Below are 129,972 nucleotides of genomic sequence, written 5' to 3'. Positions count from 1 at the left end.
ATAATTACAAGTTGTAAGCAGAGGTGACTAGAGAGTGAAGCTAGTAAAGCTTTTGCTTTAGGCCCCAAAAGATTTTACCGATGAATTTTATGATTTAAATTTCTCTTAAATAATGCTGAAGATTGTAAAAAGAAGTATAAAACATATAGTATAACAAAAGAAAGAAAAAACACTATCTATGTATTAAGAGCAATATTCTCATACTTTGAACTAAACTACAAAAATCTTCATATTATTAAATAAAGTTTTTACAATAGCATCCTAGGTAATGTCTTTAAAACACATGGCTAGTATCTTATTGACTTGAATTGATCCTCACTAATATAAATAATAATGTTACTATATGAAGTAAAAGACAACAAGTATGAAAAATAAAAAAAGGCAACATTAATTTTTTTTATGTAATTTTACCTACTTAAAAATATTTATTGTAATTATATTATTTTCTGAAATACAAAAAATTAAATATCAATGGGGCTTACGCCCCGTGCCTCGGGGCTTACGCCTTGCCGAGGCAAATATAAAACGCCCGTCTTACGTCCTTGCCTTTTAAAACACTGATTTTAAGCTCAAAAAAGTTAAAAATCAGCAACTTATAAGTCAATCCAAACGGGCTCTACATATTTTTAATTACCTAAAAGTACAAATTTTATATTAATATAGGTGTACCCTTCTCTTCTGCATTGAAAAAAAAAAAGGTATACTCTTGTGCAGTCCACAACTGTTAAAAGACATACCAAATTGGGACTTGAAGAAACCAGTGGACAGTTATGATTTTCTCTTTCTTGTTTTATTATTCACAAAGTTTTCTGTTTTATTGCATTTTGTAGTTTAATTCTATTTGAATTACCACCAGACAAGAATTGGCATATTTCATAAGATAGCCTTTTAAAAAATAATTTCTGTTTGTTAATCAATTAATAGCCAAATGAGAATTTCTGTTAAAAATAGTAGCTTTTCTCCTCCTAGTTTGGAAATAGAAGATGATGGTTCCTTATTCAAAACCAAAGACAAGATTTTTCACACTTTTCTATTAATTGTTAGGCATATTGAATTAAAAGAACATATTAACAACACAAAAAAAAAAATTGAGACCTTACAAAACCAGTCAAAACTTATGCTTTTTTTATTATTTATTTATTGTTGACGAGGTCTTCCTTAGATTCGTACTTTATTTCAATTTAAATTACCATCAGATATGAAATTTGTGTATTTCATTAGACAGCCAATTACAAAATAAATCGAGTTTGTTAATCAATAAATGGCCAAATAGTAATATCTGTAAAAGTTGGGTTTTTCCCCCGTTTTTGAGTACCGAGACTAAGCGGAGTTCAAATTTGCACCACATGCTTTCAACAGTTGGTTTCCAGTTGGAATGGTGCTTAAATATTTGTTGCAACTTCCTTTTTTTTTTTTTTTTTGGCAAAACCTTTTTGACAGTTTTTGTAGTTTTTCATCACAAGCAGACTGCACGAGTATCACCAGTGGAAAAGGTAGAATTTTTAGCAAGAAGTTCATCATTTACTAGATATACATAAAAAAAAATTGCACAAGTTTTGCTCAACGTTTAAGCAACTATGAAAATCACAGTGTTGACATGTACCATTTGTGCTATTAGATTAAAAAGGAAAAAAAAAGATACAAATTTTGGAAATGATTACTTAAGTTAGTTCTCTCTATTTCAGGATTACAAAATTTGATGAATTAGCGGAAGTGGGAAGTAGATTACTAGTTAGCTTTCAGCAAGGACTCGGTGAGTTGTATAACATTCATTTGAATGGGTTTTCTCCAAGTATAAGATAAATGCTCTATATGCTCTTTAGTGAACCTAGGTAGTTTGTCTTGCTTTTGTCAGAGTACCTCCGGCGCCAACCGATTGAGAAGAATTCGGAATTAGTTGGGCTCATTATTAAAGATAATCAAATCGGGAGGCTTTCCTCCTACATAGAAGCTGAATGTTTGAATGCTCATGATATTGTACAAAATATGTCCAAGTGTAAGTGTTTCACAAATCTGAAAGCTTTACCACTTTCTCTCTCGTTTTTACGACATTTGAGTTTTTTGCATTGATACATATTGCATACTTGCTACTTATGTGGAGTATGTCATATTGTAATTTCTTTCTCGCTGCCAGAGTTTAGTTTGTATAATTCTGTTTCGCTTGTATCTTCTCCATAAAGTAGACTATTGACATAACTAGTTTCAGTTTTTTTGATATATCTATATATAAACAAGAGGGGTGACAAATTGTCTTTGTGATTTGTTTTTTGTTGTTGTTGTCGTCTTCATATCATTATCCTATGTACATCTAGTGCAGTTCGAATTTCTCTCTTTTGTTTCCAATTTTTTCCTTTAGAAATTTTTTGGTTTTATTTCGCTTTATAACTTGGGTTTTGTTCTGCACAGAAGTATATACATGCCACATTGGACTTCAGGATCATGTAAACAAAGGTATTCCCTGTGCCCTGAATTAGTATTTTTCTATTTCATCTATACGTTGTTACTCTACCTGGACTAGCAAGAAATTTTACTATCAGAGTGTATCGCATTCTATACTAAGGTCAGGGAGCTAACAAAACTCAAAAAGTAGTATTTACAGGGGTGAGAGAGTTCCATCTAAAAACGCTAACTAAGCATCTAACTTTGAGGGAGTAGGTTGAAGTTGATATGCCGTCAAAACACTTGCGGTTCCTTTTACACCCGAGGATGTGGCTTAGTGGTTGATAACCATGAGGTTTCAGGTTCAAATCCTAGCGGAGACAAAAACAGTAAGTGATTTTCTTCCTGTTTGTCCAAGCCCTGGTGGATAGAGTTACCCGGTAATTGTGCTTGTGAGAGGTAGCAGGTACCGCGCGAAATTAGTCGAGGTGCACGCAAGCTAGCCTAAACAACACGATTATTTAAAAAAAAAGCAGTTGTGGTTCCTTTCTGACCAGATACACCTAAAGATAGTTGCTGGGACATAGCTAGTTTAGGGTACGTTTGCATTTATGGCTTTATCTTGCTAAATCTTCACCTGAGAATTTTCATGGGATTAATTTATCCCTATTGTTGGATAGGTGGAAAGTCTGAATTGTATTAAGCTAACTAGCAAAGAAGTGATTGGAAAGACTCCTCGTCCAACTAATTCTGCACCAAGTTAATTATAGATGCGATGTTGATGCACAGTTAACGAGAAAATTAAAGTGGGATGCACAATCCGTGTATGGCTGATAGAAGTATGTTAAGTGGCGCCTTATTTTTCAGCATCACATACTACACACGCTGGTTCGCGTTAAGATTAACATGATAGGGGGGAAATCCTATTTCAACTTATGAAATCAAATTAAATCTCTTGATTTGGAGCACATATGGTGCTATGTATGTTTTATTTTACAGAACGTTGTGCAAGATTGTGAACACAGACACATTACTTGTATAAGCAAGATGTGCGAGCTTATTTGGCTACTGTTGGTTTGTTAATTTGGTAGTTACCCTGCATAAAATATTCTCCTTTACAGTTTTTATGTTAAGTAAATATTTACATGATTTTACCAATTGGATTTGAAGTTTTAAATTATAAAGTGCTGATGTTTAATTGCAGCAAAGTGTGTAGTTGTTGAACTTGCTTGTCTTCTAAAGGATGCGGAAGCTATAGTCCAATCGATAAACTATAGTTTGGCTCAAAAGGGGAACTAAATGTGGACAATGGTACCGATTCATTGGAAACCTCTCATGATGGAGTAAGATCCTTTTTTCTTTTGAACTCATAATGTTCACTCAAACTTTCGATTTTAATTAGTTCATACATGTTTATTTCTTAGGGTAAATTACGCCAAACATCCCTATAATTTCACTTAGTTTTAGATACACTCCCTGTATTTCTAAATCGAACACTTAGCACCCCTATATTATGAAAATTCTACACACTTAATTTTCTAGCTTACGTATTAACCAAATCTCATTTTACTTCGAAAATCCTACACACTCCAACACATTCACAAGTTCTTAACAAAGGTTCATTTTGCTTCAGATTGCTAAAAAAATCGTAGTAAATGGCCATTTGTGTTGCTAAACTATTGAAATGATTCTGAATCCTAAATTTTTAGTCTCAAGCTAGTTGAAGTTCAACTATTTGAATGGTTAAGTTCCAGTTGGAAACGGTTATTATGTGATTATAATTTGGATTTAAGTTCCAGAATAGTCCACTCATAGTGTTCACTCAAATTTCCAATTTTTAATTAATAGAAAGTACAGACAGGGCTCATTCCCGTGTGCTTATTGCTTAAAAGAAAAAAATTATCTAAATTAATCATGATCTTTTGCTGACCTTGAGCCTATATGTGTTTTATGACTGTTTATATTAATTGATTTTTTAATAATATGCCTATGTAGACAGAAGCGCAATCTATTGATCTTTTGAAACATGAGGTCATCGATACTGCAACACTAATGGCACTAATGTACTCCATGGTAAAAAGTGACTATGCAATGCAGGTAACGATCTTTTTCGGTCCAAGATATTCTTTATAGTCGGGTTAGAATTAGCTTAGCGCGTAACATATAATCCTTTTTTCCAGTAACAGGAAAAGATAGTTTCTTCCCTTAACCTCACTTCACCTTCTGGAGAATTGGAGAGCTACTCCAGCATGTGGTCTTTGCGCCTTTACATAGACGATGAAATCATGCATAAAGCTTGGAAACTTGTCCGCTAATTCGTTTTCTTCCTGTTTCTTATTGGTGAAAGATCATTAAATATCTTTATTTATATCAGAAAAAAGCTTTACTATAGCTTTCTTTCTGGAAATTTGTTTGAAGCTGTAGCAAGATTCAGTTTGGAGATACATAAAAAGGACAGAAGAACAGAAAAAGTACCGAAAATCATATGAGTTCGTGGGGGTGAATAAGGTTGTGATATTGTAGATTATTAGTTATTGGTTCAAGTAATATGATTGTGCTATGGTACTTAATCAAGTTGATGTACATATTTCTTTCTTTCGGGATTTACATGTTGATTTTTTTGCTTTCACTTTTAAACACTGTCTGCTAATTAGAGTCGTTGTTTCATAAATGATCACACTGAGTCAACTCAATAGAATTTCATCAATTTTATTTTCGTACGGAATGCGGGACAAAAGTGGGGAAAAAAGAAGAAGGAAAAAACAAGAACCGTTCCATCAATTAAATCCTTGCATAAACGAAAATACTGCATGTATGTCCTTAAGTGTAATATTTCTTATACCATCAAGTCATCAAAGAATATTTATTTCTTATGCCTTTGTAGCCCCCTTTTTACCATTCACTTCAGAAGACAATCGTCCTTCAATTTTCACATGGCCCAACGCCTCTTCATAGGCGAACACTCCCCCACTAAAAGTGGAAGACACTTTTCCTTGCTTGTCATGGTAGGCATCCCTCGATGTGGCAACCTTTGCCAACTATTCCCTCATGGTCCTTGTTTGTTTTACTCCGTAAGATCCCGCTATATCAGCTGCATAAACAAATCGAGTCTCGACCCCATAAATCAAAGTTAACTTGCCCACACACTGACACTAGCGGCTTTTCAAATCCAATCTTGTCCCATTTGACGTCTAACACGGCCCCTGCATGACCCACGCTCCACAGTGGTGTCTTTGGCACTTACATTCTTTGCCCCCTTTGGCACTCGTCAAGTCCTTGGGACGTACTCGTGGTGAGTACTTCATTTCTTCAAAGTGGTAGCTTCGCCCATTCTGAACAACATCTTTGTTCTCAAACTGTCACTCCCTCGACAGATTCCTTATGATCCCGGTGTACCTCAGCACTTGGTTCCATCTCTATGGGTCCCCGGTCGTTTGGTGTACCCCAGTACTCTCTGCTCTAGAAAGACTACATTCTCAAACTTGGAAACCCATCCAATTCGAAGCTTAGCTAACCCCACTCTACCTTTGCCTCCTCACATCCGTGATTCAGCACACTGCCTCCTCGGCCAACTCTTGTATCACCCCACTCTGATGGTTTGCACATTTCCACATATCTGCCTCCCCACGCTAAGTGGTTTGGCTCACTTTGAGCATCGCCGCCCTGCCCTCACAGTTTGGCCCCATTTCTATCTTTGCCTCCCTACAAAGTGGTCCAACATCCTTCAAGGAACACCACGCTTCACGCGGTTCGACTCCGTCCTCTTCCTGCTTCACGAAATTCCACATTGTAACCAACAATAACTCTCTGTCTAGCGGTTCAGCTTAGTTTTTGTCTATGCGTCCCTACCTCTGCAGCGGCTCCCTTCTGATTTTTCCTCCCCATTAAAATGGTTTGGCCTTCCATTTCACAAATATGGTGGCTGCCTCCACCTCATTGTGACATTCAATCATCCCGCAAGGAATTCTGCTTTCATACCATTCCTTACGTTGTCGCGGCCCACTGGCACGCCTTGCTCTAACATTGGCATCACCCAAACGTGTAATGCTCAAACTTTGTGATGCTAGCTCGTCTCCCGTCGAACATAGCACCCAATCCTGCAAGCCAAGCTTTCCCCAGGCACCAAGCCCACTTGTCCGACATGGTTTTTGAGGGTCTCACCTTCCATTCATTTCAACCCTTGAGATGGCTAGGCATTCGTCATCTTTCCCATAACGTCCAACCCTCGAAGGACGCTTTTCGATGCCCTCAGGTAATACTCAAGTCCATCCATCCTGGAAAGACACTCAACTGATGCGTCCGTCGCATCCCCTCTAGGATCTCCACAATCAATCCCAAAGTTTATAGTCCATGGCTCGTAGCACTCCACAACATAGTTGCTCGACCTGACAAACATGGCCTTTTTCTTGACCACCCGACTCATCGGCATGTCCCCTTCCTCAACGGGAGCCTAGACTGTTTGAAAGAAAATTTTGTTGTTCCCTATTTCCCCTATTCAAAATTGCCAACAACTCTGACTTGTTGTATCATACGACCGGACACTTTGAACCTGCAAGTTTCTAATGCAAGTGAACCCTCTGGAACGCTCACTACCTTCACTTGACATTCTAGCCAAGTCTATGCCTTGCTCAGCAAAGCTGCTAGCCCACTGCTAACAGAGTTTTTGACTAATTGATGGATCATCACAATCAAGAACATTTGAGCTTCAGCTATCCGTTTGTCCATTCTTGCAATAACATCCTAACAGTATGGCACGCTGGTGCAATAAGCTAACCATCCTCTGATGGTGCAAAATCCAACCAAACATGCCTCAATGGAATCCATCTGAAAATAGCATCCACTGCACGGAAGACATCCCTTGAAGATACCTCAATCAAACTAGGATGCCCCAAAATCAACTCCCAAAACACAGACGATGGCGGAACCAACGGCTGTGAAATGGCCTGATCCTGAAAGTCATAGTTCATGGCTGACAAAGCACATTCTAGCCATAATACGCGCAACCAAACCCTTGTAACCAGTAGTATCGGGTTCACCCATTCGACTGGCACGAAGAATATCATTCCTGCTTTGATGTGATCTCTGCACTGACATTCAACCAATGCTCTTAAATGTTTTTAGCTCATGGGAGCTGTGAACATAACCGTGGCTTCACTCGTCTTTCTGACCCTGGCCAGATCAACCTTTGCCAATGGCTTCATTTCAACCCGCACTGTAATCCACTATTACTAATATCAATCACACGTGATATCAACTCAGCATCACAATGCTCACCCTTCGCTCTGATACCAACTGTCACGGGCCGACTCCTCCTAACCGGCAGCGGCACACAACTAGCCCGTGGGGCGCCCGTAGTCCCACCTGACTACAAGTCAGCCTTTTTTTATCCCAGGTTTTCTTGGTACGACCCCATGCCTATGATGAAGTTTTGCCTCAGAGGCTTAGCTTTCCTTGTGCCGCCCGTTTGATGTCAAGGCTTCAGCCTTGTCTTGCTATCATACTCTTGTGGCGTATTTCATATGCTGGGTCTCGTCTATGCGTACCACTTGGGTTGGCTACGGATATACATGTCCCTCGCCTGGCACTTAGCATCGCTCCTGCGCGCACAGTCCTATCCTCAAGCTTTACACTTGCCTTGTGTCATGCCCGAGTAGGGCAACTTCCAATCCTTGGCTTTTGTCATGCGCGGTCCTCGTTTATGTGCCTATGGTTGTCCCGGAGCATTGGAAAACATAGCCCTCGCAACCTACTTCCATCTCTCGTAGTGCAGCGTCACCCCACGACTGCACATCTAGGCCAACGGACCCTTGCTTGCAAGGCTGAACCCAAGCCAAGCTCACAAGTCAATACACGAGGCTCTTGAGTGGTGCCTCGAGTACTCAATCGGCACGGATGCCTTTAACATCCACAAAGATAGCCCGCGGGGCATAATCAGTTCCTACGTCAAGCCTCCGGCACTCGTTGTGCGCCCAACGCGGCCCGCAGGTACGACGCCGTCCATAGAGTCCCCTAACTCGTATAGATACCTAGGACACTCCTATGAGATTCCTAGGCAGGCCCTTGAGGTCCTCCCTCAAGGTTGCTCACTTAGTGTGACTGGCCGACAACACGCACGGGGGAGGCTGGCTGAGCTGTAGACACCTCTGCCCCCCTTATATATGCTTTAAAAAGAAAAACCCAAGTTCTAGCACTGGACATCATTTTGCCAGAGAATCACACTTGGCCTTTCTCACTCTTCCGAACTCCAAATGAGGCGCCGTCTGTTCCTAACTCTTTCTCTTGACTTCCTTCACTCCTCCATTAAGTTTCATCTCATCCCCATACTCGTGGAACGATATATAGCCTTCGGGAGCTTTGACACTAACACTGCTCCTTGGCTAAGTCAAGCCCTTAGGTAAATAATCTTCAAATGATGCCAAACTTGGTAAGAACATTCCATAACATCCTAGGAAGGGTCCTCTTACCCTAAATCCCAAGATTCCATCCATAGCTCAGAAACGCACGGGACTGACACCCAGGCTCGCGCGTGGCCTCATCAGCCGACGGCCCATGGGCTCATCCCAGATCCTTGATAATCTTCCTTGGCACTCTTATAATATGCCATAGAGCATCTCTAGATGCTTATTGACTCTCGCCCGTCGGAGCCCCTTGTTGGTGCACGTCGCCCGCGCACTGCTGACACTGTCTGCGCGGCCGACCCTGCCTGAGCGCGCGGCTGACACTGCCTGCGCCAACGACCCTGTCTACGCGCACGGCTGACACTGCCTGCGCGCGGCTGACACTGCCTGCGCGCGGCTGACACTCATCTGCGCACGTCTCCTGCACGACTGACACTCGCTTGGACCACCTGGGGCGCGCAGGGGTTATGGGCGCCAAGGTACAACGAAGGCAGCCCGTAACAGTAGGTCTGCTATCCTTATGAATTTTATAAGCTCTTAACGAAATGTGACTTTCTATCGGATTTGCTAAAATATCACAGTAGATGGCATTTGTGGTGCTACATTGCTGAAAAGATTCTGACTCCTAAATTTAAAGTTTCAAGCTAGTTTGTTGGAAAGCTATTCAAACAGTTAAGTTCCAGGTGGAAAGGGTTACTTTATGTGATTATTATCTGGATTTTGAGTCCCGGAATAGAATAGTCTACTTGTAATGTTCACTCAAAAATTCCAATTTTAATTAATATAGACATTCCTATGTTCTTATTTCTTAAAAGAAAAAATTATCTAAATCAATCGTGATCATTAGGCTGACCTTGAGCCTATATATGTTTCCCTTATGACTGTTTATGTTAACTGGTTTCTGATAACATGCCATTGTAGGAAGAAGCATCGTCTGTTGATTCTCTGAAACATGTAGTCATTGATACTGCAACACTGATGGCAATAGTGTACTCCATGGTAAAAAGTGACTACACAATGCAGGTAATTATAATCTTTTTCCGTCCAATATATTCTTTATTATCGGTTTAGAATTAGCCAAGCTCGTAACGTTTAATTCTTTTTTGCCTATAACAGGAAAAAATTGTTTCTTCCCTTAACCTCACTTCACCTTCCGGAGAATTGGATAGCTATTCCAGCATGTGGTCGTTGCGCCCTTACATAGATGATGAAATCATGCATAAAGCTTGGAAACTTGTCCGCTAACTCGTTCTATAGCAGAAAAAGCTCTGCTGTATAGTTTTCTTTCTGGAAATTTGCTTGAAGCCGTAGAAAAATGCAGTTGGGAGATAAGAAAAAAAGACAGACGAAAGGAAGTACCGGAAATAATAGGAGTTTTGGCGGTAGAAGAAGGTTATGATATTGAAGATTATTAATTATTGGTTCAAGTATGTAATTGTGTTATAACAGTGAATCAAGTGGATTAACACATTTACTTCTTTCTTTTAGGAATTTACGCAATGATTTTTTCGCTTTCACTTTCAAACACCTGCTGATAACTAGAGTCATTCTTTGATATACGCTGGCTATGAGTCAGGTTCAATAGAGTTTGATCATCTTGTAAAAGTTATTTACATCTTCATTTAAATTGTACAATTTATAAACTTTGGATCATTTATATTTTTAATTATGTAATATAGTCTAGAACGAAGTGTCCTGCATTGTTAGACTTGTTGAATTGAAATTAGGGAAAATTACACTTTATGTCCACTGGGAAAGAATATTTACCCGTTTTAGCCCTGTTTTCCCTTAATTATAAGCACTGTTGCAAAAAACAAAAAGAGTTGGTTATGTCAATGTAAACTGTAAATATGGCTATGTAGGTGTAATAAATTATGTTGGGTTGTATATTTTTGTAAAAATCCGTTAAAGTTACAGATTAACAACACAAAAATAAAAAATAAAAATTGGGACTTGAAGAAACCAGTGGACAGTTATGATTTTCTCTTTTTTGTTTTATTATTCACAAAGTTTTTTGTTTTACTTGCATTTTGTAGTCTAATTCTGTTTGAATTACCACGAGACAAGAATTGGCATAATTCATAAGATAGCCTTTTAAAAAATAATTCCTGTTTGTTAATCAATTAATGGCCAAATGAGAATTTCTATTAAAAATAGTAGCTTTTCTCCTCCTAGTTTGGAAATAGAAGATGATGGTTCCTTATTCAAAACCAAAGACAAGATTTTCACACTTTTCTATTAATTGTTAGGCATATTGAATTAAAAGAACAGATTAACAGCACAAATAAAAATTGAGACCTTACAAAACCAGTCAAAACTTATGCTTTTTTATTTTTTATTTATTTATTTATTTATTGTTGACGAGGTCTTCCTTAGATTTGTACTTTATTTCTATTTCATTAGACAGCCAATTACGAAATAAATCGAGTTTGTTAATCAATAAATGGCCAAATAGTAATATCTGTAAAAGTTGGGTTTTTTCCCCTTTTTTGAGTACCGAGACTAAGCGGAGTTCAAATTTGCACCACATGTTTTCAACAGTTGGTTTCCAGTTGGAATGGTGCTTAAATATTTGTTGCAACTTCCTTTTTTTTTTTTTTGGCAAAACCTTTTTGACAGTTTTTGTAGTTTTTCATCACAAGCAGACTGCATGAGTATCACCAGTGGAAAAGGTAGAATTTTTAGCAAGAAGTTCATCATTTACTAGATTACATAAAAAAAAATTGCACAAGTTTTGCTCAACGTTTAAGCAGCTATGAAAATCACAGTGTTGACATGTACCATTTGTGCTATTAGATTAAAAAGGGAAAAAAAAGATACAAATTTTGGAAATGATTACTTAAGTTAGTTCTCTCTATTTCATGATTACAAAATTTGATGAATTAGCGGAAGTGGGAAGTAGATTACTAGTTAGCTTTCAGCAAGGACTCGGTGAGTTGCATAGCATTCATTTGAATGGGTTTACTCCAAGTATAAGATAAATGCTCTATATGCTCTTTAGTGAACCTAGGTAGTTTGCCTTGCTTTTGTCAGAGTACCTCCGGCGCCAACCGATTGAGAAGAATTCGGAATTAGTTGGGCTCATTATTAAAGATAATCAAACCGGGAGGCTTTACTCCTACATAGAAGCTGGATGTCTGAATGCTCATGATATTGTACAAAATATGTCCAAGTGTAAGTGTTTCACAAATCTGAAATCTTTACCACTTTCTCTCTTGTTTTTACGACATTTGAGTTTTTTGCATTGATACATATTGCATACTTGCTACTTATGTGGAGTGTGTCATATTGTAATTTCTTTCTCGCTGCCAGAGTTTAGTTTGTATAATTCTGTTTCGCTTATATCTTCTCCATAAAGTAGACTATTGACATAACTAGTTTTAGTTTTTTTGATATATCTATATATAAACAAGAGGGGTGACAAATTGTCTTTGTGATTTGGTTTTTGTTGTTGTTGTTGTTGTTGTCTTCTTCATATCATTATCCTATGTACATCTAGTGCAATTCGAATTTCTCCCTTTTGTTTCCAATTTTTTCCTTTAGAAATTTTTTGGTTTTATTTCGCTTTATAACTTGGGTTCTCTTCTGCACAGAAGTACATACATGCCACATTGGACTTCAGGATCATGTAAACAAAGGTATTCCCTGTGCCCTGAATTAGTATTTTTCTATTTCATCTATACGTTGTTACTCTACCTGGACTAGCAAGAAATTTTACTATCAGAGTGTATCGCATGCTATACTAAGGTCAGGGAGCTAACAAAACCCAAAAAATAGTATTTACAAGGGTGAGAGAGTTCCATCTAAAAACGCTAACTAAGCGTCTAACTTTGAGGGAGTAGGTTGAAGTTGATATGCCGTCAAAACACTTGCGGTTCCTTTTACACCCGAGGATGTGGCTTAGTGGTTGATAACCATGAGGTTTCAGGTTCAAATCCTAGCGGAGACAAAAACAGTAAGTGATTTTCTTCCTGTTTGTCCAAGCCCTGGTGGATAGAGTTACCCGGTAATTGTGCTTGTGAGAGGTAGCAGGTACCCCGCGAAATTAGTCGAGGTGCACGCAAGCTAGCCTAAACAACACGATTATTTAAAAAAAAGCAGTTGTGGTTCCTTTCTGACCAGATACACCTAAAGATAGTTGCTGGGACATAGCTAGTTTAGGGTACGTTTGCATTTATGGCTTTATCTTGCTAAATCTTCACCTGAGAATTTTCATGGGATTAATTTATACCTATTGTTGGATAGGTGGAAAGTCTGAATTGTATTAAGCTAACTAGCAAAGAAGTGATTGGAAAGACTCCTCGTCCAACTAATTCTGCACCAAGTTAATTATAGATGCGATGCTGATGCACAGTTAACGTGAAAATTAAAGTGGGATGCACAATCCGTGTATGGCTGATAGAAGTATGTTAAGTGGCGCCTTATTTTTCAGCATCACATACTACACACGCTGGTTCGCGTTAAGATTAACATGATAGGGGGGAAATCCTATTTCAACTTATGAAATCAAATTAAATCTCTTGATTTGGAGCACATATGGTGCTATGTATGTTTTATTTTACAGAACGTTGTGCAAGATTGTGAACACAGACATATTACTTGTATAAGCAAGATGTCCAAGCTTATTTGGCTACTGTTGGTTTGTTAATTTGGTAGTTACCCTGCATAAAATATTCTCCTTTACAGTTTTTATGTTAAGTAAATATTTACATGATTTTACCAATTGGATTTGAAGTTTTAAATTATAAAGTGCTGATGTTTAATTGCAGCAAAGTGTGTAGTTGATGAACTTGCATGTCTTCTAAAGGATGCGGAAGCTATAGTCCAATCGATAAAATGTAGTTTGGCTCAAAGGGGGAACTAAATGTGGACAATGGTACCGATTCATTGGAAACCTCTCATGATGGAGTAAGATCCTTTTTTTCTTTTAAACTCATAATGTTCACTCAAACTTTCGATTTTAATTAGTTCATACATGTTTATTTCTTAGGGTAAATTACGCCAAACATCCCTATAATTTCACTTAGTTTTAGATACACTCCTGAATTTTAAGTCTCAAGCTGGTTGATGGTCAGCTATTTGAATAGTTAAGTTCCAGTTGGAAACGGTTATTATGTGATTATAATCTGGATTTGAGTTTCAGAATAGTCCACTCATAGTGTTCACTCAAATTTCCAATTTTTAATTAATAGAAAGTACAGACATCGCTCATTCCTGTGTGCTTATTGCTTAAAAGAAAAAAAATTATCTAAATTAATCATGATCTTTAGCTGAGCTTGAGCCTATATGTGTTTTATGACTGTTTATGTTAATTGATTTTTTAATAATATGCCTATGTAGACAGAAGCGCAATCTATTGATCTTCTGAAACATGAGGTCATCGATACTGCAACACCAATGACAATAGTGTACTCCATGGTAAAAAGTGACTACGAAATGCAGGTAACGATCTTTTTCGGTCCAAGATATTCTTTATAGTCGGGTTAGAATTAGCTTAGCGCGTAACATATAATCCTTTTTGCCTGTAACAGGAAAAGATTGTTTCTTCCTTTAACCTCACTTCACCTTCTGGAGAATTGGAGAGCTACTCCAGCATGTGGTCTTTGCGCCTTTACATAGACGATGAAATCATGCATAAAGCTTGGAAACTTGTCCGCTAATTCATTTTCTTCCTGTTTATTATTGGTGAAAGATCATCAAATATCTTTATTTATATCAGAAAAAAGCTTTACTATAGCTTTCTTTCTGGAAATTTGTTTGAAGCCGTAGCAAGATTCAGTTTGGAGATACATAAAAAGGACAGAAGAACAGAAAAAGTACCGAAAATCATATGAGTTCGTGGGGGTGAATAAGGTTGTGATATTATAGATTATTAGTTATTGGTTCAAGTAATATGATTGTGCTATGGTACTGAATCAAGTTGATGTACATATTTCTTTCTTTCGGGATTTACATGTTGATTTTTTTTCTTTCACTTTTAAACACTGTCTGCTAATTAGAGTCGTTGTTTCATAAATGATCACACTGAGTCAACTCAATAGAATTTCATCAATTTTATTTTCGTACGGAATGCGGGACAAAAGTGGGGAAAAAAGAAGATGGAAAAAACAAGAACCGTTCCATCAATTAAATCCTTGCATAAACGAAAATACTGCATGTATGTCCTTGAGTGTAATATTTATTATACCATCAAGTCATCAAAGAATATTTATTTCTTATGCCTTTGTAGCCCCCTTTTTACCGTTCACTTCAGAAGACAATCATCCTTCAATTTTCACATGGCCCAACGCCTCTTCATAGGCGAACACTCCCCCACTAAAAGTGGAAGACACTTTTCCTTGCTTGTCATGGTAGGCATCCCTCAATGTGGCAACCTTTTCCAACCATTCCCTCATGGTCCTTGTTCGCTTTCCTCCGCAAGATCCCGCTATATCAGCTGCATAAAAAAATCGAGTCTCGACCCCATAAATCAAAGTTAACTTGCCCAAACACTGACACTAGTGGCTTTTCAAATCCAATCTTGTCCCCTTTGACGTCTAACACGACCCCTGCATGACCCACGCTCCACAGTGGTGTCTTTGGCACTTACATTCTTTGCCCCTTTTAGCACTCGTCAAGTCCTTGGAACGTACTCGTGGTGAGTACTTCATTTCTTCAAAGTGGTAGCTTCGCCCATTCTGAACAACATCTTTGTTCTCAAACTGTCACTCCCTCGACAGATTCCTTACGATCCCGGTGTACCTCAGCACTTGGTTCCATCTCTATGGTTCCCCGGTCGTTTGGTGTACCCCAGTACTCTCTGCTCTGGAAAGACTACATTCTCAAACTTGGAAACCCATCCAATTCGAAGCTTAGCTAACCCCACTATACCTTTGCCTCCTCACATCCGTGATTCAGCACACTGCCTCCTCGGCCAACTCTTTAATCACCCCACTCTGATGGTTTGACACATTTCCACATATCTGCCTCCCCACGCTAAGTGGTTTGGCTCACTTTGAGCATCGCCGCCCCGCCCTCACAGTTTGGCCCCATTTCCACCTTTGCCTCCCTACAAAGTGGTCCAACATCCTTCAAGGAAATCCCCGCTTCACGCGGTTCGACTCCGTCCTCTTCCTGCTTCACGAAATTCCACATTGTAACCAACAATAACTCTCCGTCTAGCGATTCAGCTTAGTTTTTGTCTATGCGTCCCTACCTCTGTAGAGGCTCCCTTCTGATTTTTCCAGCCCATTAAAATGGTTTGGCCTTCCATTTCACAAACATGGTGGCTGCCTCCACCTCATTGTGACATATCATCCCGCAAGGAATTCTGCTTTCATGCCATTCCTTACGTTGTCGCGTCCCACTGGCACGCCTTGCTCTAACATTGGCATCACCCAAACGTGTAATGCTCAAACTTTTTGGTGCTAGCTCATCTCCCGTCGAACGTAGCACCCAATCCTGCATGCCAAGCTTGCCCCATATTGTAGGCACCAAGCCCACTTGTCCGACATGGTTTTTGAGGGTCTCACCTTCCATTCATTGCAAACCTTAAGCTGGCTAGGCATTCGTCATCTTTCCCATAACGTCCAACCCTCGAAGGACGCTTTCCAATGCCCTCAGGCAATACTCAAGTCCATCCATCCTGGAAAGACACTCAACTGATGCGTCCGTCGCATCCCCTCTAGGATCTCCACGATCAATCCCAAAGTCTATAGTCCATGGCTCGTAGCACTCCACAACATAGTTGCTCGACCTGACAAACATGGCCTTTTTTCTGACCACCCGACTCATCGGCATGTCCCCTTCCTCAACGGGAGCCTAGACTGTTTGAAAGAAAATTTTGTTGTTTTCTATTTCCCCTCTTCAAAATGGCCAACAACTCTGACTTGTTGTATCACACGACCGGACACTTTGAACCTGCTAGTTTCTAATGCAAGTGAACCCTCTGGAACGCTCACTACCTTCACTTGACATTCTAGCCAAGTCTATGCCTTGCTCAGCAAAGCTGCTAGCCCACTGCTAACAGAGTTTTTGACTAACTGATGGATCAAGTCATCAAAGAATATTTACTCATAAGTCTTCTTAAGGAAATTTGCAATCTTGAATCTTTCTATTACCGTAGATTAATTTTACAGAAAAGGGTCAAATATACCCTTGTACTATTGGAAAAAGGTCAAATATACCCCTCGTTATACTTTAGGTCCCAATATACCCCTACTGTTATAGTTTGGGCACAAATATACTCTTCCACTGTTAAAATTGACCAATGTGGCCATCCTACCCTATGTGGCATTGACATTTGATGAGGTGGATGTCACGTGACATGCCACCTCAACATCCCTAATCTCTATTTGTTATTCCACCTTTAAAATTTCCTTCTCCTCCATCGGAACACCACCATGTTAAAACAAGAAAATTCTCTTAACTAGTTTAATCCGCACATTAATGATACAGAAATATTATCTGAAAATTGCGTTGTAATTTTCAAATGGTAGCATATGGTTATGTGTATTCTTGGGGAAGAGGAACATTCAGTCGACGTGGTACCGGTTCAGAAAATTGTTGGTATTGCAGCTGGTCTTCTCATAGTGTTGTCGTTGTAGGTTGCCCATGTTCTATGATAATTACTGTTCTACGTTTTCAATTTGTTCTAATTTTTGTTTTCTCTGCGAAGTTAAAACTTTCTTACTATAGTTTAATTTCTAACTTATAGTCAAAGTCTTGATTAGTTTCTACAAACTAATTTAATTGGGGGCCAAACCTATCGATAGACATCTGTGGTAATCCACTTTTTTCACTTGAGCACCTAAAGTGGACCTTGTTTCATTTAGACACCTCAGGTGGGCAATAACTGATCCAGTTAGACAATTTTTGCACCGTTGGCATGTCGCGTGTTATCAGTCAAAAAAACGCGTGTGTAACCTTTGTTTTTAATCCTATGTGGTAGCCAACAGTATTATTACTTCCCCTTTTATATATATCATCTTCTCCACTTCAAAATTAAATCCAATTTAGCCCTAATTTTAGCCCCTTTTCACGATCAATTTTTTTCCCTCAAATTCAAGCTAATATTTTCTGCTTCTTGCTAATATTTTCTGCTTCATCACGTTCGTTCCTCTATTGTTGTTACTATTATGTCGAGCTTATCCGACTCTTTCATGGAGTTTTTTTATGAACATGCCCGATATTGTAGATGTGATAATGAAGCATTATTGAAAACTTCTTGGACCCAATTAAACCCAGGTCGCAGATTTTTATGTTGTAAAATACCAAAGGTAAACTTATATCTTCATTCATTCCTTATTTAATTATTTATTAGATGATTAATTGTTGGGTTGAAAATTGGTTTTGTAGAAAATGGATGGCTGTGATTATTTCTTTTGGATTGAAGATAGGCACCCTGCGCAAGCAAATAGGGTGATGTGGGGTTTGTTGAAGAAAGTGAAGGCTTTTGAGGAGAAAAGAATTCGAGGAAGAAATATGCTCATTGTTGCTGGTTTTGTGATGCTCGGGATATGAAAAATCAAGCCAAATTGTTAGGTGGAGCAGTACAATATGTGCTCCTTAAGTACTTGCCTTTTGCTAAGTTGTGCAGTTGTAATATTGTTAGGATTCTTGGAATGTAATTTGGTTACTGCATTGTTGTGAAAATTTTGTATTTTGGCATGGCTGAACTTTGGACAACAGTCACTCATGTAAACCAGCATTTTGAATGAAATGAAATGAAATGTTGTTTTGTCTATACTGTATTTGCCAACAATGCTTGTTATATCCCGTTTTAAACGGGTTAAAGTAAAGTAAAACATATTGGAGATTCTTATTTTTGCTATTTTAAGGAGTCGCCACCTAATTGATTTTAAGGTGAATTAGGGCACCTAATTATTAATTAAGGTAAACCTGACTAAACCTCGTTAATGATCTGCTTAACTTTCAATTCTAGGTAAGGGTTCTAATTATCCTACAGGGAAGGGGTTAGGCATCCTCTAAGATCCGTAACTACGGTTATCCGGCCAAACTTAGGTTAATTAATTAATGCTAAATAAGGTGCTTAAATTTTAAGAAAATGACTTATAATGTTACTAAGGTTTTAAAGGAAAATATAATAACGCTGTTTAAAATGAGACTTAAAAATATGCTAAGGCTTTAAATAAAATGTTACTTAAAAGAAGACTTTAACAACAACAACAACAACAACCCAGTGAAATCCCACAACGTGGGGTCTGGGGAGGGTAGAGTGTATGCAGACTTTACTCCTACCAAGGTAGGACGACTATTTCCGAAAGACTCTCAGCTTAATAAAAAATATAAAAAGAGGTCAGATAAGGCTAAGCGATTCAAAGCGATATGGAAATAAAGTAACGCAAGCGACACAGATAACATAAAATAATCAAAACACAAGAAATATAATATAATGTCATTTTAAAATAAGACTAATAATTTGTATAAAGGAGATTTTAAAATCCATTTTAAAATAGAGCTTATAAACGTTGCTAATGTCTTAAATGAAAGTATAATAATAAGATTGGCAAAATATGATAATTTGCATATAAGGAGAAGAAAATGCGAGTTTGTGCAATATTTTGATAAATATTTGAAGCAAACTAAACGATGAAGCATTAATTGATTTTGCATTTTAGAAGTATAAATGAAATACAAAATAGCTAATGAGTTTCTTTATCCCTTTTATTATCTTTTGTTAACTATGCTTAATTAAGATTAAATCAACTTACAATACCTAAATGCATATATTTCATGTCCATGGTACGTTAAATCTCTACGGCGATAAAGGAATGGAAAGTAATTCTCTAGTTCAAGGCACTTGTCCTCATTATCCAAAGTTTATGATTCTAATAATAGTAAATATTATAAATGATGTAAATAATTTTAAGATAAATATGAAAGATAATGTAAATAATTTAGGATAGATATTATAGATAACGTAAATAAAAAATGAAGCCTACGGAGTTAATTGTTAGTTTCTCTTAAATTAACTACTCATGACTAAAACTAAACCCCACTAAATTTACTAGAATTCATCTAAGTTAAGAAAACGAAACAAAATAGAGGGTTAATCATGCAATACAAATTAAATGCCCCAAAAATAAAATAGATGGGCCAAATAGGCTAAATGGGCTCAGCCCATTTTTAAGGACTGCTGCTGCTGTTTTTTATTTGGGCTTTGATCCAGAATTTTATTTCTGGCTGTTTTGCTTCGCTGCGGACAAGGCTGGACAGTGGGGTGAGTGATGTTTCGTTGGGCCTTGGCCCAACACCGAATGCGGGAGATTATGAGTCTCTCGGACTCGTACGCGAAGGTCATGCACAAAAATGAAAGGAAAGGATTAGTATCCAATCAATGAGTAGGGATAAACATATAAAATATAGACTCAAAACAGGTCAGTAACTTGCATACATACTATGTATATTTAAGTATATCTCATGTATACATAAATCAGCCACCACACACTTATGACATATAAACAGGGCAATATTCAAACATAGGCAGAATCAAATAGTGTAGCATTCATTGTTCTTAGATATGTATAGAATTTGCACATATGCAAAGGCTGGTATACATATAATATTCCGTGTATATATGGTAATATAAGAATCGCAATAATTGTATAGGCAGTAACATGACACACCCTACAGATTTAATCTTCAGGTACAGCCCTAGAGCAGTTCATGCAAACTAAAAATGAACAAATGCGGATAAGAGCAAACTGATCATCAAGGGAGACAGGACACGACATGTTCTCCTAATATCAACCTACAGATGTATACATATATGCGTATAATACATCTACATCCAAACATTTTCTCATAATCGAATCAACGACATCCAACACATCAGATTTTAAAGTGGGCACAGAATCACCACAAACAACTCGTGAAATTTCCTATAGCGTACTAATGGAATGAAACAGATTTCAGTTTAGGCCTAACACACTCCAAACCATATTATGAAGAAGAAGCCAACTCCCTAAATTTAATCAACCCATAATTCTCGGGAAAACTTTAAAAGCATGCCAAACCATCAACCTCTCTTTAAACAGAACAACAAGTAAATTGGAAATTCCATTTGGACAGAAAACGACCGCGAGACCCATTTCTATCCATTACTACCCTGATAGTTCACATATCAGCCTCCTAACATTAGATACAGCAGCAAAACATAGGGGGATAGGCGAGATTTGAGGAGATGAGGCTATTATGCACTTAAAGTCACGTTGACTACAGGCTAAAATGAGCATAATCAGACCAGACGGCATGCAATCAATATGGTTTCAAGTTTTTGGGGAGCATGGTATTTATGTTCAATTTGACAGATCCTTCATGGCAAATATGTCCTTTTTTAGCACAGCCGAAAGGGAAAGAGGAAGGGATGGCGCAGTTCCCGACATGTAACTAAACAAGATCAACGGACTAAACTAATAACACGTTAAATCATACTAACTTCATTTAAACAAGTCATAGGTGACTGAAACCAATTAAAACTGAGCATAAACAAGTATCAATGAACTTCCGAGGATTATGCTAACCTACCACAAGCTACAGACCAAGATTATTGATTCAAATTAAGCAAATGACCAGTAAATCACAGAGAAGAGCAGTTTGGTAAACAAGCAGCGTTGGGAATAAACAGGAGCAAACACAGGATCCTCTTTATACATTAAAATAACCTGATGAAAATATTACTAGTTGAATTTCTAATATCAAATTCCTCAGGTCATGTTTTACAACAGCAACCAAACTAAAAGGACCTTAGCAATTCGAACTAGTACATAAACTCGGCTGTTGAAAGATAAGGGTGTAAACTCGGCTGTTGACTGTCTATGCTGCATTTCGTTTACACCCTTATAATGCTTAACCTACTATTAACTGAAAATTAAACCCAACAGCAACCAAGCATACAACAACTAAGGCACAGAACTGGACTGTCTTAACACATACACAGACACTGAATATACAAATCCATAGGCAGAAAAATGAATCTACACAAAACAAACGAGCCTAAAATAAAACAAAAAGACGCGAAAGGGAAAGGAGAATCACCTGCTTCGGGTGCAGCGAACAGGGTGCGGGGTCTCCAATTCACTCGAACACTTCAGATTCTCCGAGCTTGCACGTACTCGGATTCGAAACAACGAAAAGAGAATAAAATACTTCGTGTTTTTGAATCAATATCAAGGAAAATTATGACAAGACTAACATTATGGAATTTTAGGCGGATGAAAACAGAATCTTCTCAAGGGGGTTCGAGGAGGCGGAAAAAAACTCTCCCCTTTGAGTATCAGAAGGCTCGTATTTATAGGATGAAATTAGGGTTTTAGACTAACATTTTGGGCGGGATTTCACCATCTCTGATTTGCGTTTCAAAATCCCCCTCTTTTTTTCAAACACAAAACGTTAGAAAAACTGTCATCGATCAGAAGCCAAAACCGGATAAAGAGACAAAGTTCCGTAAACTTGTACTACGAAAATGAAAGAGAACTGGTAATAAGCGATTTGAAATCAATAACCAGCCAAAACTCATTAAGGATGATTCAGATGCAAGCAGAAAAAGAAGCAAGAGTTGACCCCTTTTCAACGGTTGAATCCGAAATTGGGTGCAAAGCATTAACTTCCTTTTCCTGTAATGGCCATACATGGCCTGATGAAGGTGAAAGACCACTGCGACTTTGCTATCTTGGTAGAGGAACGTGGAGGAGCATAAAAGAAGAGAGAGAAGGGAAGGGGGGGGGGGGGGGGGGGGCGTTGCGGCGGATGAAGGAGTGGAAACCCTAATGGTTTCCATTTTGTTAAATGAACGGGTCGGGTAAGTTACGGGTAATGGACCGGGTATTGGGTTAAAATAGTGGGCTGGGCGGTTTATGGATGTCGTGGGCCGAGTTGAATATTAAAATGTGGGCTGGTTTCACTAATTAGACCTTAGCCCAAATAGTTTAGGATTTAACTGTGGACTGAATTAATATGGACTGGTCCGGAACAAAGTAATATGGAGTGATTGGACTCGGATTTGGGCTTCTAAATTTAAATAAATGGCCTATCTTAATTAATTATATATTAACGGTTGCAAAATATTACTTAATATAAAAGTATGTAATTATCAGTGCTCAGATAGAAATGATGTCGTGATAGTCGTGCGATAATATCAGTAAATGAATGTTATTGTTTAACTGCGCAAAATAAATGTGATGTGTGTGCATAAGCTGGTAAAAATGCTGAAATGATAAAAAAAATGTGAATTATAATAATACTGGTAATAATAATTATAATAACAAAAATAATAATAATAATAATAATAATAATAAATAATAGTAGCAGTAATGGAAACGAAATGCCGGTATTAATAAGAGGCTGATAATTGTAGTAAAATATAAATAATTTTTTTTTAAAAAAAAATTACTAAAAAAATATTAGAAGCGTAAATAGGTATTTCGGAAGAAAGGTGGGACAAAATTGGGTGTCAACAATGCTCTGTTTTGAGCTCACCAAGTTGTATAGAAACCTGGCCTGCTTCCAATAAGTTTATGCTACATATTATTGCCAACAATAGGTAGGTCAATGTTATTTAACACCAACAACAACTATAATTACATTAGCAGAACTGTTTAAACACCAACAACAGATATATAATGGGCACAAAGTAACATCAAATAGTAGCTAATATATTAACATGCTCAAGAATGAGTTCAAAGTTAGCATACAAGTAGCCAAAAGCAAACATTAAAATACTGCAAATTGTTTACTGCTACATACAAGTATCAGATTGCCAAAATAACCATCCAAAAAGAGAAATTGTTTGGTGCCATATTACATTGCCTATTAAGTACTACATCCTATCCTAATACTGCTAGTTCTTCTTATTATTATTATTATTTGCCATCTGCTTCAATTGGGGGCCAGTGACAGCTTCCTTGTTTTTCTATCTCAATTCTCTAACTTTATAACCAAGGTCTATGCCTGTTGGACTTACATCCTTGTAAGCTGAACCAGTTTCTAGAATCCTTTGGCTTGATGTTCCTGGCTGCATTTTAGCAGAAAAATGAAACATAGTCAGTTTGTTACATGTAGTTGTGTTTTAGAGACCAAAGTTAGAATTGACTTACATTTAGTATTTGAGTTCCACTTGTACTTGTGTATATGCCAAAACCAACATCAGCTGCCCTCTTGTGTCCCATACTTGCAGGTTCCTCTCTAGTTGCAACCTTGGCTCTCTTCTGTCCAACAACTTGTCTTCTTCTAGGAGGTAGTTGACTTGTTATTCCTCTTGTAATAGGAATACTTGTATCTATAGGTGGGGATGGCTGGCTTGAGCTTCTAACTCTTTTTGATTGATTCACCCTCCTAACTCTAATTGTATCATCACAAACTGCTGCTGAAGGTGTAGGCTGACTTAAGCTTGTAGGTGCAGTTTGGCTAGGTGCTTATGCGGGGTCTTGTAAACTTTGGCTAGGTGCTTCTGCACCTGGCACAACCTATATATTTAAAGGCAGTACCAACTTAAAAACCCAAAATACATGATAAACAAGTTAACCAACTCAAAGAAAGCTATTTTACCTTGCAATATTTCTTGTTATGTCCTTGTTGATGACACTTTGAACAAGTTATTTTCCTTCTGGACACCTTTCCATACCTCATCTTTTTTGGTTCATCTTTGCCTTTTGTTCTTTTCTTCTTCGGCCTGTCAGGCATTGATTTAGGTGTAGGAGGCTCAATCTTTGGATTGTTTGTTTCAGGCCACATCTTCATATTTGGAATTGGTTGGATGAAATGACTATATGCCTTTAAGAATGTATCCTTCCTATACCAATGCTCCACAAAGTGTTCAGGCTCTAGTTCTGTGTGGTAGTATGCACAAACAGCATGCTCGCATGGAATTCCTCTCAGTTGACAAATTCTACAGCTACAACTCTTAGTACTTATGTTAACTGTATGCCTAAACTTACCCTCTCCAATCTCAAATCCAACATCAGTATTCCAATCATGATCATTAGGCTGACCTTGAGCCTATATATGTTTCCCTTTTGATTGTTTATGTTAACTGATTTCTGATAATATGCCAATGTAGGAAGAAGCATCGTCTGTTGATTCTCTGAAACATGTAGTCATTGATACTGCAACACTGATGACAATAGTGTACTCCATGGTAAAAAGCGACTACACAATGCAGGTAATTATAATCTTTTTCCTTCCAATATATTCTTTATTATCGGTTTAGAATTAGCCAAGCTTGTAACGTTTAATTTTTTTTTGCCTGTAACAGGAAAAAATTGTTTCTTCCCTTAACCTCGCTTCACCTTCCGGAGAATTGGATAGTTATTCCAGCATGTGGTTGCTGCCCCCTTACATAGATGATGAAATCATGCATAAAGCTTGGAAACTTGTCCGATGACTCGTTCTATAGCAGAAAAAGATCTACTGTATAGTTTTCTTTCTGGAAATTTGCTTGAAGCCGTAGCAAAATGCAGTTGGGAGATAAGAAAAAAAGACAGACGAAAGGAAGTACCGGAAATTATAGGAGTTTTGGGGGTTGAAGAAGGTTATGATATTGAAGATTATTAATTATTGGTCCAAGTATGTAATTGTGTTATAGCAGTGAATCAAGTGGATTAACACATATACTTCTTTATTTTAGGAATTTACGCAGTGATTTTTTCGCTTTCACTTTCAAACACCAGCTGATAACTAGAGTCATTCTTTGATATACGTTGGCTATGAGTCAGGTTCAATAGAGTTTGATCATCTTGTAAAAGTTATTTACATCTTCATTTAAATTGTACAATTTATACACTTTAGATAATTTATACAACAAGTGAGAGGGTTCTACATGGTGCAACAAACTTGAAGAGTGCTTCACCAACAAATATTGATATTGGTTATAAAGTTCGTAGACTGAAATGGCAAGGAAAGATGCAATGACCACATCACAACTATCCCGATTGAGAGCCAACAAGAGAAACCAAAAGGCTGCATCAGAAGCAACCAGATCTTCAGCAGAAGGAAGCTCCAACAAGTAGTTAATGTAGGAAATTTGTCACATTTAGGGTATTTGAAACAATGTCTTTCTCGTCATCTCGTTTAAATTATCACATTCACTTGTTAAAACAAGTTCATTCAACCTAAAAAATATTGGCATATTTCGAGAAGAAATTAACATGGTCATACGTAGAAAGTGATGATTTCGTACGTTTAATTTAGCATCCATGTTTCATTTGCTATTTTTATTGCAATAGTTTAGTAATTTTTCATGTTTTTTTGCAGGTGCTTTCTACTAATATTCTTGATGTTCTACCAACCAAAAAAACTCATGCCGTTGTTGCTTATGGAGAAAAACGTTACACTATGACCTACAAAATTGGAAAACACGCGCGCCTCTGTCTCGGGTAGAAAGACTTTCTGGAATCCGAGCAATTGATGGAGGGAGATACACTCTGTATTTGGGTCTGCGAGTGTAAGTGCCGGGAGGGCATAGGATTCGATATTCAAAAGAAGGAAGAGGAAGAGGAAGAGGTCATAATTGTTGACTAGGTCTCTAATTTCTTTTCTACGTATGATGCTAGCATTTTAATGAACAATTGCTATATTTCTTTGCTGATTTATATTCATGTCATATTTGTGACTAATTCACAACGCCAAACACAATCCAAGTAATTCACAAAATCTAATAACCAAAACATTACTACAAACATAGAAGAAAATCTTTGTAGGAACATTACAAACAGTAACTAGGAAACAATTAGACTACTCAAGACAGAAATAAGAGACAATACAGGCAGCAACAACTATAAATCGAGAGACAAGAAAGAAAAAAATTGAACTAAAACAAGAGAGATAAACGGGGGAGAAAGGAGGAGAAAGGAGAGATTTTGGAATTTTTGGAATTGGGGTTTTAAATTTAGGGTTATTAAAAAAAAGGGTACGTTGGAGTTGCCATGTAAGCAACAACACAACCCTTCACGCGCCCATTTTGCGTGCAGCACACACGAGCTGCCATGTAGGCAAAAGGTGCTTATGTGGTATAAATTCAGGGTAGTTTAGATAGCTAATAGGTACAATCCCCGATTTAAATAGCCATGAGAAAAATGTGATAAAGTTTAGGGCTATCTATGATTGCTATAATATAATATATAGGGGTACTCTTCTCTTATGCGTTGAAAGAAAAGGTCTATATATACTCTTCTGAAGTTTACAACTGTTAAAAGACATACCAAACATACTTTGTTCCGAATTGAACACAAAAATCATCAATACATACCCTAGCCACGACAACCTTAGACAGAATCTCTTGCCACTTGTTTTTCCTCCAACAATGGAAATAGAAGATGGTGGTTCCTTGCATAAACCTAAACACAAGATTTCTCACACTTTCTCAGACTTCATGATTAGGTATAACATCTTTATTCCCCTTTTCTATTAATTGTTAGACTTCTTCAATTAAAATTACAGATTAACGGTACAAAAATAAAAAATTGGGACTTGAAGAAACTAGTAGAAACTTTAAGCTTTGTTCTTTTTTTGTGATTATTCACATAACTTGTCCCTAAAGTGAACTTTTGTATGAAACATTCCTAAACGGAGTCGGAATACTTCCAAATGATTATGGATGACCTCATAAGGTCTATTATCAGTAATTTACATATGTCGCCTCGAGTTGGTTCGAGGCGGGCCCACAAGTCCCGATACATTCTGTATAACTTTAATTACTTTGGTTCCGTCCGATTTTCCTCAGAAAACATCTGGACTATTATTCTGACCATGATATGACTGTTTTTATACAAATCTTACAAAATGGTTTTTGACATCTGGAAATCTGATTCTAGTAATAATCTGTCGTGCCTTCCCAAGTAGGACATAGGCGCGTATTATGAACACTATCTGAATACTCTGATTTGACTCGCCATTTGGCCTACTTCAGTTTGATTGAGTCTGTATAACGATCTGTATGTATGTGGTTTCTCATTAATCTGTTCGTGGATGTCTCAATGTTTCCTTCACTGCGTCCCGGGCCAGGTTCTGTTATCGTGCATATTCCTCTGCATTGTTCACCGCGTCCCTCGGTGTGCGGGCCGGGATCTGTTTATATCTGTATGATATTATGATCTGTGTATGGGGATGGCGGCCAGGATGGCGGCCAGGTTCTGTTACCGCGCCCCTCATGAGAGGGCCGAGATCTGTATGTATGTATGTATGTATGTGCTATCAGCATTTATATAAGCACAAGACTCTGTATGACTCTGCATGCATGATTCTGTCCGTCTGTCTGGACCATACTTCTGTCTGTCCGTTTGGATTATGACTCTGTCCGGCATACTTCTGTCTGTCCGTCTGGATTATGATTCCGTCCGGCATACTTCTGTCTGTCCGTCTGGATTATGATTCTGTCCGGTACACCTCTGTCCGTCCGTTGAACTATGATTCCGTTCGTTATATTTCTGTGCTTCTGATCCAGACTATGATTATGTTTGTTATGTTTTTGCTTTACATACTCGGTACATTTTTCGTACTGACCCCCGGTTCTTCGGGGGCTGCGTTACATGCCCGCAGGTACAGGCGCACCCTGTGACACGCTGCCAGTCTAGGGCACAGATTCTGCTATTTGGGAGAGCTCCTTTTGATCCGGAGCGTGTACTCTTGGTATACATCTTCTGACATCCGTATATTCTGTATGTATGGTAACTTGGGGTACGGCGGGGCCCTGTCCCGTCATCTGATTCTGTATGTCTGTTAGAGGCCTGTAGATATGTATGTGGGTTACGGGTTGTTGCTGTTCGGGTAGGTACGTACGATTCTGCGACTCTGTCTGTTATGTTAGCCTCCTCGGCTTATGTGAAAGTTTCAGTATGCTCATGTATATATATTTTCGCGCGCGCCGTATTTGTACTGGCTTGAATCTGAGAACACTTATTATGAATTTTCTGTCTGATCCTCCAACTCTGTTAGGTAGGTACGTATGGGTACCCAGTTAGGGTATCAGTCGCGGCCCACGGGGTTGGGTCGTGACAGAAGTGGTATCAGAGCGGTTAGTCCTCGGAATGCCTACAGGCCGTGTCTAGTAGAGTCTTGTTTATCGGTGTGTTGTGCACCACATCTATAAACAGGAGACTACAGGACATCTAGGATGTTACCCTTCTTTGAATCTTAGATCATGCGATAGAGCCAGCTGTAGGAAATGAATTCCTTTCTACTAACTCTTAATTTCAGCCAAAGGACGACATCGACAGAAGACAATGACTGATGATATTGGAGGCTGCACAGTACTCAGGTAAGCAATGATATGAAAGATGTGTGTCGGAGAAGTTATTTGAAGTGTGGTAGAAATATAAAGTTGAAGATTGAACAGAAAGGTGAACAGGAAAGTGCCCCCGATGCCGTTTGAGTTGGGCATGTGAAGTAAGTTTCGACATCGTTGTAATTTTTATTTGAAGTTATCAGCCCTGTGTGGCTACGATACGATATGATATGATGTATATATATGCGTATATGTGTTGGCCCTGTGAGGCATGGTTGGTATTTTCGGTGTACAGGTTTCGAATAGTAAGAAATACAGAGGAACCTCTGCCCAAATTTTTCCAAAAATATGGAGGTAAATATGTAAATTAAGTACAGAAAGATTCCGCGATATTTGTCGAAATTTAGTTTTCTTCTGTTGGTGGTTGGAGAGCACCTTACGGTGATATTTTATCAGATTTCATCGACTAATTGGAGATGGAATTTGTGGGGTGAAAACTTAAATCTGTGGGCTGTCTATAATCGTATGTATATATGCATGAAAGTGAATATCGAAGATTCAGAAAGGCAACATGGTAATTGTATGGCTTAGCCCGGGGTGGGACCCGCTACGAGAATCTTGCAAAAATTTACTAAGACCCCGATCTGCCCTAAATTATGTGACAAAGGTTGTGCGGGGCAGTCGACGAAATTATACTAGCCGTAACGCATCAAAATGCATGAAAGTTTCGAGGTTAAGCGTGCTAAGGCTAGAGCAATTCTGTGATGGGTGACCCCCTGGGAAGTATGCAAGAATTTTATATATTCTGATATAAGAGACGAATGGAAAATTTAGATAGCCCGAGTGGAGTTAGAATATACGAGATGGTTGAAGATCATAAAAGGCCACACAGCACGCGATCAGATAGATTAGAGAAGAAACAGAAAGAACGCTACGACTTGGGAATTAGAATAGGCTTGAACGACAATTGGGGATAATGTGTGGCCTAGTTGAAAATAATTATGTATGCACATGTGAATGCGTATGATGCCTTATCTGTGATCGTACTAGGGAATACGTGTGTCCCCGCGACCGGTACTATAATGCGAAAGACACAAATTGAATGAGGGTACCGAGCTCCAAGTAACAACAACAAAGGTAAATGATACAAATGTTATCGGGTAGGCTGTTGTCATTCCCTCTATCTGTTAAGTTTGGAAAGTTCCAGCATAATGATATTGGAAAGGAAAGAGAGTAAGTGAAGCAAAAGCAAAAAGGTCAAACATTAGGAGGAAACGAAAGGTAGGAAATATGACCGAGTTGAACCTCCGGAAAAGGATGAAGTATGGTTATATGAAACGAGGGAAAAGTGTGTGAGGTCTGAAAAATTGACTTAGACAAGCGAGACCAAAGGGTGCAATACCGCTCGGAAATTTGGACGAATTCGAATAGCGGTCGGAGACGTTTGCAAGTAAGATATTAGTAAATGTATATGTATGTGTGTATATGTATGTGTATGATTTTCGTCTGGTGACCATATGGGTCAAGAGCCGAGTCCCGGCGACTAATGTTGTGATAGACGAAAGGTTTTACTAAACCGAATACATGAAACGAAGCGGAGGTGAGGATACGAATGTTGTCAAGAATAGAAAAACCCTGATTGCATTACAAGTTGGTTTAGTGCGACGATATCTGGAAAAGAAAATGAGTATGGATAGTAGGAAAAAATGAAGGATAAGAGATGTGATTAAGCAAAACTTTCGAAAGAGTCGATAAGCGACACGTAAGACGATTTCTATGACAATTTGACGAATAAGTTTATGAATGAGTGAACAGGTTTCGATGAGATAATCCGTGGCATAATGGTCGGGGTGAATAACGAGATGTCGACAAAGGGAAATTTTCGTGAATCACTGGAGCCTTAATAGGAGTGGTCTGATCCTAATCAAAACTCTGTTTGTTGTACTTCTGCACCTCTGATTCTGATAAGGCTCTGTCTATTACGTCTCTGTACTTCTGAATCCGATTACGTTTCTGTCTGATACACCTCTGTATGATTGATTCTGGATATGAATCTGTCTGATACATCTCTGTACGTCTGACTCTGATTACGAATCTGTCTGATACATCTCTGTACGTCTAACTCTGATCACGGATCTGTCTGACATACTCCCATACATCTGACTTCGACTACGAATCTGTCCGCCATAGTTTAGTACGTTTGCCTCCGATTACGAATCTGTCCGATATGCTCCCATGCATCCGATCCCAGTTCTGAATCTGTTTGGTATGACGTAGGAATATGATAATGTGGTAAGGGACCGAGGAGTGTGACAAGAAGTGGTTATAATGTTTGAAAAGCTCCGAAGGAAAGGAAGAAGGGACATAACGTCCGTGAAGGAGCGAAAAGCATTCATCTGTTACTAGAATATAGTTCATGGCCCAGTGACTGTGTGGGATATGAGAAGATACGTTCTGAAAGCATATGAGTCGGTAATGTGAAGAATTACTCCATCATATTGGTAAAGAATCCATATCAGAAAGTTAACAAAGGATAATTATAAAAAGAACCCTCCCGAAGTACTATGACGCCCCATGAGGTCAATTTAACATTCGAGGACGAATGTTTTAAAGGGGGGGAGGATGTTACATCCGGTATTTTTGCATATTCAAAAAATTCGAGATAATTTGACTTGTAATGAATAAGGCCATATTTGGACCTTACTTGGTATGAAGGTGCCGGCTAGGATAACATTGGTGTGGAAATACGAGAGGAGGCCAAGGGCAAAATTAGAATTTTGGAAACTTTCTTCACGAATTACAAAATTTAGCCAATTGGGCTAAAAAAAAATAAGAGAAATGAGGCCCAAAATGGGAGAGCCCAACCGGCCATAGGTTGGCCCAAGTCCATGGAATTAATTTCCATGTGATAAATTACAATGAGAATTTACATATTATATAGTCATCTTTATCAAGTAGAACATTCAAGAACAAGAAAGAGTAGAGAGCAAGAAGAGAGGTATTCGGCCAAGAGAGAAAGAAAAGAAAGAAAAATTCTTGGAGCTTAATCTTTGGTTCAAAAATCCATTTCTTGTGGGATTATTACTAAGCTCAAGATTCTCTTCAAAGTGATATAATTATTTTGGCAAGAAAGAAGTTTTGGTGACAAGTGAAGAACTTGAAGGAAAGGTAAGAATTTCATGTCTTTATCATGTTATGGAAGATGTATGTATGTTGTAGTGTGTGGTAATGAATGAAAAGCATGAAAATTTTGTGTGTTGGGATTGTATGTGTGTTGGCCGTATGTATGTATATATTGCATGTCTATGATGACTTGAATTCATGTTGGTAATCTAGTTGTGGTTATGGTGGAATTTGTATTAGAAATGAAAGTTGAATGAATTAGTGGAAGTTGGAAATTATAGGGTGTGGCCGTGTGGTATCATGTTGGTGATGGAATGTGAGTTAAATCTTGTTAGTATGTTAATTGTGTTGTTGTGAAATGAATGGAAGAATAAGGGTTCTTGTTGTTATGGAAAAATGGTTGTTAAGTTGTTGTAGGAAAACATGCAAGTTTATTGTAACTTATGTAAATATGGAAATGAAAGTAGTAAGAGGCAAATTATGATTGTCATTGATGAAGTTGGAAAATATGAATATGTCATGAACATGTTTGCTAAAAGATTGGAAGTTGTGGGTGAATTATGCCCTTGGTAGGAAACTTGTATATCGTGTATACCTTATGTATATTTGGTGAAAACGATATGATATGCCTCCGAATCATGTTGTAATGATCTTGATAAGTGATGAATATGAAAATGGTAAGATTGATTTGGAAGTGTGAGGTCGGAATGAAAGGTATCGCGTTATGTCGGAAAGATGGCTGGTAAAGCCATATTGTGTATTCTGTAATATTTGCTGTCGTTATTGATGTTGTTTCTGGGTTGCTGTGTTGATAAATTAAGCCGAGATAAGTCTCGGGGATGTTATATGTACAAAGGAAATGCTGCCGAAATTTCGGTAGGCAATTATGTGATTAAGTATGGAATCTTAAAGGCTTGAATTGACAATTGGTAAACTTGACCATTTGTAGATTCTGGACGAAATTGGAATTGAAGCTAAGCGAGCATAAGGCGCAATTGAGGTATGTAAAGCCTTCCCCTTCGTTCTTAGGTATGTTCTGAACATAATAGGCTCGGCCGCGAGCCTTAAATACGACTCCATTCCTCGGAATTCGAGATGGAAATCCGCTCCAATTCCTTCAGTAAGATTGAATCACTTTTCTTATAACTTGTCCCTAAAGTGAACTTTTGTATGAAACCTTCCTAAACGGAGTCGGAATACTTCCAAATGATTATGGATGACCTCATAAGGTCTATTATCAGTAATTTACATATGTCGCCTCGAGTTGGTCCGAGGCGGGCCCACAAGGCCCGATACCTTCTGTATAACTTTAATTACTTTGGTTCCGTCCGATTTTCTTCAGAAAACATCTGGACTATTATTCTGACCATGATATGACTGCTTTTATACAAATCTTACAAAATGGTTTTTGACATCTGGAAATCTGATTCTGGTAATAATCTGTCGTGCCTTCCCAAGTAGGACATAGGCGCGTATTATGAACACTATCTGAATACTCTGATTTGACTCGCCATTTGGCCTACTTCAGTTTGATTGAGTCTGTATAACGATCTGTATGCATGTGGTTTCTCATTAATCTGTTCGTGGATGTCTCAATGTTTCCTTCACTGCGTCTCGGGCCAGGTTCTGTTATCGTGCATATTCCTCTGCATTGTTCACCGCGTCCCTCGGTGTGCAGGCCGGGATCTGTTTATATCTGTATGATATTATGATCTGTGTATGGGGATGGCGGCCAGGATGACATATTATCTGATTCTGTCTGTCCACCGAGTCCCGTACTAAGAGGGCCGGGTTCTATTACCGCGCCCCTCATGAGAGGGCCGAGATCTGTATGTATGTATGTATGTATGTGCTATCAGCATTTATATAAGCACAAGACTCTGTATGACTCTGCATGCATGATTCTGTCCGTCCGTCTGGACCATACTTCTGTCTGTCCGTTTGGATTATGACTCTGTCCTGCATACTTCTGTCTGTCCGTCTGGATTATGATTCCGTCCGGCATACTTCTGTCTGTCCGTCTGGATTATGATTCTGTCCGGTACACCTCTGTCCGTCCGTTGAACTATGATTCCGTTCGTTATATTTCTGTGCTTCTGATCCAGACTATGATTATGTTTGTTATGTTTTCGCTTTACATACTCGGTACATTTTTCGTACTGACCCCCGGTTCTTCGGGGGCTGCGTTACATGCCCGCAGGTACAGGCGCACCCGGTGACACGCTGCCAGTCTAGGGCACATATTCTGCTATTTGGGAGAGCTCCTTTTGATCCGGAGCGTGTACTCTTGGTATACATCTTCTGACATCCGTATATTCTGTATGTATGGTAACTTGGGGTACGGCGGGGCCCTGTCCCGTCATCTGATTCTGTATGTCTGTTAGAGGCCTGTAGATATGTATGTGGGTTACGGGTTGTTGCTGTTCGGGTAGGTACGTACGATTCTGCGACTCTGTCTGTTATGTTAGCCTCCTCGGCTTATGTGAAAGTTTCAGTATGCTCATGTATATATATTTTCGCGCGCGCCGTATTTGTACTGGCTTGAATCTGAGAACACTTATTATGAATTTTCTGTCTGATCCGCCAACTCTGTTAGGTAGGTACGTATGGGTACCCAGTTAGGGTATCAGTCGCGGCCCACGGGGTTGGGTCGTGACAAACTCTGCCCACCAAGGATTGGACAAATAAGAAGAAATCGCCTTGCGTTTTTGCCTCCGTTTTATCCAATATTAATTCTTGCTTTCTATTTTATCAAGTTCATTCTAGAATAACATAATTATTGATGTGTAATCCCACCTTTCTAATAACCATTTCATAGAGAAACAGTCTCCATTTGCAGCAATTTTCAACAACATAAATAGTGGCTCCATTCTAGATGAAGGGTTAGCTAATAATACATGGGTGATACTTATTAAAATCTCAAGCATGTAAGTGGCTAAAAAATTAAAGAAAAAAAGGAACTTACTTCATCATTAGAGGTTTCCAACAAATCTTTACCATTGCCAACATTCAGTTCCCCCTTTTGAGCCAAACAACAATCTATCGATTGCATTACAGCTTTCGCATCCTTTAAAAGACATGCAAGTTCATAAACTACACACTTCGCTGCAATTAAATATCAGCATTTTACAACCAAACTTCAAATACAATTGGAAAATCGCATAACTGTTTATAGTGCAGCTAGAGCAATCATGTAAAGATGATATAGAAAAATTATTAATTCAGGGCATAGGGAATACCTTTGTTTACGTGATCTTGAAGACCAAGGTGGCATGTATGTACTTCTGTGCAGAAGGAACCCAAGTTATAAAGCGAATAACACCAAAAAATTTGTAAAGAAAAAGTTTGGAAACAAAAGGGAGAAACTCGAACTGCACTAGATGTACATAGTATCATGATATGAAGAACACGACAACAAAAATCAAATCACAAAGACAATTTGTCATCCCTCTTGTTTATATATAGACATATCAAAGAATTTGAAACAAGATATTTAAATAGTCTACTATATGGAAAAGAGATAAGCGAAACAGAATTATCCAAATTAAATTCTGGCAACAAGAAATAAATAACCATATGACATGCATAAGTCGCATGCAATATGTATCAAAGCAAAAACTCAATTATCGTAAAACCAAGAGAGAAAGAGGTAAAGATTCGAGACTTGTGAAACACTTACACTTGGACATATTTTATACAGAATCATGAGCATTCAGACATCCAGCTTCTATGTAGGAGGAAAGCCTCTCAGTTTCATTGTCTCTAATAATAGGCTCGACCAATTCAGAATTCTTTTCAATCGGTTGCACTGCAGATACTCTGACAAAAGCAGACAAACTAGCTATATTCACTAAAGAGCAAACAAAACATTTATTATATTCTTGGAGTAGATTCATTCAACTGGATGCTATACAACACTTACCAAGTCCTTGTTGAAAACCAACTAGTAATCTACTTCCCACTTCCGTTAATTCATCAAACTTTGTAATCCTGAAATAGAGAGAACTAAACTTATGTATTTCCTCTGTCTCAAAGTACTAGTCACGTTTCGCTTCTCGAGAGTCAAACTACATGAAATTTGACCAACATTTCAAGATGTACTTTTTTACCATATTGATATGAGAACAAGTGCAATTTATAGTACTCCTCGTATAGTTTTTTAAAATCCAAATTATAATTTAAAATTCCATAATTTAAAATATGGAATTAATCTAAACATATTTAGCTCCAAAGATTAGTCAAATTGACTTTCTAAAGAGAAGCATGCAACTACTTTTGGGACGGAGGGAGTAATCATTTTCAAAGTTTGTATCTTTTTTTTTCCATCGAGTAGCACAAATACTACATGTCAACACCGTCATTTCTCAATATCTGCTTAAACTTGAGATGAAAATCTAAAAAAACTTTCAAACAATGTCTGACCAATCACCCCCCTCCCCCCGCTCCAAAAAATACAAGAATTAATTTTTAACCACAATTCCAACTGGACATCAAAGTTTGAACTCCCCCCAATCTAAGTATTCAAAAGGGAAAAAAGTATGGCTTCACTTTAATAAAATTCTCCAGAAATATCTATTTTTTTTAAAGAAATTCCCATTTAGCTAATTCTTTTTTATTAACAAACTCTATCTATTTCTTAAAAAGTTGTCTAATGAAATAAACCAACTCATATCCAGGGGTAACTTAAATTGAAATAAAGTACAAAACAAAACAAAAAAAAAAACTCAGTGAATAATAAAAAAGAAAGGGTTCCAATTTTTTATTTTTTTTATGGCTTCACTTTATGAAAATTCCCCACAAGAATCTCTTTTTTTGTCCACAAACTCGATTTTTTTTCCCTAAAAGGTTGTTTAATGAAATACACAAATTCATATCAGGTGATAATTCAAATTGAAATAAGGTATCAAATGTGAGGAAGACTATGTGAATAATCACAAAAAAAGAACAAAGCTTAAAGTTTCTACTAGTTTCTTCGAGTCCCAATTTTTTTATTTTTGTACCGTTAATCTGTAATTTTAATAGAACAAGTCTAACAATTAATAGAAAAGGGGAATAAAGATGTTATACCTAATCATGAAGTCTGAGAAAGTGTGAGAAGTCTTGTGTTTAGGTTTATAAAAGGAACCACCATCTTCTATTTCCATTGTTGAAGGAAAAACAAGTGGCAAGAGATTCTGTCAAAGGTTGTCGCGGCTAGGGTATGCATTGGTGATTTTGGTGTTCAATTCGGAACAAAGTATATTTGGTATGTCTTTTAACAGTTGTAAACTGCAGAAGAGTATATATAGACCTTTTCTTTCAACGCATAAGAGAAGAGTACCCCTATATATTATATTATGGCAAAAGTCATAGATAGCCCTAAACTTTATCACATTTTTCTCATGGTTATTTAAACCGGGAATTGTACCTATTGGATATCTAAACTACCATGAATTTATACCACATAAGCACCTTTTGCCTACATGGCAGCACGTGTGTGCTGCACGCAAAATGGGCGCGTGAAGGGTTGTGTTGTTGCTTACATGGCAACTCCAACGTACCCTTTTTTTTAATAACCCCAAATTTAAAACCCCAATTCCAAAAATTCCAAAATCTCTCCTTTCTCCTCCTTTCTCAGCCGTTTCTCTCTCCCTTTTCTCCTCATTTCTCCCCCGTTTCTCTCTCCTATTTTAGTTCAATTTTTTTCTTCCTTGTCTCTCGATTTATAGTTGTTGCTGCCTGTATTGTCTCTTATTTATGCCTTGGTTCTCTCTTCTTCATAGCAATGTCATAAAATTCAGGGATTATAGATGAAAATGTTATTTGTAATTGTGGTAATTTTTATAATGTAAGAACTTCGAGAACAGTTAACAACCCAGGTCGTAGATTTTTTGGTTGCAAGATGCCAAAAGTGAGTAGCTATTTTAAAATTTTGATTTTTGAAAATTTGATTTTCTGCCATTTTTTTTGGATTTGTTGTGTTCATAATTGTCTTTTACTTTTATGTAGGATAAGGGTGGATGTGGCTATTTTAAATGGATTGATCCATCTCTAGAGGTTGAGCTTTTGAAGGAGAAGCTTAAAGAGGTTGAAGAAGAGAGGGATACATTGAAATATAAAATGAAGGAACTTGGAGGCAAGTATGATTCATTGAAACAAAAATTGATGGAAATTAAGGAAGAGAGGGACTGTGCAAAAGCCAAATTCAACAGGCTTGTCGTTGTTGTTCTATGTTTTTTACTTGCAAAAATTATCTTTGAGTAGTCTAATTGTTTCCTAGTTATTGTTTGTAATGTTCCTACAAAGATTTTCTTCTATGTTTGTAGTAATGTTTTGGTTATTAGATTTTGTGAATTACTTGGCTTGTGTTTGGCGTTGTGAATTAGTCACAAATATGACATGAATATAAATCAGCAAAGAAACATAGCAATTGTTCATTAAAATGCTAGCATCATACATAGAAAAGAAAATAGAGACCTAGTCAACAACTATGACCTCTTCCTCTTCCTCTTGACGTAGGAACTGATTATGCCCTGCGGGCTATCTTTATGGATGTTAAAGAGTTTCGTGCCAATTGAGTACTCGAGGCACCACTCAAGAGCCTCATGTATTGACTTGTGAGCTTGTCTTCGGTTCAGCCTTGCAAGCAAGGGTCCGTTGGCCTAGACGTGCAATCGTGGGGTGACGCTACACTACGAGGGATGGAAGTATGTTGCGAGGGCTATGTTTGCCAATGCCATGGGACAACCATAGGCACATGAAAGAGGACCGCGCCTGACGAAGGCCAAGGATTGGAAGTTTCCCTACTTGGGCATGACACAAGGCGAGTGTCAAGCTTGAGGATAGGACTGTGCGCGCAGGAGCGACGCTCAGTGCCAGGCGAGGGACGTGCATGCCCGTAGCCAACCTAAGGGGTGCGCATAGACGAGACCCAGCATATGAAGTGCACCACAAGAGTATGATAGCCAGACAAGGCTGAAGCCTTGACATCAAACGGGCGGCACAAGGTAAGCTAAGCCTCTGAGGCAATGTCACACCCCAATCCTGATGGGGCATGATGGGCACCCGACTCTTTTCTCAGGGCCGAGCGAACCCGCAAATTCTCGTTATGTTCATAATCTCACTGGACCCTTAACTCATGAAATAAAATACATAATGAACGCTTTTAAAAAAAACATTCTTTTTGTCTTTCTCAAATCAAGTAAAATCTGTAATCATACGAAATTTTGTAACATAATGCATAATGATACATCGGCTTGCAGAGCCGCTTACAGAACTGGCATGCTATATACGTGACTCTGTCTGCAAAGTCTCTAACATAGATCAATACACCATAACATAGATACTTTGACTCGGCAACACTCCGGAAGGAAATGGAGCTCGCCAATCCAGCTGGAACATCTTCTAGCAATATCCTCTACTCATCTGTATGTACCTGCGTGGCATGAAATGCAGCCCCCCGAAGAAAGAGGGTCAGTACGGAATATGTACTGAGTATGTAAGGCATGAAATACAGTAAAGAGGATAATAACTAAAATGGAGGTTTACCAGAAACAAGTATGACTGTAAAAAAAATGCGTCAATACACTCATTTTTTTTTAAATAAAAATCATGCATGTCGACATCATATATGTTATGGGCTACCTTCGTTGTGCCTTGGCGCCCATAACCCCTGCGCGCCCAAGAAGGGCCAAGCCAGTGTCAGTCGTGCAGGAGACGTGCGCAGATGAGTGTCAGCAGCATGCAGGCAGTGTCAGCCGTGCATGCAGGCAAGGTCGGCCGCGCAAGCAGTGTCAGCCGTGCGAGGGCGACGTGCATTGAAAAGGGGCTCCGACGGGCGAGATTCAATAAGCATCTAAAGATGCTCTATGGCATATTATAAGAGTGCCAAGGAAGTTTAGCAAGGATCTGGGATGAGCCAATGGGCCGTCGCCGGATGAGGCCACACGCGAGCCTGACTGTCAGTCTCATGCGTTTCCGATATATGGATGGAATCTTGGGATTTAGGGTGAGAGGACCCTTCCTAGGATGTTATGTAATGTTCTTACCAGGTTTGGCGTCATTTGAAGATCGTTTACCTAAGGGCTTGACTTAGCCAAGGAGCAGTGTCAGTGTCAAAGCTCCCGAAGGCTATATCTCGTTCCACGAGTATGGGGATGAGATGAAACTTCATGGAGGAGTGAAGGAAGTCAAGAGAAAGAGTTAGGAACAGACGACTCCTCATTTGGAGTTCGAAAGAGTGAGAAAGGCCAAGTGTGATTCTCTGGCAAAATGATGTCCAGTGCTAGAACTTGGGTTTTTCTTTTTAAAGCATATATAAGGGGGGCAGAGGTGTCTACAGCTCAGCCAGCCTCCCCTGTGCGTGCTGTCGGCCAGTCGCACTAAGTGATCAACCTTGAGGGAGGACCTCAAGTGCCTGCCTAGGTATCCATATAAGTTAGGGGACTCTTTAGACGGCGTCGTGCCTGCGGGCCGCGTTGGGCGCATAACGAGTGCCGGAGGCTTGACGTAGGAATTGATTATACCCCGCGGGCTATATTTATGGATGTTAAAGACCTCTGTGCTGATTGAGTACTCGAGGAACCACTCAAGAGCCTCGTGTATTGACTTGTGAGCTTGGCTTGGGTTCAGCCTTGCAAGCAAGGGTCCGTTGGCCTAGACGTGCAGTCGTGGGGTGACGCTGCACTACGAGGGATGGAAGTATGTTGCGAGGGCTATGTTTGCCAATGAAATGGGACACCATAGGCATATGAAAGAGGACTGCACCTGACAAAGGCCAAAGATTGGAAGTTGCCCTACTAGGGCGCGACACAAGGCAAGTGTCAAACTTGAGGATAGGACTGTGCGCGCAGGAGCGACGCTCAGTGCCAGGAGAGGGACATGTATGTCCGTAGCCAATCCAAGGGGTGCACATAGACAAGACCCAGCATATGAAATGCGCTACAAGAGTATGATAGCCAGACAAGGCTGAAGCCTTGACATCAAACGGGCGGCACAAGGGAAGCTAAGCCTTTGAGGCAAGCTTCATCATAGGCATGGGGTCGTGCCAAGAAAACATAGGATAAAGAAAGGCTGGCTTGTAGACAGGTGGGACTACGGGCGCCGCACGGGCTAGTTGTGTGCCGCTGCCGCTTAGGAGGAGTCGGCCCGTTCCTAGTGTTAACCTCATAACTACGTAATATGAACTTGACTGTAGTTTGTTTGTTTTTTTTTTTTGGCTTCCCCCAAAAAAAATGAATTGAAAGATTTATCTGGATTTCCAACATAAGTGCTGTTTATTTTTTATTTTTTGATAAATATAATGTCTGTGTCAGCTTGCGCACCTCTGCTAATTTTACCGGATACCTACCACCTACAACCAGCACAGGTATTGGGTAACTCTGTCCACCAAGGATTCGACAAATAAGATGAAATCGCCTTGCGTTTTTGCCTCCGTTTTATCCAATATTAATTCTTGCTTTCTATTTTCTCAAGTTCATTCCAGAATAATATAATTATTGATGTGTAATCCCACCTTTCTAACAACCATTTCATAGAGAAACAGTCTCCACTTGCAGCAATTTTCAACAGCATAAATAGTGGCTCCGTTCTAGATGAAGGGTTAGCTAATAATGCATGGGTGATACTTATTAAAAGCTCAAGCATGTAAGTGGCTAAAAAATTAAAGAAAAAAGGAACTTACTTCACCATGAGAGGTTTCCAACAAATTTTACCATTGCCAACATTTAGTTCCCCCTTTTGAGCCAAACAACAATTTATCGATTGCATTACAACTTTCGCATCCTTTAAAAGACATGCAAGTTCATCAACTACAGTTCATCAACTACACACTTCGCTGCAATTACATATCAGCATTTTACAACCAAACTTCAAATACAATTGGAAAATCGCATAACTGTTTACAGTTCAGCTAGAGCAATCATGTAAAGATGATATAGAAAAATTATTAATTCAGGGCACAGGGAATACCTTTGTTTACGTGATCTTGCAGACCAAGGTGGCATGTATGTACTTCTGTGCAGAAGGAACCCAAGTTATAAAGTGAATAACACCAAAAAAATTCTAAAGAAAAGGATTGGAAACAAAAGGGAGAAACTCGAACTGCACTAGATGTACATAGTATCATGATATGAAGACAACAACAACAAAAATCAAATCACAAAGACAATTTGTCATCCCTCTTGTTTATATATAGACATATCAAAAAATTTGAAACAAGATATTTCAATAGTCTACTATATGGAAGAGAGATAAGCGAAACAGAATTATCCAAATTAAACTCTGGCAGCATGAAAGAAATGACCATATGACATGCATAAGTAGCATGCAATATGTATCAAAGCAAAAACTCAATTATCGTAAAACCAAGAGAGAAAGAGGTAAAGATTCGAGACTTGTGAAACACTTACACTTGGACATATTTTGTACAAAATCATGAGCATTCAGACATCCAGATTCTATGTAGAAGGAAAGCTTCTCAGTTTCATTGTCTCTAATAATGCGCTCGACCAATTCAGAATTATTTTCAATCGGTTGCGCCGCAGATACTCTGAAAAAAGAAGACAAACTAGCTATATTCACTAAAGAGCAAATAAAACATTAATTATATTCTTGGAGTAGATTCATTCAACTGGAGGCTATACAACACATACCAACTCCTTGTTGAAAACCAACTAGTAATCTACTTCCCACTTCCGTTAATTCATTAAACTTTGTAATCCTGAAATAGAGAGAACTAAACTTATGTACTTCCTCTGTCTCAAAGTACTAGTCATGTTTCGCTTCTCGAGAGTCAAACTACATGAAATTTGACTAACATTTCAAGATGTACTTTTTTACCATATTGATATGAGAAGAAGTGCAATTTATAGTACTCCTCGTATAGTTTTTTAATATCCAACTTATAATTTAAAATTTCATAATTTAAAATATGGAATTAATCTAAACAGATTTAGCTCCAAAGATTAATCAAATTGACTTTCGAAAGGGAAACATGCAACTACTTTTGGGACGGAGGGAGTAATCATTTTCAAAGTTTGTATCTTTATTTTTTCCATCGAGTAGCACAAATACTACATGTCAACACCGTGATTTCACAATATCTCCTTAAACTTGAGATGAAAATCTAAAAAAACTTTTTCAAACAATATCTGACCAATCAACCCCCCCCCCCCCCCCCCCCTCCCCAAATGTAAGAATTAATTTTTAACCACAATTCCAACTGGACATCAAAGTTTGAACTCTCCTCAATCTAAGTATTCAAAAGGGAAAAAAGTATAGCTTCAGTTTAAGAAAATTCTCCAGAAAAATCTATTTTTTTTAAAGAAATTTCCATTTAGCTAATACTTTTTTATTAACAAACTCTATCTATTTCTTAAAAATTGTCTAATGAAATAAACCAACTCATATCTGGGGGTAACTTAAATTGAAATAAAGTACAAAAAAAAAACTCAGTTAATAATAAAAAAGAAAGGGTCCCAATTTTTTATTTTTTTTATGGCTTCACTTTATGAAAATTCCCCACAAAAATCTCTTTTTTTTCTCCATAAACTCGATTTTTTTCCCTAAAAGGCTGTTTAATGAAATACACAAATTCATATCAGGTGATAATTCAAATTGAAATAAAATATCAAATGTGAGGAAGACTTCGTGAATAATCACAAAAAAAGAACAAAGCTTAAAGTTTCTACTAGTTTCTTCAAGTCCCAATTTTTTTATTTTTGTACCGTTAATCTGTAATTTTAATTGAAAAAGTCTAACAATTAATAGAAAAGGGGAATAAAGATGTTATACCTAATCATGAAGTTTGAGAAGTGTGAGAAATCTTGTGTTTAGGTTTATAAAAGGAACCACCATCTTCTATTTCCATTGTTGGAGGAAAAACAAGTGGCAAGAGATTCTGTCAAAGGTTGTCGCGGCTAGGGTATGTATTGGTGATTTTGGTGTTCAATTCGGAACAAAGTATGTTTGGTATGTCTTTTAACAGTTGTAAACTGCAGAAGAGTATATATAGACCTTTTCTTTCAACGCATAAGAGAACAGTGCCCCTATATATTATATTATGGCAAAAGTCATAGATAGCCCTAAACTTTATCACATTTTCCTCATGGCTATTTAAACCGGGGATTGTACCTATTGGCTATCTAAACTACCTGAATTTATACCACATAAGCACGTTTTGCCTACATGGCAGCTCATGTGTGCTGCATGCAAAATGGGCGTGTGAAGGCTTGTGTTGTTGCTTACATGGCAACTCCAACGTACCCTTTTTTTTAATAACCCCAAATTTAAAATCCCAATTCCAAAAATTCCAAAATATCTCCTTTCTCCTCCTTTCTCAGCCGTTTCTCTCTCCTCTTTCTCCTTCTTTCTCCCCCATTTCTCTCTCTTGTTTTAGTTCAATTTTTTTCTTCCTTGTCTCTCGATTTATAGTTATTGCTGCCTGTATTGTCTCTTATTTCTGTCTTGGTTCTCTCTTCTTCATATCAATGTCACAAAATTCAGGGATTATAGATGAAAATGTTATTTGTAATTGTGGTAATTCTTATAAAGTAAGAACTTCGAGAACAGTTAACAACCCAGGTCGTAGATTTTTTGGTTGCAAGATGCCAAAAGTGAGTAGCTATTTTAAAATTTTGATTTTTGGAAATTTGATTTTCAGCCATTTTTTTGGATTTGTTGTGTTCATAATTGTCTTTTACTTTTATGTAGGATAAGGGTGGATGTTGCTATTTTAAATGGATTGATCCATCTCCAGAGGTTGAGCTTTTGAAGGAGAAGCTTAAAGAGGTTGAAGAAGAGAGGGATACATTGAAATATAAAATGAAGGAACTTGGAGGCAAGTATGATTCATTGAAACAAAAATTGAAGGAAATTAAGGAAGAGAGGGACTGTGCAAAAGCCAAATTCAGCAGGCTTGTCGTTGTTGTTCTATGTTTTTTACTTGCAAAAATTATCTTTGAGTAGTCTAATTGTTTCCTAGTTACTGTTTGTAATGTTCCTACAAAGATTTTCTTCTATGTTTGTAGTAATGTTTTGGTTATTAGATTTTGTGAATTACTTGGCTTGTGTTTGGCGTTGTGAATTAGTCGCAAATATGACATGAATCTAAATCAGCAAAGAAACATAGCAATTGTTCATTAAAATGCTAGCATCATACATAGAAAAGAAAATAGAGACCTAGTCAACAACTATGACCTCTTCCTCTTCCTCTTCCTTCTTTTGAACATCGAATCATATGCCCTCCTGACACTTCCACTCACAAACCCAAATACAGAGTGTATCTCCCTCCGTCAATCGCTCGGATTCCAGAAAGTCTTTCCACCCGAGACAGAGGCGCACGTGTTTTCCAATTTTGTAGGTCATAGTTTAACGTTTTTCTCCATAAGCAACAACGGCATGAGTTTTTTTGGTTGGTAGAACATCAAGAATATTAGTAGGAAGCACCTGCAAAAAAAAAACATACTAAACTATTGCAATAAAAATAGCAAATGAAACATGGATGCTAAATTAAACGTACGAAATCATCACTTTCTACGTATGACCATGTTAATTTCTTCTCGAAATATGCCAATATTTTTTAGGTTGAATGAACTTGTTTTAACAAGTGAATGGGATAATTTGAATGGGATGAAGAGAATGGGTATGAGGTTAGTGGGTTTTATAGATAGTTGAAATGGAAGATTAAGTGAATTGGATGATGTTGGATGGGGTGAATTCAATGAAGTGAATTGAATTCACCCGATGTGGTGTTTGATTTATGGCCTAATCGGTTGTATTTGACTCCAACCGTCCCATGTATTTGGTTGTTGAGTATTTTGAGGAAATTTATTGTCTTGAAATGGTACAACTGCCACGGCTGCCTATATTCCAATCTATTGTTAATCTGCCCCGTGTATGTTTGACTCAGGGGCATACATTGAAGAGTAGTATTGGCTCAAATTTGATTAGCACAAATCGAAAAGTACCATTGCTAATGTCATTGGCACAACAGTAATGCATAATAATAAGTCTAGCTAGACAGCACTGCTGCAGTTTACATATACTAAAGACATTGTTTCAAATACCCTAAATGTGACAAATTTCTTACATTAACTACTTGTTGAAGCTTCCTTCTGCTGAAGATCTGGTTGCTTCTGATGCAGCCTTTTGGTTTCTCTTGTTGGCTCTCAATCGGGATAGTTGTGATGTGGTCATTGCATCTTTTCCTTGCCATTTCAGTCTACGAGCTTTATAACCAATATCAATATTTGTTAGTGAAGCACTCTTCAAGTTTGTTGCATCATGTAGAACCCTCTCACTTGTTGTACCAGGCTTCAATTAAAATGTGAAACATTAGTAAATTGTGGTGAACAAAGATAAAGGCAAATCATAAAGTGAACTTACATTAAAGACTTGTGCTCCAGTAATAGGATTAGAGTATACACCAAAACTAGTTGTAAGCCTACTTTTATTTCCAGTAGTTGCAGCAAAACCAGCAGTAGTATATGCCCTTTTGTAGCCTGATAATGGTGGCAATTGACCTGAAGAAGAGTCTTCTCTTGCACTCACAAATGGTACCCCTTTTGCATTTGTGAATTTTTTTCTGCCCCTTCCCTTGCCAGCTCCAACTTGAGCCCTCTTTTGTAGAGCTACTGGCACAGCTCTTGTGTCACCACAAATTGAGCTTGATTGTGTAGTTGCATACGCTGAACTAGAAGTTGGATATGCAGGACTCTTCGTTCTAGACTATATTACACAATTAAAAATATAAATGATCCAAAGTGTATAAATTGTACAATTTAAATGAAGATGTAATTAACTTTTACAAGATATACTTATTGCTGGTGTTGGAGCAACATTTTGGACATCTCTTGGCACAGAACTTGTGTCACTACAAACAGAGCTGGATTGAGTTGGTGGAGTTGGTTGAGATTGACTTCCTTGCCTTTCAGTTGAGGGTATTGGTTGAGAAGGACCACCCATTCCATCCTAGCAAACAGAAACAATGGGATGAAAATTAGAGACTTATATGTAACAAACTAAAGTTAAGAATATGACAAATTTAATTGTACTTACTCTTCTTCCATAAGCAGTCTTGTTATGGCCAACTTGTTTGCACAATGAACAAGTCATCTCCACACCCTTCTTTGACAACTTTCCATATTTCTTTGGCTCATCTTTATCCTTCATTCTTTTCTTCTTTGGTCTCCCAGGCATTTTTCTTGGCACTGGAGGCCTTATTGATGGGTTTGTAGTCTTAGGCCACATCCTCATATTGGTAATAGGTTGGATGAAGTGACTATAAGCCTTAAGAAATGTTTCCTTCCTATACCAATGCTCTACATGTGCATAAGGATCTAGATTCAAGTAATAATAAGCACAAACAACATGAGGGCAAGGAACACCCCTTAACATCCATAGCCTACAGTCACAATATTTCTTATCCAAGTGGACAACAAATGTGAACCCACCATCTCTAATTTCAAAATCATGAACCCCATTCCATTGAACATGACACCTATTATATAACTCCTTGTTCTCTTCCAATATTCTTCTTGCCATAGGGGCAATATCATCAATCCAAGTTTCAGCAAATTTGATCATGTCTACATGCCTATTCATCATTTTATGCCTAATTTCCTCTAACATGGTGATAATAGATTTATGTCTAGCAACTAAGATCCAAGAATTAAAAGTCTCACACATGTTACTTTCCACAACATCACACTTGGAATGAAACTTGAAATATGCCCTACAAAAAGTAAAAGGCTCATAATGCATAAAATCCTCCATTATCCTGGGCTTACCCAATTTGGCCATTTTATCCATCTCCTCTTTAAACTTGACTTCAAAGCTAGCCTTAGAGCATCTCTAAAACTGTTTCCTTCTTTCTTCTCCTCTCCACTCTTTGTGCCAATTACTCCAAACATGTCTAGCACATCTCCTTGTCTCAGCATTTGGCAGCAGCTCCAATAAGACAGGAATAAGTCCCTTCCAAAAGTGTGCAAAGTACCAAAAAAAAAATAGTTAAACGTACTGAAATGTCCTCTACTAAACTGAAATTTTAATTAAATGAAATAGAAATGGTACCTTTTGCATGTCTGACATTACAGTCAACCCTTCACCATTTCCCAAATTCAGATCAACAATCAAGTAGTTTATGAACCAATTTCAGCTATGTTTAGTCTCTGTATCCACCACTGCCCAGGCAATAGGATACATTTGTTTGTTCCCATTCTTGCCCACAGCTACCAATAGCTCACCCTTACAAGCTCCTTTCAGAAAACAACCATCGAATCCTATTATTTTTCTGCACCCATCCAACCAGCCTTGCTTAAGTGCCTGGAAGCACACATAGAAGTACACAAAAAAAGTTTTTCCCAGGTTCAGTAAAAAGTTTTTCCCAGGTTCAGTCTCCTTATCAGTTTTAACCCAACGACTACGTCTTGGATTGGTTTGCTTGATCATGTCAGCATAGTCACATAATCTGGAAAATTCCAGATTTCAGTCACCCAAATTTTCTATCATAACCCTCTGTTTTGCCCTGTGGCAAACAGTCCTACCAATATAAAGACCAAGCTTGTCCCTTACCAATTCCTGAATTTCCCATATCCTTATGTAAGGTTGAGAAACAATTCTGTCCTTGAACTTCTTTGCTATTAGCTTAGAAGTGAACATCTTGTTTTTGTTCAAAGGAATACACTTGTGAATGGGATGATAGGTAATCACCTTAAAATCACCTGTGTCCCTATCAAGCTTAGCTGCCAACACCCACTCACACTTGGTATTCTTACACTTAGCCCTCACCCTATGGCTATCATTTGGTCTTACCTTCAACTGCCTCCTCTATTCTACAGCATAGTATGCTAGAGCCTTTCTAAATTGTGTTACACTATCAAAGACCATTCCAAGCTCAAAAACAGCCACCTCACAATTTTCATCATACCTAGCTTTTTTGCTTTTCCTTCTAGAAGGTAAATCTATCCCCCTTACATCATCTACATCAAGCTGCTCTTCACTATGTTCACTCCAATAGTCAGAGCTATCAATATTCCTCATCTCCACCCAATTTCCCAGCATATTTGTTAGACTTATTTTTTCCAATATCCTCAAACCCTCTATCTATACCACCAGCCTCTCCAACTGGAATTTCTTGAGTTGCAGCAGCCTTTTTTTTCTTTATTTGTTTACTTCTTCTTTCTTGTCTAATAGCTCTCAACTACTCATCTATATCTGACCCATTTTCTGGTGGTATTTCTCCTAGATCTGAATCACTACTCACACAATCAGATATATTAGATGCTTCTTCACTTAACTTGTCACTAGCAGCCCCATATACAAACTCATGAGTAACCCCAATACCCTCCTGATCTAGGCTATCATAAGCAGACCAAACACCCTCGTGATCTAGGTTATCAGCAGCAGCCCCAACACCCTTTTTATCTACCCTAACACCCTTTTTATCTAAGTTATCAGCAGCCCCAACCCCTTTTGATGACCTAGTTTGACTAGAAGAAACTTCTGGGCCTTTTAAGAGACCAACAGGCCTATCAGTTTCAGCCAAGGCAGTATCCAACGAATGAAGGACATATACATTAAAGGGGTCCTCATTTTTTAGGTCTTTTATTAGGTCCAGCAAATATCTGTCAGACTCAATAACATCGAATTCTCTAGTATTTACATACAACAACAAACCCAATATAATCCCACTATGTGGGGTCTGGGGAGGGTAGAGTGTACGCAGACCTAACCCCCACCTTGAAAGGTAGGGCGGCTATTTTCGAAAGACCCTCGGCTCAAGAGATGAGAGAAAGAAAGACAAGACAAGACAAAATGTTAGATATGATCAAGCGTATCGAAAACAATATGAAAGCAAGGAATAACAAAACAAGAAAGTCATGGTAAAAGGAGAATTAACTACTATAAATAACTATGAAAATGAAAACAATGAAGGTAAATAAGCCATTATAAACCAACAGATACTCGCAGAAACTCGCAGAAATCAAGAGACAAGAAATTATACAACAACATAACTACTCTCAAGGGAGGATAAGCGCGACTACCTACTATCCTTCTACCCTAATATGAGTCCTCCATACCCTCCTATCTAAGGTCATGTCCTCCGTAAGCAGGAAATGCGCCATGTCCTGTCTAATCACTTCCCCCCAATACTTCTTCGGCCTACCTCTACCTCTTCTGAAGCCGTCACTGGCCAACCTCTTGCACCTCCGCACTGGGGAATTTTTATCTCTCCGCATCACATGCCCAAACCATCTCAGCCTCGCTTCCCACATCTTGTCTTCCATTGAGGCTATTCCAACCTTGTCTCGGATGACTTCATTCCTAATCCTATCACTCCTAGTGTGCCCACACATCCATCGCAGTATTCTCATTTCCGCCACTTTCATCTTCTGAACATGAGATTTCTTGACTGGCCAACACTCCGCCCCATACAACATAGCTGGTCTAACCACCACTTTGTAGAACTTGCCTTTAAGTTTCGGTGGCATCTTCTTGTCACACAACACTCCGGAGGCAAGCCTCCATTTCATCCATCCTGCACCAATACGATGTGTGACGTCATCACCAATCTCCCCATTTCCTTGTATAATAGACCCAAGATACTTGAAACTATCTTTCTTTTGTATGACCTGGGTGCCAAGCTTCACTTCCACATCAGTCTCATGTACTATATCACTGAACTGGCACTCCAAGTACTCTGTCTTGGTCCTACTCAACTTGAACCCTTTAGACTCCAGAGTTTGTCTCCAAACCTCCAGCTTAGCGTTAACCCCGCTGCGAGACTCGTCAATCAGGACTATGTCATCTGCAAATAACATACACCATGGCACCTCACCTTGAATTTGCCGCGTCAATCCATCGATCACCAAGGAGAATAAAAATGGGCTAAGAGCTGATCCCTGATGCAGCCCCATCACCACTGGAAAGTGCTCTGAGTCTCCTCCCAAAGTCCTTACCCTGGTTTTGGCCCCATCATACATGTCCTTAATCACCCTAATGTACGCTACAGGTACACCTCTAGCCTCCAAGCATCTCCATAGAACCTCTCTCGGCACTTTGTCGTATGCTTTTTCTAGGTCGATGAATACCATGTGCAAGTCTCTCTTCCTCTCCCTGTATTGCTCCACCAGTCTCCGTACAAGATGAATAGCTTCTATAGTTGAGTGCCCCGGCATGAATCCGAACTGGTTCTCTGAGATAGCCACGCCTCTCCTCACCCTCATCTCCACCACCCTTTCCCACACTTTCATAGTGTGGCTTAGCAACTTGATCCCTCTATAGTTGTTGCAACTTTGAATGTCGCCCTTGTTCTTGTACAATGGAATCATTGTACTGCATCGCCATTCTTCGGGCATCTTAGTCGTCTTAAAGATGACATTAAAGAGTCGAGTCAACCATTCTAGACCTGCCCTGCCTGCAGTCTTCCAAAATTCCCCCGGAATCTCATCGGGCCCGGTCGCTCTTCCCCTACTCATCTTTCGAACAACACCCTTAACTTCTTCAACCTTTATATTCCTACAATATCCAAAATCACGACACCTCTCGGAGTACTCCAAATCTCCCAATACAATATCTCTGTCCCCTCCATCGTTTATGAGTTTGTGGAAGTACGACTGCCATCTCCGTCTAATGAGAGCGTCCTCCACTAGTACCCTACCATCCTCGTCCTTGATACACTTCACTTGATCCAAGTCACGCGCTTTCCTCTCCCTCACCTTGGCTAGTCTGTACAACTTCTTATCCCCGCCTTTGTCCTCTAGTTCTGCATACAGGCGTTCTAGTATTTGCATCTTGGTAAAAAAAAACATCAACTGATAAATAACCTAATTCTCTAGTATAATAAAGAAATTCATTAGGGAATAGTAGTCTTTCTCGATATACCTGATGATTGGCACTAAAAAGGAATGGTAATTAGGGTCAGGATTTTCTACAAAGGTCCCACCGTAGTGAATGTGTGTAAATATGACCTCATCCATGGTCAATTAGTAAGGTAAACCTGGAAAACAAAAATCACAAAATGATTTAATTTCAGCAAAATTACCAAAAGGTCACACTTTTAATGCATATTTTACAGAAATGGAGCAAGGAATATTCTCAAACACATAACCCCAAATCTGAAAATTAAAAACCTAACTTTCTACAAATATAGTAACGGAAAGGGAACAGAAAGGGACAGAATATACTAACTTTCTAATCCCACTCACCACCAAGAAACGACTACTACACTACAAATATAGTAACGGAAAGGGACTGAATATTAAACAAACACCAAAAAAACTAAACTAATCTCAAAAAGTAAAACCCTAGGAAGCTTAAACAACCATTATGAACACGATTAACAATTAATCTAGAGAGATACAAAGGTTTAAGATACTTACATGTAAGATATTATCCTCAAAACACCTTTAATCGACGGTGATCCTCACCGTCGATGATGTTGCCGTTAGAGAGAGACGGGTCGGGGAGAGAGAAAAGAGCAAAATGGGAATTAGGTTAGTGGTAGGCCCATTTACATTAGGAACTCGTTTTTTTTAGAAAAAAAAACACGTGGATTTTATTTTCCATGTGGGAGGCATTAAATGGAGCTAAAGTACACGACATCGGGGCGTATATACACGTGCCCAAGTGTATTTAAAAAAAGGCCAAAAGGTGCTTATGTGGGCTTATGTGGTATAAATTAAGGGTAGTTTAGGTAGCCAATAGGTACAACCCCCGGTTTAGGTAGCCATGAGGAAAATGTGGTAAAGTTTAGGGGGCTATCTATGACTTTTGCCTTATATTATTATTAAAAAAATATGGAAAGACTTTTGAAATGTGTTATCTAAAATAAACTTTAGATATTTGTGTGACATAAATCAAGTCATAAAGTTAAATTATTTCTAAATATATAAAGATATCAATCTTTTTGAAATAGACTAAAAAAAAAGGAAGACAATCTTTTTAGGACAGCGGAAGTATAAAATTTGTAATTTTTAGTAATTAAATTTATATTTCTTTTATTTGAATGGAAGTCTATAAAGAAAGGCGGAATAGTCTGGCAAGTTCTCGTATTTGCCCATTTTTGTCATGTCTCGGTATTCATACTTACATGGTTTCATACAGACCCCTCAACTCAACTAAAATAAGTATCTTAAACTCCTCTGACGTCGTATGTTCCTCACTTGCCCTGACATGGAGGAAACATCAGATTCATGTAAATAATTGATGCCATGGCATCATTTATGTCTTAAAAATTTAGCTTTTACATATATATAAAAGAAAAAGTTATCCCTTTTTCTTAAAAAAAAATATATCCAAACCTTTCTTTCTCTCTCCACCCTCTCATCTCTCCCTCTTCCACCCACCACCACCATCTTTACTTCTTCGTTGCTCAAAACTCAAAATTTTGCCAGTCATTGGATACTATTTTAAGAGAATTTGGCTGGAAATGGTGTTTTTCTGTTTTGGGTTTTAGTTGACAAATTCTAATTTTGCAATCTTGATGGGCTATGAGGATTTTTGTTTTGGTAAAGGCAATTGATTTTACTAAGCCAAAAGATGAATTTAATGGTGTCGATTGATTCATAGGTTTTAAAATTGAAGGCAGTGATTTCGTTGAGAGATGCAACATATAAATGTTGTTGTGAATGACTAGATGGGAAATTTGTGGGGCTATGATTTTGAAAGAGGCTATGCAAGAATTATGAGAATTGGAGAATTATGAGAATTGGGAGAAATTTGAATTAGAGTGTAAGTTGGGGAATTAGAGTGTAAGTTGGGGAATTAAGAGTGTATAAGTTTTTTATACTATCAAATAAAATTGATCTACAGTAATAGGTTGATTCAAGATTACAAATTTTCTTAAGAAGACTTATGAGTATTTCCTCAAGGACATACATGCAGTATTTTCGTTTATGCAAGGATTTAATTGATGGAACGGTTCTTGTTGTTTCTTCTTTTTTGTTTCCCCAGTTTGTCCCGTATTCAGTACCTACTTTGAGTCGACTAATTTAAATGCGAATCGCGTAAGGTCTTTTTAAAGTTTAAAGGGTGGAAGCTATATCACTATATGTTGAAGCCGACTACGCTGAATTGTGGTGGGAGTACTTTTCGGTAATGTTTTTCGAAAAATGACCTGTCATAGAATTTTAAATCATGAAATTTTATGATGAAACTTGAAACTCTATGACAGTATTTATTATTTAATATAAACATGTACAAAGTGTCTAATTATGAAGATGCTAAAGTATGTTCCACTCACATGCTAACAAATAATGATAAAGTATGTTCCACTCACATGCTAACAAATAATGATTCGATTGAGGATGATGAAAGAGAACTCTTGGTTCAGTTCAACGCCGCTAACGACAGAAAATAAAATTGATGAAATTCTATTAAGTTTGACTCAGTGTGATCATTTATGAAAGAACGACTCTAATTAGAAGAAGGTGTTTGAAAGTGAAAGCGAAAAAATCACTATGTAAATCCCGAAAGAAAGAAGTAAATGTGTACATCCACTTGATTCAGTGCCATAGCAGTCATATTACTTGAACCAATAACTAATAATCTACAATATCACAATCTTCTTCACCCCCACGAACTCATATGATTTTCGGTACTTTTTCTGTTCTGTCCTTTTTTGGTATCTCCAAACTGCATCTTGCTACGGCTTCAAACAAATTTCCAGAAAGAAAGCTATAGTAAAGCTTTTTTCTGATATAATAAAGATATTTGATGATCTTTCACCAATAAGAAACAAGAAGAAAACGAATTTGCGGACAAGTTTCCAGGCTTTATGCATGATTTCATCGTCTATGTCAGGGCGCAAAGACCACATGCTGGAGTAGCTCTCCAATTCTCCAGAAGGTGAAGTGAGGTTAAGGGAAGAAACAATCTTTTCCTGTGACAGGCAAAAAGGAATATATGTTACGCGCTAAGCTAATTCTAACCGGACTATAAAGAATATCTTGGACGGAAAAAGATCGTTACCTGCATTGTGTAGTCACTTTTACCATGGAGTACACTATTGCCATTAGTGTTGCAGTATCGATGACCTCATGTTTCAGAGGATCAATAGATTGCGCTTCTGTCTACATAGGCATATTATGAAAAAATCAGTTAACATAAACAGTCATAAAACACATATAGGCTCAAGGTCAATTAAAGATCATGATTAATTTAGATAATTTTTTTCTTTTAAGCAATAAGCACTCTATTAATTAAAAATTGGAAATTTGAGTGAACACTATGAGTGGACTATTCTGGAACTCAAATCCAGATTATAATCACATAATAACCGTTTCCAACTGGAACTTAACTATTAAAATAGCTGACCATCAACCAGCTTGAAACTTAAAATTCAGGATTCAGAATCATTTCAACAGTTTAGCAACACAAATGGCCATTTACTATGATTTTTTAGCAATCCGAAGCAAAATGAACCTTTGTTAAGAACTTGTGAATGTGTTGAGTGTGTAGGATTTTCGAAGCAAAATGAACTTTGGTTAATACGTAAGCTATAAAATTAAGACGTAAGCTAGAAAATTAAGTGTGTAGAATTTTCATAATACAGGGGTGCTAAGTGTTCGATTTAGAAATACAGGGAGTGTATCTAAAACTGAGTGAAATTATAGGGATGTATAGCGTAATTTACCCTAAGAAATAAACATGTATGAACTAATTAAAATCGGAAGTTTGAGTGAACATTATGAGTTCAAAAGAAAAAAGGATCTTACTCCATCATGAGAGGTTACCAATGAATTTGCACCATTGTCCACATTTAGTTCCCCCCTTTGAGCCAAACTACAGTTTATCGATTGCACTATAGCTTCCGCATCCTTTAGAAGACATGCAAGTTCATCAACTACACACTTTGCTGCAATTAAACATCAGCACTTTATAATTTAAAGGCCAAACCCATCGGGAGCCACCTGAGGTGCTCCAGATCTCACTTAGACACCTCAACTTAGGGGTGTTTTTATTGAGCACTTACACTACCTAAAATTTGTTTCAATTAGACACTTTTTGCATAATCAGCCAAATATGTGAAGTGAGTGTGATTCACTCGCTGATGACGTGGCAAGGTGACGAATTAAATAAAGACACGTGGCATGTGTATTCAAGATAATTATTAAAAATAAAATATGACTAGAAGCAATATTTTTACACTACTTAGTTAATTAAAAAAAAGTCCTAATTTTCCAAGCACCACCTCGATCCACCTCCCATTTTCTTCAACCTCCATTCCCCTCTGCCATAACCACTACTTCCACAACTTTCAATTGACTACAATTTATGAAATCTAAAAATCTTTCCTTCAATTATAATTTTCCATCTTTAAGTGAGCTTTAATGGAGTCATCTCAATTTCTTCAATCCAAACTAACAAAATAGTGATTTTGATCGCTCCTTCAATTGATTTTGAATTATGGAAAGGTGAAATTATGTTTCCTCTTTAACTGGGTTTCATTTCTTGAATATAGTGGTGGCCATGGAAATGGAGATAATATTATGTTTTCTCTTTAATTGGGTTTCATTTCTTGAATATAGTGGTGGTCATGGAAACGGAGATAATATTTTCTTGAAACAGTGATTTCGACAGCTCTATCCTCTTTATATAGATCATTGCATCTACATGTGCCATCAACAATTTGGAGCTAGAGATTGTGGAGTTTGTCTCAATTTTTTGAATTCTTAACCCAATTGGGTCTCAATTAGAAGAATGGAGATTTAGTGATTCTTGTGGGAGATTTAGAGGAAGAAAAAATTGAGTTGAAATTGCAAGAATTTGGAGAATCCTTGTGGTTTTTATGGCCCATTTGGTGGCTTTTAGAGATATGGTGAAGAAAGTGGTAGGAGGGAAGGAAGAAGACGAAGGAGAAAAAAAAAACGAAAACACAAAATTATTCTCTTTCACGCTCCAAAAAAATCTGAAGGACACGCACATTGCCACATCTGCAAAAAGTATCTAATAACACATTTCAAGTTAAGTTCAGGTGTCTAAATGAAACAGGGCGTACTTGAGATGTCTAAGTGAAAGATCTGGAGCACCTCAGGTGGCTCCCGATGGGTTTGACCTAATTTAAAACTTCAAATCCAATTGGTAAAATCATGTACTGTTTACTTAACATAAAAACTTTAAAAGAGAATATTTTATGCAAGGTAACTGCCAAATTAACAGTAGCACTAAATAAGCTTGCACATCTTGCTTATACAAGTAATGTGTCTGTGTTCACAATCTTGCACAACGCTCTGTAAAATCAAACATACATAGCACCATATGTGGTCCAAACCAAGAGATTTAATGTGATTTCATATGTTGAAATAGGATTTCCCCTCTATCATGTTAATCTTCACGGAACCAGCGTGTGTAGTATGTGGTGCTGAAAAATAAGGCGTCACTTAACATACTTCTATCAGCCATCCACGGATTGTGGATCTCACTTTAATTTTCTCGTTAACTGTGCATCAGCATCACATCTATAATTAACTTGGCGCAGAATTAGTTGGATGAGGAGTCTTTCCAATCACTTCTTTGCTAGTTGCTTAATACAATTCAGACTTTCCACATATCTAACAATAGGGATAAATTAATCCCATGAAAATTCTCATTTAGCAAATAAAGCCACAAATGCAAACGTACCCTAAACTAGCTATGTCCCAGCAACTATCTTTAGGTGTATCTGGTCAGAAAGGAACCACAACTGCTGTTTTTTTTTTTAAATCGTGTTGTCTAGGCTAGCTTGCGTGCACCTCGACTAATTTCGCGAGTTACCTGCTACCTCCCACCAGCACAATTACCGGGTAACTCTATCCACCAAGGGTTCGACAAATAGGAAGAAAATCACTTACTGATTTTATCTCCGCTAGAATTTGAACCTGAGACCTCATGGTTCTCAACCACTAAGCCACATCGTTGTGTGTAAAAGGAACCGCAAGTGTTTTGACGGCATCTCAACTTCAACCTACTCCCTCAAAGCTAGATGCTTAGTTAGCGTTTTTAGCTGGAACCTAAGTTACTCGAACTCTTCACTTTCGGCGCTGCACCCGTGTCGACACGACATGGGTATGGGATCCGTACTCGATCTAGTCAACCGCTTTTGGATACTTTGACCGAAATCAACGGAGAAATTTCGGACAAATCCAATGATTTTTATAATCAAAACAAAAGCTGAGATGGACTTAAAGAAAATGGAATACCTTGTATACTGAAATTTCTATGTCACTCCTTTTCCTCTTATCTCCTTCCGGGATTTTCCTCTTGATCAATATTTTCCACATAATATCTCATAATTTAGGTTTTATAGTTCTATTTTTTGACATTTCAATTATTTTTAGCTGAATTCCCGCACCCGTATCCCCGAATCTTAGAATGTAGATCATGAAGGATCCGACCTCTAGATCCGCACCCGTATCAGACACCCGCACCCGAGACCGAGTAACTTAGGCTGGAACTATCTCACCCCTGTAAATACTACTTTTTGGGTTTTGTTAGCTCCCTGACCTTAGCATAGCATGGGATACACTCTGATAGTAAAATTTCTTGCTAGTCCAGGTAGAGTAACAATGTGAAGATGAAATAGAAAAATATTAATTCAGGACAGATAATACCTTTGTTTACGTGATCCTGAAGTCCAAGGTGGCATGTATGTACTTCTGTGCAGAAGCAGAATCCAAGTTATGAAGCGAAATAACACCAAATAAGTTCTAAAGAAAAAAGATTGGAAATGAAAAGGAGAAATTCAACTGGTCGATATGCATACAAGACAATGATATGGAGACAACAACAACAAAAAAAATCAAAATCACACAGACCGATTTGTGGTCATTCTTGTTAATTTATAGATACGTCAAAAATTTTGAAACAAGATAATAGTCCACTATATGGAAAAGAAATAAGCGAAACAGAATCTGACAGCGAGAAAGAAATGAAAATATGACATATTCCACATAAGTAGAAAGTATGCAATATGTATCAATGCAAAAAACTCAAATGTCGGAGGTAAAGATTCCAGATTTGTTATAACATACACTTGGACATATTTTGTACAGAATCATGAGCATTCAAACATCCAGCTTCAATGTAGGAGGAAAGCCTCTCGGTTTCATTATCTCTAATAATGCGGTCGACCAATTCAGAATTCTTTTCAATTGGTTGGCGCCGCAGATACTCTGACAAAAGCAACGCAAACTAGTTAGGTTCAATAAAGAGTATTACAGAGCATTTATATTATTCTTGGAGTAAATTCATTCAAATGGACTCACCGAGTCCTTGTTGAAAATTAACTAGTAATCTACTTCCCACTTCTGCTAATTCATCAAATTTTGTAATCCTGAAATATAGAGTGAATCAACCTAAGTAAACAGAAATTTCCATTTGGTCATTTCTTAATTAACAAACTCGAACTATTTGCTTGTAAATTAAATTGAAATAAAGCCCGACACAGGTAGTTAGAGTTGTGAATAAAACCTAGTCATGAAGTCTGAAAAGGTTTGAAAGATGTTGTGTTTAGCTTTATACAAGGTATCACCATCTTCTATTTCCATGCTACGAGAAAAAAGAAGAACAGGTGGGAGGGGGGAACGGCACACACAGTTTCGCCTGCGAGGTTCCTTTTAAAAGGTGGTCGGCGGCTAGGTATATATCTGTCACTTCTTTTGCTAAACGGTAAAGGCAAATATACCCTTGTACTATTAAAAAGGTCAAATAATTATTCGTCAAATATACTCTTAGCTTATACTATTCGACTCTTTTTCAATAGTACAAGGGTATATTTAGCCCTTTTTCGTTTGCTAAAACTGGTATTCATATATATTTTTACCAACTTATATGATTGGATAGTGTTGCTTAATCAGCAATATTTAGTCCCAATGCTGAAGAGAATACGTATATTAAATCAAATTTATAAATTTTGGTAATTAAATTTATATTTCTTTTATTTTCTTGACAAGGCATTTTAACAAATATCCTTTGATGACCTGGTAATATAATTAATATTTTATAATCTTGAATCTGCCTATTATTGTAGATCAATTTTATCTAATAGTATAAAAAAGCTTATACACTCTTAATACACCAACTTAAACTCTAATTCAAATTGTCCATTCGTTCTTGCATTCCTGATTAGACTTCCATTCATATAAAAGAAATATAAATTTAATTACCAAAATTTATAAATTTGATTTAATATACGTATTCTCTTCAGCATTGGGACTAAACATTGCTGATTAAGCAACACTATCCAATCATATAAGTTGATAAAAATATATATATGAATACCAGTTTTAGCAAACGGAAAAGGGCTAAATATACTCTTGTACTATTGAAAAAGGATCAAATAGTATAAGCTAAGAGTATATTTGAGTCCAAAATATAATGAATAATTATTTGACCTTTTTAATAGTACAAGGGTATATTTGCCTTTACCGTTTAGCAAAAGAAGTAACAGATATATTATACCTAGCCGCCGACAACCTTTTAAAAGGAACCTCGCAGGCGAAACTATGTCTGCCCTTCCCCCCCACCCACCTGTTCTTTTTTCTCGTAGCATGGAAATAGAAGATGGTGATACCTTGTATAAAGCTTAACACAACATCTTTCAAACCTTTTCAGACTTCATGACTAGGTTTTATTCACAACTCTAACTACCTGTGTCGGGCTTTATTTCAATTTAATTGACAAGCAAATAATTCGAGTTTGTTAATTAAGAAATGGCCAAATGGAAATTTCTGTTTACTTAGGTTGATTCACTCTGTATTTCAGGATTACAAAATTTGGTGAATTAGCAGAAGTGGGAAGTAGATTACTAGTTGATTTTCAACAAGGACTCGGTGAGTCCATTTGAATGAATTTACTCCAAGAATAATATAAATGCTCTATAATACTCTTTATTGAACCTAACTAGTTTGCGTTGCTTTTGTCAGAATATCTGCGACGCCAACCAATTGAAAAGAATTCTGAATTGGTCGACCGCATTATTAGAGATAATGAAACCGAGAGGCTTTCCTCCTACATTGAAGCTGGATGTTTGAATGCTCATGATTCTGTACAAAATATGTCCAAGTGTATGTTATAACAAATCTGGAATCTTTACCTCCGACATTTGAGTTTTTTGCATTGATACATATTGCATACTTTCTACTTATGTGGAATATGTCATATTTTCATTTCTTTCTCGCTGTCAGATTCTGTTTCGCTTATTTCTTTTCCATATAGTGGACTATTATCTTGTTTCAAAATTTTTGACGTATCTATAAATTAACAAGAATGACCACAAATCGGTCTGTGTGATTTTGATTTTTTTTGTTGTTGTTGTCTCCATATCATTGTCTTGTATGCATATCGACCAGTTGAATTTCTCCTTTTCATTTCCAATCTTTTTTCTTTAGAACTTATTTGGTGTTATTTCGCTTCATAACTTGGATTCTGCTTCTGCACAGAAGTACATACATGCCACCTTGGATTTCAGGATCACGTAAACAAAGGTATTATCTGTCCTGAATTAATATTTTTCTATTTCATCTTCACATTGTTACTCTACCTGGACTAGCAAGAAATTTTACTATCAGAGTGTATCCCATGCTATGCTAAGGTCAGGGAGCTAACAAAACCCAAAAAGTAGTATTTACAGGGGTGAGATAGTTCCAGCCTAAGTTACTCGGTCTCGGGTGCGGGTGTCTGATACGGGTGCGGATCTAGAGGTCGGATCTTTCATGATCTAAATTCTAAGATTCGGGGATACGGATCCAGGTATGAATACGGGTGCGGGGATTCAGCTAAAAATAATTGAAATGTCAAAAAATAGAACTATAAAACCTAAATTATGAGATATTATGTGGAAAATATTGATCAAGAGGAAAATCCCGGAAGGAGATAAGAGGAAAAGGAGTGACATAGAAATTTCAGTATACAAGGTATTCCATTTTCTTTAAGTCCATCTCAGCTTTTGTTTTGATTATAAAAATCATTGAATTTGTCCGGAATTTCTCCGTTGATTTTGGTCAAAGTATCCAAAAGCGGTTGACTAGATCGGGTACGGATCCCACACCTACACCCATACCCATGTCGTGTCGACACGGGTGCAACGCCGAAAGTGAAGAGTCCGAGTAACTTAGGTTCCAGCTAAAAACGCTAACTAAGCATCTAACTTTGAGGGAGTAGGTTGAAGTTGAGATGCCGTCAAAACACTTGCGGTTCCTTTTACACACAAGGATGTGGCTTAGTGGTTGAGAACCATGAGGTCTCAGGTTCAAATCCTAGCGGAGACAAAAACAATAAGTGATTTTCTTCCTATTTGTCCAACCCTTGGTGGATAGAGTTACCCGGTAATTGTGCTGGTGGGAGGTAGCAGGTACCTCGCGAAATTAGTCGAGGTGCACGCAAGCTAGCCTAGACAACACGATTTTTTTTAAAAAAAGCAGCAGATGTGGTTCCTTTCTGACCAGATACACCTAAAGATAGTTGCTGGGACATAGCTAGTTTAGGGTACGTTTGCATTTGTGGCTTTATTTGCTAAATGAGAATTTTCATGGGATTAATTTATCCCTATTGTTAGATATATGGAAAGTCTGAATTGTATTAAGCAAACTAGCAAAGAAGTGATTGGAAAGACTCCTCATCCAACTAATTCTGCGCCAAGTTAATTATAGATGTGATGCTAATGCACAGTTAACGAGAAAATTAAAGTGAGATCCACAATCCGTGGATGGCTGATAGAAGTATGTTAAGTGACGCCTTATTTTTCAGCACCACATACTACACACGCTGGTTCCCGTAAAGATTAACATGATAGAGGGGAAATCCTATTTCAACATATGAAATCACATTAAATCTCTTGGTTTGGACCACATATGGTGCTATGTATGTTTGATTTTACAGAGCGTTGTGCAAGATTGTGAACACAGACACATTACTTGTATAAGCAAGATGTGCGAGCTTATTTGGCTACTGTTGGTTTGTTAATTTGGCAGTTACCCTGCATAAAATATTCTCCTTTACAGTTTTTATGTTAAGTAAATATTTACATGATTTTACCAATTGGATTTGAAGTTTTAAATTATAAAGTGTTGATGTTTAATTGCAGCAAAGTGTGTAGTTGATGAACTTGCATGTCTTCTAAAGGATGCGGAAGCTATAGTCCAGTCGATAAACTATAATTTGGCTCAAAGGGGGGGGGACTAAATGTGGACAATGGTACAGATTCATTGGAAACCTCTCATGATGGAGTAAGATTCTTTTTTCTTTTGAACTCATAATGTTCACTCAAACTTCCGATTTTAATTAGTTCATACATGTTTATTTCTTAGGGTAAATTACGCCAAACATCCCTATAATTTCACTTGGTTTTAGATACACTCCCTGTATTTCTAAATCGAACACTTAGCACCCCTATATTATGAAAATTCTACACACTTAATTTTCTAGCTTACGTATTAACCAAATCTCATTTTGCTTCGAAAATCCTACACACTCCAACACATTCACCAGTTCTTAACAAAGGTTCATTTTGCTTCAGATTGCTAAAAAATCGTAGTAAATGGCCATTTGTGTTGCTAAACTATTGAAATGATTCTGAATCCTAAATTTTAAGTCTCAAGCTGGTTGAAGGTCAGCTATTTGAATAGTTAAGTTCCAGTTGGAAACAGTTATTATGTGATTATAATCTGAATTTGAGTTCTAGAATAGTCCACTCATAGTGTTCACTCAAATTTCCAATTTTTAATTAATAGAAAGTACAAACATGGCTCATTCCTGTGTGCTTATTGCTTAAAAGAAAAAAATTATCTAAATTAATCATGATCTTTAGCTGACCTTGAGCCTATATGTGTTTTATGACTGTTTATGTTAATTGATTTATGACTATTAATCATGATCTTTATGTTAATTCTTGTTACCATCCCAGAGACAATTCAAGAAAATGGAGAGGAGCAAACCAAATGCAGTGCTAGGGTGGAGGAACCTGAAGGTACTCAAACAGAGGGGATCACATGCCATGAAACAACAGCAACACTAAAGACACAAGAATATATATCAATAGAGAAGGAAACAGAAATTGAAGATAAACAAGATAGAGTAAACATCAATCAGGAGATATCATATTGTGCATCATCTTCAAATGCAGAGATTGGTACAGAAGAACATTCTGCAGAAACTAAAGGTACGGAGGTAAAGGAACATGATCGGGAGGATACCAAGGAGAGGGAGATTTTACCTGAAAGGAAGCCACTGGATGAGGAAATGGTGGATTATATCAGCACTACAACAGCAGATGTTACAGAAAGTACTGATCATAATCTACAAAATAACATACAGGAGAAGATTAGCAGTCATGCAGCCGAGTCAGTCAAGGAAAAATGTGAGGTTACACAGTTAAATGATGAAAGTAAAAGAAACGGACTCTTTGATCTAAATAAAGAGGTGCTATCTTCACCCCCTTCTGGATCCCAAGTGTTGATTGATTCAGCTGAAAAGGAAAACCATCCACCTGCAAACAAGGAAGTAACACAGAGTCAGTTAGCAATTCCAATAAAAGTAACACATCCTAATTCTAACCTACAGGATATTGTTGCTCATAAAGTGTCTCAATTAGAGTTACAAGAAGGGAAGCATCCGCAATTAGAAGAGGATAAGGAGATGGAAGACAGAACCAACAACATTCAGAAAGTTGCTAGGGAAGCTGGTTTATCACCAAAGATGCTTGCTAAAAGTGGAAAAAAGTATAAAAATCAGGAGGTTCAACAGACCAAGAGGGTTTCAAAGAGGACAACTTCTTCGAAGTATAAATGATGATTAAAGCTTTAATTTGGAATATTAGGTCTGTTAATACACAACAGGCTTTTCAGAGACTCATAAAGTTACAAAATCAATACAAGTGTTGCTTAATTGCTTTGATGGAACCGTTTCAGAATTGCAGACACTTACAGAAATATAAAAGAAGGTTAGGTATGGAATATGCTATTGCTAATAAGAATGGGAAGATTTAGGTTTTTATGAATGCTTCAGTACGGTGGGAAATCTTAATGGATGCAGATCAACAAGTCACTTTGAAGATTCATCACCCAGACATAGACAAAGACATCATTGTAACTTTTGTTTATGCCAAATGTGATGAAGGGGAGAGGCTAGAATTATGGGATGATATATATCATTTGGCAAGTACTATGTCTTTGCCATGGATGATTGGAGCTGATTTTAATGTTATTCTTTCCGATGAAGAGAAATTGGGAGGCATACCTGTCACTCTAGCAGAGTGTGAAGATTTTGCCTACTGTATGAATTCTTGTGACTTATTTGACATCGGTTTTAAAGGAAGCCCATACACTTGGTGGAATGGTAGGGCAGCAGAAGACTCTATCTTTAAGAGATTGGACAGAACTTTGTTTAATTCTATCTTTCAGGAATTTCTTCCACAGCTTGAGGTGGAACACTTGACAAGAACTGGATCTGATCATTCTCCTTTGCTTGTATCATGTGGGGATGAAGTTGTCAGTATTAAAAAACCTTTTAGGTTTTTGAATTTTTGGATCCATCATGACAATTTCAAGGATGTGGTAAAGCAAAAGTCATTTCACTTCAACCTTATATTGGAGTGTCCTCAAATTCTCATCCCAACAAATTAACAACAAAAAGAAATAAAATAAGATATTCACTATAGGAGATGAGAATGATGGGTTTCTTGAGGTGTCTCTTAGGTGGTTTTCTTCTTGCCACTGTGTTCTCTGTATCTAATGGAGACCCTTTGGTTCCAGCATTGTGCATCTTTGGTGACTCTGTAGTTGATGTGGGAAATAATAACAACTTAAGCACTCTCATCAAGGCAAACTTTCCACCTTATGGAAGAGATTTTGTTACCCACAGACCCACCTGACGGTTCTGCAATGGAAAGCTGGCCACAGACTTCACTGGTAATGCCTAAAACATCTCAATAATCGTCTAATCAACCCACCCACCCACCCCCACCCCCCACCCCCCACCCCCACCCACAACCAAAAAAACATCACGAAAGTTGTTTCTCACACGTGCATGTTTTATCCGCAGCTGAATATCTTGGGTTCACTTCATACCCGCCAGCTTACCTGAGTCGAGAAGCAAGAGGGCAAAGAATTCTCACTGGTGTTAACTTTGCCTCTGCTGCTTCTGGTTATTATAATGTGACTGCTCGACTGTTTGTAAGTACTCAAATATGTCTGAGAATAGAAATCCGTCGATTTTTTTGAAGATGACTAACTTGGAAATGTAATGGTTTTTGCAGCGTGCTCTAACGTAGTCACATCAACTAAAATATTACAGGTTGTGGCAAAAGAAAGTAGTGAATCTGGTAGGGAGGACCCAGGCTACTAAAATTTTCTCAGGAGGAATACATCTTATAAGTGCAGGAAGCAGTGACTTCATTCAAAACTATTATATAAATCCACTACTCAACAGACGCTACTCACCTGATGAATTCTCAGATATCCTCATGCAGTCTTACTCTTCATTTGTTCAGGTCCGGTTTCCTCCTGTGTACTAATTGTTAGCGCTTCAACTATTTCCATAAACTAATTCAGAAATACGGGCAACCTGCACAGAATTACTAGGCATAAACCTTGCTCATAAGAGCATTATCAAATGAAAATGCAACTAGGATCAACCTATTATAATGTCAATTTACTACGTAGTACTTCGGTATAAATAGTAAGAGCCCTGGAAAATAAATTTTAAGTTCCAACTCTCATTTGACAAATGGGAGCAAGCTAGCCATGCATGAATCATAACAAGCACTTATCAAATTACAGAAACTTGGATTGTTACAGGCTGTACAAGGATGACATACACTTGAGCACCAGGTAGACTTATCCTGAAAAATAAGCTGGATATTATCACAATATTTACTCCTGATACTGAGAACATCAAGAAATCAGATCAAGCTGTAATTATAAATCACAAACTAAGAAATATTGTATGCAAATTGTTCAATTATACACAAATTCCACATGTTAATATCAAAAACAATCTATGAACAGAACCTCTATGATCTGGGAGCAAGGAGGATTGGGGTCACAACTCTGCCACCAACTGGTTGTTTGCCAGCTGCCATTACTTTGTTCGGAAGAGGAAGGAACCAATGTGTTGCAAGACTTAACCAAGACGCAATCTCCTTCAACAATAAGCTCAACAGGACATCTCAAAATTTAAAGAACAAGCTTTCCGGCCTCAAGCTCGTAGTCTTTGACATCTATCAGGCTCTCTTTGATCTGATCACAAAACCTACAGAAAGTGGTAACATGCTGAAACTATTTCTCCCTTCTCCTTTTCCTTCCTTCTTCACAAACTCGCTTAACCTTCAAAAGTTTTCCAAAGCATAAACATGTACAAAATTTTATTGTCAACAAAAAGAACACAAGAAGACGTCTCTCATTTCTTGAAACTTGACACTAGGAAGCAATTTAAATTTCTAAAATGGGTTTATGCTATTGTATTCTAAAAATCAAAAAGGTGAATTAGGAATGTCCCCCTTCTGGATCACATTTTCGCTGATAATATTCCTTTCCCAGGATTTTTTGAATCAAGGAAGGCTTGCTGCGGGACTGGCACACTAGAAACATCATTCCTTTGTAATGCTAGGTCCATAGGAACATGCTCCAATGCTACAAACTACGTCTTCTGGGATGGATTTCATCCCTCAGAATCGGCAAATGAGAAGTTAGCTCAAAGTCTGTTGGAACAGGGTTTTGACCTCATCTCTTAAAGCCTCAAAGTGGTCTACTTTGTAGTTCACCCCTTTCATGATAATGTTTATTACTTTCGAACTTGAAGTCAGTCTTGGTTCATACAAGCTAAAGTTTATCTCATATGAAAGCAGTTACAGCGAAGTACAATGTTTTTGGGTATTAGATATACTGTGACGTGAAAGCCAACTGAAAGAACAGTTTTAATTAAGTCTTTTGAGTCATCCCATAAGATGAGCTCTATTCAACACTAAATATTCTACTTGATTAAAGTAAGTTATTAAGTACTGAATTACAGCCACACACAAAAAAAAAAGGTGAAGAAATTTCATCTTCTGGAATTTCCATCTTTCTTTTGGCGGTGGGGGAGGGGGTGATCTTCTGCTAGCTTTTGTGTTATACAACAAAGAGAAAACCGCTTTACCTGCACAATAACTATGAAAGTTCGAAACCAGCATTGGAATTGATAGCATATAGAAGCTTTGCTCTCAAAGTGCTCTGGCGTTTGTATGTCGGAAGCTGTCAAAGGCAGAAGGAAAATGCAGAGATTATTGCAATATGTTCAAGTCAAAGAGGTCCTGTTGTTCAAGCTAGCTTGATTTTTCATTTGACAAAATACGAGTTGGTGCATCCAATGCCTCAAACTTAACGTATTATAATTTAAGACTGTACCTTGAGGGTGTTGTAGCAAGTAGAAGCTGAAGGAAGCCGATCAACATCCTGTCCGCCGAATGTCGAAAATAGTGGCAAATCACACGAAACCTATATTTATGAAATTTCATTACTATTAAGCACTGGTAAGCAAAACAATTCTACTCTTTTGGGTGAAGAAAGTGCATACCTTGTGAATGGTGAAGGTTGGCTGCAGATGTTTGAATCCAAGCAAAGGAGCTCGCGAACAACTTGTCACAAACTTAAGCAGCAAACACCGTTCTTTTGGTTCAAAATTCTCAAATGCCTAAACCACAAGAACAATTAGTTACAAATGCTTAATTTTCTTCATAGGTTCATTCTCCCACTTTAACACTAGCGACAACATGCATATGGCCAGCTAACACAAAACAATAACAAATTTCTGCTTAGACCAAGTTCCTTAATGTTGAGAGATGTTTGTTTGCGACGGTTAAGTAGACAATGGTGGATATCACATTTGCAGTTTCTTAACATAGAAAATTCATGTATACCTCCCAAAAGAGTTTAACTGTCCGACTCCCTTCTGTGTAACCTCCAGTATAGCGTGTATTTCTCCTTAAATCATCAATGTCAATATCATGGTTTCCCCCTGAAAGCAACTGGATAAATACTTTGGATTAGCTGAAACGGAAGCATGCAGTCCGGCAAAGGAAAGCCTTTGTGACTCATGTGGCTTTGAACTTATTATCACACCAAATTAAAGCATATGCACTATTTGTAGTTTCTTTAAGCCTTTCATTTATTGTCTGCATGGCATGTCACATTTAACTTCCTTAATTTTAGAGAAATGTGGAGAACCAGTCAACCAGATAAGATAGAGCAAAGAGAAAAGAAAAATTGCAGAGGTGTTGCCAACACATTCTGCAATGCATTTACAAGCGAATCCTTGTTTTGAATAAGCAAAGAGACAAGGAAGTCAAAACCTAGCATGGAAAGAACAAGGAGAGATCAGTTGATGGTCGAATCTCATACCCCATGAGGAATACACTAACATTCTATGGATTGATGGTAGGATAACAGAGTAAGCGCATACGTATGCAAACAAACCAATAAGCAAGCCTGTTCTCTCTCTCTCTCTCTCTCTCTCTCTCTCTCTCTCTCTCTCTCTCCCTCTCTTGCCCACACACACATTGCGACTACATACACTTGCAAGAATATATGCATCTGTAATAAAGCACAAGTCGAACTACAGAGGCATCCACCTCCATTTTACAATAGGGCAAGAAAATTGTACACAAAGTTCTGCTAAGATATGCACAAAGGGAATTACCTGATTAAATTCACTTGCATTAAACAACTTTAACCAGGAAGGAGAGATAAGGTCTGTCAATCCTCCATAAAATGCATTTGAGAAAGCAAGTATGTGCAATTGAGTGCTGGAAACAATAAGTCACTAATACCAGCAAAATGGGCATCTCAATGTAGGAGCACAAGTATCGGTACCTGCCGATTTAGTTTAAAATCTGCCATTGCATGAACATATTGCAACATGTTCTCTTTTGTTACAGAGATATCATTGCCACCAGGTTTAAGCTCAATAACAATGTGTTTTCCTAATGATTCTTCAGTAACTGTAAAATCCAATGCGAGGTCCTTGACATCACCATCATAGTGCTGCATAAACCGAAACAAAATATATGTCTTATGCATAATTCCATTAAAATTACTTTTAGAGGTTTGGGGTTGTTCATTAGTTAATTATGTTAGATTGCAACTTTATTAGTGTCCTCATTAGAAAATTATCAATAGTATACTTACAAATAGGCGCGTCTATATTCCATACTAATACATTTCTATCCTTATTTTTTCATATAGTATTGGAGCCTTTACAATCTTATAACAGAACACTTCTTTGATTGGTAACGATCTTATAAGAGATTAGAAGCATTTACCTTAACATACATCAGATTCCTGTATAGCTCAGGATCAAGTGTAGATAATTCATCAAGAAAGCTATAGCGGCCCAACAGCTTTTGCACAAAAACATGTGAAAAGGAATAATCTAGCAATATTCCCTCATAGAGCGCTTTGCCAACAATTCTCCCTAGAAACTCAATCATCTGAAATCCATTGTCCAAAAATCTTGCAGCTGTATTAGGAATTAGATGTCTGTCTGAGGTCAATGTCTGTGTGAAGAGCCCGTACCTTACAAAATAGAACCAATTACAAAGACCTTCAGTCATTTCAGAGAGCAAAATATGAGATGGCTAACTGGATAACTACATAAGCACAGGCAACTCACTCAGGTGAGAAGGCTGCTTTGGCTATTTCTGTCAAGAATTCCTTGGACAACCCACCGTAGTCCAGGCCAGCCTCTGGAAGACCAGACTCATTCACGAAAGAGACGTGGATACTGGACTTTAACCTTGATCCTAAGTTATTTAGTTGCTGAAATCCATCTTCAACAATATGACCACGACGAATTACTATCTCAACATTACGTGGACCAGGTCCAACAACTTCACCGGCCATTTTTCTTGATACTTTGTCCATGTTGATGAATTCTCTGAACATCTCAACCCTGCCAAGGACCAGAAACGATTTAGATTACTGCTAGACCAGAAGAAAACAACTGGCACCCTTTAATCTAAATTGTGAGAAACAGTTGCATGCGTAATTCAAAAATGATAGCTCTGGTGCAAGAACTACTCATATGAATTCATGTAAGTTGACATAGCAACATCTCTTTCTCTAGAAATCAACTGAAAATTACTCTTTTCATGATTACATTGGACCTATGAGACTAACCTCCGCGGTTTGAGCCACAACATGCAACATCATCATATACAGTGGACCAACATATAAGCACAACAGAAAAGGGCCAAATATACCCCTTGTTATAGCAAAGGAATTCACGAGGGAAATTACTAAAATTACTAGTGATAATCAATTTTTAATTGTAACTTCTGGTTAAGGAATAGAGAGTTTTTAACTTTTACCTTCCAGGAATTTCAGGCGCCAATAATCAAATCTCCAAAATATAAAAATAAAAAAAATAAAAAATAAAACTTAATTTGGATTTGCTAAGTGCTAACTGCCAGTTAAGTCATTACTATTCTGGTTCTAGCACTAATTTTAATGTCAACTCTTATAAAAAATATATTGTTAGTTTACTACGTACATTTTTTAAACCATTTCACTGACACATGAATTCCTTTGCTTTGTAATGAAATTGATTCAGGTAGTGGATAAAAGCATTGGGGCGGGTCTTTTTATTTCTGAGCTGACACATGTCATTCCACTAAAAATAAGGGTAAATCAGTGCCAAAGTTGAGGGGAGGAGCATATTTGGACCGAAGGTATAACGAAAGGGGTATATCTAGACCCAAAGTATAACGAGGGGGTATATTTAAACCATTTCTAATAGTACAGGGGTATATTTGACCCTTTTCCGCAAGGTCAACTCCTAGTTATTATGAAAATAATCGGAAAAAACACACAACCATGTTACATATGTATTTATGCCATTAAACTGTTTAAAAGACAGTATAAGTCCATAAAGTTCCTTATTGGCAACACAAAAAGGAGGCTAATGTATTTATATCTTAGACAAAGGTTCAGACAATAAAAAACCCAACCAAAAAGACTCATGAGTAAACTACCTTGATTCATGATAGAAACTTTATACTTCCAAGGTGTTAAAGGCAATAACAGTCAGCGTTGAAAGATACTACTGTCACAAATCAAATTTGGTGGTGTTGGTGTCATTAGCTTCCTCACCCCAGCAGGGGCTTCAAAAAAAATACTATAAGCACAATATGATGACATTCAAATGTTAAGGCTAGTTTTAGCATACAAGTTTCAAAAGTCTTTCTTTCTTTCTTAAACTCCGTGCCCAGTCAAACAGCGGCATATATATTGGGTCGGCAGTCAGCGGGAGTACCATACATCTTAAGGTGGAAGAGGAAGACTAAAACAAAAATATGAACAAACAGATATGAATCTTAACTAGTTCACCGGAACTAACAAAAGACGAAAGGCACAGAGAGTTGCGGACAAAATCCATGATCTGCCAGTGTCAAGCACGGGAAAGGAGCATTTGGATAAACTCTAGACGTTAGAAACTATCGGAATAAGCTTAAAGGTAAATCAGTGATGAATTATCAAAGCTTATGGTAAGTTTTTCATGTCAAAACTACCTTTCCTCAAATGGGAAAATGTGTGGGATAACAGTAATGATGGAGCCCATGCTCAGAGAGGTTAATGCATCATCACCGTTTGAAGTAGCTGACAAAACTCCATGAGTCCTAGCAGCTACGGCAATGGGCGGCCGATTATTTCTACCTGGTGAAAGCCACAAAGTAGGAGGGCAAAATTGGTACCTGCAATCCCTTTTATACAATAAATGAAGACATTTGATAGCAGAATCTGTCAGAGGTCTACTTTCAGGACCAATACTGTGCGCCATTGTGTTATAAACCAATGTATTCAGCACGGACACAATTTTCTGCTGCTGCTCCAATGTAAAGGGAACCTACATTCACGCAACTCTTACTTTCAGGATTTATTAATATCATTCTAAAGATATTGGAAAATCAAATATTGCATGAAATATTGAAGTGAAAAAGAAATCTGACCTGTTTCTCATAAAACTCCTGGTCATCAAGAACTAACAACAGGTGTGAATAACTAGCGCAAAACAGATGTAGTAGACAAGCCAAATCTTTTGATATGCCATCAGGACCCTGCCTTAGCAGTTCAATGTCCCACATATCAGAATAATGCTCGTCAATATGCACTGTATTTGATTTTCCAGCAAGCCGATCCAGACTTTTGAACTCAGTTTGTGATTTCCCAGTTATCTTTTGAAATACGCTAGCCCATTTGCTGCCTATATCTTTAGAAGAATGTTTTTGCTTTCTCTCAGAAACTTCAAGAATCTTGTTCTCAGAAATTTTACTTTCTTCCACATATTTGCCCTTACCAACAAGATTCTTTCCAGGAAAAAGTGATTCTTCGAGGGTTCCCCACAGGTTAGAAAGGAACCCAGGAGTAAAAGATAGCATGTTGAACTGGCATTGCCCCCAGCAGCGGATTCAAACTAGAAAATATCCTGAGCATCCATGAATAGTAGTAAGCAACATCAAGCAATTCACAGCTCCCAGAAGATTCTGCTCCGCATGAGGGTAGACTTTCAGCTCTCTGAATAAGACCATCTTTCTCCAACACTAGAAATTCCATAAGATGCTTCTGCAGGCAAACAGGCTTAAAAAGGTCCATATACGACATCTGCAAGGATCCAAAAGTTTTCTCGGCTACAACAGAATTTCCGTCACCTTGAACTTCTTGGTTCTCCTTTTTCACCCATCCAGCCCTTTCAATCTGAGTCAATAATTTCTCCGCCAGCGTAATTACTACACGGACATAGGATTGACGGTCTATACCAGACACTAACTTTCCAGAATCTAAGATATTGCTTTCACTGCCAGTAGCAAGGTATATAAAATTTCCAAGAGCCCAACCAACTGGTGGCATCACCCTGTTGTGAGAAAAGCTTGTCATCTGATCCATATCTGACATATCCTTTAAAATTTGCTCCTTTGACATCTGCCATCACCTGTCACAGTTTAATCAATCCCTTCGCATTCTAATAACCATAATTTCACTAGAAATAATGGAAAATATGGATGCTAATTCAACTCAGGGGAGGTACCAATATAGTACAAACTAATTGTTGATATAGACATGATCACCAAAATGAAGATGGGAAGTGTTAATGCAAGATGCATCAGAATTTAAGGAAAATTACAGTCAAAATGTCCAGCTTTTCCGTATAAGATAATACTTTGTTAACAAACTGCAGCATCAAGGATTACTAAGAGTGTTCAAAATCATTTGTGATTTACTCCTTTAAGCCTGTAAGGGGTCTATAAATTTTCTTTAAAAATAAGGTAACAAAAATAGATAAGAGGCACATAACTTTCAGTACAATAACAAAATCATTTACAACATTTCTACCACACCACAAAAAACATGATGTGCAAGCATTTAAGCAGAACAAAATACAAGACAAGGCTTTATCAAAACATCTATGGTTCCTTTCCATTATCCAAATTGACAGTAAGGGATAACTCTCTTATATGCTATGGCTATTTTTTATACTTTGTATCTAGCAACGGTTCAATGCATCTTATAGATTGTCAAACTTCGCCCATAGTCCCCCAAAATAAGTTTACAAACATACACGATTTCTATCTATCTATAGATATGTACCATGCAAGAAATGTGTTTACAAATTCAGAATGTTTTCTTCAGCAGTAACATCTGCTGCATAAGTGGAATCCGTTATTGGGTGGATAGCACAGCACGAAGCATGCCTAGCATGTATAACCTACTGAAGAGGGGATCCACGTATGCATCAGATGATAGGCTATGAGCACAAGTGCCAAGCTTTTAGAAATCATCCAGTGGCCCAACTAATCAATGCTTCTCGCAGAACATGGTGAAAAGAAAGTACCAATGAATCACTCACCACAAGCAATGAAGAAAATCATAAAGTTTGATAATGTGAGCCATCATAAAGTCAAGGTATAATACATAAGAACCTCTTTAGATTTGGCTCCATTTGCAACTTACACACCTAAACTATGCAGTGTTTATATTACCCACTGAACTGCCTTTTTAGCTATCTATTACCACCCTGAAGTGCCAAGTGGAATAGAGTGGTTTGAACTCTTGTATAGCGCATGAGAGCAAGAAAAAAGAAATAGAAGCTGCATTGGCTTTTTTCTTCCAACAACCAAATGTCACATGGTTATATAAAACAACTATTTCTTCCAACTGTGTATTCTTATCTTGCTTTTTCTTGTTTACTTCTCTCATTTATTTTTTTATTTTATTTAATGAATGTTGGATCTGACCCAAATGAAATGGAATCGCATCCAAGAAAATGGATTCCAAAAACTGCTTGAGTTAAAAAAACTAAGAGCATTTTCAGTAAAATGCTGCAAGTTTAAAAAGAAAAAATTATTTAATTTTTAAAAGATGACGTGTTTAGAAAATCCACGTCGTTAGAGTGTGACTATCACTTCCCTGTTCCCACTAGATCCTGTTCCAGGGTGGAAAAAAAAAAAGGAAGTTCAAGGGGGCAATACAAACACCTCATAGTTTAGGTCTATAAGTTGCAAATGGAGCCAAGTACTACCCCAAAATTCGAAAATAAAATAATCAGTTGAATTCAAGAAAAAGTTCTACGGCCAAAGAAAGACTTACTCCCTCACCCTTAGCATAATTTGTTTAGGACAAAAGAGTTTCCATATGTTTACAATGAGGTGGATGTAATGATTTATTCTTGTGGTTGTCTGGTAGATTTTTCTAGCCCAAAGTTGACAATAATATCGTCCCATAGATGCATATTGCCTTAAAATTATGTAACTACAAGCATATACACTCATACTTTGTTGCAACAGTAAAACAGTATTCACTTTACTATGCCAAACTTACCAATAGGATTCTCAAGCAAGGTGTTAACACAGACTTGTGTTTCAAAGGCGGAATCAATACCACTGGTAACCGTTGACCAAACCAAGGTATTGTAAGTAAATAAATACAGTATTGCTCAGCAGCACTCTGCACTTCTAGTAAGACATTTTTATTATCTGCAACTAAGTTAGCGACATGAAATGGCCGTAGTGCTAAAGTAATTGCACTTGCAGTTATCAATAACTGTTCATCTGTCTGAGAGGACAAAGTCGCCTGGGCGGAACTAGGAGCTTCAAGTTTACAAATGTACCTCCTTACAGAATTGTATAGTCCACTTTTAATGCTTCCCAGGAACTGAACTAAATCCCTAACTGCCAGTAATGCGACCTGTATATTGGTATTGCTGATGCACTTCCAACCTTTCACATCGGTCAGAATTACTGCCAAGCGCATTGCTAACGATGCAAGTGAAACATCGTTACTCTTGTGACAAGAATTATCATATTCTTGTAAAATAAACAAGCACATGGTAACCAACTTCTTTGCTTGATAATTCCAAACTTTTCTCTCTTCCATGGTTCCAGTAGCCATTGAGCAAAAGTTTTCATCAGGATCTAAAAAATAAAGAAATAGAAAGAGAAAATCAACGTATGCTGTAACATAATGAACTTAGCTGACAAATAGCAACAGATAAATGCAGATCATGCAAGGGGCGGGGAATTTTTTTTTTTTTTTTGATTGGTAGCGAGTAGTTTATAGCTGATATTTGTGCTTAAGGTTCAATTTGGCAAACGATTATTTTCTTTCATCTTTTTATAGTATTTAAGTGAGTAACTCTTAGTAAATGATCATTATCCCATAAGCAGCCATCGAATTATTGAGAGTGTGTATGGCACACAATTTAGCATCCTGATGAATCATAATCCATAAAGAGGCGCTCAACATCATTACAAAGTAATCAGATAGAGTCTTTATTATTTGATGTTTTGTCTTTGATAAGGTTGTTTATCATTTGATAGCAGAACATCCACCAATTAAATGAATATAACTTTTTTCCATAATACATAAGGACTAGATTAAAGCACTTGCCTGGAGAAGCTCAGAAATATGGACATCACTCTGACAAAGAAGAGTTATTCTACAACCATATTTCAAATGAATTAATAAAATATAGAACGAGATTTCGAAACATGGGATACTTTTCTTGCCAAGACTTGCAAAACAGAATTGTTATAGTAAGACAATCATGACTATAAAATTTGCACAGAAACTTAAAGGCTTGAAAAATATAAGAATAGCATACTGGTTGAGTTTATGCTCTCCAGGATAACTCCAAAGCAACTCCTGATGCAATCTTTTTCTCTGGGTTGAATTCTTGAAGATCGCGCCAATAAGAATGTAGTAAAGAAAAGAAAGGGCCTCAGGACTTGGCTGGATATCGACGAGTTCTTTAGAGGAGCAAGATGACTATTTATAAATGATTCCCACTGCTGCTGAAGCTCCAGGGCTATACATTTTTTAACATTATAACGCTGCCAAGCTCTCTGCACATATTTTAAGCAGCCGCATTCGTAGTTGGTAATCACACTTGAAGATGAGATCAATAAAATGTCTTCCTTCAATATATAACATTGTTTAAATTAAGGCTTTCAACATGCTGTTTGATAACGGAAACTTCAAAAAAGGAGGATCATAATGAAAGAAAGCACAACACTAGTTCTGCTGTATTACACAAAAGTGAACTCAACAAATAAAAATTTGTATTGTGTATGCATGTCAATGGATGATAAAACTTTAAACCACAACAGATCCAAAAAATGTTCATCATGTTTGCAATTAGAAAGAGATTGCAGATTCCGAGTATTCTACTTGCTCTTTCTAGTCCATCGTGATAGCATAGTATTCAAGCTTTAGTTTTACTTTTGAAGTTCATCCAAATAGCTAAATACATATCAAATGCTAAAACCAAAAAGATAGCCAACAAATAAAATTAAATATCCTTTCCTCATTCTCCCAATTAGTGACTTGGATTACCCGAGTTCTCAACCCCCAATTATCTGCATTTGATTATTATGAATATGTACCTCCAGTTAGGAAAAAATATAGACCTAGGAAAAAATATAGACCTCATCAAAATGAATCTATTCCTTTTTCCTTTTCTTTCAAAGGTAACTTCACAAAAAGGGATAAACAAAAAATACACATCAAAATCAGGGCATAATAACTCTGATTGTTATCAATACAAGGAGAGTAAAACTTAAACATGAGGTGTATTAAGAAAATGCAGTAATTTAACTATTGAGACAATGAAAAGCCACTAAGTCTAGCTTATAATTATATTTGTTATGCTCAGGAAATCATGGTATTAAATTCTTTATATATCTGTTTGATGGTGATGCAACATAAAGTTCCTGAATTGTTTCCTTTAGAAATTTAAAGTTGGAATGCCGTGGCATCTGTGGATCCCTGGTAACAATATTAGAATGCCATTTAAAACATCCTCTTCACCGTTCAGTGCAGATAATCCTAACTATTAGTGTCCCTGAATTCTAACTGCAAGTTTTTAAGCGTGTCTTAGCACTTCACAAGCACGGAAAATTTCTACTGACAGAGTCCCTCCGTCTCAAATCATCTGTCATGATTCTCTTTTACACGCCCCTTAAGAAACATTAATTAAGAAGCGTTTTTAACTATTTTACCCTTCATTCGTATTTGATCAATCATAACATCACCCCATAATCGAGGCGTTTGTCGTCTTCAAGAACAATTCCTACTAATAATTTGAGATAACTATTTTTAGAAATCAGACAGATAATTTGAGACGGGGGGAGTAGCACATTCAATATACATTACCGCAAATGAAGTCATTTCTACACAATCAAGCAGTGTATACCAATCATAACTCATGTACGCAGACAAAATAATAAATTCTTCTTATTTTTACGCTAATAAACCCAAATCACTGACCTTAATTAAGTTTAGCTCATAATTATATTACTGTCACCTCCAAGTTTTCAAACATGTCGTTACCACTTTACAAGCACGAAAAATTTTTACTACAATAAAACATTTAATATACATTACCGCAAATGAAGTTATTTTTACAAAATCAAGCAGCGCATACCGATCATAACTTATATACACAAACAAAACAATAAAATCTTCTTATTTTTAGGCTAATAAACCTGAATTACTGACCTGAATTAACATATACAATATACACCTAAATGTAGTATCACAAATGAAGTCAAACTACAGAATCAAGCAGTATATACCGATCATAACTAATGTACACAAACAAAACAATAAAATCTTCTTATTTTTAAGCTAACAAACCTAAATTAACACATTAATCACAAATGAAGTCAAACTACACAATCAAGCAGTATATACCGATCACAACTCATATATGCAGAAAAAACAGTAAAATCTTCTTATTTTTAAGCTAACAAACCTGAATTAACACATTAATCACAAATGAAATCAAACTACACAATCAAGCAGTATATACCGATCATAACTAATGTGCACAAACAAAAACAATAAAATCTTCTTATTTTTAAGCTAACAAACCTGAATTAACACATTAATCACAAATGAAACCAAACTACACAATCAAGCAGTATATGCCGATCATAACTCATATACGCAGAAAAAACAGTAAAATCTTCTTATTTTTAAGCTAATAAACCCGAATTACTATCCAACCGAACTCAAAACTACACAATCAAGCAGTATATACCGATCACAACTCATGTACGCAGAAAAAACAGTAAAATCTTCTTATTTTTAAGCTAACAAACCCGATTACTATCCAAACGAACTCAAAACTACACAATCAAAGCAGTTATATACCGATCACAACTCATGTACGCAGAAAAAACAGTAAAATATTCTCATTTTTAAGCTAATAAACCCGAATTACTATCCAAACGAACTCAAAACTACACAATCAAAGCAGTTATATACCGATCATAACTAACATAAACAAACAAACAAAACAATAAAATCTTCTTAATTTTAAGTTCATAAACCTGAATTAATCGCGCCGAATTCCTCAAAGCTCTCTCTTGCGATATTTTCTCCAAAAGCACGTCTCTCGAAGTCTCCTTCGCACTTGCGCCTCGTAACGAAACCTAAACAATACAAAAAATAAATAAAATTAACCAAATTCTCAAATCTCATTCAAATCATGCAAAAAAACAACGATCAATTTGATCAAATTAACCGATCATAACTCATATATGCAGACAAAATAATAAAATATTCTTAATTTTAAGCTAATAAACCCGAATTACTGGCCTGAATTAATGCACGTAACAAAATAATTAACTAAATTCTCAAACTCGAATATCAAAAAAAAAAAAGCAATTTGATCAAATTAACCGAATAATGATAGCAATTAAGTAACAACAAAGAATTAACCTGATGTTTTCGAGATTCGTTCATGGTAGATTTAAGGTTTATTATAGAGAGAGATGTGATTTAGAGGAAAATGAATGAGCAAAAGGGGATTTTAAACCGGGTTAAATTATTGACCCGATTGGAAATTAGAAAGGTACTGCCATTATTATTGAAGAATGGGTATATAACGGTATACGTAACTAATTAGAAGCTTATATATGGAAGTTAAGTGTATTTTACATGTGGTCAAATCAAAACAAGGGGGAAAAAAGTGGGAAATAGGCTTTTCAACAATGTTACCCACATCTTCTGTTTTTCTTTACTTTTTGGTTAGAACACTACACGACTTAAACTCTAATATAATCAGAATCTCTCTACAATAGCAGCTTTTCTCCAAAAATTTCATCACTATTATAATAAGTTGTTATTATATATGTATATTGATATTTAAAATTTAGATTTTATTTAGTTGTTATAAATAAATATACAAAAATAATTACTTTTCTATACTTTTTATATGACATATAAAAGAAAACAATATACTTGTTAATTTTACTCTCAATTGATTTTCATATCTCATTATTTAAAAATTGAAAAGACTAATAAATTAGTAATAAATCGATAACTAGTTGTTACTGATAAAGAGTTAAAATCTAAGGAACCTATGCATTTAAAATTAATTGAGAATTTAAATATCTCAAGTTTGACGAATGAATTCTACAATTGTAAGTTGTTTCATAAATTTCAGTCTCGTAGTATGATAATATAACGCTTGAATTGACGAATAATTCTGTCCAAACTTTAGGCAAAAGGGAATTCAATAGTCCCTTGAAGGCAGAGGCGGAGCCAGGGTTCGAAGCTTGTGGGTTCGGGGTTCTAATTCTTTAAAGTTACTGGGTTCTTAATTAATAATTTATACATGTTTGACAAAAAAATTAATATAAATATATGGTTCGGACAAAAGCTACTGGGTTCGGCCGAACCCACACCCGAAGGGCTGGCTCCGCCCCTGCTTGAAGGTTGTCTAAGAACTTAACATGTAACTCGTCTATCTCACCCCAAGTAATAGTTGACTCTTAACAATAGCTTTCTATTTTTATACATAATGTATTTCTTGTAAAATGTTATTACACAATGTTTGAGTATGGTTGTTATCGAGAGGTATTTTACAAAGAGTGTACCGCTATAATGCATGTCAATGCTGTTATAAGTAGAATGTTGTTATAGAAAAATAAAATATAACACTAAAAATCGGTTTCGGCGAAAATCGGGTCATTATAGTGAAATGTCGTTATAACGAATAGCAATTATAGAAAAAATTGATTGTAATACAGATTTAAATTAGGCCAAAAAATCTAATAGACATTTTTTAATACAGTTTAAATTAGGCCGAACAATCTAATAGACATCTTTACTAGTTCGATTTTAATATTTTGAACCATTTTATATAGTTGAAGAGCACCTTTTGACTATTTTCCTTTGTAAATAAATCACATGTGTTAGAAAACTTCTGTCATTAGTAAATAAGGTTATGTTTGAACCAATCTTATAACAATAGCGGTATATTTAACCCAGTTATTAATTGAGAATAAATTCGAAATTCACAAAGTTTAAAAATAAACTAGACATTTACCTTAACAATATTGGTAGATTATATATCTTAAAAGAGATTATACCTTTTGATCTTAAAAATAAACTCTACTTTTTCAATCAATTGGTATAACTTTGGGCATCTCTTGAACCTCCCTCAAATTCTTTACTATATCTTAAAAAGGAATTTTATGATGGCGACACTACTAGATAGGTGGCAATTATAGCCAAAATTGGACATGACTAATTTCCTGATGTCTAATACCTAAAACATTAGAGGAGACAAGGATGAACTTTTACATAACTTATTCGATTTTCAGCAACTCCTTTGGGAACTTATGTATTATTACATTTCTCGTTAGAAATCATTGCTATGGTAAATTTGTTTGTTATAATTTCTTCTCTATGTCCGTGTATATCAAATGGATTTTATGTTCTCCTTTTTTATCTTTAGATAAAGTAGAATACAATCTGAGTTAGAAATTGTGAATAATCACTAGAGAATCATAATGCGAAGTTCACACATTTGCATAAAATTATAGACAAAAACATTAGTAGGAGTTTTGAATATCTTAGTTGATTCTTTTTTTTTCTTCTGTATTTAAGCATGACTCTATCTATTTCTTAAAGAGTTGTCTAATGAAATAAACCAACTCATATCTGGGGGTAACTTAAATTGAAATAAAGTACAAAAAAAAATACTCAGTGAATAATAAACAAGAAAGGCTCCCAATTTTTTATTTTTTTATGGCTTCACTTTATGAAAATTCCCCACAAAAATCTCTTTTTTTCTCCACAAACTCGATTTTTTCCCCTAAAAGGCTGTTTAATGAAATGCACAAATTCATATCAGGTGATAATTCAAATTGAAATAAAGTATCAAATGTGAGGAAGACTCTGTGAATAATCACAAAAAAAAGAACAAAGCTTAAAGTTTCTACTAGTTTCTTCAAGTCCCAATTTTTTTTTTTTTTGTACAGTTAATCTGTAATTTTAATTGAACAAGTCTAACAATTAATAGAAAAGGGGAATAAAGATGTTATACCTAATCATGAAGTCTGAGAAAGTGTGAGAAATCTTGTGTTTAGGTTTATGCAAGGAACCACCATCTTCTATTTCCATTGTAGGAGGAAAAACAAGTGGCAAGAGATTCTGTCAAAGGTTGTCGCGGCTAGGGTATGTATTGGTGATTTTGGTGTTCAATTCGGAACAAAGTATGTTTGGTATGTCTTTTAACAGTTGTAAACTGCAGAAGAGTATATATAGACCTTTTCTTTCAACGCATAAGAGAAGCGTACCCCTATATATTATATTATGGCAAAAGTCATAGATAGCCCTAAACTTTATCACATTTTTCTCATGGCTATTTAAACCGGGGATTGTACCTATTGGCTATCTAAACTACCCTGAATTTATACCACATAAGCACCTTTTGCCTACATGGCAGCTCGTGTGTGCTGCACGCAAAATGGGATGAAGAGAATGGGGATGAGGTTAGTGGGTTTTATAGATAGTTGAAATGGAAGATTAAGTGAATTGGATGAAGTTGGATGGGGTGAATTCAATGAAGTGAATTGAATTCACCCGATGTGGTGTTTGATTTATGGCCTAATCGGTTGTATTTGACTCCAACCGTCCCATTTATTTGGTTGTTGAGTATTTTGAGGAAATTTATTGTCTTGAAATGGCACAACTGCCACGGCTGCCTATATTCCAATCCTATTGTTAATCTGCCCCGTGCATGTTTGACTCAGGGGCATAAATTGAAGAGTAGTATTGGCACAAATTTGATTACCACAAATCGAAAAGTACCATTGCTAATGTCATTGGCACAACAGTAATGCATAATAATAAGTCTAGCTAGACAGCACTGCTGCAGTTTACATATACTAAAGACATTGTTTCAAATACCCTAAATGTAACAAATTTCCTACATTAACTACTTGTTGGAGCTTCCTTCTGCTGAAGATCTGGTTGCTTCTGATGCAACCTTTTGGTTTCTCTTGTTGGCTCTTAATCGGGATAGTTGTGATGTGGTCATTGCATCTTTCCTTGCCATTTCAGTCTACGAGCTTTATAACCAATATCAATATTTGTTGGTGAAGCACTCTTCAAGTTTGTTGCACCATGTAGAACCCACTCACTTGTTGTATAAATGATCCAAAGTGTATAAATTGTACAATTTAAATGAAAATGTAAATAACTTTTATAAGATGATCAAACTCTATTAAACTGACTCATAGCCAACGTATATCAAAGAATGACTCTAGTTATCAGCAGGTGTTTGAAGTGAAACGAAAAAATCATTGCGTAAATTCCTAAAAGAAAGAAGTAAATGTGTTAATCCACTTGATTCACTGCTATAACACAATTACATACTTGAACCAATAATTAATAATCTTCAATATCATAACCTTCTTCAACCCCTAAAACTCTTATAATTTCTGGTACTTCCTTTCGTCTGTCTTTTTTTCTTATCTCCCAACGGCATTTTGCTACGGCTTCAAGCAAATTTCCAGAAAGAAAACTATACAGTAGAGCTTTTTCTGCTATAGAACGAGTTAGCGGACAAGTTTCCAAGCTTTATGCATGATTTCATCATCTATGTAAGGGCGCAACAACCACATGCTGGAATAGCTATCCAATTCTCCGGAAGGTGAAGTGAGGTTAAGGGAAGAAACAATTTTTTCCTGTTACATGCAAAAAAGAATTAAACGTTACGAGCTTGGCTAATTCTAAACCGATAATAAAGAATATATTGGACGGAAAAAGATTATAATTACTTGCATTGTGTAGTCACTTTTTACCATGGAGTACACTATTGCCATCAGTGTTGCAGTATCAATGACTACATGATTCAGAGAATCAACAGACGATGCTTCTTCCTACATTGGCATATTATCATAAATCAGTTAACATAAGCAGTCAAAAGGGAAACATATATAGGCTCAAGGTCAGCCTAATGATCACGATTGATTTAGATAATTTTTTGTTTTAAGAAATAAGAACATAGGAATGTCTATATTAATTAAAATTGGATTTTTTGAGCGAACATTACAAGTAGACTATTCAATTCTGGGACTCAAAATCTAGATAATAATAACATAAAGTAACCCTTTCCACCTGGAACTTAACTGTTTGAATAGCTTTCCAACAAACTAGCTTGAAACTTTAAATTTAGGAGTTAGAATCTTTTCAGCAATGTAGCACCACAAATGCCATCTACTGTGATATTTTAGCAAATCCGATACAAAGTCACATTTGGTTAAGAGCTTATAAAATTCATAAGGACAGTAGACCTACTGTTACGGGCTGCCTTCGTTGTGCCTTGGTGCCCATAACCCCTGCGCGCCCCAGGTGGGCACCAAGGCACAACGAAGGCAGGAGATGTGCGCAGATGAGCATCAGCCGCGCGCAGGCAGTGTCACCCGTGCGCGCAGGCAGTGTCAGCCGCGCACGCAGGCAATGTCAGTCGTGCGCGGGCGACGTGCACCGACAAGGGGCTCTGACGGGTGAGAGTCAATAAGCATCTAGAGATGCTCTATGGCATATTATAAGAGTGCCAAGGAAGTTTAGCAAGGATCTTGGATGAGCCCATGGGCCGTCGGCGGACGAGGCCACGCGCGAGCTTGAGTGTCAGTCCCGTGCGTTTCCGAGCTATGGATAGAATCTTGGGATTTAGGGTGAGAGTACCCTTCCTAGGATGTTATGGAATGTTCTTACCAAGTTTGGCGTCATTTGAAGATTGTTTAACTAAGGGCTTGACTTAGCCAAGGAGCAGTGTCAGTGTCAAAGCTCCCGAAGGCTATAACTCGTTCCACGAGTATGGGGATGAGATGAAACTTCATGGAGGAGTGAAGGAAGTCAAGATAAAGAGTTAGGAACATACGGAGCCTCATTTGGAGTTCGTAATAGTGATAAAGGCCAAGTGTGATTCTCTGGCAAAATGATGTCCAGTGCTAGAACTTGGGTTTTTCTTTTTAAAGCATATATAAGGGGGGGCAGAAGTGTCTACAGCTCAGCCAGCCTCCCCGTGCGTGTTGTCGGCCAGTCGCACTAAGTGAGTAACCTTTAGGGAGGACCTCAAGGACCTGCCTAGACATCTCATAGGAGTGTCCTAGGTATCCATACGAGTTAGGGGACTCTATAGACGACGTCGTGCCTGCGGGCCGTGTTGGGCGCACAACGAGTGCCGGAGGCTTGACGTAGGAACTGATTATGCCCCGCGGGCTATATTTATGGATGTTAAAGACCTCCGTGCAGATTGAGTACTCGAGGCACCACTCAAGAACCTCATGTATTGACTTGTGAGCTTGGCTTGGGTTCAGCCTTGCAAGCAAGGGTCCGTTAGCCTAGACGTGCAGTCGTGGGGTGACGCTGCACTACGCGGGATGGAAGTATGTTGCGAGGGCTATGTTTGCCAATGCCATGGGACACCATAGGCACATGAAAGAGGACCGCACCTGACAAAGGCCAAGGATTGGAAGTTGCCCTACTCGGGCGCGACACAAGGCAAGTGTCAAGCTTGAGGATAGGACTGTACACGTAGAAGCGGCGCTCAGTGCCAGGCGAGGGACATGTATATCCGTAGCCAACCCAAGGGGTGCGCATAGACGAGACCCAACATATGAAATGCACTACAAGAGTATGATAGCAAGACAAGGCTGACGCCCTGACTTCAAACGGGCGGCACAAGGAAAGCTAAGCCTCTGAGGCAAAGCTTCATCATAGGCATGAGGTCGTACCAAGAAAACCTGGGATAAAGAAAGACTGGTTTGTAGTCAAGTGGGACTACGGGCGCCGCACGGGCTAGTTGTGTGCCGTTGCCGCTTAGGAGGAGTCGGCCCGTGACAGTTGGTATCGGAGTGAAGGGTGAGCATTGTGATGCTGAGTTGATATATGTGATTGATATTAGCAATAGTAGATTGCAGCGCGGGTTGAAATGAAGCCATTGGCGAAGGTTGATCTGGCCAGGGTCAGAAAGACGAGTGAAGCCACGGTTATGTTCACAGCTCCCATGAGCTAAATTTTTTTAAGAGCATTGGTTGAATGTCAGTGCAGAGATCACATCAAAGCAGGAATGATATTCTTCGTGCCAGTCGAACAGGTGAACCCGATACTACTGGTTACAAGGGATTGGTTGCGCGTATTATGGCTAGAATGTGCTTTGTCAGCCATGAACTATGACTTTCAGGATCAGGCTATTTCACAGCCGTTGTTTCCGCCATCGTCTGTGTTTTGGGAGTTGATTTTGGGGCATCCTAGTTTGATTGACGTATCTTCAGGGGATGTCTTCCGTGCAGTGGATGCTGTTTTCAGAAGGATTCCATTGAGACATGTTTGGTTGGCTTTTGCGCCATCAGAGGATGGTCAGCTTATTGCACCGGCGCGCTTATACTGTTAGGATGTTATTGCAAGAAGGGACAAACGGATAGCTGAAGCTCAAATGTTCTTGATTGTGATGATCTATCAGTTAGTCAGAAATTCTGTTAGCAGTGGGCTAGCAGCTTTGCTGAGCAAGGCATAGACTTGGCTAAAATGTCAAGTGAAGGTAGCGAGCGTTCCAGAGGGTTCACTTGCATTAGAAACTTGTAGGTTCAAATTGTCCGGTCGTATGATGCAACAAGTCAGAGTTGTTGGCCATTTTGAAGAGGGGAAATAGGAAACAACAAAATTTTCTTTCAAACAGTCTAGGCTCCCGTTGAGAAAGGGGACATGCCGATGAGTCAGGTGGTCAGGAAAATGGCCATGTTTGCCAGGTCGAGCAACTATGTTGTGGAGAGCTACGAGCCATGGACTATAAACTTTGGGATTGATCGTGGAGATCCTAGAGGGGATGCGACGGACGCATCAGTTGAGTGTCTTTCCAGGATGGATGGACTTGAGTATTGCCTAAGGGCATTGAAAAGCGTCCTTCGAGGGTTGGACGTTATGGGAAAGATGACGGATGCCTAGCCATCTTAAGGGTTGCAATGAATGGAAAGTGAGACCCTCAAAAACCATGTCGGACAAGTGGGCTTGGTGCCTACAACATGGGTCAAGCTTGGCTTGCAGGATTGGGTGCTACGTTCGACGGGAGACGAGCTAGCACCACAAAGTTTGAGCCCTACACGTTTCGGTGATGCCAATGTTAGAGCAAGGCGTGCCAGTGGGCAACGACAACGTAAGGAATGGCCTGAGAGCATGATTCCTTACGGGATGATTGGATGTCACAATGAGGTGGAGGCAACCACCATGTTTGTGAAATGGAAGGCCAAACCATTTTAATGGGGAGGAAAAATCAGAAGGGAGCCGCTACAGAGGTAGGGACGCATAGAAAAAAACCAAGCTGAACCGCTAGATGGAGAGGCATTGTTGGTTACAATGTGGAATTGCTTGAAGCAGGAAGAGGACGGAGTCAAACCGCGTGAAGCGAGAAGATCCTTGAAGGATGTTGGACCACTTTGTAGGGAGGCAAAGATGGAAATGGGGCCAAACTGTGAGGGCAGGGCGGCAATGCTGAAAGTGAGCCAAACCACTTAGCGTGGGGAGGCAGACAAACCACCAGAGTGGGGTGATACAAGAGTTGGCCGAGGAGGCAGTGTGCTGAATCACGGATATGAGGAGGCGAAGATAGTGTGGGGTTAGCTAAGCTTCGATTTGGATGGGTTTCCAAGTTTGAGAATGTAGTCTTTCCAGAGCAGAGAGTACTGGGATACACCAAATGACCGGGGAACCATAGAGATGGAACTAAGTGCTGAGGTACACCGGGCAGATTTCAAATCTGCAACTTTTCATATTTCTTAGGCTTTTCATTCCAATCATCCACATCCACTTGCATGCATTGCTAGTTCATTATTTGCGTTCTAACGGGAAATTTTCCGAGGTGTAACATTCTTCCCCCCTTAAGAACATTCGTCCTCGAATGTTAAAGTCTTCGGGGATTCTATAAAAATTTTGCCAGAGCTTCCCCTATGATATGGCACTGCCATCCTTCCACAACAACCCATAATATCGATGCCCCACAGGGCCAAAACACAATAGCATAGAAATTTGGTCACACACGACCCAAAAATATAAAAGGAGAACATACATACCTTATGATCTGGACGTCTCATCTTGGGCTTCTTCCAAGGGCTGAAATAAACGTGGGTATTTGGACCGCATGCTCTCTTCCGCTTCCCACGTCATTTCCTCTCGTTTACTGCTCCTTCATAGAACCTTAACTGAGGCCACTTCTTTGTTTCTAAGCCTTCGTACTTGCCTGTCTAATATGGCAATGGGTACCTCTTCATAAGTCAATTTATCCGTTACTTGCACATCATTTACTGGGACGATCCTAGTAGGATCTCCAATACATTTTCGGAGCATTGAGACGTGGAATACTGGATGAACTGACTCCAACTCGGAAGGTAGATCTAACTCATAGGCCACTTTGCCTATTTTGCGCACAATCTCATATGGCCCAATATACCGGGGACTAAGTTTCCCCTTTTTGCTAAATCTCATAACGCCCTTCATTGGCGACACTTTCAAGAACACCCAATCATTCACTTCGAACTCTAAGTCTCTTCGACGATTATCCGCATAGGACTTTTGATGACTTTGGGCTGTTTACAGCCGATCTTGTATGAGCTTAACTTTTTCTATAGCTTGTTGGACCAAGTCTGGCCCTATCAACTTAGTTTCTCCAGTTTCAAACCACCCAATTGGGGATCTACACTTTCGCCCATATAAAGCTTCATACGGTGCCATTTGAATGCTAGAGTGATAACTATTCTTATAAGCGAATTCTATGAGTGGCAAATGATCATCCCAATTTCCTCCAAAGTCTATCATACATGCTCATAACATATCCTCAAGAGTCTGAATAGTGCGTTCAGCTTGCCCATCGGGCTATGGGTGAAATGTCCTGCTAAGGCGCACTTGGGTCCCTAAACCCTCTTGGAAAGACCTCCAAAACTTAGCTGTAAATTGAGTCCCTCTATCGGAGATAATAGATACTGGAACGCCATGGAGTTTCACTATCTCTTTAAGATAAAGTTTCGCATAATCTTCTGCCTCATAGGTCGTCCTGACCGGTAAGAAACGAGCTGACTTGGTGAGTCTATCCACAATCACCCATATGGAATCATATTTACATAGAGAGCGGGGTAAAACTGATATGAAGTCCATATTAATCACCTCCCACTTCCAAGTTGGGATTTCTATAGCTTGCAACAATCCACCTGGCTTTTGGTGCTCGATTTTCACTTGTTGGTAATTAGGACATTGAGCTACAAACTCCGCTACATCTTTCTTCATCCCATTCCACCAGTATATAGACTTAAGGTCATGATACATCTTTGTCGCTCACGGGGTGAACGGAGTAACGGGAACAATGAGCTTCTCTCAAAATCTGGTGGCGTAGACTTGCCACATCAGGGACACATAATCTTTCTCGGCATCGGAGAACTCCGTCTCCTGAAATATCAAACGATGAATCCTCTTTCTGAGGGAGTGTGTCTCTGTACTGCACTAGCATGGGATCCTCATATTGTCGCTCTTTCACTTCCGCTACTAGCGACGAGACTGTCGAATTTTGAATAGTAGCTCTGCTGCTACCTGAGTCCACTACTCGGACTCCTAAGCTAGCTAACTGTTGGAGCTCACGGGCTATCTCTTTCTTTTATGATCGTACATCACTCAGACTTCCCATCGACCTACGGCTAAGAGCATCAGCCACAACATTTGCCTTTCCGGGGTGATACAAAATATCCATATCATAGTCTTTCAGCAATTCCAACCATCGTCGTTGCTGCAAATTCAACTCTTTCTACTTGAAGATGTATTGGAGACTCTTATGATTTGTATAAATATCTACGTGGACACCATATAAATAATGTCTCCATATCTTTAATGCATGAATCACTGCGGCCAATTCTAGATCATGGGTAGGATAATTCTGCTCATGCTTCTGCAATTGCCTTGAAGCATACGCAATCACTTTGCTATGTTGCATTAGTACACAGCCTAGTCCAACACCTGAAGCATCGCAATAAACGACATATCCTTCCAATCCCTCTAGAAGTGTCAAAACTGGGGCCGAGGTCAATCTACCCTTTAACTCTTGGAAACTACATTCACAAACATCTGTCCATTGAAACTTTGCTGACTTCTGGGTCAACTTTGTGAGTGGTGCGGAGATGGAAGAAAATCCCTCAACGAATCTCCTGTAATAACCTGCTAAGCCCAGAAAGCTACGAACCTCTGTAGGAGTTGTGGGTCTCGGCCAAGTTTTCACGGCCTCAATCTTTTGACTATCCACTCGAATGCCATCCGCTATGACGATATGCCCTAAAAATGCCACCGAGTTCAACCAAAACTCGCATTTGGAAAACTTCGCAAATAACTCTCGAGTTCGAAGAACTCCAAGGACAATACGCAAATGATCCGCATGTTCTGCCTCGGATCTAGAATACACCAAGATGTCATCAATAAATACTATCACAAATAAATCCAGGAAGGGTCTGAACACATTATTCATTAGATCCATGAATATCGCCGGTGGGTTCGTTAGCCCAAATGACATCACCCGAAATTCAAAATGACCATATCTTGTTCTAAAAGCTGTCTTCTGGATATCTTTCTCCCTAACTCTCACTTGATGATACCCGGACCTCAAATCGATCTTTGAAAACCATTTGGCACCTTGCAATTGATCGAATAAGTCATCGATCCTCGGAAGAGTATTCTTAATCGTTACTTTATTCAACTGCCGATAATCAATGTACATTCTCAAGGAGCCATCTTTCTTTCGGACAAACAATACAGGCACTCCTCACGGGGATGAACTAGGCCTAGTGAAGCCTTTATCAAGCAAGTCTCTCAATTGCTCCTTCAACTCTTTCAATTTTGCGGGTGCCATTCTATATGGAGGTATAGATATAGGTCTTGTGTATGGCAACACATCGATGGAAAAATTGATCTCCCGCTCGGGAGGAAGGCCTGGAAGCTCTTCCAGAAACACATCCGAAAATTCGTTCACTATGGGAACTGACTGAAGAATCGGCGATTCAGCTTCTACATCTTGAACTCGCACTAGATGATAAATACATCCTTTCGTGATCATCTTCCTTGCCTTTAGATAGGAAATAAACCTACCTTATGGTGATGCCGTATTCCCTTTCCATTCTAAGACTGGTTCTCCCGGAAACTGGAAACGAACCATTTTCATTCGACAGTCAACATTGGCATAACAAGAAGCCAACCAATCCATGCCCATAATGACATCAAAATCTACTATTTCTAGCTCATGCAGATCAATCATGGTACGACGGTCACAAATCATAACTACACAATTTCTATATACTCGGCTAGCTATTATCGATTCACCCACGGGTGTAGACACCTCAAAAGGTTTGATTGACTCCGGCTCAACTATAAATTGACCCGCAATATAAGGAGTAACATATGATAATGTGGAGACCGGATCAATCAAAGCATATACATAATGAGAGAATACCGATAATATACATGTGACCACATCAGGAGAAGACTCAAGATCTTGGCGTCCTGCCAAAGCATAAATATGGTGCTGAGGACCGCTAGTACTGGGAGCTCTCCCTCTGCCTCTACCATGGCCGACTGGCGCATGTGAACCTGGCCTCGTAGGGCGTACATATGCCGAAGATTCTGCTACCGATCCTGATGGCTGGGTCAAACTTCTACCATGTACTGAGGGGCAATCACGCATAATATGGCCTGGTCGACCACATGAATAGCAACCATCTGAACGTGATCGGTATTGACCCCAATGCAACTTCTCACACTGGGAACATCGTGGCACGGGTGGCTTTGCCTGACCCGAATCACCTCTAAACTGGGACCCCGAATAACTCTGACTCGGCCCGGAATAAGCAGATCTATCAAATCTCTGGCCTGAAAACCGTAGAGGTGCACTGGTCATAGAGTAGCCTGAATGTCTAGGGAACTGCAGCCTGTGCCCGCCTCTGGACTCGCTCATCGAGCCTGATGATCTAGCCCTCTTGCTATATCCCTGATCTTGCTCACGCTCACTTCTCCGCTGTTGTAGGCTCTCTTCTAGGCTCTGAGCATGTTCCTGAATGCGTGCAATATCCATACCGTCCTGAAGGGACGCAGTCAAGCATTTATCCATCAAGTAGGGCCCTAGACCCTTTACAAATCGGTGTACCCGGTCACCCATATCCGCTACCATGGCCAAAGCATACCTAGCTAAGGAGTTGAAGCGGAGGCGATACTCTAGGGCACTCATACTACCTTGCCTCAAGTTCAAGAATTTATCGGGCCTAGCTCGCCGAACTTCTGGAGGCATATAATGATGGAGAAAAGCATCAACAAACTCTTGCCATACCGGGGGAGGTGCATTGGCCCCACGTGAAGCCATCCATACCGTGTACCACTGGATCGAGACATCTCTCAATCTATATGATGCTAGCTCTACCGACTCGGTGTCTGAAGCATGTATCAATCGGGGCGTCCTTAGCTTACCATCAATAAAGTCCTGAGGATCCTCCTCCAGTTTTGACCCAAAGAATTTCGGAGGGTTTATAGTAATAAAGTCACAGGCCCTTGCACTAACATCCCTATCACCGTAGCTTGAACTGTGTCTCTGAGCCTGGACCGCAACCAACTGAGTCAACAAATTAATGTCCTCTTTCACATCCTGGCCCGAAGCATTTGGTGGAGGAGCTAGAGGCGCTGGAACTGGGGCTGAGGCTCCCTCACGCTCCTCAGAAATGGGTACTGTCTGGGAGGACTGAGATTGAGCCGCACCCTGGGACTCACTTTCCTCTACTACCGGTGGCGGTGCTCTTTTAGCCCGCTTTTCTGCCACCGTCTTGCCCTTTTGGGCCGCCGAAGCCTTTTTCTTTATAGGCATCACTGAAATACACAACACCCGATTAAGGAACAAGAATTTCTTACATCATAGCTCTATCGCACGATTATTATGAAGAAAGAAGGTCATTTATTCCTAAAATGTCCGCAGCTTCTTGTTTATAAGTGTGGCGCGCAACACACCCATAACCAAGACTCTACTAGACACGGCTCGTAGACACACCCAGGGACTGAACTGCTCTGATACCACTTTTGTCATGACCCGACTAGGGGGCCGCGACGAGCACCCGGTGCTAGCCTACCCGGGCACCCTCTTAACTTATACTCATGCTTATATTTAGGTGAGCCACATAATTAAACATACATTTCCTTTCATTCATCAAACTAGCCCCTTTGGGCGACATTACCATTATACCATAATTGGCGTCTAGGCCACATCAAATGTACGTAATCCAACAAGGCTACCAAAATGATATACAAAATATAGGCCGACGAGGCCAGACATATCTAATCATATACACATGACTACGAGGCTCTAAGAAGAGTATGACATAATACATGAGCGGGACAGGACCCCGCTATGCTCATAATTATATACACAAAAGAATGAGTATCCAAAAGCTATGGCTCCGGAAGAAATGGAACTCTGCTAAGTAATCTCTGAATACGCAACTATGGGTCAAGTCTGTCTCCCTGTGCACCTGCGGGCATGACGCAGCATCCACAACAAAAGGACGTCAGTACGAAGAATGTACTGAGTATGTAAGGCATGATCAACATCTATATATATATATATATATATATATATATATATATATATATATATGCATAATGAACAACATGTGAAATAGCATAAGAGGGGAGACAATAATATCACTGTCATAGCACTTACTTGCCTTTCCTAGGGATTTTCCATTTCTAGTACGTATTTGTACACATATGTCATCATTCGTATTCCATAATAGTGCTCGTACCACACTTGTGCTCGTATTCGTATAAATGTCCTTATTCATATTCATATACATAGTCTTATCACATTTATATTCACATTATATACATAGTCATATCATATACATAGTATGTACACACACACATATATATATACATAGCGTACCCGACCATAAGGTTCGGTGTCTTATACATACTTGGCCAACCAAGGCTCAAGGTTATATCTACCTGGCCCTACCAAGGCTTCAGGGTTATCCGTACCTTCTGCAGATGTGTGCGCGCGTTACGTCGTCGTATACATAATCTATACATATTCATACACACACACAGATATAGATATATATATATATATATATATATATATATATATATATATATATACATATACTCTACCCGGAACCATAGGCTCGGGGTTTCATAATTATAGCCCTTCATAGGCACACAGACGTGTAATAGCCCGTAGGCACCTTTTTCATTATCATTATTATCATCATTACTATCGTTATCATTATAGGCTTACTCGTCGCATGAGGTGCATAGTACAATCGTAGTACATATCAAAGATCGTGAGCTTATAAGCTCGGAATATCAATCATTTGGAAACAATATACTCATATAGAGGAATTAGGAAATTGGCCAAAAACCATGCCTTATGAAAGAAGGGTTAGCCTTACATACCTTTTCGTCGGACTATTCTACACTTGCACATTCCCTTCCAATGTTAGCGTTTCTACCTTCATTAATATCATAACAATGGCCATTAGTCATTCACATTATCCACATTACTTAATTTTCTCAATTTGTTTCTAATTCACCCATATTCATGGTCATAACTTCGTCCATTTGTCTAAAGTGTCTAGTTCACGATCTTAATACCATTTATAACACATTCATATCACAACTCAACAACATTTATGATTCAATTCAAACTATTTCTCAAAATGTCACTATTCATCATTCATAACCCATTTTACCATATTTTCTACAATCCATGTATTTTAACTCTCCAATACCTTAAATATCATGTAAAAATCATGAATCTTACCTTAGATGTTGTAAGAACAATCCTTAGTTGATAATACTCCACTTTGAGCAAAACCCTAGTTTATCTCCATTTGGATTTCTTGACCTTGGATGATCCTTGATGTTTTCCTTACTCTTGATTCACTTGTTTAATGTTGTTGATGACTTATAATCCTTGAAAACTTGTATAATAAATGTAGAGAGGGGTTTTAGAGAGAAGGTGTGTAATGTGGAAGTGAAATAAAACAAGTCTTGGTCCCCTTATTTAATGAATTGAAAAATCTGTGTTGAAGTGAACAGTGGTCGTAAACTCAGTTTACGACCCGTATTCCACTTTACGGACCGTCCATTGCGATCGTCTTTAACCTCTTCAAAACCCATAAACTTGGACGGCTTGCATGGTGATTTACGACCATGGTTTACGGGCCGTAAATCACTTTACGGTCCGTAAACCTGGTCGTATTTTACCATTTCCTCGGCTGGCAGAAAATTGAAGTCTTGCATGCCAGTTTACGACCTTCCAGTTTACGGACCGTATACCAATTTACGGTCCGTATTTGCACTTGACGACCACTGGGCAGATTTCAAATCTGCAACTTTTCATATTTCTTAGGCTTTTCATTGCAATCATCCATATCCACTTGCATGCATTGCTAGTTCATTTACTTGCGTTTTCCAACGGGAAATTTTTTGTGATTTAACAAAATTGAAGGACGATTGTCTTCTGAAGTGAACGATAAAAAGGGGGCTGCAAAGGTCGCAGTGGGACTGTGGAAGTTGCACCAATGGGTGCTATGTTGAAATTACCAAGAAGGGATACAAAGGTTCCAAATCAGATGAAGGTCGTGAGGAACATGGCGTGTGTCACGACCCAACTAGGGACCGCGACGGGTACCCGATACTTGTACCGAGCACCCCTTGTTTCATATCGTGTTTTTATTACTAAGTGGGCCGCATGAACTATACCGTTATTCTCCGATTTCCAAATTTACCCCTAGCATTCCTCTATGTTCCTATGAGTCATATTGCAAATTTACCTTTTTGCCCCTAGCCTTTCTTATCATTTCCACTTCAAGATTTTCATAAGCGACTTGTATGCCAACGAAATAAAAATGACAATATAACCTTGCTTGTTAACTTCCCGCGATTATCTCGAATTATCCGAACATACAAAAATGCGGGATATAACATCCTCCCCCCCTTTAGAACATTCGTCCTCGAATGTTCGATTGGTCTCGTGATGTATTATGATACTTCGGGGAGGTCTCCTTTGTAGTTATCTCACGCGTCACTTAACATATCCATTTTAGAAGCTTAAACCGTCGTAGTTCGTTTTAGGTTTACCACGTTCTCTCCCCCCCCCCCCCCCCTTTATTAAGAGGGTCTACACATGCCTATACCCTTTAAATAATCGTCGCCTTCCGCGATCTTTTACAATTGTAATCCCTTCATTGGAGTCTACTACGTCCTCTAACTATGTTTTGTGTACTACTGTATTAGGAATTTCTAACCTTCACTAGTGTGGATTCAGCATCGGTCTTACCCTGTGACATCTGTAGTTACATCTTTCACTACGTCTCTTGAGTTCCGTCCGATTAATATTTTCCATATATCGCAACACTATTTCTGGGATTCTACAGTTACAAATGACACGTTACATGCATATGTATATCACTACTATTTTTTATTTACTAACATTTCTCTACGCTAATCAAACTTATTTTAATCCTGAAACTGTTTCGTGTTTTCTTCCTTTCCGCTAATCTAGTCCGTTTCAGCCTACACGACCTCTATAAAGTCTCTAGCTGCTCCACATACCCTAATTTCCTTTAGGTTGGCCTAATTTCACATTCATCTCCTATATTTACATTTATGAAATTTTCAGCTTATTTCCCAGGGGGTCACCCATCCTAAAATTGCTCTCACCCTAGCACGCTTAACCTCGAAACTTTTGTGCATTTCAGTGTCTTGATGCTAGTATTTTTGCCTCCACTCCCCCGCATTACCTTTATCACATAATCTGGGGTAAGTCGGGGTCTTGGAAATTTTCAAAACTCTCTCGTGACACATCTTCCCCCCTTTTTTTATTACTATTTTAGCCTCCGCAATCCCTAGTATTCACCTTTTACTTATGTGTACGGCTACCTTTCGTCCTAAATTTCCGAATTCCTAATACGTTCAGCAGTACAAGGAACGATGTATGATAAGGTATAATCCAGATCAATTAACACACGCATATCATAGAAAAATGCTGAAAGTGTACCTGTGGCCGCGTCTGCAGAAGGTTCAGGATCCTGCCATCCTGTCAATGCATATAGGCGGTGCGGAAGGTCGGCTGAACTGGGTGCCCCTCCTCCTCTGCCTCGGCCACGGTTTACTGGAGCCTGGGAAGTCTGTCCAGGAGGGCGCACGGTTGACGATGAACCAACCGCTGATCCGGCGGGCTGGATTTGGTCTCCCTCATTCCTCAGTGGGCAATCGCGCATCAAATGGCCAACCCGCCCACAAGTATAACAAGCACCTGTACCTGCACGACACTCTCCAGAGTGTGGCCTACCACACCGAGGACACCATGGCGGGGGTGGCATCGTCCTGCTAGAATCAGCTCTATACTGGGACCCTGAAGCTCTAGCTCCCTAATCTGGTCCTGAATAAGTAGAACGATCAAATCCCCTATCCGCAAATCGAGGAGGTGCACTGGCCACTGATTGGCCTGAATACCTAGATTGCTCCTGTGCCTGTCCCCCTCTATACTCGCTTGTAGTCCCGAAAGATCTGCCTCTTTTCCTGAAATCCCTATGCGAATAGCGCTCCTCTCTCCGTAACTGATACTGCTCCTCCAGGTTTTGGGCATGAGCCTGAATACGAGCAATAGTCATTCCATCCTGGAGCGAAGCTGTCAGACACTCCTTAATTAAATGTGGCCCCAACCCACTCACAAACCAGTGTACACGATCTCCCATATCAGCTACCATGGCTGGGGCATACCTGGATAACGAATTAAAACGAAGACTGTATTCCCGAACGCTCATATTCCCCTGTTTAAGATTTAAGAACGTATCGGCTCGAGCTCGTCGAACCTCCGGCGGCAAATAATGTCGCAGAAATGCCTCAGTGAACTCCTGCCAAACCGGGGGAGGTGCATTTGCTCCTCTCGAAGATATCCAATTATTATACCACTGAACTACAACATCCCGCAGACTGTATGAAGCCAATTCCACTGACTCTGTATCCGAAACATGTATTATCCTTAGTGTCCTCAACATCTCATCTATGAAACTTTGGGGGTCTTTCTCGGGTTTTGACCCATAGAACTCCGGAGGTTTCAGGGTGATAAAATCGCGGGCCCTTGCACTCACCGCCCTGTCTCCCTGGTCTGCATCTTGCCGCTGAGCCTGCGCAGCAGCTAGCTGGGTCAATAACTGAATGGCCTCTGCCATCTGCTGGCCCGAAGCTGCTGGCGGTGGAACTGGAGGTACTGGGGCTGGAGCTGGAGCTCTTTCCTTCTCTGCTGATACAGGGGAAGCAGGATAAGTCTGAGGGGGAGCTTCATTGTAAGACTCGCCTTCTTGTAGCTCCTGTTCATCTCTTTTTCCAGCCACCGTCTTGCCCTTCTGGGCAGCCGCAGCTTTCCTCTTTACCGGCATTACTGAAACCATAACATAGGATTAGGAAAAGAATATGGAAACCTGGTAGCATAGCTCTATCGTACGATCTAGAGTACAAAGAAGGTCATATTTCCTAAATGCCCTGCAGCCCCCTGTTTATAAGTGTGGCGCACTACACACCCATAAACAGGACTCTACTGGACACGGCTCGTAGACAAACCCCTAGGACTGCCTGCTCTGATACCACTTCTGTCACGACCCAACTAGGGACCGCGACGGGTACCCGATACTTGTACCGAGCACCCTTGTTTCATATCGTGTTTTTATTACTAAGTGGGCCGCATAAACTATACCGTTATTTTTTTAACTTAATATTAACATTAAAAGCATTATTGTAAACATATACCAATAAACTTTACTAATTTAATATACATCGACATGGACAACCAAGGTGATGAAACATCTGACTGTACATATCTGTCTACGAGCCTCTAAACATAATACATATGATAACAAGGAGGGTCGGGGGCTGCCGTCCCCAAATATGTACACAAAATAGCACCAAGAAACTGAGGCTCCGGAACAACTGGAGCGCTGCCAATGTACCGCCGATAGAGCTCCTAGGAACCAAACCTGTCTGCCTGCTCACCTGCGTGGCATGAGACGCAGCGTCCACAAGAAGGGAAGTCAGTACGAGTAATGTACCGAGTATGTAAGGCATGAATAATAACATACGGAAATATAGAACATGGATAATGACATAAAAGAAATACAGAGCATATCATGAGGTAGAAAAATAACCTGTGTATATAAGTGCCCTTTGGCGAATACCATGCATGCTTAACGCTGCGGAACGTGAAGCCCGATCCATATGTGCATATACTATAACATATTGCTGTGGAATGTGCAACCCGATCCATATATATATATATATTACTTTAATTTCTTAGGAAGACATTTCTTTTCATATATATATAAAATAGAACATATCATATTGCCGAGGCGTCGGCTCCGATCCATTTAACCATATATCCCGCGTTCGGGCATCCCGCGTTCGGGACGATATCATGCATCATACTACAACTGATCAGGTGGCTATGCGTCTATAGCACCTTCCCCCTTTCCCAACTTTCCCATATACATATACTTATACTTATAACATATAAACAACATGCGTGAGAGCCCAAAGAAAATCATGTCCATATCGGAGCGACATAAGGTTGGTAGTCCCCGATTACATTATGGAATAACTCTGGCCGCTTTGTCTCACCTTGAAGGAACTAATACTATAAGGCGAGACCATAAACGAAAAGTAGTAATAAGAGAAAACATATAATAAGATCACAAACCTCATAAGGCGTCAACTTATATTCTTGAAGTCTTTAGAAAGTAGACTTATGTTTAAAGAAATAAGGTTAAGGATTAGGAACTAACTCTATATTCTCATATTCGTATTGAGTCCATAACTCAAGATTTTTTACTATGAAACCATATTCATCATAATCATCATAGAAATATTTTCATTAGAATAGTTACAACACTTATGAAGGATTTAGTGTAATCTGATTTCATTTGACAAGTTATAGATGTTAGATGCAATTGTTTCAATAAGATATGAAAAACTTAATTCAATTCTATTGAATGAAAAAGGGTCAATTTCAAACTTGGATTTCTAGGAATAGGATCGTACCCGAGGATCGTATCCAAACCTATTATGTCTAAGACATGCCAAAGAAGGAAGGGTAAAGCCTTACATACCTTTTCTGCTTCTTATGCTACTCCAAATTCAAGTTCCAAACTCGCCAAAATCTACAATTTGGTCACATTTACCAAACATTAATTTGAGTATTTGGAAGTTGAGTCTTAAAGTAACACTTGTCTACCGAAATTTCGGCAGCACTTCCCCTGTAAATACACCATCCCCAAAAATTCAACTTGGCTAATTTTAATCAACAACAATCCGGGAATTCAACCCGGCCAAACTATCAACAACAATGTCAACAATCATACTAATAATTTCAATAATCAACCCAAGATACATTCTAGCAGCTCAATCAATATACTACTTCCTTCAAGACCTTCCAACTCCAATAAAAACAATAACAACTTAATAATTTACGCACTAACAACATCATGCTAACAACATTACATTCCATACATGCAAGAACATCATATTCAATTTACATACACTTCCAAAGCAAGCCTCTAACTACTAAACTTTACTAAGCTCATTAAGATTTTATTTGCAACGTAAAACCCACAACACAACAACCAAAATACTAAATAAAACTTGCTCACCATTCCTTCATAATTCACCAAATATACACGGCTATACATATAATATACAACTCACGGCCACCACCCCTATATCCATATTCTTCATGAATTTCACTCATTTTTGTACACTACAACATGCACAAACATCCATAACATATAAAGAAAGGAGAGGAATGAATTCTTACCTTCTCCCTTGGCTTCTTCCTTATCTAAGACTTATAACTTGCAAGAATATGTATTTTTCTTGCTCCAATGACCACTCCACCTTGCTAGGAACCCTTCCATTGGTAGAAAATATTTTTTGAAGAAATTTTTTTCCAAGATTTTTGTGGGACTTGATGTTGGCCGAATGGCCTTTAATTTTTCTCCTTATTTTTCTTGTTCTTTGTTTTTCTTGAAATTTCTAGAGGATATTGAGAATAAGATGACTTAGTCATCTTTTTGTTATCATTGACCAAGTCTCCTTGTGGGCTTGAGCCCACCCACTTGGACGGCCAACCATGGCCCAACTACACAAGCCCATTTTTTTTGTGCTTTACAATTCATGAAAAATTATTCTCCGATTTCCAAATTTACCCCTAGCATTCCTCTATGTTGCTATGAGTCATATTGAAAATTTACCTTTTTGCCCCTAGCCTTTCTTATCATTTCCACTTCAAGATTTTCATAAGCGATTTGTATGCCAACGAAATAAAAATGACAATATAACCTTGCTTGTTAACTTCCCGCGATTATCTCGAATTATCCGAACACACAAAAATGCGGGATATAACAGTGTGGATGACAGGCGACCACAAAGTTAGCCACCAGAGGGGGCAAGTGTGGAGGCACTTTCCAAGTAGGGTGCAGTGGCACGCTTGGGAGAAACTAGGGAGGAGAAGTTCATGGGGAACGACTCCATTTTTAAGAGGAGACGAGATGGGTGTTTGACCCAAAGGACTAAAGAAAGGGATGTGAAACCCCGAGGGGAAAATCCTAGTTGACGTGGACGTGTCTATGTTATCGAGGATGATGACGAGCTTTAGTGGGGGAGAATGTTACGGGCTGCCTTCGTTGTGCCTTGGCCCCCATAACCCCTGCGCGCCCCAGGTGGGCCAAGCGAGTGTCAGTCGTGCAGGAAACGTGAGCAGATGAATGTCAGCCGCGCGCAGGCAGTGTCAGCCGTGCGCGCAGCCAGGGTCGTGCGCGCAGGCAATGTCAGCCACGCGCGCAGGCAGGGTCCGTCGCGCAGGCAGTGTCAGTTGTGTGCGGGCGACGTGCACCGACAAGGGGCTTCGACGGGCGAGAGTCAATAATCATCTAGAGATGCTCTATTGCATATTATAAGAGTGCCAAGGAAGTTTAGCAAGGATCTGGGATGAGCCCATGGGCCGTCAGCGGACGAGGTGTTACGAGCTGCCTTCGTTGTTGTTATATCCCGCATTTTCAGAGCATGAGCGTGACACGTGCTTCCTAAAAAAAATTGAATTGACAATCATGTTATTGCTACATAATTTACACTCACATTGATAGTGTTGTATCCCGTATTTTTGAACGTCGGATTATTTGCTGAGGTGGGGCCCACACATCGAGATTTTTTTGGAACATCTGAAAAGTCATATGAATCACATATGTAAAGTTAAACAAAACTCATGAAGGACCCTTGGGCCAAATCAAAGTGGAAGCCATCCAAACAAATATTTTTAAGAAAACGTTTTCGGGTGACCTGACTTTGAGGGGCAAAAACGGTATTATAAATTTGGAATTTGAAAAAATACCATGAAATATAAGTTGTAGATAATTTAATTAGCTTTCCAACCATAGGTCGTGGGTTCCCAGGTGACGTCGGTACAAGGAGATATGGACGTTTTAAGGTCAAAAGGTCAGTGGGCTAGGCCCAACTCGGGACCAACCGAGTTAGGCTCATGAAAAAAAAAATAGAAAATGAGGCCCAAAGAGAGAAGGGTGGCCGGCCATACATGACCCAAGCCCATGAGTTTTAATTATCCATGTGATAATTAAATAAAAGGGACCATTTAATTGTCATGAAACACTTAGAAGTTTCAAGACAAATTGAGAAAGAGAGAAAACAAGAACAAGAAGAGCAAACAAAAGAGGTCATTCAACCATGCCCTTCAAATTTTAGCCCCTTAAAATCTTGTTCCAAAAATTATTTTCTTGTGGTATTCCTACTAATTTAAGGGTCCTTTACAACTTGGTGTAGTTATTTTGGAAGATAGAGAGCTTGTTTCATCAATTTAACAACTTGGCCAAGTGAAGAAGATAGGAGAAAAAGGTAAGAATTAATTCCTTTTTATGATGTTATGAAGGTTTGTTTATGTTGTAGTATGTAGAAATGAGTGGAATTTATGAAAATATGGAAGTTTACAAAGTGGGTGTGCATGTGGCCGTGTGTATGTAATGTTGTATAAATAAGATGAGTTGAATTTTATGTTGTATTCTAGTTGTAGTAGTGGTGGACTTTATATTGGAAATGAAAGTTGAATGAATTTGGTTGAAGTTGGAAGTGAGGATTATGGCCGTGTGGTGTGGAGATAGAAATGGAAATGAATTAATTTTATTTAAAATGTTAGTTGTATTGTTGTGATCCTTATAATGTAAATGAAGGTTAACTGGTTTAAGTTGGCATTGAAATTGATTGTAGAAGGTTATGTCATTTTAGTATGATTTTATGATATTATGGAAATGGAGTTGTTAAAGTGTGGATTGTTGTTGTTGATTATGAATTTGAAAGTAGATGATGCGTCGCGATAGTTTTGTTGCGTATGTAGGAATTCGGGTGGAATATGGAATCGATGGAATTGTTGAATATTGTATAGATTGCTTGGAATGTTCTTGGCCTATGTTTGAATGATCTTAAATTAGTATATAAACATGGAAATATTGATATTGATTTGAAAGTGCAAAGTTGGATTGGAAGTTGTTGCATTATTGGAAAAGAAGACTATTTATGTTAGAATGCGTTTCTAGTTGATTATTGATGTTGTTGGTATTGTTGTTGGTATGGTTGCTGCTAATTTGGCCGAGTTTCAATCTCGGGGATGTTGTAGGTATAGGGGAGATGCTGCCCAAATTTTTATAGACAAGTATTGGTTAAGATTGAATTCTTAAAGCCTTATGATTAATGTTTGGTAAATGTGACCAATTGTAGAATTTGGACGAAATGGGATTTGAATTTGGACAAGCGTAAAAGGCGAGTAAGGTATGTAGAGCTTTACCTTTCCTTCTCTTGGCATGTCTTATATGTGATAGGCTTGGATACGAGCCTTGGGGACGACTCTACTCTTAGGAATCCGCGCCTAAATTTACCCCTTTTTCATTCAGTAGAATTGAATTAAATATTTTATGAATAGTGAGAAAAATTGCCTAAACACCTAGAACTTGCGCAAATAGGACCCGACTACTTTGAGACTCTCACAAGTGACGTCATGAAGTGTAACATACGTAAATTATGGATGCCACCTCAGTTGACCTGAGGTGGGCCCACTAATCCCGATTCATCTCCTATTGTATTACTGTCTTATTTTCGAGCGATACTAAAGGAAACGTTTTAACTATTCTTCTAACTACTAAACGAAAATTGTTTTAAATATTTCATTGGGTCTTATGAATTATTTTGGAATATGAAAACGATCCCAGAAAAATTATTTCTACGTAAATTATTATGACATCCGAAATACACTTACTATGATTATCGTCCGATTTCATTTTTACGATTTGTCATCCAAGATGTCCTATCGAGTCTTTGTAAATGTATTGTGTTTTACTTTGCATTTAGTTTCTCACTACTCCACTCGTGGACGCCTCAATGTTTCCCTCACTGAGCCCGGGCCAGGATATGTTATCACGCGTATTCCTCTGCATTGTTCGTCGTGCCCCGATGTGAGGGGGCAGGTATGATGTGTACATGGGTTTTGGAGTTATGTTGTGCCATGTACCTACATTCTGATATTTGATGATATGACGTGGTATGGCCATCTGATATGCTATGATATGTTATGATGTGTTACGGGGCTATTCCCTACTCTGGAGTTATGCTGTGTTGTGGCGCCAGTGACAGGGTGGCGACCACGTTCTGTTCACCGAGCCCCATAAGGGGGCTGGATATGGCATATGTTTTTGCACACATTAGTTATGTCTCGTAAATATGCATTTTGATATTCTGGACATTACACTCCTTTTCTGCACTTTTGTTTCGGTTATGATTCTGTTTACCGTATTCCATGCTTTACATATTCAGTACATATTCCGTACTGACCCCCTTTCTTCGGGGGATGCGTTTCATACCACGTAGGTACAGACGCCCGATTTGCTGACCCGTCCGCATAGGATTTTACTCTGCTGTTTGGGAGTGCTCTCTTATCCGGAGCCTATATTTTGGTATAGACTTTTTCTATTGTACATATATGTGTTATTTCAGGGGTATGACGGGGCCCTGTCCCGTCCTATGTTTCTGCTACTACTCGTAGAGGTCTGTAGACATACATGTGGGTTGTGTATATGTTTTGGGTTGATAAGTTTTGCGATAGCCTTATCGGCTTCCCCGCGTTGTATCTGTTTATCCGAGGTAATTAGTAATGTTATTCGCCTTCTATATTTGTTTATCCTGTTTATATGTTGGTTTGGGTTACTGGGTACGTACGGGTGTCCAGTACGGACGCTAGTCGCGGCCTACGGGGTTGGGTCGTGACAGTTGTGCCTTGGCGCCCATAACCCCTGCGCGTCCCAGGAGGGCCAAGCGAGTGTCAGTCGTGCAAGAGACGTGCGCAGATGCGTGCCAGCCGTGCGCGTAGGCAGGGTCGGCGGCGCAGGCAGTGTCAGTCGTGTGCGGGCGACGTGCATTGACAAGGGGTTCCGACGAGCGAGAGTCAATAAACATCTAGAGATGCTCTATGGCATATTATAAGAGTGCCAAGGAAGTTTAGCAAGGATCTGGGATGAGCCCATGGGCCGTCGGCGGAGGAGACCACGCGCGAGCCTGAGTTCCAGTCCCGTGCGTTTCCGAGCTATGGATGGAATCTTGGGATTTAGGGTGATATGACCCTTCCTAGGTTGTTATGAAATGTGCTTACCAAGTTTGGCGTCATTTGAAGATCATTTACCTAAGGGCTTGACTTAGCCAAGGAGCAGTGTCAGTGTCAAAGCTCCCGAAGGCTATATCTCGTTCCACGAGTATGGGAATGCGATGAAACTTCATGGAGGAGTGAAGGAAGTCAAGAGAAAGAGTTAGGAACAAGATGGCACCTCATTTGGAGTTTGGAAGAGTGAGAAAGGCCAAGTGTGATTCTCTGGCAAAATGATGTCCAGTGCTAAAACTTGGGTTTTTCTTTTTAAAACATATATATGGGGGGCAGAGGTGTCTACAGCTCAGCCAGCCACCCCCGTGCGTGCTGTCGGCCAGTCTCACTAAGTGAGCAACCTTAAGGGAGGACCTCAAGGGCCTGCCTAGGCATCTCATAGGAGTGTCCTTGATATCCATACGAGTTAGGAGACTCTATGGACGACGTCGTTCCTGCGGGCCGCGTTGGGCGTACAATAAGTGCCGGAGGCTTGACGTAGGAACTGATTATGCCCCGCGGGATATCTTTATGGATGTTAAAGACCTCCGTGCCGATTGAGTACTCGAGGCACCACTCAAGAGCCTCGTGTATTGACTTGTGAGCTTGGCTTGGGTTCAGCCTTGCAAGCAAGGGTCCGTTGGCCTAGACGTGCAGTCGTAGGGTGACGCTGCTGGAAGTATGTTGCGAGGGCTATGTTTGCCAATGCCCTCGGACAACCATAGACACTTAAAAGAGGACCGCACATGACGAAGGCCAAGGATTGAAAGTTGCCCTACTCGGGCGCGACACAAGCAAGGTGTCAAGCTTAAGGACAGGACTGTGCGCGCAGTAGCGACGCTCAGTGCCAGGCGAGAGACATGTATGTCCGTAGCCAACCCAAGGGGTGCGCATAGACGAGACCCAGCGTATGAAATGCGCCACAAGAGTATGATAGAAACACAAGGCTGAAGCCTTGACATCAAACGGGCGGCACAAGGAAAGCTAAGCCTCTGAGGCAAAGCTTCATCATAGGCATGGGGTCGTACCAAGAAAACCTGGGATAAAGAAAGGCTGGCTTGTAGTCAGGTGGGACTACGGGCGCCGCACAGGCTAGTTGTGTGCCGTTTCCGCTTAGGAGGAGTCAGCCCGTGCCTAGTGTTAACCTCATAACTACATAATATGACCAAGCATAAACTTGACTGTAGTTTTTTTTTTTTTTTTGGCTTCCCAAAAAAAAATGAATTGAAAGATTTATCTGGATTTCCAACATAAGTTCTTTTTTTTGGATAAATATAATGTCTGTGTCAGCTTGCGCACCTCGACTAATTCTACCGGATACCTATCACCTGCAACCAGCACAGGTATTGGGTAACGCTTGTTGACACCCAATTTTGTCCCGCCTCTCCTCCGAAATACATATTTGCGCTTCTAATATTTAAAAATAATAATAAAATAAATATATATTTTTTACTATAATTATTAGCTTTTATTAATACTGGCATTTCATTATCCTGTCATTATCTTTACTGCCGTCTCTACTACCATTATTATCATTATTATTAATTATTATTATTATTATTATTATTATTATTAATTTATTACTATTATTATTATTAATTATTATTATTAGTACTATTATTATTATTAGCACCGCTATTCGTTACTTTTATTTATTATTAGTATTATTATAATTTTACGTTTCAGCATTTTTTACCAACTTCTGCATACGCATCGCATTTATTTTACACAATTAAATGATAGCGTTATTCGTTGTTAAAATATTATCGCACGGCTATTATAGCATCATATAATTTTATTACCCGAATCCCAATAATTACATGTTTGTGTTAGATAATATTTTTGTCATACTTAGTACATCGTTAATCAAAATGGACCTCTTATTCAAATTTAGAAGCCAAACTATTTCTTGCACTCGGTCCGTATTTTGACTTACCGGACTCCAAATCAAAGTCCGATTAACTCCTAATATTTTTTTATTAGCCCATATCGCTTATCTTAATTTTTAGACTAGTCCATGTTTCAATTCACTAGTCCATTCTTTTAATACCCGGTCTAAAAATTGATCCGGTCCACAAATGGACCTGATCCGACCCATCTTTATCCAAAATAATAAGGGTTTCCCATTTTTATCCCATTTTTTTCGTCGCCTCCTTCTTCTCTTTTCTTCCTCCTCCCATCACCGCCTCCAACCCCCATCGCCACCGCCGCGCCTCCCCATTTCCCCCTGTTCCCCCACGTGACCTCACCTGCCTCTCCACCTCCGCCTGCTCTGACACCACCACGCCTCGTTCCCCATGCCTCTGTCACCACCCACGCGTCTGACACCCCATTCCCCTCTGCCGCTTCTGCCACTTCCACCTTACCTTGTTCCCCCCACGCTTCTGCCACCCCACTTCTCTTGTCCCCTCGCTCCTCTCTCTCTCTTCCTCAAAACGAAAACCCTACCCCCAAAATCCAAAAATCTAGCTATAAATAATCGTTCCTAGAATGAATTAAGGGCCTTTTTTTTATTTGCGAAAATCCCGTAAAAGAAAGAGTTCTTCAGCCGCGTGAAAATTTCCTTAAAAATCAGTCCTTTTAGCAGTCATAATCTTATTTAATATCGGGTCAAAATACTAGATCCAATTTGTATTCGATTGCCTAGTTTGTCGTTGTGAATCCGAGCATCGCAAGTTCGGATTCGGTAGTGTTTCGATGTAGGTCGGAGACTCGAAGCCTCACTTCGCTGCACCCGAAGAAGGTTAGTAAACTTCCCTCTTTTTAGCATATTTCAGGCTTTATTTGTGTTTCGTTTATATGAGTTAAGTTGATTAGCTATGACAATCGTTAGTATAAATTAAGTAGATATGTGTTAAGTGCTAGCCTTGTTTGGTTGTGTCGTCCTAATTGTTAATTTTAATCATGTTAAAGAGCAAGTTAAATATCAGTTCAGGTCCTTGATTTAAGCATGCTAAATGATTAGTTTAATCGGCGTTATGCCTGTTTAGCTCATGTTCCAAATGTTGATTAGTTTAAAAGCCTTGGTTAGCGGCAGTTCCCTATTGTTTGCTCGATGAATCGATCCCTACTACGCAAAGAGCATGGTATCAGTAGTTCTCTCGTTATTTCAGCATTTATCCTCTCCTCATCTTGTTGCTGCCTATTATGAGTTTATGCTAGTTTTTGGAATATAAGTGGGCTAAATCTTTAGTTTAATTAGGTTCTGCTTGATCTTGTTTATTTCTACCATTTTTCAGTTCTGTCTCTAGTGTATGTGTTTTAGTTCGATCATTGTTTGAATTAAGGGATTAGTTTACTCCTTCTTCGTATGTTAGAAAATGGGGCTCGTATGGAAATTTATGATCCTGTTTTAGTTTCATAAGGATCCAATTTAGATGACGTTGTACTTGTTTCCCTGCTAGCTTCATTGTCTGCTTTAGTTGTGATGAAAGTATAAGAGGCAAGTTTAGGTGTTTATTTCCATTTCCTTTCTTATTTAAACTCCATTTATGTCATCATAGTTAGTCATTCTAAATAACCAATTTGTTTTCGAGCCTGTAACTTTTTTTGTAAAACAAAAATGATTATTTAAGTATCCTTTTCTGTATTTTGTTATTGTGTTAAAGAGTCTAGTCGGTTTGTCGGTTTGAGTTTTCACTTTACCATCACAGCAGAAATCATTATCTCGCGTTCGCGGAGATGTTTGCCAACAGGACCATTAGAGTAGTAATCTTCATCTTTTGTCTCTTTGGTTTTCAATATTGATGCCGCTCGACATTTCATTTTATTCTGTGGTTTTGTTTTATGTTCATTTAAACTCATGCACGATAAAGTTAAATTGTCGGGACTGTTCTTTTTCTAGTTTTGTCTGGTTTGATAGTTTTATTATGGAAGACAATATGTGATATAGTTATTTATCCCTTTCCTCTTATGGGAATTATAGGGCTGTTTGGATTAAGTTCGTTAGTCCTTGTCAGCCACCATTCTTCCTCTTGTTCTGATTTTGAAAATCTGCCTGAATTTGCATTTTTACTATCATGGACGTATCTGAGTATCATGCATTTACTTCTGTGTGATTGATAATTAGATTATGATTTAGTGGGTTGTCATAATCCTGTTAAGCCCTCTGTTTGTAAAAAGAAAAAATGAGTTAGTTTAGATTAAAACTAAGATAGATCTGTTTAGTCTTAGTCGATATAAGTTGAAGAATTAGCAATCGAGAAGTCCATTTTGATTCATTCATTTAAAGTCAACTAAGGAGTTTAAAATGATACTACATTTTCATGAGTTATGATTGCTTTCCTCTCAAAATAAAGCTTGCTGATTAAACACTCTCCTTTTTAATCTGATGTGTGAATTGCCTGATATCAGTGATGATATTTGTGAGTCATGTCTGTTGGCTTAATGTGACAAAGGTCAATCTACCAAAAGGAATGAACAGTCTTGAGAATTATGTGTTTGTAGTGTGAGCTTAAAGGAAATAATAGGTTGTATTCGGGTCATAAGCATAATACACACAAGTCATAGGTATTGAGAAAAACCTGCACGTGGTTGTTGTCTTACTGTTTTTGTCTAAAAAAAGGATGATTATGAACCTGTAAAAGAAGTGCGAGGATAACCATTGCATGCTGAAATACTAAAGAGAAGTGCGAGGATAACCATTGTATGTTGAAATAATAGCTTTGAAATTTCCATATCATAAGTATTTGATTTTCAGTTCAATGCAGCCCCTTTAAGTTGATGTGTGTTCTCAGGATTTAAATTAGAACATGAAGTTTTGTTTCATAGTTATTATATTGATTTTTTTTTTTTTGAGGTGGGAATGAGAGTAATGTGGGGATACAAGTTCCTATAACTTGGATACAATATTCAATTTTCACGAGGTGGAGGTGCAAGTTTCTAGCATTCACAGGTTTTTTTTAGATAGATGGATTTACGGTTGATAAAAACCACAGATTAAACTCTTCCATCTAAAAGGTATACATAAGTCATTTGTCCTGTCCTGAAAACTAAAACTACCACCTTATTTTGGGCTTACTGGTTTGGGTTTGCTTTCTTATTTCTTTAAGTCTCCCTTTCTTGCACACTATAAAATTATATCATTGTTCTAATTCTTTTCTTTTTCTTTTCTTTGGCATGACATCCGGATTGCGAGGAGTCTCAAATGAGACTCGATTCCGCCACGAGATCAAACAATCTCATTGCTCCATTCCGTATTCTTAGTCCACAGGATTCGGCTAAAAACGATTGAGAAAGGCTGCTGCGTTTTTTTAGCATATCTTATATGAGTTTATTTAATTATGTTTAGTAAATTATTATTTAGCTACTTTAGAATAACTAATTTAGTGGGGATTAATTTGGGACGTCAGTTCACACAGTAATGGAAACCTTTTTTTAGTTCATTTCACGAAGGTTTCAGTATATCTATAAAAAGAAAAAATGGATGGTAGCTTGAGATAATAAAATGTCTTTTTGTTATTCATCTCACGAAGTGTTCTTACTACCACAGAAGCGTTCTTATTACTCTTCTTTTTATGGACATTATTTCTTACAACCACAGTAGCCTTTTAATGCATATTTTGAAGAAAGATTAGTTCTCAATGTTTTCGAAGCCTTCATTTTCGTTAAGTGCCTAAATCAATCAAGGAAGGTTTGTTCACAAAGTTTTTTTTTTTTTTTTTGGCATTAGCCGTTTATCCATCTTATATAGCTATTCAACATATTTTTAGTTTTGTTAAAAAAAATCAATACCCCACCTTCGGAGCTATCTCAAATATTTATTAAACGTTGCATAAACCCGCATTTTTCTCATATGCAAGATTATTGTATTTTTTTGCTAGTATTATTTTAAATAATATTATTATTTAAAGCATAGTAATATTTATAGTTTATTTTAAATAGCATTTGAAGTCTCTTTTCGTGCAAATCATTCTATAAGTCCTATTTAAATAGCATTGTTATATTCTTTCTTTAAAATCTTAACAACCTTTATAAGTCTTATTTTAAAATACCCTTTAAAGTTCTTCTCTTAAACAAATTGTTATATTTTCTATAAAATCTTATTTTAACTAACATTATTTTCCTTTAAAACTTAAACAATAGTTGTAAGTTTTTTTTTTTTTTTTTTTTTAAAAAAAAAAAAAAAATTCAAACACTATATTTAGCCTTTATTAATTAATCTAAGTTTGGTCGGATAGCCGTAGTTAACGGATTCTAAAGGATGCCTAACCCCTTCCCTTTAGGATAATATAGAACCCTTACCTAGAATCACACTGGTTAAGCAGACTATTAACGGAGGTTTAGTTAGCTTTACTTTAGTTAATAATTAGGTGCCCTAATTCACCTTAAAATAAATTAGGTGGCGACTCCTTAAAATAAATCAATTTAGGAATCACCAATATGTTATACTCCGCTATAACCCGGTTAAAATGGGGTATAACAACGCTGTCCACCAAGGATTGGACAGATAAGAAGAAATCACCTTGCGTTTTTGCATCCGTTTAATTCAATATTAATTCTTTCTTTCTATTTTCTCAAGTTCATTCCAGAATAACATAATTATTGATGTGTAATCCCACCTTTCTAACAACCCATTTCATAGAGAAACAGTCTCCACTTGCAGCAATTTTCAACAACATAAATAGTGGCTCCGTTCTAGATGAAGGGTTAGCTAATAATGAATGGGGGATACTTATTAAAAGCTCAAGCATGTAAATGGTTAAAAAATTAAAGAAAAAAGGAACTTACTTCATCATGAGAGGTTTCTAACAAATCTTTACCATTGCCAACATTTAGTTCCCACTTTTGAGCCAAAAAACAAATTATCGATTACACTACAGCTTCCGCATCCTTTAATAGACATGCAAGTTCATCAACTACACACTTCGCTGCAATTAAATATCAGCATTTTACAACCAAACTTCAAATACAATTGGAAAATCGCATAACTGTTTATAGTGCAGCTAGAGCAATCATGTAAAGATGATATAGAAAATTTATTAATTCAGGGTACAGGGAATACCTTTGTTTACGTGATCCTGAAGACCAAGGTGGCATGTATGTAATTCTGTGCAGAAGGAACCCATGCTATAAAGCGAATAACACCAAAAAAATTCTAAAGAAAAAGATTGGAAACAAAAGGGAGAAACTCGAACTGCACTAGATGCACATAGTATCATGATATGATGACAACAACAACAAAAATCAAATTACAAAGACAATTTGTCATCCCTCTTGTTTATATATAGACATATCAAAAAATTTGAAACAAGATATTTCAATAGTCTACTATATGGAAAAGAGATAAGCGAAATAGAATTATCCAAATTAAACTCTCGCAGCAAGAAAGAAATGACCATATGACATGCATAAGTAGCATGCAATATGTATCAAAGCAAAAACTCAATTATCTTAAAACCAAGAGAGAAAGAGGTAAAGATTCCAGACTTGTGAAACACTTACACTTGGACACATTTTGTATAGAATCATGAGCATTCAGACATCCAGCTTCTATGTAGGAGGAAAGCCTCTCAGTTTCATTGCCTCTAATAATGCGCTCGACCAATTCAGAATTCTTTTCAATCGGTTGACGCCGCAGATACTCTGACAAAAGCAGGCAAACTAGCTATATTCACTAAAGAGCAAATAAAACATTAATTATATTCTTGGAGTGGATTCATTCAACTGGATGTTATACAACACTTACCAAGTCCTTGTTGAAAACCAACTAGTAATCTACTTCCCACTTCCGTTAATTCATCAAACTTTGTAATCCTGAAATAGAGAGAACTAAACTAATGTACTTCCTATGTCTCAAAGTACTAGTCACGTTTCGCTTTTCGAGAGTCAAGCTACAAGAAATTTGACCAACATTTCAAGATGTACATTTTTACCATATTGATATGAGAAGAAGTGCAATTTGTAGTACTCCTCGTATAGTTTTTTAATATCCAACTTATAATTTAAAATATGGAATTAATCTAAACAGATTTAGCTCCAAAGATTAGTCAAATTGACTTTCGAAAGGGAAACATGCAACTACTTTTGGGACGGAGGGAGTAATCATTTTCAAAGTTTGTATCTTTTTTTTTTCCATCGAGTAGCACAAATACTACATGTCAACACCTTGATTTTTCAATATCTGCTTAAACTTGAGATGAAAATCTAAAACAACTTTCAAACAATGTCTGACAAATCACCTCCCCCCCCCCCCCCCCCCCCCCCCAAAAAAATGCAAGAATTAATTTTTAACCACAATTCCAACTGGACATCAACGTTTGAACTCCCCTCAATCTAAGTATTCAAAAGGGAAAAAAAGTATGGCTTCACTTTAAGAAAATTCTCCAGAAAAATCTATTTTTTTTAAAAAAGAAATTCCCATTTAGCTAATTCTTTTTTATTAACAAACTCTATCCATTTCTTAAAAAGTTGTCTAATGAAATAAACCAACTCATATCTGGGGGTAACTTAAATTGAAATAAAGTACAAAAAAAAAACTCAGTGAATAATAAAAAATAAAGGGTCCCAATTTTATTTTTTTTATAGCTTCACTTTATGAAAATTCCCCACAAAAATCTCTTTTTTCTCCACAAACTCGATTTTTTTCCCCTAAAAGGTTGTTTAATGAAATACACAAATTCATATCAGGTGATAACTCAAATTGAAATAAAGTATCAAATGTGAGGAAGACTCTGTAAATAATCACAAAAAAAAGAACAAAGCTTAAAGTTTCTACTAGTTTCTTCAAGTCCCAATTTTTTATTTTTGTACCGTTAATCTGTAATTTTAATTGAACAAGTCTAACAATTAATAGAAAAGGGGAATAAAGATGTTATACCTAATCATGAAGTCTGAGAAAGTGTGAGAAATCTTGTGTCTAGGTTTATACAAGGAACCACCATCTTCTATTTCCATTGTTGGAGGAAAAACAAGTGGCAAGAGATTCTGTCAAAGGTTATCGCGGCTAGGGTATGTATTGGTGATTTTGGTGTTCAATTTGTAACAAAGTATGTTTGGTATGTCTTTTAACAGTTGTAAACTGCAGAAGAGTATATATAGACCTTTTCTTTCAACGCATAAGAGAAGAGTACCCCTATATATTATATTATGGCAAAAGTCATAGATAGCCCTAAACTTTATCACATTTTCATCATGGCTATTTAAACCGGGGATTGTACCTATTGGTTATCTAAACTACCGTGAATTTATACCACATAAGCACCTTTTGCCTACATGGCAGCTCGTGTGTGCTCCACGCAAAATGGGTGCATGAAGGGTTGTGTTGTTGCTTACATGGCAACTCCAACGTACCCTTTTTTTAATAACCCCAATTCCAAAAATTCCAAAATCTCTCCTTTCTCTTCCTTCTTTCTCAGCCGTTTCTCTCTCCCCTTTCTCCTCTTTTCTCCCCCGTTTCTCTCTCTTGTTTTAGTTCAATTTTTTTCTTCCTTGTCTATCGATTTATAGTTGTTGTTGCCTATAATGTCTCTTATTTCTGTCTTGGTTCTCTCTTCTTCATAGCAATGTCACAAAATTCTGGGATTATAGATGAAAATGTTATTTGTAATTGTGGTAATTCTTATATTGTAAGAACTTCGAGAACAGTTAACAACCCAGGTCATAGATTTTTTGGTTGCAAGATGCCAAAAGTTAGTAGCTATTTTAAAATTTTAATTTTTGGAAATTTGATTTTCAGCCATTTTTTCGGATTTGTTGTGTTCATAATATTCTTTTACTTTTATATAGGATAAGGGTGGATGTGGCTATTTTAAATGGATTGATCCATCTCCAGAGGTTGAGCTTTTGAAGGAGAAGCTTAAAGAGGTTGAAGAAGAGAGGCATTGAAATATAAAATGAAGGAACTTGGAGGCAAGAATGATTTATTGAAACAAAAATTGAAGGAAATTAAGGAAGAGAGGGACTGTGCAAAAGCCAAATTCAACAGGCTTGTCGTTGTTGTTCTATGTTTTTTACTTGCAAAAATTATCTTTGAGTAGTCTAATTGTTTCCTTGTTACTGTTTGTAATGTTCCTACAAAGATTTTCTTCTATGTTTGTAGTAATGTTTTGGTTATTAGATTCTGTGAATTACTTGAATTGTGTTTGGCATTGTGAATTAGTCGCAAATATGACATGAATATAAATCAGCAAAGAAATATAGCAGTTGTTCATTAAAATGCTAGCATCATACGTAGAAAAGAAAATTGAGACCTAGTCAACAACTATGACCTCTTCCTCTTCCTCTTCCTCTTCCTTTTTTGAACATCGAATCCTATGCCCTCCCGGCACTTACACTCGCAGACCCAAATACAGAGTGTATATCCCTTCGTCAATTGCTCGGATTCCAGAAAGTCTTTCCACCCGAGACAGAGGCGCGTGTGTTTTCCAATTTTGTAGGTCATAGTGTAACGTTTTTCTCCATAAGCAACAACGGCATGAGTTTTTTTGGTTGGTAGAACATCAAGAATATTAGTAGGAAGCACCTGCAAAAAAAAAACATACTAAACTATTGCAATAAAAATAGCAAATGAAACATGGATGCTAAATTAAACGTACGAAATCATCACTTTCTACGTATGACCATGTTAATTTCTTCTCGAAATATGCCAATATTTTTTAGGTTGAATGAACTTGTTTTAACAAGTGAATGGGATAATTTGAATGGGATGACGAGAATGGGGATGAGGTTAGTGGGTTTTATAGATAGTTGAAATGGAAGATTAATTGAATTGGATGAAGTTGGATGGGGTGAATTGAATTCACCCGATGTGTTTGATTTATGGCCTAATCGGTTGTATTTGACTCCAATTGTCCCATTTATTTGGTTGTTGAAAATTTTGAAGAAATTTATTGTCTTGAAATGGCACAACTGCCACGGCTGCCTATATTCCAATCCTATTGTTAATCTGCCCCGTGCGTGTTTGACTCAGGGGCATAAATTGGAGAGTAGTATTGGCACAAATTTGATTAGCACAAATCGAAAAGAACCATTGCTAATGTCATTGGCACAACAATAATGCATAATAATAGGTCTAGCTAGACAACACTGCTGCAGTTTACATATACTAAAGACATTGTTTCAAATACCCTAAATGTGACAAATTTCCTACATTAACTACTTGTTGGAGCTTCCTTATACTGAAGATCTGGTTGCTTCTGATGCAGCCTTTTGGTTTCTCTTGTTGGCTCTCAATCGGGATAGTTGGATGGGATAATTTGAATGGGATGAAGAGAATGGGGATGAGGTTAGTGGGTTTTATAAATAGTTGAAATGGAAGATTAAGCGAATTGGATGAAGTTGGATGGGGTGAATTCAATGAAGTGAATTGAATTCACCCGATGTGGTGTTTGATTTATGGCCTAATCGGTTGTATTTGACTCCAACCGTCCCATTTATTAGGTTGTTGAGTATTTTGAGGAAATTTATTGTCTTGAAATGGCACAACTTCCATGGCTGCCTATATTCCAATCCTATTGTTAATCTGCCCCGTGTATGTTTGACTCAGGGGCATAAATTGGAGAGTAGTATTGGCACAAATTTGATTAGCACAAATCGAAAAGTACCATTGCTAATGGCATTGACACAACAATAATGCATAATAATAAATCTAGCTAGACATCACTGCTGCAGTTTACATATACTAAAGACATTGTTTGAAATACCCTAAATGTGACAAATTTCCTACATTAACTACTTGTTGGAGCTTCCTTCTGCTGAAGATCTGGTTGCTTATGATGCAGCCTTTTGGTTTCTCTTGTTAGCTCTCAATCGGGATAGTTGTGATGTGGTCATTGCATATTTTCCTTGCCATTTCAGTCTACGAGCTTTATAACCAATATCAATATTTGTTGGTGAAACACTCTTCAAGTTTGTTGCACCATGTAGAACCCTCTCACTTGTTGTACCAGGCTTCAATTAAAATATGAAATATTAGTAAATTGTGGAGAACAAAGATAAAGGCAAATCATAAAGTGAACTTACATTAAAGACTTGTGCTCCAGTAACAGGATTAGAGTATACACCAAAACCAGTTGTAGGCCTACTTTTATTTCCAGTAGCTGCAACAAAACCAACAATAGTATATGCCCTTTTGTGGCCTGATAATGGTGGCAATTGACCTGAAGAAGAGTCTTCTCTTGCACTCACAAGTGGTACCCCTCTTGCATTTGTGAATTTTTTTCTGCCCCTTCCCTTGCCAGCTCCAACTTGAGCCCTCTTTTGTGGAGCTACTGGCACAGCTCTTGTGTCACCACAAATTGAGCTTGATTGTGTAGTTGCATAAGCTGAACTAGAAGTTGGCTATGCAGGACTCTTCGTTCTAGACTATATTACACAATTAAAAATATAAATGATCCAAAGTTTATAAATTGTACAATTTAAATGAAGATGTAAATAACTTTTAGAAGATGATCAAACTCTATTTAACCTGACTCATAGCCAGCGGATATCAAAGAATGACTCTAGTTATCAGCAGGTGTTTGAAAGTGAAAGCGAAAAAATCATTGCGTAAATTCCTAAAAGAAAGAAGTAAATGTGTTAATCCACTTGGTTCACTGCTATAACACAATTACATACTTGAACCAATAATTAATAATCTTCAATATCATAATCTTCTTCAACCCCCAAAACTCCTATAATTTCCGGTACTTCTTTTCGTATGTCTTTTTTTCTTATCTCCCAACTGCATTTTGCTATGGCTTCAAGCAAATTTCCAGAAAGAAAACTATACAGTAGAGTTTTTTCTGCTATAGAACGAGTTAGCGGACAAGTTTCCAAGCTTTATGCATGATTTCATCATCTATGTAAGGGCGCAACGACCACATGCTGGAATAGCTATCCAATTCTCCGGAAGGTGAAGTGAGGTTAAGGGAAGAAACAATTTTTTCCTGTTACCGGCAAAAAAGAATTAAACGTTACGAGCTTGGCTAATTCTAAACCGATAATAAAGAATATATCGGACGGAAAAAAATTATAATTACCTGCATTGTGTAGTCACTTTTACCATGGAGTACACTATTGCCATCAGTGTTGCAGTATCAATGACTACATGTTTCAGAGAATCAACAGACGATGCTTCTTCCTACATTGGCATATTATCATAAATCAGTTAACATAAACAGTCAAAAGGGAAACATATATAGGCTCAAGGTCAGCCTAATGATCACGATTGATTTAGATAATTTTTTCTGATTTAGATAATTTTTTATTTTAAGAAATAAGAACATAGGAATGTCTATATTAATTAAAATTGGAATTTTTGAGCGAACATTACAAGTAGACTATTCTATTTTGGGACTCAAAATCCAGATAATAATCACATAAAGTAACCCTTTCCACTTAGAACTTAACTGTTTGAATAGCTTTCTAACTAACTAGCTTGAAACTTTGAATTTAGGATTCAGAATCTTTTCAGCAATGTAGCACCACAAATGCCATCTACTGTGATATTTTAACAAATCCGATACAAAGTCACATTTGGTTAAGAGCTTATAAAATTCATAAGGATAGCAGACCTACTGTTACGGGCTGCCTTCGTTGTGCCTTGGCGCCCATAACCCCTGCGCGCCCCAGGTGGGCCAAGCGAGTGTCAGTCGTGCAGGAGACGTGCACAGATGAGTGTCAGCGGCACGCAGGCAGTGTTAGCCGTGCGCGCAGACAGGGTCGTGGGTGCAGGCAGTGTCAGCCGCCTGCGCAGGCATGGTCGGCCGAGCAGGCAGTGTCATCCGTGCGCGGGCGACATGCACCGACAAGGGGCTCCGATGGGCGAGAGTCAATAAGCATCTAGAGATGCTCTATGGCATATTATAAGAGTGCCAAGAAAGTTTAGAAAGGATCTGGGATGAGCCCATGGGCCATCGGCGGATGAGGCCACGCACGAGCCTGAGTGTCAGTCCCGTGCACTTCCGATCTATGGATGGAATCTTGGGATTTAGGGTGAGAGGACCCTTCCTAGGATGTTATGGAATGTGCTTACCAAGTTTGGCATCATTTGAAGATCGTTTACCTAAGGGCTTGACTTAGCCCAGGAGCAGTGTCAGTGTCAAAACTCACTGGAGAAGTGAAGAAAGTCAAGAGAAAGAGTTAGTAACAGACGGCGCCTCATTTGGAGTTCTGAAGAGTGAGAAAGGCCAAGTGTGATTCTCTGGCAATATGATGTCCAGTGCTAGAACTTGGGTTTTTCTTTTTAAAGCATATATAAGGGGGGCAGAGGTGTCTACAGCTCAGCCAATCTCCCCCGTGCGTGCTGTCGGCTAGTCGCACTAAGTGAGAAACCTTGAGGGAGTACCTTAAGGGCCTGCCTAGGCATCTCATAAGAGCGTCCTAGGTATCCATACTAGTTAGGGGACTCTATGGACGACGTCATGCCTGCGGGCCGCGTTGGGCGCACAACGAGTGTCGGAGGCTTGACGTAGGAACTGATTATGCCCCAAGAGCTATCTTTATGGATGTAAAAGACCTCCGTGTAGATTGAGTACTCGAGGCACCACTCAAGAGCCTCGTGTATTGACTTATGAGCTTGGCTTGGGTTCAACCTTGCAAGCAAGGGTCCGTTGGCTTAGACGTGCAGTCGTGGGGTGACGCTGCACTACGAGGGATGGCAGTATGTTGCGAGGGCTATGTTTGCCAATGTCATGGGACACCATAGTCACATGAAAGAGGACCGCACCTGACAAAGGCCAAGGATTGGAAGTTTCTCTACTAGGGCGCGACACAAGGCAAGTGTCAAGCTTGAGGATAGGACTGTGCGCGCAGGAGCGACGCTCAGTGCCAGGCGAGAGACATGTATGTCCGTAGCCAACCCAAGGGGTGCGCATAGACGAGACCCAGCGTATGAAATGCGCCACAAGAGTATGATAGCAAGACAAGGCTAAAGCCTTGACATCAAATGGGAGGCACAAGGAAAGCTAAGCCTCTGAGGCAAAGCTTCATCATAGGCATGGGGTCGTACCAAGAAAACCTGGGATAAAGAAAGGCTAGCTTGTAGTCAGGTGGGACTACGGGCGCCGCACGGGCTAGGTGTGTGCCACTGCCGCTTAGGAGGAGTCGGCCCGTGCCTAGTGTTAACCTCATAACTACGTAATATGACCAAGCATAAACTTGACTGTAGTTTGTTGTTATTTTTTTTTTTTTGGTTTCCCCCCAAAAAAAATGAATTGAAAGATTTATCTGAATTTCCAACATAAGTTCTTTTTTTTTTATATAAATATAATGTCTGTCTCAACTTGCGCACCACGACTAATTCTACTGGATACCTACCACCTGCAACCAGCACAGGTATTGGGTAACTCTGTCCACCAAGGATTGGACAAATAAGAAGAAATCGCCTTGCGTTTTTGCCTCCGTTTTATCCAATATTAATTCTTGCTTTCTATTTTCTCAAGTTCATTCCAGAATAACATAATTATTGATGTGTAATCCCACCTTAATAATAACCATTTCATAGAGAAACAGTCTCCATTTGCAGCAATTTTCAACAGCATAAATAGTGGCTCCGTTCTAGATGAACGGTTAGCTAATAATGCATGGGTGATACTTATTAAAAGCTCAAGCATGTAAGTGGCTAAACAATTAAAGAAAAAAGGAACTTACTTCATCATGAGAGGTTTCCAACAAATCTTTACCATTGCCAACATTTAGTTCCCCCTTTTGAGCCAAACAACAATTTATTGATTGCACTATAGCTTCCGCACCCTTTGAAAGACATGCAAGTTCATCAACTACACACTTCGCTGCAATTAAATATCAACATTTTACAACCAAACTTCAAATACAATTGGAAAATCGCATAACAATTTATAGTGTAGCTAGAGCAATCATGTAAAGATGATATAGAAAAATTATTAATTCAGGGCACAGGGAATACCTTTGTTTACGTGATCTTGAAGAACAAGGTGGCATGTATGTACTTCTGTGCAGAAGGAACCCAAGTTATAAAGTGAATAACACCAAAACATTTCTAAAGAAAAAGATTGGAAACAAAAGGGAGAAACTCAAACTGCACTAGATGTACCTATCATGATATGAAGACAACAACAACAAAAATCAAACCACAAAGACAATTTGTCATCCCTCTTGTTTATATATAGACATATCAAAAAATTTGAAACAAGATATTTCAATAGTCTACTATATGGAAAAGAGATAAGCGAAACAGAACTATCTAAATTAAACTCTGGCAGCAAGAAAGAAATGACCATATGACATGCATAAGTAGCATGCAATATGTATCAAAGCAAAAACTCAATTATCGTAAAACCAAGAGAGAAAGAGGTAAAGATTCCAGACTTGTGAAACACTTACACTTGGACATATTTTATACAGAATCATGAGCATTCACACATCCAGCTTCTATGTAGGAGGAAAGTCTCTCAGTTTCATTGTCTCTAATAATGCGCTCGACCAATTCAGAATTCTTTTCAATCGGTTGCGCCGCAGATACTCTAACAAAAGCAGGCAAACTAGCTATATTCACTAAAGAGAAAATAAAACATTAATTATATTCTTGGAGTAGATTCATTCAACTGGATGCTATACAACACTTACCAAGTCCTTGTTGAACCTGTAACACCTCGTAGCTTCGGGCGAAAGTCTGACTCATAAGATAATAATATAATGGAACCAATATGAGGGTTATAGGAAATGTTTTGAAAACCAATTAAGTCATAAGAAATGTCTTTGGGCAAAGAAAAGTTGGAAGCCACTCTACCGGGCATGTTTGCAAGTGAGTTTATAGAAGGTCTTACTTCCAATGACCATAACCCCTTTATTAATTTGGAATTTGGGAAAACTTCCTTGATGAAAGTTGTATCCCTTTGAAATATATTTCCAACGGTATATTATGGCCCTCAAACAGACATCTGTGCAAGAAGTTATGCCTATTTTACCAAACACTGTTCAGAACCGATACCCGTCGCTTGTGCAGGCGCTTGCGGGCGCGTGCGATGGACCCGCGCCGCACGCCGATCGCACAAAAACCCCTACTCTGAATATTGATCTGAGTATGGTCGTGCGCTGCCTGTGCGTCGCGCGACCATCGCATGACGGGGTCAGTTTCGGGTCAAAAGTCGGGTTTACGCGTTTTAAGCTATATTTAGGACTTGGGGTTTATTTCCCCAGCCTCCCCATTCACGAAAATTCTCTCTAAACTCATAGAGAACAAGTCCCAAACCTCAAGATCTTCCAAGGTAAGTTTTTATCATGATTCTAGGTTGAATTTAAAATCCCTAATCCCTTTCTAACTTGAGTAAACTCTTCTAATCCATAGAGTTAGGATTGGAACATTATTGTTGGATGTGGAAACCCTAGAACCCGAATTCAAGAGGATTGGGCTTCAAAAAGGTAATGTTTCTACTCTCTAATCATTTATAGTTATGAATTGATGAGTTCTTGGGAGAATAGTAAATGGGTTTGATAAAGAGGATTATATGAGCTATGCTAGAGATTTGGATTGTTGACTTAGGATTGTTGTATTCATGTGGGTGATGAAGAATGATGTTAATTACACCTAATTGAGATTGTAGAATCACCTACAAGTAATAGAATGGGAATTGGGTGAAGAAACACCATTAATGGAGATTGTGGAGCTTTATGCCCACTAGGTGTTTGATAAAATGCTTAGATGACCAAAGCATGAATATTATTGCTAATATAGAATCCCTTTGACTTGTATTGTTGTAGATCAAAGTTCAAAGGGTTGACGAACATTATATTAAGCACAAAGGCTGGAATTAAGGTATGTGAGGCTAACTATCTACGTTAGGGAATGTTCATGATTCTCCCTACGCCTCATTCTTCATACTTGTCAGTAATTTGACTCAGAATACAGTTTAGCCCTAGTTTTATGATATGTTGTAGAACTGTTATCTTCTAGGGTTGCAGTTACAGAATTCGTTCATGGTTATCAATTTGAATATCATGAACTCAGCACGTAATCTTTATAGACTTATGTATTGTTACCACATGAGTCTCGGTCTAGAAATTCAGTATGCTAAAAAACAGTCAGTGTTTTCAATTCAATCCAGTATGTCTATTTCAGTTCAGCATTGTTCATTGTTGTTATGGTCTCAGTCCTTATTAATTAACCATAATTATACATATGTGATTTTGCCTGAGGGCACAGTACAGTCTTGTGTATACGTATACATGGCCGAGGCCATTGACTGACGCACTACTAGGCCGAGGCCATAGCGTGAATTTATTATTGGGCCGAGGCCCCACATATACAGACACAGATAATACAGATGATTCAGATACAGAGCAGGGAGTATTCATATCTCTACTTCCTTGCTATTACAGTTATAGTTATCAGTTTCAGTATTTTATTGCTTCAGTTGCTTTACATACTAGTACAATTCAAATGTACTGATGTCCCTTTTTATTGCTTGGGGGCCTGCATCTCGTGATGCAGGTAACGATACACAGGTTGACGACTCAGCTAATTAGGAGTGCACGTATCAGCTACTGGTGAGCCCCACTTCCTTCGGGGCATTGTCAGCTATCCAGTTATTTCAGTTTATAGACAGCTCTATCATTCAGTACTCTTAGAGGCTTCATAGACACAGTTCAGACAGTCAGATATGTATTATGTTAGCCTTGTTGGCAGTTCTTCAGTTGTTTTGTTTTAGCCATGCTGGCTACTGTCAGATATATTTCAGATTGTCTAAGTATTTCTGCATTATGATATTTCAGTGAGACTTTTAGTTAATCAGCATGTGTTAGTTTTATTTTATAAATTAGTTATGTTTTGGTATCACATGTTGATTCAGCCAGCCAGTTGGTTCGTTCGGTCACATGCAGTCAGGCACCGGGTGCCGTGTTACGTCCAGGCCCAGGTTCGGGGTGTGACAGAACCAACTAGTAATCTACTTCCCACTTCCGTTAATTCATCAAACTTTGTAATCCTAAAATAGAGAGAACTAAACTTATGTACTTCCTCTGTCTCAAAGTACTAGTCACGTTTTGCTTCTCAAGAGTCAAACTACATGAAATTTGACCAACATTTCAAGATGTACTTTTTTACCATATTGATATGAGAAGAAGTGCAATTTATAGTACTTCTCGTATAGTTTTTTAATATCCAACTTATAATTTAAAATTTCATAATTTAAAATATGAAATTAATCTAAACAGATTTAGCTCCAAAGATTAGTCAAATTGACTTTCGAAAGGGAAACATGCAACTACTTTTGGGACGGAGGGAGTAATCATTTTCAAAGTTTGTATCTTTTTTTTTTCATTGAGTAGCACAAATACTACATGTCAACACCGTGATTTCTCAATATCTGCTTAAACTTGAGATGAAACACAGTGAATAATAAAAAAGCAAGGGTCCCAATTTTTTATTTTTTTTATGGTTCACTTTATGAAAATTCCCCACGAAAATCTCTTTTTTTCTCCACAAACTCGATTTTTTTCCCTAAAAGGTTGTTTAATGAAATACACAAATTCATATCAGGTGATAACTCAAATTGAAATAAATTATCAAATGTGAGGAAGACTCTGTGAATAATCACAAAAAAAAGAACAAAGCTTAAAGTTTCTACTAGTTTCTTCAAGTCCCAATTTTTTATTTTTGTACCGTTAATCTGTAATTTTAATTGAACAAGTCTAACAATTAATAGAAAAGGGGAATAAAGATGTTATACCTAATCATGAAGTCTGAGGAAGTGTGAGAAATCTTGTGTTTAGGTTTATGCAAGGAACCACCATCTTCTATTTCCATTGTTGGAGGAAAAACAAGTGGCAAGAGATTCTGTCAAAGGTTGTCGCGGCTAGGGTATGTATTGGTGATTTTGGTGTTCAATTCGGAACAAAGTATGTTTGGTATGTCTTTTAACAGTTGTAAACTGCAGAAGAGTATATATAGACCTTTTCTTTCAACGCATAAGAGAAGCGTATCCCTATATATTATATTATGGCAAAAGTCATAGATATCCCTAAACTTTATCACATTTTTCTCATGGCTATTTAAACCGGGGATTGTACCTATTAACTATCTAAACTACCCTGAATTTATACCACATAAGCACCTTTTGCCTACATGATAGCTCGTGTGTGCTACACGCAAAATGGGCGCGTGAAGGGTTGTATTGTTGCTTACATGGCAACTCCAACGTACCCTTTTTTTAATAACCCCAAATTTAAAACCCCAATTCCAAAAATTTCAAAATCTCTCCTTTCTCCTCCTTTCTCAGTCGTTTCTCTCTCCCCTTTCTGCTTCTTTCTCCCCCGTTTCTCTCTCTTGTTTTAGTTCAATTTTTTTCTTCCTTGTCTCTCGATTTATAGTTGTTGCTTCCTGTATTATCTCTTATTTCTGTCTTGAGTAGTCTAATTGTTTCCTAGTTACTGTTTGTAATGTTCCTACAAAGATTTTCTTCTATGTTTGTCATAATGTTTTGGTTATTAGATTTTGTGAATTACTTGGATTGTGTTTGGCGTTGTGAATTAGTCGCAGATATGACATGAATATAAATCAGCAAAGAAATATAGCAGTTGTTCATTAAAATGCTAGCATCATACGTAGAAAAGAAAATAGAGACCTAGTCAACAACTATGACCTCTTCCTCTTCCTTCTTTTGAACATCGAATCATATGCCCTCCCGGCACTTACACTCGCAGACCCAAATACAGAGTGTATCTCCCTCCGTCAATTGCTTGGATTCCAGAAAGTCTTTCCACCCGAGACAGAGGCGCGCGTGTTTTCCAATTTTGTAGGTCATAGTGTAAAAAATTTCTCCATAGGCAACAACGGCATGAGTTTTTTCGGTTGGTAGAACATCAAGAATATTAGTAGGAAGCACCTGCAAAAAAAACATGAAAAATTACTAAACTATTGCAATAAAAATAGCAAATGAAACATGGATGCTAAATTAAACGTACGAATTCATCACTTTCTACGTATGACCATGTTAATTTCTTCTCGAAATATGCCAATATTTTTTAGGTTGAATGAACTTGTTTTAACAAGTGAATGGGATAATTTTAATGGGATGACGAGAATGGGGATGAGGTTAGTGGGTTTTATAGATAGTTGAAATGGAAGATTAAGTGAATTGGATGAAGTTGGATGGGGTGAATTGAATTCACCCGATGTGGTGTTTGATTTATGGCCTAATCGGTTGTATTTGACTCCAATCGTCCCATTTATTTGGTTGTTGAATATTTTGAAGAAATTTATTGTCTTGAAATGGCACAACTGCCACGGCTGCCTATATTCCAATCCTATTGTTAATCTGCCCCGTGCGTGTTTGACTCAGGGGCATAAATTGGAGAGTAGTATTGGCACAAATTTGATTAGCACAAATCGAAAAGTACCATTGCTAATGTCATTGGCACAACAATAATGCATAATAATAGGTCTAGCTAGACAGCACTGCTGCAGTTTACATATACTAAAGACATTGTTTCAAATACCCTAAATGTGACAAATTTCCTACATTAACTACTTGTTGGAGCTTCCTTATACTGAAGATCTGGTTGCTTCTGATGCAGCCTTTTGGTTTCTCTTGTTGGCTCTCAATCGGGATAGTTGGATGGGGTGAATTCAATGAAGTGAATTGAATTCACCCGATGTGGTGTTTGATTTATGGCCTAATCGGTTGTATTTGACTCCAACCGTCCCATTTATTTGGTTGTTGAGTATTTTGATGAAATTTATTGTCTTGAAATGGCACAACTGCCACGGCTGCCTATAGCCTATATTCCAATCCTATTGTTAATCTTCCCCGTGCATGTTTGACTCAGGGGCATAAATTGGAGAGTAGTATTGGCACAAATTTGATTAGCACAAATCGAAAAGTACCATTGCTAATGTCATTGGCACAACAGTAATGCATAATAATAAGTCTAGCTAGACATCACTGCTGCAGTTTACATGTACTAAAGACATTGTTTCAAATACCCTAAATATGACAAATTTCCTACATTAACTACTTGTTGGAGCTTCCTTCTGCTGAAGATCTAGTTGCTTCTGATGCAGCCTTTTGGTTTCTCTTGTTGGCTCTCAATCGGGATAGTTGTGATGTGGTCATTGCATATTTTCCTTGCCATTTCAGTCTACGAGCTTTATAACCAATATCAATATTTGTTGGTGAAGCACTCTTCAAGTTTGTTGCACCATGTAGAACCTTCTCACTTGTTGTATAAATGATCCAAAGTGTATAAATTGTACAATTTAAATGAAGATGTAAATAACTTTTAGTAGATGATCAAACTCTATTGAACCTGACTCATAGCCAACGTATATCAAAGAATGACTCTAGTTATCAGCTGGTGTTTGAAAGTGAAAGCGAAAAAATCATTGCGTAAATTCCTAAAAGAAAGAAGTAAATGTGTTAATCCACTTGATTCACTGCTATAACACAATTACATACTAGAACCAATAATTAATAATCTTCAATATCATAACCTTCTTCAACCCCTAAAACTCCTATAATTTTCGGTACTTCCTTTCGTCTGTCTTTTTTTCTTATCTCCCAACGGGTTTTTGCTACGGCTTCAAGCAAATATCCAGAAAGACCATGTGGCACGGTGGCTTGGCTAAGTGTTCGAATTGTCAGCAAGTGAAAGCCAAACACCAGAGGCCTGGTGGCTTGGCTCAGAATATTGATATCCCTGTCTGGAAATGGGAAATGATCAATATGGACTTTGTATCAGGTCTACCTCGCTCAGCCAGGAGACACGACTCTATTTGGGTGATCGTTGACAGGCTTACTTAGTCGGCACACTTTTTGCCAGTCAAGACCACAGATTCAGCAGAAGATTATGCCAAGCTGTGTGCTAATGAGATTGTCAGATTGCATGGGACACCAGTGTCCATTATTTCAGACCGCGATGCTCAGTTTACAGCGAACTTCTGGAAATCCTTTCAGAAAGGATTGGGTACCAAGGTGAACCTTAACACAACTTTTCATCCGCAGACAGATGGCCAAGCAGAACGTATTATTCAGACTTTGGATGACATGTTGAGAGCATGCGTCTTGGACTTCAAAGGTAATTGGGATGATCACTTGCCTCTTATCGAGTTTTCCTACAATAACAGTTTTCATGCTAGCATTGGGATGGCACCGTTTGAAGCTCTATATGGGAGAAAGTGTAGATCACCCATTGGTTGATTCGAAGTTGGTGAAGCAGAGTTGTTAGGACCAGATTTGGTTTATCAGGCTATGGAGAAAGTCAAGTTGATACAGGAGCATTTGAAAACGGTTCAGAGAGGCCAAAAGTCTTATACAGATGTGAGGCGAAGGGACTTAGAATTTTCAGTTGATGATTGGGTGTTCCTTAAAGTCTCACCCATTAAGGGTGTTATGAGATTTGGCAAGAAATGGAAGCTAAGCCCCAGATATATTG

At 38.2% G+C, this 129,972-nt stretch overlaps 2 protein-coding genes, 2 long non-coding RNA genes and 3 pseudogenes across 5 annotated transcripts; 2 read left to right on the top strand and 5 right to left on the bottom strand.

Annotated features, from left to right (window-relative positions):
• Positions 1-9,336: 9,336 nt before the first annotated feature.
• LOC132633662 (uncharacterized) lies at positions 9,337-10,334 on the top strand. The gene is made up of 2 exons (XR_009579728.1): positions 9,337-9,800; positions 9,894-10,334. It is a non-coding gene; the product is annotated as an uncharacterized LOC132633662 (long non-coding RNA).
• A 44,112-nt stretch (positions 10,335-54,446) lies between these two features.
• LOC132629944 (uncharacterized) lies at positions 54,447-66,673 on the bottom strand. 2 transcript variants are annotated; one of them, XM_060345376.1, is made up of 9 exons: positions 66,513-66,673; positions 64,475-64,561; positions 64,289-64,371; positions 59,343-59,410; positions 59,109-59,249; positions 58,689-58,730; positions 55,815-55,954; positions 55,069-55,169; positions 54,447-54,979 (listed from the first exon to the last, which is right to left on the bottom strand). In XM_060345376.1, exons 3-9 carry the CDS (start codon positions 64,366-64,368, stop codon positions 54,892-54,894), a joined length of 660 nt encoding a protein of 219 aa, XP_060201359.1. In that variant the 5' UTR covers positions 64,369-64,371; positions 64,475-64,561; positions 66,513-66,673; the 3' UTR covers positions 54,447-54,891. The 2 variants fall into 2 exon arrangements, with proteins under 2 accessions (XP_060201359.1, XP_060201360.1); XM_060345377.1 differs by lacking the exons at positions 64,289-64,371; positions 64,475-64,561; positions 66,513-66,673 and adding an exon at positions 59,548-60,796.
• LOC132629760 (GDSL esterase/lipase At5g03820-like) lies at positions 65,744-67,891 on the top strand (annotated as a pseudogene).
• On the bottom strand, positions 66,821-80,546 carry LOC132629943 (E3 ubiquitin-protein ligase UPL7-like; annotated as a pseudogene).
• Positions 80,547-84,194: 3,648 nt separating this feature from the next.
• On the bottom strand, positions 84,195-113,426 carry LOC132633661 (uncharacterized). Its single transcript, XR_009579727.1, has 3 exons — positions 113,374-113,426; positions 84,677-84,778; positions 84,195-84,583 (listed from the first exon to the last, which is right to left on the bottom strand). It is a non-coding gene; the product is annotated as an uncharacterized LOC132633661 (long non-coding RNA).
• Positions 113,427-113,454: 28 nt separating this feature from the next.
• LOC132629759 (uncharacterized) lies at positions 113,455-115,613 on the bottom strand. The gene is made up of 4 exons (XM_060345114.1): positions 115,463-115,613; positions 114,332-114,399; positions 114,088-114,228; positions 113,455-113,513 (listed from the first exon to the last, which is right to left on the bottom strand). The coding sequence occupies exons 1-4, from the start codon at positions 115,537-115,539 to the stop codon at positions 113,455-113,457; spliced, it is 345 nt and encodes a 114-aa protein (XP_060201097.1). The 5' UTR covers positions 115,540-115,613.
• Positions 115,614-119,264: 3,651 nt separating this feature from the next.
• On the bottom strand, positions 119,265-123,223 carry LOC132629758 (uncharacterized; annotated as a pseudogene).
• Positions 123,224-129,972: the final 6,749 nt, after the last annotated feature.

This window comes from Lycium barbarum, chromosome 3 (genome assembly GCF_019175385.1).
Source record: "Lycium barbarum isolate Lr01 chromosome 3, ASM1917538v2, whole genome shotgun sequence".
NCBI classification, from domain to species: domain Eukaryota; kingdom Viridiplantae; phylum Streptophyta; class Magnoliopsida; order Solanales; family Solanaceae; genus Lycium; species Lycium barbarum.
Note: the sequence above shows the minus strand (reverse complement) of the source record. Positions and strands in the feature narration are given on the sequence as shown.

Bases quoted from the DNA above. Each gene is read 5' to 3' on its own strand.
- LOC132629944 (XM_060345376.1), bottom strand. From the start codon at position 64,368: ATGATCAGTACTTTCTGTAACATCTGCTGTTGTAGTGCTGATATAATC. The intron at 58,731-59,108 runs GTATGTTATAAC...TCTGCACAGAAG, and splicing joins TGTACAAAATATGTCCAAGT to TACATACATGCCACCTTGGA. The intron at 55,170-55,814 runs GTAAGATCCTTT...ATGCCTATGTAG, and splicing joins TGGTAACCTCTCATGATGGA to ACAGAAGCGCAATCTATTGA.
- LOC132629759 (XM_060345114.1), bottom strand. From the start codon at position 115,539: ATGGAAATAGAAGATGGTGGTTCCTTGTATAAACCTAGACACAAGATT. The intron at 114,229-114,331 runs GTAAGTGTTGTA...TGCTTTTGTCAG, and splicing joins TGGTTTTCAACAAGGACTTG to AGTATCTGCGGCGTCAACCG. The intron at 113,514-114,087 runs GTAAGTGTTTCA...ATTTAATTGCAG, and splicing joins TATACAAAATGTGTCCAAGT to CGAAGTGTGTAGTTGATGAA.